The 144,179-nt window shown below is 39.7% G+C and overlaps 1 protein-coding gene across 1 annotated transcript; it reads right to left on the bottom strand.

Moving 5' to 3' along the window:
* Positions 1-44,078: 44,078 nt before the first annotated feature.
* On the bottom strand, positions 44,079-143,232 carry tafa5l (TAFA chemokine like family member 5, like). The gene is made up of 6 exons (XM_036579360.1): positions 143,138-143,232; positions 141,574-142,221; positions 105,792-105,941; positions 82,212-82,339; positions 52,270-52,313; positions 44,079-45,416 (listed from the first exon to the last, which is right to left on the bottom strand). Exons 2-5 carry the CDS (start codon positions 141,668-141,670, stop codon positions 52,290-52,292), a joined length of 399 nt encoding a protein of 132 aa, XP_036435253.1. The 5' UTR covers positions 141,671-142,221; positions 143,138-143,232; the 3' UTR covers positions 44,079-45,416; positions 52,270-52,289.
* Between the last annotated feature and the right edge of the window lie 947 nt (positions 143,233-144,179).

Below are 144,179 nucleotides of genomic sequence, written 5' to 3'. Positions count from 1 at the left end.
TTCTCTGCATGGTCAAATGATTCTTCTCTACGATGGGAAACCAGTTGCATATACTTGAAAATGGTTCTATACAGTCCCAAAAATGGTTCCGCTATTGTTACAAGTCAAAGAGTTCTTTATCAGTACTACACCAATCAGACATAACATTATGACCACCTCCTTGTTTCTACGCTCATTGTCCATTTTATCAGCTCCACTTACTATATAGGTGCACTTTGTAGTTCTACAGTTACAGACTGTAGTCCATCTGTTTCTCTGCATACTTTGTTAGCCCCCTTTTACCCTGTTCTTCAGTGGTCAGGACCCCCATGGACCCTCACAGAGCAGGTACTATTTGGTTGGTGGAACATTCTTAGCACTGCAGTAACACTGACATGGTGGTGGTGTGTTAGTGTGTGTTGTGCTGGTACGAGTGGATCAGACAGAGCAGGGCTGTAAACAACATATTTTTACTATATTTGTATTTATTTGTATTAATTCCAAATGTTATATAGCAAACCATATACATTAGATGCTAGTGGGTGGAGTGGCATGCTCTGAGAGCATCAACTCATTGTGTAATGAATGGGCTGACGAGGCAGGCAAGGAGGTGGGTACAAGTGTGAGCATATTTTATTGAAGTCTTTACATGGATAATGAAGATGACATGCAGGCAGATAAACAGTACCAGGATCCATGGAGAAAACACCAACACAAGGTAACAGAGGGAACTACTAAAGATGTGAACCGACTAGATAAACTATGAAACACAAACTCTAGACCAACACAAAGAAATCAAAGAAAACAAAAATCACAAACTTAAACTAGGAACATGCAACGGCAAATATCAAACAATGCTGGTTGGGGAACAAAGGAAACACAGGGGTATTTATACTAACACAGAAGACAAGGAACACCTGAGACTCATGAGAGGGCGGGGATATGAAACAAGGAACAGGTGAAGGCTGAAGTCAGGACAGGATCGGGAGGAGCTAACACAAAGCATATGGCACTAGAAAACAAAGGCACATGGTAGATGTAAACAAAAGCACATGACACACAGGAAACAAGAAAACAAAGACACATGGCAAGAAAACAGCGAAAGACAGGGTCAGAGAGTGACAGGATGTTACAGTTTGAGGCAAAATATCAAATACATGCAAATTACATTGTCATTTTTGCATTAATTGAAAGTAATTTTTGTATTGTGAGGGTGGCAATTATTTCTTTTTGCACTGGAGCCCATAAGATCCTAGTTATACCACTGGTAAAATTCATTACATACTTGAGTACTTTTGACATTACAGCCTCAAACTCAACACGATCTTACCATTATTGCAATGTTTTGTCTGTTATTTTTGAAAGTATTGAAAATAAAATCACAAATTAAAAATTATTGCTGTCTGGATGTAAGTTATCCACCCAGAAGTATATCTTTATGTTTACAAACATTCTGCTTTGGTCTATAATGGACCATCAAAATAAAGTGTGACCAAAAGTGAGCCTACACTCTCAAAAAAAGTACGGTAAATTGGTATAAAACCTCTATGTTATATTATTTAAATTATATTTTATATAATATATGTTATATATTATATATAATAAATTATAAATTATATATATATATATATATATATATATATATATATACATATACATATATATATATATATATATATATATATATATATATATATTTTAACCAATGTTCTTCAGGCTCTTTAAAGGATCATCAATTAAAAGATTCTTTAAGGAAGCCCAAAGGTTCTTCTATTACATCTCTCCAGAACTGTTTTTGTACTAAAACATACTGCAGCAGGCAGTCCTGATGTTGTTTACTGCATGTTGTTTTTGGCTACATTGTTTACTCTGACATGAACACAGTGCATTATGATTAAAGTGATGTCTATGTGCAGAACAAGCTACAGCACATATACTGCAAGTCTCACTTTTCTTGTCTGTCGTTCTACAGCCTCCAAAAAAAACCAGGCATGATCCAGAGCATGAATACCAAATTAACAGAGGCTTTACTTTGGACTACACCTAATGAGAGAGACCCAATTAAAGGCTGAAGAATGGAACAGAGTGTTCTGTTGTGTGGGCAGGTATGGCACACACACCATTATGTGCCTTAACCCCCTGCACTAAGTGACTCAGTTCACCTGGAAGAGCAGCAGCGTGGGTGGAATTGATCAGGGTGGCTCATTATGCTATCACAAATGGTACACACCATCTCAGGACTACCAAGCTCATTACGCCATGTAAAGCAATACAGACTATCCAATAAAGCTGCACGCCATCCTCATCCACCTCCATCCAATTCGCAAAGGCCTGAATGGTAAAACAAATGTAAAGGCCCTTTCACACCGAATGTGATTTTTTTCAAACAAAAAATAATGGCTGGGTTTTTTTAACGCAGTGGAAACTTCACTTCAAGTCCAATGCACGTTTGTATGTTTGAGGTACTCGCTGTCATTCTCAAGACATGGTCCACGATTTTTCTGTAACCTTTTATGCTCTACCACAAACAAGCTTTTCTGCCACCATCTCAATGCACATTTGGTTGGACTTTAACCATAATTACAGAGATTGGTCAGCCTGATTTTTAACATACATCCACAACCAGGGCTGGATTAAGCGATTTTGTGGCCCTAGGCTATAAAAAATTGAGGCCCTCTTTCGGTGAAGATTTTATATATGCTCTATAAAAGATGATGGGAGCTGAATATAGTTGCCAGTTTTGGTGAGGTGGCTGGTGAGATTTTCAATTTTGCCTGCACATGTGCATAGCCATTATTCTGAACCACAGCTCATAATCATTAGCACGTAGACTCATGTTTCTTAACCCACCTAGTTCGCTCACTGCTCACGCATGAGAGATAACTCAGTGTCCGCACTCCCCTCCATATCCTTTATTTATAGAAGATGTGTTTGGTAAAAGGAGAGCATTAGGTCCCGATTTTTTATGGCCTTTCACTTTTATTGTGCCACCGTTTGCTGCCCAGGTGCAATGCACAGCAGCAAAGGTTAAAATTGACTGAGCCTACACTGTACTGATCTTCAAACATGCAGCCAATGATGGCAGCCCATCTTGTCTCTGTAGAATAAAAAATGTATTTTGAATTTCAAGTTTCTTTCAATCATAATATAATCAGTAGAAAAAGCGTTTGGTGTGTTTCCTCTGTTGGGTACTTTGCTGCCTTGAGCACTGGAGTAACAGCCTAATATAGCCTAATAATAAACAAACCTAGTACTGATTGTATGTTTATATGGATATTTCTGGTGCTAAACATATGCACAACATCATCAACTTTTAGTTTTCTGGAAATTATACCAAACACACAAATATCTGCATTTCTAGAAAATATAACCCATTAAAAAACTTACTTGTGCTGCAGTATTTCTATTGCTGGTCAGATGCCCCTTCATCACTAAAGAGCTGCTGCAGATGTCCCCCTGATAAACTAATTTGAATATCACTAAGGCCATAAAACAGTACACACTGTAGTGTCCTGTTACTGGCTCGTTCGGCCGTGGACCCGCAAGAGGAGTGACCATTAAGACCGACAAGCACGGAGCCCCCTGTTAGAACACTTGTCATGAAGTAAGAGAGACTTAAAACATGTAGATAGTTGTTGTTGGGTTGAAACACTGCATATATATACCTATTGGGCTATTCTGTGCTGGGTTATGGGGTAGTTTGTGCAGTGTTAGTGCCTACTGTCCTATAGAGGTGTGTGGTTATTGATGACCTGCCTGCTATCCCAGCCGTTCAGTAGCACTGGGTGGCGGAGTTACTCCACTGTGTAGTCAATAAAAGAGCCTTCTTTTAAAGCGCTATGGTTCCCGCTGTTCTTCTTTGCTAGGTCATCACATTACTTTTCCGTTTGAAAATAGCAAGAGAATTTCATTTTGACCCAAAAATGAGCACAGATTGTCGTGTCGGCTCAGATGAAGACTCAAAAAGCAACGTAAATATGGCCAAATTTTCTTTTATTTTCAAACAGGCACTTTAACAGGCAGTCCAAAATGCCCAGCCCAGTGCTACTCTAACAAAAACAACACAGGGAAGAAGGTAGACCCTTCCATTCACTAGTTATACCACAAAGCCCACCCTCCTCTGACATAATTTACACCAAGCAACACAACTACACAATAACAGCCCCTTTCCAAACCAGGAGTGTGGCGCCCCCTGAGAGCCGCTTTGCATGGTCTAACCTCCTGAGCTCCTCTTGGCAATGCGGCCAGTGGTGGATGTTACAATATCATTATTGATTATTGTTGATTCTAACATTCCAAAATCCAGCATTGCTGCATTTTAAACCCTTAGTGATGACTATTCTTTGTGTTGTTAAACTTGGGGTCAGTTTCCCAAACCAAGATTAGGTCCAAGCCTTGACTTAAAATGATTTAAAACTGGATCACTTCTGGCATCGCAAATTTAGTCTCTTTAGACTAGACTACAGGCATCCGAGTGTCTATAACCAGCTCTGAGAATTCTGCTGTAAGATGGAAAATGCTCATTTTGAATTAGATGGAGAGGATTCTCCAGACTTCGTATGCTTGCGTCACTCTCTCTGCCTGCATACAGCTCAAGGCTGAGAAACTTTCATGGTGGCGACCTTCGGTGGCAGCCTGCTGTAGAAAAATAACCAATTAATCACACTCGAGTGGTAACTCCCTCACTGGCGATCCTCATTAGGCCAGACGGTGTGAAAAAACGCTCGCTTGCCTTGGGTGCAGATCTCCACAGTAAGGGTTCTTGAAGCCAGAAGAGTGGCCCTGCTCTGTGCTTTGTTCACTGAATTAGGAGCCTCCCTCCACACTAACACTAATGATGTATCCCAGATTGATGCAGAGTGAGTGAGTGCCCCATGCACCAGCGAGATCACACTGCAGAAATGATATCTGAAAGTGTCTTGAATGTGCGTTATATATCTGATACTTCTCATTATGTGACTGTAGTAAGCATGATATGAGGTTATTCTGCTGGTTTTAAAGGTCTCATTTAATAGAAAACAGATTTTTACAGAAGACTTTGATGTAGTATGTAAACATTGTTAGTTTACTTCCCAGACCATACAGTCCACATTTGGAAACCAAGCTGTAAAAACAGCCTGTTTAGAAGTTGTTTTGTGATGTTATGAAAACCAGCATATTTACATATATCCACTCTTAAAGGCACAGTAATGAAAACACAAAATCTAATGTTATGTCTGTAATGAAAGCTTCGAAGTGGGCATGCAAAAATAAATGTTTACTGTTTTTGGTACAAAAAAAAACATAAAACACCATAAGTGGAAAAATGTAGAATACAAGCCCTTTAAGACATTTTTACCTATTTTAAGTAATCTTTTCAAGTAACTTGTCATAATACATTGGCATACTTTTAGATTTCTCAGAGGAATTGACATCTGCCAGTGCAGGAAGATCCTGTCACTTGATAAATTCATTGTGTATTAGTAAAAATGTCAAGAGATGTCACAGGGATGAGGCAGAAGGCAGGTGGACGTAAGCCCGAGTTCAATAATACAAAACAAAACACTGGGAGCATGCTGTCTAAAGAAGCCTGTTCCTTACAGAAGAATGTGGTTAACTCATTTTATGAAGGGAGTTAACAGCTTTCTCTGATAACTCATTCTTAGATAGTCAAGCTAATATTAATCCTTCCTGAATGAAAGCACACTAAATATAAACACATTATACAATATATACATAAAATAAAAAAGTAAGAAAATAAAACATCTATAATGCTAAAAAGCAATACTGCCACTGTGTCAGTCTTCACTGAAAAGCAAGATTTTTAATGTGATCAATATTACAAACATCACAACGAAAAAAAAAATGACTTCAAAAGGACCAGAGGGGTCCGCGTTCCAGACTGGTCAGAAGCTGAGCCTTGATTGAGCTGTTTATGATCTGAAATCCCAAACTTAACCTGCACTAGAGCAAGTGAGGCAAGAAGCATAATTTGCCATGGTGATGTAGCCTGATCCATCGTTGTGAGACAGAAAATTCAGGATCAGATCAAAATAAGCTTAAAGTTAGCTGCTAAACTAAAAAGAAATAAAGAAATGACTAAAGAAACAGTGACGGATTCACAGTATTAGTGCTATAAATTTTAAAATAGGTCTCCTGTCTGTTCCCGCAAAAAATCGGAATCATTTGTCCCGTTCCTGCCCGTAACCGAAACATTTTGTCCTGCTCCCTCCCGCAGAGTTCCATCAAGGCGAACTGACCTCCAATATCTGACACAGTCTATTCACAAATATATTATCCTCTGCTGAAATTGCATGGTAGTCATGGTCATCAGGCTCACTGTGAAGTAACTTCACCAAATGCCATTTATTCCCAGTAAACACAGAGCAGGAATTAAACCGCATAGTGGTTATTTTTGGTGTTTTGCTGGGCCCGCCAGCTGTGGCCGTCGGACTGAAGGCTCCGCCATCTCTGTAAGCTATGAGAAATTGTGTGTTGTTCACGTGATCGGTTGCTTCGCAAATCTTTAGAATGACTTCATTCATATTAATTGTTTATATGCATAATTTTGTGATCGTTCTACTTTATTTAGGCTATTCATTCATTAGCAGGATTTCTCCACGGGTGCTTCGGCCCACTCCTGCCTACAGTGGGCTGGTTTCCCACCTGCTCATGCGCGCAACCCTGAAAATTAGTCACGCACCGCAAGATATTGTGTGCAGACCTCTACTGTTTAGCTCAGAAATGAAATGAAATAGGTGGGAAAGGAGGTGGAACCTGGCTCGAAAAACCTTGTCAAGAAATACATTGAATATTGCTGTAGATTTTTATATATTCTTAACACAATCTGATAATGAGAAATGTCACTTGCATGATAGAGGACTTGCCTAATGGACTTGCAAACTACAGGCTTTGACTGTCACCATGAATCACCATAGTAAAGATTCTAGAAGCCAGAAGAGCCCAGCTCTGTTCTCTGTTCACTGCATTAGGAGCCTCCCTGCTAACAGTAATGATGTATCGCAGTCTGATGGAGTGTGAGCGAGTGCCCTTTGGACCAGCAGTTAGATTACCGCCCCTGAATGAATGGATGGTGGCCTCTTCCGCTTACACTAACCCAAAAAGCTCTTCCCTGCGGCTTCAATTACCAGAGCTGCCGCCGGCACTGGGGGAGGAACTGTCATAGCCCTCCGTCTCTTCCTTCTTTTCAGTCATTAGCTCCAACAATCACCTAACTTTCCTCACCAATTACCCTCCACTGCCTCCTCAGAAGTCTCCTGGCAGGCTGGTGACACGTTCACCATTCGTCTTGCCGTTAAACGCACTGGCACTTCAGAAGGCGGGTGCTGTTCTTAAGGGTAGACATGCCAAAACACTTGGCACTCATTTCTGTAGACCTGGTTCGTGCCTTGGCATAATTTCTTGGCTACTGCTTGAGCCACTTTAATTCATTATTATCACCACAAAGAAGAACTACATTAAGTCAAGGAGAAAGAGTTTTTAGTCAGTAAGAATAGTTTTTTTGTCCACTGACCCCTTAAACTGCAGGCTTATTGTTCAGTTCTCAATCTTAAGGCTTGTAGGTTATTAACTACCATTAAACAGGACTGTTGCTATAGATTATATTAGGAATTGAGTAATCTACCATTTTCATGATTGAAATAGGCCAAACAAGGCCTTTCAAATACTTGGAAATAGAAAAACTACACTCTCAAAAAAGATGGTTCTTCAAGGGTTTATTAGTGAAGTAAATGGTTCTATACAGAACCATAAACACTCAAAAAACCCTTTGCATGCTTAAAGAGGTTTTTTGCATTGTGAAAGGGTTTTTCAGGTTCATGGACAAAATGCTGTAAATGGTTCTATATAGAACCGTTTTGAAAAGGGTTCCATATAGCACCAAAAAGGGTTCTTCTACTGTAACAAGCTTGATATTGTAACAACAGAAGAACCTTTTTGGTGCTATATAAAACCCTTTTCAAAAAGGTTCTATATGTAGAACCATCTACAGCATGTTCTCTTGCAAACTGAAGAATCCTTTGACTGTTTGTGGTTCTGTATAGAACCATTTTCTTTACTAACCCTTGAGGAATCATCTTTTTTAAGAGTATATGAAGCTGTAGATGGTTCTGTATAGAGCCTTTGTGAAAATGGTTCTATATAGCACCAAAAAACTGAAGAACCCTTTATGGTGATATATAGAACCCTTTTCAAAAAGGTTTTTATAGAACCATCAGCATGTTCTCCAGCAAACTGAAGAATCTTTTGACCACTGTTTGTGGATCTGTTTAGAACCATTTTCTTTACTAACCCTTGAGGAACCATCTTTTTAAAGAGTGCATGAAGCCTGTATATGGTTCTATATAGAACTTTTGTGAAAAGGGTTCTATATAGCACCAAAAAGGGTTCTTCTATTGTAAACAAGCTTGATATTGTGACAACAGATGAACCTCTATGGTGCTATATAGAACTCTTTTCAAAGAGGTTCTAGATAGAACCATCTACGGCATATTCTCCATCAATCTGAAGAATCCTTTGACCACTATATAGAACCAGTTTCTTTACTAAAACCCTTGAGGAACATTTTTGTGTAGAAAGTGTAGAAAGCCTTTAAACATATAATTAAAAATAAAAGAAACTATGAGGCAAAAACACAGTTATCCAGTAACAACTATAAAACTAAGTCCTGTAAGTTTTTACATACATGCCCTGCAGTTTAACAGGTTAACATTAGCATTAGCATGTGTTCAATGCCCAATGAAAACGTTTACAGTCATGTGAAGTAGATGACATGAGTGCTTTTTTAAAAAGTTATTATATAGTGCAGTTACTGGGGAAAATGCAGTATATTTCAATAACTGTGACAGCGACACTGCAGGCCCTGGGGCAGTGCACAACTCCACCAATGTCAGTCTCTCTTAATGCCACCTATGCCAAGTTATTGAATTGTACATCTCAGTGGGAATTTAATTATATGGTCGTGGGCGTCAATCCGGAGCCACATGTCTGCAGGATCTAAACTACAATATGATCATCTCTCTGCTGGTGATCTAGCCTGACACTTTATCCTTGTCTAAGAAAGCCTGAGATGGGCTCCGTTCACTAGAAGGGCAGCACGGCTCAATATACCCACCTAATATCTTGTTGAGGGAATATGTGCTACATGCTGTTGAGTATTATTGCAGTTATTTTGTCCCATCTGATATGGCTGACTGACTGGGATGCCACCAACCAGATATGTGAAATGAAGACAGGCCTGATTGGTAAAACAGGCAGACACATTATTCAGTTAGCATTAGCCTGAGTAATGACTGCATTTGTTGTCATTACAGACCCAGATTAGGCCTAAATCTGTCGGATGTACAGACTGTTTCTATGGATTTTTTTCAATTTAGCCAAGTCCAAGACTAGACTTAAACCATGTGTGAGAACCATCTGATGATGCTAACAATCGTGCTACAAGAAAGGTGCATTTCAATATGAGGTAAAATCTCTTAAAACAAACACAACGCAAGTTTGAATTTGAATTAAAATGCAAATCTTCAAAGACATCACCCAAATGAAAATGTCATGCTAATACACTTTGATTGCCACTTTATTGGAGCCTTAATAAATCGGACTGCAATTGCCAGATGCGCCTACTGATGCGGAAACTTGATATTTCATAGCAAATTAGCCTGACTCATTCAACAGACAGACGTCTCCACACATGTTGCCATGCGCTTTCTTTCAAAGATTCATTGACTTAGCAATCAAAAATGCGTCAGCCATGAGGGGAATATAGACCAGGACTTTGCCTCAGGTTAGATCATTTGTAGTAAGCCAGAATGTCAAAAGCAGTGTTTGATCCTTTTGATAACGCTTGTTTTCCCTATGTATACATGAGTCACTGGTGCAGAAGAAATTGGAATACTTGCATGTCTGAATAGAAGAGGCAAATGATATTGCCTGACGTTTTCCTCCTCTAAGCTACTGGCTGCACTTGATTCTCCCATTTGGGGGGGAGAGGGGGGCTGAAAGAAGCCCAGCTCTTTCACTCCTCCTCAAACTCTCTCTCGAATGACTGTCCTCACATTTTCCCTAATCGCTCCAGAAACATGCTGATTTTTGCAGCATGTGAAGTAGAACACATTTCGACTTGCTGATGTGCAGAACATTTCAGTTTGCTGGGGTGGCAGTGACAGAGCCAGCCTGTTGGTCTGTCGAGATCTTGAAAATAGGCCTCATTTTAGCCCTATATAACCTTCATACCAGCACATATTCGAATAAGCGTACATGTCTGCTACCTCTAATTTACATCAACTTCAATGAACAAGATGTGTAACATGAATACATGCTATAATGTCCTGCTGACACATGCCCCATATTTTTTTTGTTCAATACAATTTGAAATGCAGTCTTTACATTAGCTGCCTTCCAAAGCCTAGGCTGCAGCCGAGGTAGGCTGCATTTCTCGGCCGCTACGTCATAGCAGGTCGTTCCAAAGTGAAAGACCCTTCATATACAGCCTAGAAATGCAGCCTATGTTCTGAGCGATTTCGAGGACGCAACAGATGTAGGTTTCCAGGCCTACGGTTACCCACAATTCTCTGAGCACGAACAACACGAAGGAAAGAAAAAACACCTCCAAGAAAATGCAGAAAACAAAACCGTCGGAGCAGAGCTTTGTTTTAAAATGTAAGTTGTTCATGTAGTTGAATTCGTCTTTGTTACCTTATAAAGTGTAAAATGACTGATTAATTAAAGCATTCGTCCACATATCGTATATCGTCCATATATCAAATTTTACTTAGAATTATTTACTGGTGATTTAGAGGTGATTTTGCCATGAAAGTAATAAATATACATTAATACATTGCATTGGGCTTTATTGTGACAAATTAAATGTTTATATCATCAGAATTTAGAGAAAAGAGGCAGGAAAGCCAACTAATTGGCTAAATATAGAGCTATAGATTCTGACATATAACACTAACAACTAGCATAACTTGATATGAGAAGTTATACAGTTTTTGCTACCGTTCTATAGCAAAGCCCAGGCTGCAAATTCGATCAATGCATTTGCTGGCATTTGAGGTCAGCATGAACTCTCCTCTACTCTGAATGCATGAGAGATGGTATGAGAGAGAGAGAGAGAGAGAGAGAGAGAGAGGGAGAAAGAAAGAAAGAAATATATAAAGAAAGAAAGAAAGAAAGAAAGAAAGAGAGAGAGAAAGAAAGAAAGAGAGAAAGAAAGAAAGAAAGAAAATGCAGAGGGAAAAACAGAAGAAAAAGATGGAGAGAGGGAGGGAGAGAGAAAAGAAGTAGGCCTGGTGAGAGAGAAAAGAAAAGGTGAGAAAAAAGAGGTGATAGTGAGAAAGAGTAAGAGAAAGAAAGAGGGAGAGAGATGGAAAAAGAGAGAGTGACAGAAAGAGAGATAGAGAGGAGAGCATGAGAGAGGCAGAAAGAGAGAAAGCGAAAAAGTGTGAGAGAGAAAGAGAGATGGAAAGAGAGTGAGTGAGGGACAGGAAGAGAGAAGGAGAGGATGAAACAGAGGAAGAAAAAGAGAGAGGGAGAGAAAGAGAAATAGAAAGAGAGCGAGTGACAGAGAAAGGGACAGAAAGTAAGAAGAAGAGGATGAGAGAGAGAGAGTGAGAAAGTGAAAAGAGAGAGGGAGAGAAAGCGATAGAAAGAGAGCGAGTGACAGAGAAAGGGACAGAGAGAAGGAGAGGATGAGACAGAGAGAAAGAGAAAAGAGAGAGGGAGGAGAGAAAGAGAGAATGAGGGAGAAATACAGAGAGAGAGCCATCTGGACATGGTCTGCCTCTGGGGGACAGCGAGCACCATATTGGGTCTGGCTCTCTCTTCAAGGCACATTTCACAACATTTGCCAAGAGACGCGGATTGACATCAGCTCCGCTACCCGGCTCCGCTCGCGATTCACTAAAGCTGTCGGCTTAAATCTCTCACCGGCTCTCTATGATACAGCTGTCAATTACAGTACTCCCCTACCTCCTGCACATATCGATTTGGCATTTGCCCTGATTGGCCGAGCAGGGATTAAGGCCCCGAGCAGGAGTTACTAAAACAGTGCCGCGGCTGCCCTGGGGCGAACTCTGATTTTACAGACAGGCAGCCCGATAAACATACACAAAGAATGTTTTAGTGTGGTTTTAGCACAGTTATTTGAAAACATCTCCTATAGTGCAGCACTGAAGAAGGGCTGCATATAACCCTGCACTGCTTATATATTATTAAACCCTCTGCTTACATATGTTCAAAGAAATGGTTTGGTGAACAAATCCGAACTTATTTTAGATGTAACACATTGGCCGAAGCATTTGGAACTCTCATTTAAAGCTAAATAAAACTAGCTTCAAATGATTTGCAGTGCATAATTATTTGAATGTAATTACAAATCCAATTGCAAAGGGACAGGAAGTAAAATGCAAATAAAAACAGAAAGCTGTGATTTATGCATTTACTTTGACCTGTATTTGAATGAAAACAGTACAAAGACAACAACTACATTGTTTTTTTTGTAAATACATGCTCATACTGAAAATGACTGCAACATGTTCAACAATGCGCAACAAGTTGGGACAGAGCAATTTAAAACTACGAACACTGTGAAATGTTCAACAAACGTCTTAAACAGGCGATGCAATCATGCTTGGGTATAAAAAGAGAGAAGCTGATACTTGTTACTTTGCCAAAAGCGCATAACAATAGCAGGTATTTCACCCTCTACAGTTCATAATAACATTCAAAGGTTAATGGAATCTGGAGGAATCTCTGTGTGTAAAGGACAAGGCCAAAAACTACAATTGAGTGCCCCAGACCAGGGGTCGGCAACATGCGGCTCCAGAGCCACATGCGGCTCTTCTAGTGACCTGTTGTGATGCCACCACAGAATTGGATTTTTTAGGTAAAAATAAAATAATCCTTTGTTGCAGTGAAATCAAGCTCTGCTGATTGTTCTAACACTTCTTTAACAATAAACGGTCTTAACGCTGGAGATAATGTAGCCTATAACTGCTAATTCACCCTTTAACCCTGTTGGCGCGCAGACTGTTGGGCATAGTAACATATGCAACAATCTTGCCTAGCTAGTAGCCAACGAAAGGTCAAAGAGATTTAAGATGAACATCAGTGATTTGGAGACGAATTAACTTATTTGTGTTTATAATCACTCCAGCTGGTTTCCTGATACGTTTAATCTGCAATGAGAAACTGTCAAACACTAAAAAGTTGAGAAGCTGAATTCAGCTTCTCATTCGCCAGCTTCTTGTTCTAATTTTCCCATTCCACCTTAAACAGTGCAGCAGTTACATTCTGGCCCCTTAAGGTGGAACGGAAAAATTAGAACAAGAAGCTGGTGAATGAGAAGCTGAATTCAGCTCATAAAAAGTCAAACGTTGAGAGACATTTTACAAGAAACTATTTTACTTTTGCGAAAAAGTTTCCTGCTGGAGATGCGAGAAAAGCGGCTACATCTGAGCTAAAGCTTAATTAAAGAGCAAAGTGAGTCTGCGTTTTTGTTTATGTTATATTTTTAGCCTATACTAGGACATCAGCACATACTGAGGCATATTTGCAGCATATTGATGGTAGATGGTAAATGGTGCATAAAATGTTGTGGCTCCTAATGTGGTTTGATTTTTGTTGAAATGACAAAATGGTTTTTCTTAACATTTGGGTTGCTGACCCCTGCCCCAGACCTTTGACCCCTTAGATGACAATGCATAAAAAACTGGCTTGTTTCTGTGTTGAATATCACCAGATGGGTTCATAGATAGATAGATCCGTGAACCCCTGTGGTGACAGATGGGTAGTGTTGTCAACGTTTTGGGGATATATTTACAGAAGAGATTTTGACTTCTAGTGTTTGATGGCAACATTAGTCTCGTATCTCCATCACTAAACTAAATTACGCAAAATTTAGGCACCAAAACGCCTGGGATGATTGAGTACATTGGGGGTAAATGGAAAATTGTGTATATATGATTTTTTAAATTCTCACTCATAGGTCATTGAAGCAAAATTCTGTCAAAAGTGCAGATTCTAAACTTTCAATCAATGCTATATTTGTGTTTGTAAGTAGAAGCAAAGATAGTTTATTATGCTTTGAATTTTATTAATTGTTGTGTTTGTTTCACAGAGAAAAAAACATTTTTAACACTATTTTGAGTGGTTATTTGTAGATAATTAATAAACTTTTAACAGATTATCAGTAACACATCAACAGTATATCAGTGAAGCAGCAGTAGTGAAGCATCTGAATGCATTTAGGTCTTGAAGATGTACTGTTTATACATTGCTTACATTAAGTAGATGTATTTTTGATGTTTTACATGAAGTAGACTTAATGGTACTTCCATTAAGCAAAACCTAACCCTACTCAGCCATACCCAGTCCTTAACCTAACCTTAACCTCAGCCCAAAACCTAATCCTAATCCTCCCCCTGGCCCTAATCCTAACTCTAACCTTAACCAAAACCTAGTCCAGTTAAGATCCAATTACTGAATGGTGTCAGCAGTGTGTCTATAACAGCTTGCTGAGGATGTTGAGATGGTCAGTATTAAACCTGTTACATGTTCAGTTCCTCCCAGGTTAATATATACAGATATGAACTTGGAACAACAAAAAACAACTGAATTCATCAGATTATAAACAGGTTTTATTTATGTGGTTAATTAAAAGTCTCTTGATAATCTACTGAATGTATTCTCTGCTGCTACATCACTGATATGTTGCTGATACGTGACTGAGAGTCTGTTGAGTGTTTATTTCATCTAAAAAGCACCTCTCAAAATAAAGGGTCACCAAAACATCCTTTGCTGATGTCATTATTTGACATCAAAATGAACAAAAATAGAACAGTAAATAGAAAAATAGACTCAAACTTGCCAATACAGAATGAAATATAAATGTTAATAATCACAGTGTTCTTATTAATACAATTATGTACTTTTTTTCAATTAATATGCACTGTGAACTGAATGCACAGCAAATCAACAATAATACCTTTGATGTGTTAAAAGGGACATAAACCTACATCCAGACATTAGATACATCTTACCCTTTAAAAGTACTCAGATTTCCCTTTGTAGACTTACTTGTGGTGGACAGAAGCCTGCACTCAGGGCTCAGCTACAAAGTCTAAAAGCATTTTGACTTGACTGAAGGGGCATCTGACATTTCTGAGGGGACTGAGGGGACATGTTAATTGTGCACTGATGCAGAAATGTGAAAGGACCAACTTATTCTATTTCTTCTTTTTCTTTATTTTTGAATCGACAACATTTTTTTCTTTGTGTCACTTGTGAATACCTAAATGCCTGTACTTGACTTTTTGATGTCAAATAGCCTTAGAATGAATGTTGTGTCATTTTCTTGCTTTTTTGCTCAGACTGGTGCTCAAGTCAAGGATAAACGCACTGGCGTACAGAGCCAATGAGAGATTTAAAAAAGTGCATGTGGTAAGGGGCCACTTTTAAATGGATTCTAAAAGCTTTGCATTCATGAATCTGAAAGGAAAGCTGCGATCGTAGGAAAAAAACAGTCAAGTACGGCAATATTTGGTCCGTTGAGTGGCATTAACTCACTAACAGCAACAGCTTGTCGAATAAAGAGCTATTAAACTCTTAAACCTCACTATGTTGTATCATCTTTTTGGCTTCAAGACATAGACTGGCCAGTCACCAAACAGGGTTCCAACCCGAGATGTCAGACCTTGCAGACCAGTGAAATAAGAGTTTGAAGTAATATTAACTTCCATACATGGAGGTTCATACATGGGAACTAAGCTGCAAAAAGCCACGCCAGTTCATGTTGAAGTTATAACCTGTGTTGTTACTGCGGACAATCTGTTGCAGAGTTATTGGGGTGGAAGATGTGGGGAAAACATACATTTGAAATGCATTGCAATCCATGCTGAAATAAATTTCAAACACTAAAATGTATTTCAGAATATACTGCCATAAAAACCAATAAAGTAAATGCATTTACTCTAAAATTTATGGGGAAATATTACACATAGAAATGTACTTTAGAAAAAAATAAATGTAAGAAACTGAATTGGTGAAATGCGTTTGAAAATGTATGAATATAGCCAGAATACTTGCACTTTACTGTTTGAAAAACCTTTTGAAATAAATTTGTAATAATAATAAATTTTCTATCTTAATTTTAAGTATTAGCAAATTAACCTTTAACGTCGCAAAAGCAAGTGCTGTAGGTATTGATGCACTGTGAAAATGCAGTTTGACGGTTTAATGTCATGTTTATTTGACATATTTTATGGGAGCACTGTCTTATAGCATCTGAACAATGGTCAATGCAAAGTACAGCGCAAAACACAGAAGTCAGGACCATTCGTTCAGGTATATTAAGCAATATCCATAACGTTTGTTAAAACTGTATATATTTGACAAAATATAATAAATGCAAATAAATGCATTTTAAAAATATGTTTGATAAATACATTTAGAAAATACATTTAAAATGCATGAAATATATATATATATATATATATAATTGGAATATATTTTTTTATCTGACAGGGCAGCCAGCCAGGACAGAGGTAGTTTACATACATCAGTCTTAAAGGCACAGTAACAACACCAACCCGTTTTTACTGTAAGGGATAAAGAGATATTAGAAAATGGTCAAATAAAAAATTCATTGTGTTTTTGGTATGTAACCTCACACAGATGCAGTGTTCAGGCAGGTACTCAAAAAGTGAGCGATTCCAAATGACTATTTATATCTCCTTACTGTAGCAGGATGACTTAATCTCACCATGCATTACTTAACTTAAACATTACTCTCTGAAAACCACAGAAATCTGTACCAACTGGAAAGTACAAAGGGGAAAAGGGAAAAGCCAACAGTCCTTTCAGTGATTTATTAGAAAGAGACAGTCAGTCACAACAAACAACGTTTAAAAGATAAACAAGTCACAGCCTGTTGATTAACACTTTAAAATCCCAGGCTTATTGCATACTAAGGCTTATTATTCAGTAACCATGGGGACTTTAGTGAAAACTGGCTGAGCTATTTTTAGCTTCTAGAAGCGTTTAATTAAATTTTGGGCCTGCCGGTGGGCTTTAAGGGGTAAAAATTTGGAATGGCCAATGCTGTTTGATTGGCCATTCTCTACAAACAGCTCAAAAACAGCTGAAATAAAATCTTTATTAATAAACTGTAAAACCCACAGGGCTGTTTGTGAATAAAATTGAGTCGGGTCTGTTTAGGTGAGGTTGGGTCCTTCTCTTCTTCAGCGCAGGGGTCTATGTGTATCCGTTTCACATTAGCGTGATGAGATGCTTCAATGCTGCATTACTTTATTACCTGCGCTCGCACTGCACTGCTCATATTCAGAGTCACGCAGTCAGCTGACACAGTTGGCACGCTCAGTCAAATTTCACACAAAAACAGTCATGGATAATCTACATAGAGGTAATTTATCATTTAAATGCAGCACACATAATTAATATTGCTCTGTCAGAGACGTATGAGTAATGCAGGTAATAAGATTCTTCTCAATGTGATTCCCGGAATTTGAACTGTATTGCATTACATTACTTTGTTACAGGTAAAAGTAATCACATTACTGTAACATGTTTCTTTGTAATGCGTTACTCCCAACACACATGGCATACGTGGACCTCAGGAGGTAAAAAGAAAATGTACAACATGCCTTTTTAAATAACTGCCGAATAACTGTGTGGACATCTGGCCATCACACCTGTATGAGCTTGATGGATTAATGCCCATTCCCAAACTATGGGCATTAATATGTGGCTATAACAGCCTCCACTCTTCTGGGAAAGCTTTCCACAAGATTTTGGAGTGTGTCTGTGGGAATTTGTGCCCAGTCAAAAGAGCATTTGTGAGGTCAGGCACTGATGTTGGACAAGAGGGCCTGGCTCGCAATCGACATTCCAGTTCATCCCAAAGGTGTTCAGTGGGGTTCAGGTCAGGGCTCTGTGCAGACCACCGGAGTTCCGCTCGTCAAATCATGTCTATATAGAGCTCGCTTCGTGAACAGGGCTCAGTTATGCTGGAACAGGAAAGGCCTTCCCCAAACTGCTGCCACAAGATGGAAGCACAAAATTGTTGTTGTATGAGTGCGTAAGATAAAATCAGATTTTCTCAGTAATCCGATCAATGCATTTACATGCACTTGAGTAATCAGATAATGGGAAAACTCCAGGTAATCAGCTTTCTGCTTCAACTGGCCGATAAATTCACAGAAGAAAACGTGACGTAAACATAACGTAAATTTTTTTAAAATCATTGCACCACTTTACCTGAAAATATGAACAAACATCATCTAGAATATTAAGAATATTTAAATCCTTCATTTCGTCAATCATGTAGTTGGTTTTAGCATTGCTCCAAAAGTGTTTTGCTGCATCTCACGGCAACACTGCTTGCTTATTTTGAGTACTGTCATCTGTTTTGGCACATGCGCAGACTGAGAAATCTGAAAGAAATCAGAGTAAGAGTTCACATGCACTGAGAAATCTGATTACTGATCTAAAACCCAGCTCTCTTTATCGAATTTCTTAATCAGATTATTAGACCTTACAACAATCTAAGAATTCGGAGTATGCTGTTTGCATGACCATTTGGATGATCAGATAACTGCAGAAATCCAATTATGCATGTAAACGCACTCATTGTTGTAGCATTAAAGGGTCTTTAGTGCCTAAAGGTTTTTTGGTTAAATAATCAGTGATCCTCCAAATCAGTGAGAAACCCATGTAGATGGCTTGTCAGGTGAAATCTCTTGCAATGAAATGACATTAAATAAATAGTATTTAAAATAGTCATTTTATAATGTCGCTGTTCCTTTTCATGTTGTATTTATTCATTTATTTATTTTACACTGCTCAGAAATGGCAGCTACATCATGTGAACATTTTTAAATGGACCAATAGAAATGGTCCAAAATTTCCTGTGTTTTATTATTAAGCTACCATTTGATGTGAGGTTTTATCCCCACACTTATGATATGTTGGTAGTAAGCACTGCTGGGTTTGTTTCTGAGCGGTGGGGTGGAGACGGAGCGTCTGTTGCTTTTGCAGTGAGCTGTAAAGGGATCAGCTCGCTCATTCAGGCATAACACCGGGTAGATACAGAGCTTTCTAGAAATCCTGGGCCCTGAAGGTACAGTACGCAAGCATCTGAGAGCGAGCGTGCATGCTGTGTGCGAGTGAGAGTGTGTGGGTGAGTGTAGTTTAGGTGGGTGGGTGTTGAACAGAACTCCATATGCTATTAGCAAGCTTCCGCTCCCCTTTTTCTCCCTCCGCTTTCTTTGTTCTGCAACAAAACTCACACAGACTGTTATTAGTTTTTGTTCCTCTGTGTTCTTTTTATATGTGAAGTTCTCTATTGTTTTTAAGTGATAACTCTATTGAATTTCACTTTCCCATATCAGCACGCCTTCACAAAGAAAGAGGTTATAATCTGAGCAGGGATGGGACAGTTAGTGGATTTAATGACTTCTCATGGTATTAAACCCAATGATAATCATAATGTTTCAGTTTTTAATAATATCAATAACTGTGCGAATGGCGTCTTTTTAAAAAGTCACAGTGGAAGTAAACAGCTCTGCTGCTACAGTCTCTCTGCAAAACACACAGCAGGACAAATCATGTTTACACAGTGAACAGTAAACCCTTTAAAAAGCAGTTCTTCGAGTTCCTTAGTAAGCACAGTGGTTATATATAGAGCTGGGAGAACTCAAAGAATGATATGCATAAATGTTTTTTTGCATGGTTAAGTGGTTCTTCTCTAAGGTGGAAAGCACTATTGTATGGGACTCTTTGAAGAACCTTAAAAAACTGGTTGCATTTATCACCAAAACAGGTTCTGTTACTGGTACAAGTCATTGTCACGAGTGTAGTAGAGCTATTTCCATGTAAAGTCATATGCAAAAGTTTGAACACCCCTGGTCAATCTGCATGACATGTGTCAGGCTCTAGTCCTCGTGGGCCACAACACTGCAGACTTCAGCACGCTGCTTCATTAAACACACCTGATTCAGCTCATCAGCTAATAAGCGAGGCCTTCATAAACTGAATTCGGAGTGGTAGGTGAGGGTAAATGCTAAGGTCCCCAGTTTGACATACCTGATCTATATGTTCTGTTGATTAAAGTAAACATAACACCACCTATACAGGGCACAAACTTAAATGTGGCATTTATCTTCAAATTTTAGTGCATGATTTCTATTAATTTACTGAGTTTAACAAATTGGGAAAAAAAACTAAAACGTAAAGTTTTGCACAGGCCATATTTTATGTTTATTTGTCATAAACTCAGCAAATAAACAGTAACTTTGCATTAAAATGTGTAGAAGTGTGTTCCACATAGAAGATGTGTTCACTGATTTTCGCTTAGAAATTCAACAAAACAGGTATTTTGAGCAGGGGCACAGCAACCTTTGCATACAACTACAAGGATTCTACGTAACCTGACCATCAACTGACCATCATAAACCTTGAAGATGCAACTGCAGCATAAATAGAATGGCACACATGAAAACAATTTTCTGCTCCACAAACAGCCACTGAAGCATTCAAATGGTTCTGTGAGTCATTATGGTTCTAACTATAATCATTGCTTTCGCTGAAGAATCCCTCCGGCTCTGAAGGACCCATGAACTCCATCTCCCAGAATCCTATGGGAGATCACATGCCTGCTGACCCTCCACAGCGCTCCAATCATCGTTCTCACTCACCTGAATACTAATCTTGTTCACCTGTTCTTCTGGTCATGTGATCTATTAGAGTTCAAAGCCCAGGCTTTTAGGCTACGTTCACATTATCAGGTTGAAGTGGCACAAATCCGATTTTTTGCCCTAATGTGACTCAGATCTGATGTTTTCAGGGTTGTGTGGACACACAAATCTGATCTGAGCCACTTTCTTATGTGGTCCTAGATCGGATACGTATCCGATTTGTGGCCATGCGACCTTAGTGTGAACGTTCAGATTGGAATTCGTGCGCTTTTTTCCACTGCGCATGCACCATCATTCAGCGTTACCATGGCAGCAGCGCCAAACAGGCGTTAAAGCCTGTAAACGGTATAAAGGCAACACATCTCACCTTTTTTGCTGTTGTCTTGCTCTAATAATGAAGCTGAGAGCTGATCAAAGTTAATTATCTTTGCAGCGAAGCTCGTTCTGCTCGTTAGTTTGTTTGCTGATGATGAACGTGATTCATTCACATAACGTTACTGAGCAGGATGTGCGCATGAGGGTCATTTAAGGACGCCGGTTTGTTCACATTAAGGACAGATTTGAATCACTTACCCAAACAAGTGCGAACAATCATGTCAGAGAGATCGGATCTATGCAAAATATCGAATTTAAGCACTGAGGCTTGTAATGTGAACGTAGCCTTAGAGTAGTTTCTTTGCAAGGTATCGCTTATTTTTGTGAGAACTACTGAGAAAAAAATTGCCCTTTTGTATTTTTTGACCTGCCTTGGATTCTCTGACTTTGTCTTTTTGTCTTCACCCTTTTGGATCTGGTTGCCTGGTTTTGTTAAATTTGTCCTTCGTTGGATTTTGACCTCTCTTGATTTGACCATTGCCTGTTCATCGACTTCGAGTTTTGCCAAAGCCTTTAACAATAAAGCCTCATTTTTTGTTTTTTACCACGAGCGTCTGACTGGTTTGGTTTCCTTACAGAGTGCAGTTGATGTTTCTGTTGTTATACAAGAGATTCAATAAAAGTCTTTCAATGTGTCTTTTAGGGTAGATTTTAAGGTTACTTTGTTTGTTTCTAGATCTCTTAAAAGCATCACTGAACGGTTGAAACTGTGGAACCTTTTACAACCATGCAGCCAAGCACATTTTAAAATTTTGATGAAATTTTATAATGTAACCAAGTTTGTGTATCTTTTCAGTTTGTCTTCTGTTTTGTCTTAATTTTATTACTAGTTGCATCTTGTGTTTCTGTATTTTTAAACACAATTTCATGACAAAGCACCTTTATTATTGTTATTATTATACATAGTAATACTGTGTTAAAATAATAAATAAATAAAAAAAATCACTATATTTTAACAATGCTGCAATAATCCTGGATATCGCAACAGGTTTCCTCACTGACATCATGATAAATTCGTACGCCATCTCATCCCTAAATCCGAGCAGACGCAAGAAACAGATTATCCCAGTATGGAAAAGTGAGGAAATCTCTTCCATCCCAGAGGAACAGCTTGCAACAGCGACCTGGTGATTGGTAGCGGATGTGTGCAGTGCTGTTGCCATGGCGGAGGTGGGAAACACAGCGGAGGCTTCATGGCTCACATGTGTGATCCTTACACATGGAAAGAATTTCATAATTACAGAAAAAAAAACCCTTTCAAACATTTCACCGTATCTGAGTAGTCTGTGTGGGGTTTTTGAGCTTCCAGCTCAGCCGAATTTCGAAGGCACGCTGAGCCGTCAGAAAACAAATATCCTTCATCCCCACGGCAACATCACTTTCCAAATGAGTTCCTGACATTTGCCTGACATTTGGGTCCCTCCTGTTGGCCAGGCACAAAATCCCTGACCCAGTAAACACCCAGCTGTGGCTATCCGCTCTACACTGAGAGAGACGGGCATATGTCAACAAGGTAGACATTCAAAAAGTCAATTACAGCACATCGACTTGGAGATTTGCGAGGTTTAAGCAGCACGGAGAAGCTTGAGAACTGTTACGTTTAGAGAAATGATTCTCGGAAAAGAAGTTTGATATTTAGGAAATCAATACTTTAAGAAAACAAGATGATCTTCCAAGAGTGTGAATATTTTTTCCATGTAAAACAAGTCAAAAAATGAACCTCAGTGAAAATATAGCACTTTTTCCTCATAGTGCTGCATATAATGACTCACTTGTGGAGTGCAGATGCCCTTGACCTGTGCAGTAATTACTGGACATTCTGAGTGAAGTGCTTGTCTGCATTTGTACAGCAGTAAAAGCTACATATACATTAATAAAGCCAGTTGTGTACTCTTCAGGTCTTCTTAAAGGGCAACCTTGCACATTTTAACCTAGTCTCTATCCGCTGCATCTGTAGTGCATGGTTGATAACTATAGACGATAACGTTGACATGCTTCCCTGTGCTTAGAAAAGGACATAAATGATGGACAAACTGGCCGTTTGCAAAATTTTGACAATTCTGCTTCTGTCATTGTTGTTACATCCATCAAATGTTCAGCTCAGGCTACCTGGTAGCATCAGTAGCACTTGCATTAACAGACTAATGAATTAAAACAGACTAAAAGTTTGGGCCCACAAACTAAAACAGTAACACTTTCAGCTGAAGCTAACAAGAATTTTGGGAATCCTTCACTCTTCCGGGAGATGTTAGTCACAAAGCGCTATTACTTCACCACTAAGAGCACCAGGCTGTCAATAAGTGGACATAAGCTAGTTAAGAAATTAACACTAATAGCATTTATGGTAGCGACCTCAGCAAAAATGGTAATGGTGTTAGCATTTCTTTTGCTCATTTTTACATATGACAGAGAAAAATTGAAGCTTTTTTTGGATTTTATATATGATTCTGTCTGAATGTAGACATTTGTGTAAGTGTGTGTGTGCAGGACAGTGCAGTATGTCGTTTCATAAGAGCCAATAAGGTAAACTAACCAGCAAGCAGGGTAGGCCAAAATAGACGTTTTACAATGACATAAAATAACCAAAAATACCACTAAATCATTAATTGTAGTTATTAAGACGGTTCCAGCTGTTTCTCGAGCTGGGAAATGAACTAGAACTACAACCGTGAGTTCAGTTCATTTCTGTTCGGGTAAGTTCTTCAGGTGAGTAAAGCACGCCGCCACTGGACTCTGGAGCAGTGGAAACGCATTTTGTGGAGTGACGAATCACACTTTCCTACTGGCAGCCTGATGGACGAGTCTGGGTTTGGCGAATGCCAGGAGAACATTACCTGCCTGACTGCGTTGTGCCAACTGTAAAGTTTGGTGGAGGAGGGATAATGATATGGGGTTGTTTTTCAGGGGTTGGCCTAGGACCCTTAGTTCCAGTGAAGGGAAATCTTAATGCTTCAGCAGACCAAGACATTTGTATGCTTCCAACTTTGTGGGAACAGTTTGGGGAAGAACCTTTTCTGTTCCAGCATGACTGAGCCCCAGTGCACAAAGCAAGGTATATAAAAGGCATGGCTGGGTGAGTTTGGTGTGGAAGAACTTGACTGGCCCTGACCTCAACCCTATCAAACACCTTTGGGATGAACTAGAACTGAAATTGTGAGCCAGGCCCTCTCGTCCAACATCAGTGTCTGACCTCACAGATGAGATGAGTTTTCGCGTCGCCATGTGTTCTGTTCTTTTCTACATACAGGGGACGCATCTAAATTATTGTCCACAGTAATCAATCATACAATACAAATGCAGCAGATACAGATTAGGTTAAAAATGCTGGAGTATTCCTTTAATAGAGCCCATTTGTTCCTGCATGGATCTCATTTGTGAATGCTGGCTGTCATGGTGGGAAAAAAGCATGTTCAAGAGTTATTCACAATATGTTATGCGAGGGCTGTCTGCCTTCAGGTCACTAATAGAGCAAGGGTGTTAAACCGCAAATGCTGGAGTATGTCAGCACAGCACTGTTTAGCATTTTTCCTGCTCTAATACACCTCATTCAGCTCATGAAGTACATGATAATTAGCTGATGGGCTGATCGGCTTTGTGAAAGCAGTAAAAAACTCTGCGCTGCTTATTGCCCTCGAGGACTGGAGTCTGAAACACATTCAGCACAGTGTCATTACATATGCGTCAGGTGGCAAGTAGCACAGGTACAAATGTGACCAGGAGCAAATTGTGTTGCAGTGGTGCCATGACCCAGATTAACATCTGCTTTTGTCTGTCAGCTGAGGAGAAGGGACGTTCAAAGGGCAATGAGTGTAACGGAGAGCATTTAGATGGCCAAATGGCTGCTGCAGTGGTTGCTAATGTGATGTGATCGGAGGTGGATAGTGTAGCCTACAACAAAGTAGAAGCCTTCCGTTGATGAAGGAGCGACTCAAGTAGAAGTAAATGCTTGCATGGTAGCAGCTAGCAAACAACAACTGAGTAAAGAAAACATTAGGTAAAAACACTAAGTAAAGTATTGAATTCCCTGCTAGAAAAAAACAGGATCGACCACATGCCTGGTCACCAGCAAAACCAGCACATTGTTGCGACCTGCTACTGGCTGGCGTTGGCTCTGGAGACTCTGGAGGTGTGACTAATTTAAGGTACATATAGCTGTTACTTGTGTTATTCTGTTATTGTTTCAGTGTTCTGTATGTGCCTTTCCTGTTGGTGTGTCATTGAAGAGCACTTCCTTGCAGCAGATCATGGCTACCCCTTACCCATGGCTTACTCTCCGCTGATGTCACAGTGGTGTCAGAAGTGGGATTTCAGGAGTCTTCCAGATGAGGCAGAGCCTGGCAGTGTGACAATGGAAACAACGCTAAGAGGTTCCACAGGGAAGATGGCCTGGTAAGGCTCGGCAGCGATGCCTGCATGGCAAGGCTGGAGGCTAGAGCCGGTGTAGGAAGGCCCTACATTAGGGCCAGGGCATGGAGACTTCATGGCAACGTCGACAATGATGGGGGTGGATGGCGGAGCCGGCACAGAAAGACCCAATGGCAAGGTCGAGTACGGCATGGATACAGACAACTAATCACGTTCGCCTTCATGGGCATGCCAAAATCTCTACAGCAACCAGTGAAGCAGCACTATGTACTATTTTTTGTTAAAACTGAAAGAAGCACCTTTACTGAGTATGGAGACAAAAGATCACACTAAATTATAGTCACCCTGCGAGTCACCCTGTAAAGCCTGAATAATCATTTAATTATCATTAAATTAAGTCAGAGGTATTGGGATGGATTTGGCAGGAGTTTTTTGGACCACGTCATACGTCTCTATGTATTAACGCAACAGACACAGGCTGAAAAAGAAGGTCTGGCTCGATGTTTAGGTCTCAAATGCAAAATCAACTTATACTGATGAAGAAACGATGAAAATACTAGATAATTCACTCCTCACATCCTCGGAAGACACGTCCTTCTCCAAGCTTATCTGAGTTCTCTTCAAATGCTCTTTCAATGCAGTCGAAAAAGTCGGATTCATCTACTTGTGGGGGTCCCCAAATCTTACATAGTGTTGCTTTAAAATTAAAGTTTACTTTACAATTTACAATTAACATACAATTACAGTTAAAATTGGCACAGTTTTGAAGATATGCGGTGAACTTCACCATAGAGCTGAAGGCTAAAGTTTAAGTCCTTTGAAGAGGTTTTGTGGATTCATTTACAGAAAAGATATGATTGACTTCTAATGTTTGTTAGCCTCAGAGTGCCAGCACTAAAGTAAAGAAGCAAAATCTGGACACCAAACTTGTCTTGGCTATGACTGACGGCAGAGAAACATTGTGCCAAATGTTTTTTGGTTTTTTTCCAGCAAAACTAGCATATATTGTGTTTTGGATGCTGGTATGCTGGTCAGCAGCATAACATCGCTGTCCAAAGAAAAACAAGTATCTCTAAAATGGCAGCTTTACAGGGGAATGCAAAAACGTTCTTTTTTAATTTTTTTTAATAATGTTAATGTGAAGAGATTTTATTTCAGGCAATTTTGGAGCATTTCTATTGGTCCATTCATCATCACCTATCACACAAAGTAATGGGTAGCTGGTGTGCTCAAATGATGTAGAAAAATGAAAATGAAGACATTTTTTGTTCTCTGTTCTAGTATCGCATCTAAATTATTAATAATCACCAGCATATGTTGTGTTTTGGATACTCGTATGCTGGTCAGCCAGTTTGACCATGTTGGGTGACAAGATAAACCAGCACTAGACCAACATAAAGTAGCACAGATCAGCAAGATTGATGGTCTATGCTGTTTTTTTTTTTCTCAGAAGGGGATCCATTCGTTTAATTACTGAATAATGCACTTAGAGTTTGAGGGGTCAATCTAAAACATGTGAACAGTTAAATTAGCACACGCAGGGCGGGGGATGCAGTCAGTTCCTGGAAAAATGGAATGAACAGAGCGTTGAGCTGGGCCCTCTGGCTGCTCAGTGAAATCACCGTTGTGAAATCAACACCCAGTTCACTGTGTAACTGCATTTAAGTTCAAAACTGTAGCATATTCATTTATCACTGAGATATTGTGGACCATACTAATGGATTTGACCCTCTCGGTCATAGCTGCTCCCAAGCTGTTAGAGACTTTGGCTTTCATTCCAGATTGTTTATTGCTGCGCTTATTAAGATTAGTGATAAGCTTCACCTCAATGCAGCAACGCAGCTGCCGACAAATGGCCGAATTATAGAGAGAAAAGAATGGAAATCGGCCTCATTTTCCTTGGTTAGCACAGGTCACTCCAGCTAGCATAGAGAAGCAGACTGCTAGCATGGGTCCACCTGTGTCCAGCGAGCTTTAGCCCCCGGCAGGGCTGAGCGTGACACTATGAGCAGAAGAGAGATGTGATGTGCATCAGTGAGCTGCAGCTGCTGCCCTCCCTCCCCCTCCTCTCCTCTCTGCGGATTTATAAGTATGATTAGCAGCTAGCGATCCAGAACATCAGGATGCCATGGAAACGGTTGACTAGGAGTCTGACTCTGAGCAATTCAACTTTTTTCTTTCTTTTTTCCGTTTACAGGTGAGTGCCACTCACAGCAGAAGCATGATTTAGCAGCACAGAAGTGAGTGGAGGTGTGTCAAAACCTCGCACTACACATATGCTGGAAAAACAATGCACTTAAGCTAGAGGGCAGCCCTCATAGAGGAAAAAGCAACTGCTTTCAAAACACAGCCCACTTACTTTAGCATAAGTCATCACAGGCTATTTTATGTCTCTTTTTTTATATTGGTTAGTTATGAAGTTGAGAAGGTTAGCACAAGTACAAGGGCATTGCTTAGGCCTTATCCACACTGGTGTTAGTGTTTTTACATTGTTTTGGTCCACACTGAAATCCTGAGATGATCGCCATCTCCAAAAAAGTTGGGACAGTATGTGAAATGCAAATAAAAACAGAAAGCAGTGATTTGTCAGTGACTTGTTTTTTAAACAATACAAAGACAGTTCAGTACAACAACATTACAAAGTTTAACTGGCACCACACCAAATACAATCTAAGATGTCGCTGAGCTGAGAGCATCATGACCTGAAAGAACAGACTAACAGTTTCTACCTCAGGACAATCCTCCTGATCTCGAATAACGTCCAAAGAAAATGTATTCACTCCCTGTTGAAATGCAATGTTATTCCTGGGCCTTTGTTCATTTTTTCTGCCAGATTTTTTAGTATATTTATTACATTTCCGATATTTCTACAAAAATGAGAGACAGTACTCTCTCCTGTACTACTGTAATGTATCTCCTATTGCACTCTTTGTAGTTATGTATTTATTTGTTTGACTGAGAACCGTGTAAGAATTCCAATAAACCTGTATTGGAATATAAAGACGTATTGAGATATTTAAAGGTGCAGTGTGTAAGATTTAGTGGTGGGGTTGCAGATTGCAACGAACTGAAAACCCCTCCCTCACCCCTTGACCTACGGTGGCCGATAGGTTTCCTGCCATCGCCTGTCCTAATTTTGTTTTGCTTCTTCATGTTTTCACTTCTTTGACAACAAGGATTCACCTTCTTTGCTTTTTCGTGTGCTAAAAAATGATCTTCCAATTGTCAAAATTTGGGTGCTCAAACTTCTCATAACACAAAATGCTTAGCCAGCACCAGCAGCAAGCACTGATTCTTCTTCTTTCTGCGTCTTCCAGCTGGTTACAAATTCAATCTGCCGCTGCAACGTATAAATGCGAAAGGCACTCTCAAAGGCTAGTGTTTGGTTTGTCTGTTCTGGGCTAGTGTAGAAACATGGCAGACACTGTTTCTGCTATTAGATCACACTAAATCTTGCACACTGCACCTTTAATGTTTTACCCCAGCTTGTTTTTCAATATAAGATACGCTCATTCTGACATTGACGTCTAAAAAAGTTAGGAATTGGAAAAGTTAGACTTGGAACACGGAGAAAAAAAAGACTTGGGAAATGGTCAAGAACATCCTAAACAGGTGATGAAATTCCAACAGTTTGAGGAAAGTGTCCCTCAATGAGTGAATTCAAGGATTTTAGGTTTTTCACCCTGTACTATGTGTAATGAACTCAATGCCCGTGACCTTCAGCGCCCTGAGTTTCTAGGTGTTCAGTGCCGCTGTGAGTTAATCCAACACAAATAGACGCAATGATTTAGGTTTGAATTGCGTGAGTCTGTGCAGATTGGTGAAAGTTAAAAGAAAGAAAATCTGCACAAATATGAATTCTTTAAAGCTATACTTCATCTCAGTCAAGCCCAGAGACTAAATTTGATGACTAGTATGCGACTAGTTTGAGTTAAAAAACTATAGCAGGGGTGCACTGTATGGCTGGTGTACCACACAGTTTGGAGGGTCCCTACTCAAACACACTCACTAAATCTGGCAATTAACAGATGAGTGTAATCAGGTGTGTTTGAGCAGGTAAATCAACAAACTATGTGGGACAACAGCCTTCCAGGACTGGAGTTCAAGACAAGTCTGAGACAATAGGAAATAATGTGTGGAGTCTGGATTTGAGTCTGATATCTTGGTTTTCAAAAACTTTAGATTTTACCCACCCAAAAATTTAGATTTTCTCACCCATTGAAGCCACCCACACTACGACACAAAAAATACACTATATGGTCAAAATTATGTGGACACTCCTCCTAATTATGCAGGCGTTTCCGACTCTTTTCTAACGGGTGTATAAAATCAAGCACATAGCCATGCAATCTCCATAGACAAACACTGGCAGTAGAGGGTCATACTGAAGAGCTCAGTGACTTTAAACATGGCACTGTCATAGGATGCCACCTTTGCCACAGATCGGTTTGTGACATTTCTGCCGTGATAGATCTGTTCTGGTAAACAATTTGTAATGTGAAAAGTGCAACAACAGCTCAGCCACAAAGCGGTATGCTTAAAAATCACCCATCCTCTGTTGCTTCACTCACTACAGAGTTCTAAACTGCCTCTGAAAGCAAAACCAAACTTATATCAGCTCAACAACTGCGCCTCGGAAGCTTCATGAAATGTGTTTCCATGGCCAAGCAGCTGCACACAAGCCTGGGACCACTATGTGCAATGCCAAGCCTCTGCTGGAATGGTGTAAAACGTCACCACTGGACTTTGGAGCAATGGAAATGTGTTTCCGGATTGATGAATCACGCTTCACTATCTGGCAGTCTGATGGATGTGCCTGGGTTTGGTGGATACCAGGAGAATGTATCTATCTACAATAATGCGTAAACTTTGGTGGAGGAGGAATAATGGGCTGGGGCTGTTTTTCAGGGTTTGGGCCCCTTAGCTTCACTGAAGCGTGATGTTAATGCTACAGCATGCAAAGGCATTTTAGACAATTATATGCTTCCAACCTTGTGGCAGCAGTTTGTGGAAGCCCACTTCCCGGTCCAGCATGACTTTGCCTGTGTGCACATAGGGATGTCCATAAAGACATGGTTTGATGAGTTTGGTGTGGAGGAATACAGTGACCTGCACAGAGCTCTGACCACAACCCTACTGAACACCTTTAGGATGACTTGCAGCATTAATTGCAAGCCAGTTCTTCTCATTCAGCACCTGACCTCATAAATGCTCTTTTGACTGAATGGACAGATACACTCCGAACTCTTGTGGAAAGCCTTCCCAGAAGAGCGGAGGTTGTTATAGCCACAAAGGACAGGCATAATGTCCATGAATTTGGAATGGCATGTCCAAGAAGCTCATATGCCCAGGTATACACACACTTTTGGCCATATAATGTACACCTTTTAATCTTTTGAGGCCCTAATGAGAAGAAAATATGGAAGAAAAGTCCAAAACCAAACTTATGTGTTTTCATATGTATCTACATGAATATGGATAAGGCCTTACGTATGATATTGAAGGGAAGTTGCTTCATTATTTTACATGCATTAGTTGGTCCTACTTTGAGCCAAGTTTAGTCCACACTATGCCAAGTACCACCCACCACATCTGGACATGTTCTTAGTAGGATGGAAGGATGGTTGGGGTCCTGCATCAGAGGCCTCACATACTGATGAAACTGGCGTGCAACTGAGAAAGGCCTATGCTGTGAAATGGTCATGGGCAAGCTCGGAGCAAAATGGACATAATAAAATAAAAAAGGCTAAAAAGCCTGTATGTATAATAGTTTATTTCACAGCGATGGTCAAGCCATGGAGAGGAAATAACAGAAGGAAAAACAGCAATTACAAATGATTACTATCGATCAGTGCTGGGCTTTCCGGCTTTGAACTGCGAAACGCTGCTTGAGAATTCAATTTCTTGTGTTTGCTGTGCAGGCCCTTTTCATTCTCCCCAGCTTTATGTCTGTTTCTGAGCCATCTGCAGGAGGCCTTGAAGCCAGTGGCTTTCATAATACAATATGTAGGCCCATAGTGAATTTAATGAGCCTGGGGTGACCTCAGAAACGCTGGACACACAGGAGAACATTGCGCGCATCTATTATCAGACATGCGGTCGTGCTAATCCATGTGAGTCGCTTCGCACTTATAGCAAATGGTCCATTAGATACGAGTGAAACACATATGGGCGTGATGGCCCTTATGAACAGTCGCGAACGGTCGCCTGTGGGGGTAATATGGGTGTGTCTGTAGTCTTCTGTAGGTTGCTATGCTTTGACTTCACCAAGGGACCTTTCGAGTGATAAAAAGTGGTGAATCGTTTATTTACAGCCGCCTGATCTTAAATACAAGTCTCGTTCCATAATCAGCAATGCGGCATGTGTGCTTGTACGTTTCCTTTCCTTTTCATGTCTCATGCCTCGCCCCCTCCAGGCATACCAATGACGGTATGAAGGGAGATGTCTGCATTTAATGAATTAAAGGGAACGTTTTTGGATGCTTGTGAATTTTTTATGGCGCTCCAAACTCACCCATACACATCCTGCCTGTTTAATCCTTTACTCTTATCCAATTTGCTGTGTCAAAGGATGAAAAAAGAACCTGTTCACACAGCTTACTTTCAAGCCATTGTGACAAATTATTATCAAAAGAGGAGTGCTGTTTCATCTCGCTTTCTGAGGCTGCCTTGAGATTGGCATCGAAATGGGACTGGCGAGGCAAGAGGGGGGGAAAAGTAATCGAGCCACACAAAACAATCCAAATTGGCATTCCGGTACAAAGACGGCAGCGTACCCTGGAGGGGACAAACAACATTAAACACAGCGCCGACACTTTCAGAAAAATGTGTTTTGAGAGATGTCCTGAGGCTACCCAATCCTGCCGTATAGCTAGGCCGCGCTGTTTAGTGGTGTAGTTAGCGGCAGACGACATAAATAATGGAAAGAAACTCTCCTCACTGATGAATTCACCGGCGACTGCTGCCATTTCCGCTAAAACGGGTCACCCTGTGGTTTTACAAAAAGGTTCGTGTGTTTACGTTCTTGGCTTCATGGTTTGTGTAGGTTTGATTTTTTGCTAGGTTTAGCTTTGCAAATGTGGTGGCGTGACGAGGGTTTTCTTTTGCGTCTGATTCACTCTGATAAACTCTGACTCACATTTACTGCATTATTTTTTTGTAAACATGCTTTGTGATACAAGGCAAATAGAAATGCCAAAATGCTGTATGTATTCTGGTACAGATTACTGATTGTAATCTGTAAACTAATCCAAAGGATTACGGTATTAAAGTAACATAATCTGATTACTTTCTGTTACTTTGGATTACTTGATTTTTTTAATGTTAGATAATTAAGTGAAGAACCTTCTTGAGTTCATGTAGATTCAGCTTTGCAAATGTGGTTGCAAAAAGGGTTTTCTTTAGCATCTGATTCACTCTGATAAACTCAATTTACTGCATTATTTAAATGGTGCAACATAGAAGGATTTTCGGTAAGCATGCCTATTCATATAAAAGGCAAATGGAAGTAAAAAAAGTGCCAAAGTGCTGTATGTATTCCAGTATAGATTATTGACTACTTGTTAAAAATGTACTTTGTTACCTAATCCCAAGGATTACTATATTAAAGTAACATAATCTAACTACTTTCTGATACTGCTGGACTCCCTGTCTTTTTAGGCCACATGTGTCAGGCTCCAGTCCTTGCGGGCCAAAACACTGCATACTTCAGCAAACTGCATCACACCTGATTCAGCTCATCAGCTAATTAGCAAGGCCTTCATAAACTGAATTCAGAGCGTTAGATGAGGGTCAACGCTAATCTCCGCAGCACTTTGGCTCGGAAGGTCCTCAGTTTGACCTGCCTGTTTTAGGCCAAGGAGTAAAATAGTCATAAATCTGAAAAATTAAATTGTCTTTTGGGACTATTTTGCCTCACAAAGCCCTGCATTTACCCCTCCACTATGAACGGATTAAAATAAATGGGTTAAATACATTTTAAGCCAAAATTGATGTGTCGTACATCAGGCAGCAACGATTTCATGTAATAACTTACTGTGAGGGAGCTTTTTAAGGTGGACATCTGGTTTCTAGGCAAATTCAATTCAAGGCAAAATTAAAGTTAATATGTAATCAAAGTCATTTAGAGTGGTTTGATGAGAAATGCACCTTTCTACAGTTGTGGACATTGTGACCTGTAGTTATTATCACCACCACTGTAAAGACATCTGAGTCAGTATGTTTTTCCACAATGATCCATTTTACATCAAACAACTCTGATTGACTTTGTTTACATCTCAACCACTGAATCATGTGAATACTGCTTTAAGTAAAGAAGGTTCTTGGCTTTATGGTTTGTTTTGCTTTTTTTGCGCTTTAGCTTTGCAAATGTGGTGGCGTGGCAAAGGTTTTCTTTAGCATCTGATTCACTCTGATAAACTCTGACTCACATTTACTGCATTATTTAAACAGTGCAGAACGGGAGGATTTTTGTAAACATGCTTTCTGATATAAGGCAAATGGAAGATGTCTAAAAAAGTGCCAAAATGCTGTACTTTGTACTCTGCTTTATGCCGTATGTCAGCGACTCCTCATGGTTTTTCCCTCAGGTGTGTGTCCAGTTTCATTCCCTGCACAAGCAGAGCAGCAGTGTATTTATGTGCGTTTTGTGTGTGTGTGTGTGTGTGTGTGTGTGTGTGTGTGTATGTTTGTCTATGCTTAGGGGCAAAAGACTGTCTCCTGACACACACACACACAGCCAATGGGCCAGTGAGTAGTCTCATAGGTCAGCAATCCCTGTGGGGCTATCTGAAAGAGAGAGAGAGAGAGAGAGATAGAGAGACAGTGACAGTCACCAAGTCCCCGGCCCAACCACAGTCTCTCTTTCGCTTTATGTCCGTATCACGCACTCCAGATAAGCAACTGCTTTGTTTGCCATTATCAACTGACTTATCCATGCTCCACTCCCAAATGCAGTCTTTCATAGCAAGTGTTGCTAGGCTGGACAAGCTTATAGCAAGTCCCATTCAACCTAATGAGGGGCCTTTGTTTAGAGTTCCTACATACAGGGTTGGAAGTGATACTTTTAAAATGTATTGTGGTGCAGATTAGTGATTATCTGCTGAACATGTAATCTGTAACCTAATCCAAAGGAGTATTATATTAAAGCAACATAATCTGATTATTTTGTGCCACTGTTGTATTACTTTTCTTTTTAAAGTACTATAATGAAACAAAGACACGTTAAATGTCAAAGACATCTGTAAACAAGGCAAACAGCACTGCTTTCTGAAACAAAAGGATAATTATAAGTGCTTATAATTGCTTGATCAGGACTGTGTCAGAGTTTCTGTGACGGTGGAACAGGGAAATATAAACAACCCCACGACAGCAAGCAGTAGGCTTTCTTTCACTTTATTAGGCTTTTCTTTTCTTGCAGAAATCAGACTTGGAGGTCTGAAGCAGTGTTGGATACTGTTGGATTGTGGTTAAGTGTATAACTCCTATATGCTTATTGAGAAGAGATATTATGTCTCTAAGGGCCTCATCCTTTTAGGTCGGGGGTTGTTTGGACCAGCTGAGGGTGATAACACTGTGTACAGTTGGTGTTTGCTCCTGCTTTTCTGTGGGAGAAGGAACCGACTGGTGATTTGTGAACATCTCTGTATTAAGATGTCTTGAAATAAATCTAACCTTCTACTCAAAAGCACACGACTCTCTCTAGTTTATTCTCAATAACTTCTCTAGCCACTTCACAAGTCAACAATACTTACTCACTTTGCTAGAAAATCTCTGCTCCTGCTTCGTGGCATGCTGTATTTTGGAAGATTTTTGGAAATTGGAGGAAAAAAAAGGTTTCAAAAATATCTGGCTATGTGTTGATGAGGCCTAAACATAGGAATTTCCATAAAATCTTTTTGTGCTACAATTTCTCAATTGTTTGAATACGTTTTTGCCAATGTTTGGCAAAGCTTCCAACCTAGCAACAAGTACTATGACAGAATGCATTTGTGGGTGAGGCATGGAGAGATCCATTCTTAAAGAGGAATTCCACCAATTTTTCAAAACGTCTGGATAATTCAGTCCTTGAGACGTAAACAGAGTCATTCAGAGTGGTTTGATGTGAAATTCATTGTAGAGAAGCTTACAGACGTCTTTACAGTGGTGCTGATAGGAACCAGGGGTCACAATGTCTACAACACAAATATAGCCATTTTATTTTCTATCCAAAACCACCAGTGAACCTACATATGCCTTTTGAGTTTTCATATGTAAAGTTGATGATGGTAAAATAGTCATAAAGCTGAAAAAATAAGTTTTCTTTGGGGACTGTTTTGCCCCACAAAGCCCTGCCTTTACCCCTCCACTATGAATTCATTAAAATAAATGGATTAAAATACATTTTAAGCCAAAATCTTATCACAAAACTATCATAAACAATGTATCAGACATTAGGCAGCATATATCTCATTTTCATGCAATAACTTTCTGTGATGGAGATTTTAGAGGTGGACATCTGGTTTCTGTCACCATCACTGTGAACAATTCTGACTCTGCAAGTTTCTCTAGAACTGAGCATTTCACACCAAACCACTCTGAATGACTTTGTCGACATGTTAATTATTTAATCATGCAGAAATTTAGAAAAATTGGTGGAGTTCCCCTTTAAGTTGCTAAAGTTTTCTTCTTGCTCAGATAGCACTCTGAGTGCTGATCCAGCTTTACGTTTCAGCTGCCATTTTCACTGAATTATATTATAAACCTCATGAACTGACTTAGTCGAGAGTCAGGCGGTAATGTACGTTTTTGTGCGCCTTCTTTCACAAAGGCCGGCTGTGTTTTATGCTGAAAGGCTCCTCACATCTACTTCTAATGGCAGTCTACGCTTGTACTTGGCTGGCTGTAACCATTGTGCCATAGAGTGCATTAAGAAGAAATCTCCATTAGGCATAAATGCACACTACATAGTCAGCAGCGCACACGAACCACAGAGCCAAAAGGCTGAATGCAGTGCCCTGCTGTTCGAGTGGCGTGTTGCGAGCTATCAGCTGGATATTTTTTGTGCTTAAAGTAATTCAGTGCAACAACCAAGATCATAATCCATGTGAACAATCAAATGCCTTTCATTCGTGACTCATGGAAGGCCGTGACTCATAGAATCATGTTGGCTGCCGCCAATGGTCATTATCACGCATGTGATTTGGATATTGAGGTTTTATAAATGCCCAGTGTGGGACAATTGGCACGCTGGTGTTCATTATACAAACACATTTTAGATGCGTATACTGTACCAGTCTTAAAATTCACAGTATGGACACCTCGGACTGAATGTGCTTTTTCCATCTTAAAGAGTTTTAAAAATAGAAGTAGAAATGGTTCCGTATGGATTTACTTCCAAAACAAATGTTGGTGACACTTTATTTTGAGGGGTCCTTTTGAAATGAAACAAACACTCAACAGACTCTCAGTAACATGTCCAAAACATATGAGGGTTAGGATTAGGTTTTGGGTTGAGGTTAGGGTTAGGATATAGGGCCAGGGTGAGGGTTAGGATTAGGTTTTAGGTTGAGGTTAGGGTTAGGATTAGGGCCAGGGTGAGGGTTAGGATTAGGTTTTAGGGTTGAGGTTAGGGTTAGGATTAGGATTAGGGCCAGGGTGAGGGTTAGGATTAGGTTTTAGGTTGAGGTTAGGGTTAGGATTAGGGCCAGGGTGAGGGTTAAGATTAGGTTTTGGGTTGAGGTTGATTTTAGGGTTAGGATTAGGGCCAGGGATAGGATTAGGTTTTGGATAAGGTTGCGTAAGGTTAGGTTTTGTGTAATGTAAGTAACACATTAACAACACATCTACTTAATGTAAGTAATGTATCAATAGAACATCTATAAGATATTTACTTAAATGTATTCAGACACTTCACTACTGCTACTTCACTGACATGTTGTTGATGTGTTACTGATAATCTGTTAAGAGTCTATTGATCATCTACAAAGGTACCACTCCAAATAAAGTGTTACCCAAATATTTCAAATGTAAAACGGTTTTTTTGGAACGCTCCTCCGACAAACAGTTTTAGCAGTATTTTGTGAAACGTCTTCAAGCTTGCTGGAAAATCATCCCAGGTGGATCCTCTGAGAGTGTGCAAAGTTGTATCAGCACTAAAAGAATTTCAAATGAAAAAGAATTCAGAGTGGTTTGATGTTAAATGGTTAATTGTAGAGAAACTCATATTTCTTTACAGTGTTGGTGATAAGAACCAGGGGTCACACTGTCTACAACACAAATGTAGCCATTTTGTTTACTGTTCAAAACAACCAGTGAACCTACACACATCTGAGTTTTTATAAGTAATGTTGAAAAACCTTTTTTTTCTTTGTGTTCTATTTGCCTTATGATGCCTTGCATGTACCTCTCCAGTGAGAATGGGTTTAAATAAATAGGTGTTTATGCTAAAACCATATCCACAAAACAATGAGTGCATTTATATGCACTCCATAATCTGATCATAATCTAATTTCTGCAGTTATCTGATTATTCAAATGGTCATGTAATCAGCATACTTCGATTTCTTAGATCAGAGTAAGGTCTGGAAATCCGATTAAGAAATCCAATAAAGAGAGCTGGACTTTAGCTCAGTAATCAGATTTCTCAGCGCATGTGAACTCTTACTCTGATTTCTCTCAGATTTCTCAGTCTGTGCATGTGAAACAGACGGCAGTACTGGAAAATAAGGGAGCAGTGTTGCTGCTTACACCTTTGGAGCGACGCTGAAACCGACTACATGCTGATGAAATGAAGGATTTAAATATTCTTCATCTTCTTGATGATGATTGTTAATATTTTCAGGTAAAGTGGTGCGATGTTTTTAAAAAAAGCTGCGGCATGAAGTTTGAGTTTTACATTATGTTTGCGTCACGTCTTCTTCTGTGAGTTTATTGGCTGGTTGAAGCAGAAATCTGATTACTGTCTGACTCATGTAGACCCAGAGTTTTCACCTTATCTGATTACTCAAGTGCATATAAACGCATTGATCGGATTACAAAATGTGATTTTCTGCAGTTATCGGATTATTAAGTGCGTGTAAATGCACTCAATGTTTCAGACATCAGGCAGTATATTCATAACCAATTCATGTGATAGCTTTATATGACGTGGGTTTTAGAGGCTTCAGACTTCACCACCACTGAAAGTAATACAGACTCGGAAAGTTTTTCTAGAACAGAGAACATCAAACCACTCTGAATGACTTCGTTTACGTCTTAACAATCTGAATGGGGAGAATTTTGAGAGATAGGTGAAAAGTAATTATAAAGCTATGCCAGTAATATATTAGATTTTGATCGCAAAAGCACTGTGTGTCCAAACTTTAGACTCATACACTTAGAAAATTAATGAATATACCTGATTCAAATGTGCACATGAATAAAATCCATTACACTATTATTGCCAAAAGTAAGCTTAGTTAAGCAAATTTGTGTTGATGAAATATATTTTATTCATGTGTAAACGATGAATCAAGTACATTCAGTGTCTCGCTTTTTTCCAGTGTGTACATAGCCACCCCCACTGTAAGGCAAAGCAACAATCCCTGTGTTTCCAGTCCATAATTGCTTGTAATTAACTGCTATGACCCTGTAATCCAGGTGTAAATCCTGCTTATGGTTGCGTTATGTGGACTTAATGCCTGATGCGGATGGTCGGACGGCCGCAACTGGGATAAACGGTATTAAGCCCAGTCTCCTGAATGGTGAGCGAGATTAAGCAGTGAGGCCTGTGGTGTATCCTGACTCACTCCCTGTCCTCCTGCTAACCACTACATGTGTCAGGCTGACCTAACCCCCTCCCTTTCCCCACCGCCGCCCTTTCGCAGCTACAGCATGCTTATGCCTCAAGAGGCAGCTTCCTCCGTCCTGCTGAAATATACATGAGGATGACACAGCCCGCTTTTCAGTGCGCAAGTGTTAAGCGTCGCGATGCGGCAGGCAGTAGCCCACTCTGCGGTCAGCACTGACTGAAAATTCAGGCAGCGAAGTATAAACACTAACTATAACCGAGGTTGGGAGGAATATACTGGGTTGCCAGATTTTATTAGAAACATGATATTGGTGCACATTAAAGGTTTACAGTTACTGATTGTAGCCTATTCATCATCCATCTCTACCCCATAGGACCACCATAAGACCATCACCACATATATGATAGTTGCATGACAATGCATGTACAATGTCGAGGTACACTGTAGGTGACCCTAATAACTGGTGTCTGAGTGTACTTTTGAAAAAAGCTTTTGAAAAAAAGATGTAACCTAATTAAAAGAGATCATGATTGGGTGAAAACTGTTTAAAATTCATGACACACTTCCGCAGTAGGGGAGAACGGGACACTAGCACAGGGTAAAATGTAACATGAATAAATTATGGAGTAAAACAGGTTCAAATAGACGGTGCTAGTCATGTTCTCGTCTTCCCATATAATAATATTGATAACAATAATATCTGCAAATTTTCAATTTTTTTTATCATAGATGTTTTTCCACTACTGATTTGTGCGTATAAGTCACAGAGTGCACACATATGTTAATCACCTTCTTATTGGTTGTAATACGGCATGTAGTCAACTCACAGTGAGAGCTAGCCAGCCTGAAGTGCAGCCTCCACATGGCGGAGTTAGTTTTAATGCAGAGAGAAGTGCGTGTACCTCCGCATAAATTCAAAACAGTGACGTCTTTATGCATTATAGATGTTATGTGAATGAAAAATATGTCAATTTTAAATTTCATTGAGCTGATATTTGCTGTTCTAGTTTGCAGTCAAAAATAAATGTGCTATATTTGACATGGCCTCTTTTTACTAATTACATTTCGAGGAATTTATTTTGGAGTTAGCTTGGAAAGCATGTTCAGTTCAAACAGCATAGAACTGTATTGAATCAACAGTTTTTGGCATCAGTTTACCAAACTTTTTAGCAACTGTTACAAATACTCTGTCTGTTATGATGCTCCACTTTGGCTAAAATGTTCATAAACGTCTGTGCTGGAAACAAAATGTGTGTTTGTATTTGTAGCAGCGATGCATTTGTTGTTTAAATAAAAATGATAAGTCAATATTTGATCAAGTAGTTTTAAATTATTAAGCAAAAACCAACGAGCGTTAGGTTATACCCCGATTCCTCGGTGTCCCTGCTTTCAGAACCTTGTTTCTCCATTTTTGTCACTAATTTTATATACATATTACATCATTTGAAAATGTCAGTTGCCCTAAAATTGTGTGAAAATGTCAAGAGGTATGCACCAATAGAAATCAGTTCAAAAGTAAGAAAATGTTACATTAACTAACATTTAAAAAGTTTTTTTTGCATTGTTCTATAAAGCTTCCATTTTGGAAACATGAGCTTTTGTTCTGACAAAGGCAATATGCTTCATTCAAAATATGCATGATGTCAAAATAACTAACAAACTTTAGTAATGGTTAATATGAAGGCTACTTACATAAAGACATCATAACACATGCATAAGCATTGAATAGTGTATTTATAAAGCAAAACTTGAGTCTTTATGAACAGCTTATTCCAGTAATTGCAAGATACCATAAGCTGAAGAAAATGACATAGTATTGACAGAAGGGTTTTGTACTTTGACTTATGCAGAAGTATGAAAATGATGCTTCATAATAGTGTTATGAAGGTCCCTTATGTCAAAGCAATGTCATTTACTTTATAGAACATCACATCTTGCGTCTTCTTTCTAGCATAAGCTGGTCATAAATGCTCAAATATTGCTGCATAAATATGTCCTTCAGTGCTTATGCAGCTGTTATGTAGTCCCTATGTAGGTAGCCTTCAAATAAACTTCTTCATCTTTTTTTGAAGACTGTATTATTACTTTTCAGAGGAGAGATATTCTAAACTGATTACTTGTACTCCGCTACAGCCTGATCATAACCCACCATAATCGGACCTGCACCCCTTTGCCTCGCTCTTGGATTGATGTTACTGCTCTATTGATTCAATAACTGCGAGTTGTGCTTACAGTGAGTAAATATGTACATAAATATGACAGCGAGATGACACGGGGATAGATGATGGTGTCAGAATAAAACAGGACTGCGGTCTCTTGGGCCTTTAATAGAGTTGTCGCTATTGATAAATGATAAGTTAGGATGCTGAATGGCAAGATGCTGCGTCTTTAAAAGGCTGAGTACAGTGCTGTGGTTTTGCTTGGACGCAGCGAAGCTTGATTGATTCGGAGGGGAATCGCACTGGAGTCCTATATTAAATCTTCAAGTTAATCTCACTTGCATTGGGGTGGCTGGTAGCCACTGCCCCAGGGGGTTGCTGCTCTGCTGGTGATGCTGTGCTGTGAACAGACTGGGCATAGTTAGGCAGCAAAATGACAAGTTTACGTGGTAGAATCAATGAAGTATATAACTCGTCCTCTTTCTATTGTAATTGCACTATTCCTGGAAAGCTGCTCTGTGACAATGTCTGCTCTATAAACTGATACGCAAATAAAACTGAATTGAACTGAATGTTGGAGGATGAGCTGTGGGCTGTTTAACTGAACAGACAAATGAATGTTTGAATTGACCTCTATCAGAAGCATATGGGGTAATATTATTGTGGTAATAAGAAAAAACAGGGAGAATACAATTTACATCAGAATCGCGTAATTGCTGTTGTTTTTTTTCCTCTTTGTTGCAGAGGTTTTAATGCTGTTACAAGAACAGATTGACTTGTCGCATCTCCTTAGTGTATCAGGGCCTCAAGACAAGGCCGGAGAATATTCAGCGCGAGAGAGAGAGAGAGAGGGAGGGAGAGAGAGAGTGAGAGAGAGAGATTCTCTCCTGTTATTTCTGGGTAACAGTGCACCATGATGAATGGCTGAAGCCTCTCCTTGAGTTTCGCAGTAATTGGAAGCGAGGGATGTTGTGCTCCGCATATTTGCCAGAAGCATAACAGACTTTATTAGGAACCATAAAACACCATTAAAATTCACAACCGAGGGAGCTCTGCCTACCCCTCCAGACTGATAAATTACTAGCCTACCGTTCACTGAAAGTGGCCATTTTCTTTTTCGCCTTTTATCTATGCTTGTTAGTCCTTACCGGGTACAATCCTTACATCCATTATGTGATTTGCTTTTAAATACAACGCTCCTGTTTTGTTTTTTTTGCATCTCATCCTCTCTCCTGGCCACCGAGCTAACAAAAAGCTAATAGAAGTAAGTGTTTCTTGCTCCTTGGATGCCAGAGGCATCGAAATCTACATAATAATAGATGTTCGGACAACAGAACGCTGATGCAATCTGACCTCGCCGTCACATGTGGCTTAACAACGCGCCCGCGTACATACACGCATCCTTTATATCCTATCTATCGCTAAACGTCATCTCAAGTGTCACTGCATATGGACTCACAGCCAAAATAGAGTATTCATACAAACAATATACTGCATCCTATGGAGACAGACACTCGAAAGCAAAGAGTGAAAGGGACCCAGGAAAGCAGGAGACAGCCGGGTAGCGTCTTTTACACTTGAAAATGCCAGAGAGGATCATCGACACGATCAAAAAGTTCCCATTTTCAACAACAGGAGAGAGGTCATAAAGTGTACATCGCCCACGCTGAAAAAAGTCATTGAATTTAGTTGATTCGAATGTGCATCACAGTTCGTACTTTCAGGTTTGCTTACTTTGTGTTAAAGTACTGTGCAAAAATCAGAGACTGTCCTTCATTTATTTCATCTCCAGACAAAACAGACATTAAATACAAGTTATTAATATTCCAGTATCTGAAAAAAGCAGAACGCATATAAACAGAAAGTTACACAAAGCCTAAACTACTAATAATATCCATGTTTTCAGTATTTGCTGTACTCATTTTTGCCTTCTGTTCTTTTCAGGAGACTTGCTTTCAGTTTTTACAAGAAAACTACAAGGAGATTTTTCCACACCTTCAAGTTCAGTCTTAGAAGTTGGTTGCATGTTTTGCTTCTCACCATCCAAATATTCCCAAACACATTTAATGATGTTGAGGTCTGGACTCTAGGGTGGTCAGTCCATTGTTCTGAGAACTCCACCAGCTTTTTGTTTGATTTGCAAATTCTTCTTCTTTTTCTCAGTGAGGGTTTCTTAACAGCTTCACATCCTTTCAGACTCATAGTGCTGAGTTGTCTTCTCACAGTGGAAGGATGGAGAGAAACACCTGTGTATTCTTTCAGACCTGAAGCATCTTGAGTTTCTCCTCTCTCTCAAAGACGAAAGCTTTATGTGCTGCTTTTCTGACAGTTTTGATGGTCTACCACAGGGGTGCCCAATACGTGGATCGCGACTGACCAGTTGATTGCACAGTGCATGTAGGTAGATTGCGCCTCATTCAAACAGGCTATCAAATTTCAACCTTTTCCTACTGCCTCTGGCGGTGGACAGGTCAACGTGATTGGCTGACATGAAATGTGGCCACTATCTCTTTAAATTACTGCTTGTTACCACAGCTACACCACGGCTACTTAAAGCACTGCGGTGAGTTTGCCTCTCTAGCAATAAAGAAAGTTTTCATTGATCAGTGGCCACTTTGTGTAGCGCCATTTTTACGTTTTTCTTTTGTAACCTACACTCAGTGTGGGATGAGTGCGAGACAGAACACAAAGAAACCAAAAACGTCCATGCAGAGCTGAGGGAGGACTATTTTTTGTCAAACTTCAAATCCATCTACTTGATTTGCCAAATAGCCATCCCACTTCCAAACAAGGGGAACGTCGAGAGGCATTTTTGAGCTACTCACGGAAACTACGACAACGAATTCCCAGCTAAAAGTAAACTCAGGAAGAAAATAGTTGTTCAAACTACATAAACCTGGTTGACAATAAGGTTAGGGTGATTTTTAGTCATTTATCCTGTAATGCTGAGTATCAATATAGACCAGTGAAGTGCATAAAAAAAGATTCAAAGCCTTTTTTTTAAAGGTAGATCACGATGACCTGTCCACTGGAAAAAGTAGATCTCAAGCCACAAAAGTATGGGCACCCCTGGTCTACCAGGTCTTGCATGGTCATTAGGAATCTCATTTTCTCTGCATCTTCTATCACTTTTGATTAAACACCTGTTTTTTCACTTATATTCCTTTGATTTCCTCTCTTCTTTAGGCAAGTGGATTATCTTATATCTAATCTCAGAAATATCTTCCGAAAAATGAATCATGAGTACTTAACGGCTGTTTTAAACGGAAATTAAATGAATATAGGGTGGTCTCTGAGTTTTGCACAGTACTGTATGTCTTATTCATGTAGAAATGATGTACACATTTGAATCAAATAGATTCATCCCTCTTTTTCAGTGGCAAAGCGGTCATTCAGTCCAGCCATTTGTTGACATTGTCCAGTACTGATTTGTCCACTATTTTCAGTTCAAATCTCCTTGGGGTTTAATGTCTGTATTCGTCAGGACTGCAGGGTGGTCACTGTACCCTCATCAGGACGCATGTCCAAAGCATGCTGTCTACATTTTTAAGAAAAGACTGACTCTGGGGATGAAGAAACATCACAAAGGCATCATCCAGGTTGTCAGAGCTCTGTACTCTTCAGAATCCCAAGCTTGATCATGTTCTGCTCGGATAATCCACGACTGTTGGGTTTCACAAGCTTGTTTGGCATCTTCGCAGTTCAAACTACGAAGCTTCCATCCACTCTGAGCTTCATAAGAATGCAAAGCTCCAAGTCTGACATGGATGTGTTTTACAGTTCTGCCTCGACGCAGGCCTATTAATTGTAACCCAGGAGACGAACGCCACAGAGACGGGACGTTCCGTATTATGTCCTCAGAGAGTTCTCGACTGTCCGTGACCATGGTGCTGGCTCCTGTAAGAGGGGGAGGAGGTTGCGGGGGGTCCGTGGTGCGGTTTGGGTTGGGTTGGGGAGGGACTGAAGGGGGGGCGCGAGTTGTTTTAGCTCCAGGATGAGAGGATGTGTTTGATGAATGACTTCTGGTCTGCAATGTTCCCATGAATGTCAATAGACCTGCATGACACACAAAGAGAAAGAGAGACAGAGAGGGAGAGCGTGAGGACGAGAGGAAAATACACTGTGCACTATGATCAAAGCAGACTGAGTGAAACAGGCAGCATGCGGCGCTCTGTTCTGCCGGACGCCTTTTTTCGCCCCACTCCGGATTTGCATTTTCATTGATCTTCTCGCTTATGTTGATTTCATGCGGTTGGCAATAAAATTCCATTACGAGTTGGAGGAACAATCCAGAAAGGTAAGGCTACAAGAGTTAGAAAGGCTTTGTTTTTGTTAAATGAACGGCTCCCAGTAGAGGAAACTGCATCATCTGTTGGTGTTTGACTTCTAAAAGTTTATGTTTTTAATATCTGCACGAGTTTTATTGAGCATAATCCCTGCAGGTCCTCATTATCCAAGTTTTCACTCAAGTTTGAGAATCTATAATTCAGCTATAGTCGAAGACGTGCAACTAACAGTCTCTGTAACACGCTTTACCACATGAATGAATAATTCACGATGGGAATTTTTGTGAATTTTACTGGCCAAATGAAACTTTAATAGACTTAAATGTAATTTCACAGATTGGAGCAGAATTTCATAAATTCCAGCCCTCCTTGCACAAATAAATATTTATGATATCCCTACTTTCCCCGTTTCATCCTGACGCTCTGTAATTGCCTATGATTCATGTGGCTTTCTCTGTCGAGGCCTGAGAAATCAATCTCGGGACGATGAGGCTGTAACACACTGGAAATGCAGATAACAGTGCCACAGGCTTCGCCATAACCACAACGCGCCGCTCTGATCTGAAGCCCTGTGCAGCTCCAAAATACACCCGGAACTGATTATTATTTTCCACATCAATTTTTATTTGTTGATATATGAAATCGGCAACCCACCTCACTGCCTTAATTTCTCCCAATGCAATGTAGGCTTTATTTTAAGATCACAGCATGGCTTTTACTGTGAGGCAGGTTAAGAAAGTTCATTTAAAGGCAAATAAGCAAACAAACCAATGCATTTTCTCTCATGTTGCTCGAAAGTGTTCAGGGAATACACTCAGGCTGCTACACTAAGCCATTTGCAGCAGTTTCAGGTGCAAATTGGACGCATTCTGCCCTCGTGTTATCTAAAAAAGTGCCCACTTTATAGGCCATGCGCATGGAAAAATGTGTCTGCATATGCATAAAGGATCATGCAAATGTGGGCGGACAGCCCAGATGAAGGACTGGATGTGTGATTACATATACTAATATGTCATTTTTCATGTTCTGTTTTGTCTTGGGATTTGAGACCCCTTTTAAAGCCTGTTAGCTTTAATCTGGTCTGAAATTTTGGTCTGAACCCGAACACAGCCCAGTCTCGCGTTTTGAATCCGGATCTGAGCCGGGCAAAATTCTGTCCAGACGTGACCTGTCACATATCACATAATCAGTACAACAAATGGTCTGTCCAAAACTTACCCACACTAACTCATCATCACCCAAAGTGGTGAAGAAACCTGACAGGATTGCCATCACCATGCGCCAACAATAATAGCTATCATTAGATCACAGATAACTGAAAAACGCTATACTAAAATTAAGTTTAAATCCTGCTTTAACAAGTGTACACATCAAGCAGTGCTTTCAAACAACAATCATAAAGCTTTTTGGTATTTTTCCTCAGTTTCCTTAGTCGTATCCATTTCCATCTGTTAGCTACACCGATCAGGCATAACATTATGACCACCTCCTTGTTTCTACACTCATTGTCCATTTTATCAGCTCCACTTACTACATAGGTGCACTTTGTAGTTCTACAGTTACAGACTGTAGTCCATCTGTTTCTCTGCATACTTTGTCAGCCCCCTTTTACCTTGTTCTTCAGTGGTCAGGACCCCCATGGACCCTCACAGAGCAGGTACTATTTGGGTGGTAGATCATTCTCAGCACTGCAGTAACACTGACATGGTGGTGGTGTGTTAGTGTGTGTTGTGCTAGTCTGAGTGGATCAGACACAGCAGTGCTGCTGGAGTTTTTAAACGCCTCAGAGTCACTGCTGGACTGAGAATAGTCCACCAACCAAAAATATCCAGCCAACAGCATCCTGTGGGCAGCGTCCTGTGACCACTGATGAAGGACTGGAGGATGACCAACACAACTGTGCCCTACCCACCCACCCAGAGAGAACGAGACTTTCTAGCCCCATTCAGATGGGATTAGTTTTACATGCAGAGGCGGGGCAATGTAATTTTACCTGCATTTCACTGTGATTCAGACATTTTTACAGACTGTGTGCTCCCCGAATCAGTAAAGATCTTCTGTAAACCGAGCCTTAAAAATAACCTCATATTAATCCTGTGCGAATCGACTTGTCGGTAAAAACGCTATCATATCCTGTGGAAACAGAGTTTCTTAAGAAGCATTTACTTGTGTTCTCTGGTGATGCTGAAGTCATCTTCTTCTTCGCCAGCTTCTTCTAATTCTTTTCAAATTATTACAACGCGTGAGGCGCCCGAATGTAACTGCTGTACCATTTAGAAGAACTGAACAAGAAGCTGGTGAATAGGAGGCTTCATATATAATGTTACTGTCCTGTCTCCCGTGTACAACATTTAAATTTTACCAAAGAAAAAAGTTTGATTTCATGCAGTGAAGTTGACTGTAGGCTGTGAATGTCCGAGCTGATGGCGATGTTAATGATGCACTGCATTCACTTAAGAGAGTGAGGTAAATAGTCAGGGTGAACTAAATAATGGCCAAATTAAATGTTTAAACATCTTTCCTACTCTTTTCTGCCTTACTCTATTTCTTCACTTAGAACATATTAGGGAAATATACTTTAGGCTAATTACTTAAGTGGCTGACCCCAGCAGGTCAGACTAAAAACTTTTTGAAGGTAACGAAGAATAAAGTGAGGAGAAAAGCAGCAAAATGCTGGATAAAATCTGTTAAAAATGTAAAGTGAAATTTAAACCTGACCTTAGAAAATGTCGTCCAAACCTATCTGGACCTTACTGAACCTGACGTGAGCAAGCGCAAGCTCTAAGCCAGGGGTCTCATACTCAAATTACCTGGGGCCCACTACCCAGGTGGTCTATTTCAAAGGGGCCAACTGAAAAATGGAAGGAAAAAATGTACTCCATGCTCTGCGTCTACTGCTGTGTCAGGAATGAATCCGCAAAGGCAGTTTTAACTAACTATCCGTCTAAATGTGTATAGGAACTAAGCTAATTATAGGTAAATTACAGCTATGCCTGCTCAATGTGCAGTGCTTATGCTCCTTCAGGTTTTCGTTTGAATGGTCCCCCTCCTCTCTCATCAGTCTTAGCTGATTTTATGTAGCTTATGTCGGTTAACCAGTCACAGTATCTGGCTGGAGAAGCAGATTTAGCCCTTTAATGTAAAATTTAGCCACAGAAAAATAAAAAGATTTGCAAGATTTAAGGATAAATTGCAAATATGTAATGGGCTGTATGAAGCTGGGCTGGTACTTTGAGACCCCTGCTCTAAACCCTGTCTCATAAGTGTGCAGTTATTAGGCAGGTCCTGTGGGCAGTTGTGATTAGCCACAGCCTTAGTAACGTTGATTTCAGATGCATATTGCAGTTGCATCAAACTGCATTTTGTGCGGTGCCTGCACTCATTTGGCTCTCAGAGCTTTCGCGCAGACCAGTTTTAAAGACTTACTTTTAAGATTAGTCCTTTAAAATCTCTTTGAGCTGCCAGACACATCCAACTGCCAATCAAATCCTGTTTCATCTTTTCTCAAGCATTGGATTTTACCAATATGTTAACTTTTTACATAAAGCTTTTATTTCAGCCTTAACAGGATGACTCAGTAATGCCTTTGAAGTTGACACTTTTCACAGTCCCTCTGGTTGGGGAGGCATCTTGGATTTGTTTGTTTGAACTGTTATTTATGCAGGAATCAATTTTGATTTCTTATTTTTGTTTTTATAAAAGAAGATGTATAAAACTGAACACATGATGCATAAAGGGCATCCTAATGAGGACATTAAAATCAATATTAATAAAATATCCCCCAGCAATAATTATCTATCCATGAAATAAGAAGAAAAAGGGACGGCTGCGCAGCACCTTGACTGACGGGTGCTAATTGCTTCAAGGCTGAGCATAAACATATGCTGAGTTCTGTTCTCGCGTCCCCCCTTCTTCTCTCGCTCCACACTGTTTCCCATCCGACACACACTCGTGGAGGGAAGCAAGCAGCGGTGACAAACAACAGCTGGCATGTGAATATATCTTGTTAAATATGGCTGCATCCCATTCCCTTCCTCCCCGTGCTGATGAAGGGTGCGACTACAGAGACACAGGCGCTACGGCGGCAAGCAGCCCAGGGCTTTGGGGCTGCTGGTCACGTCCCAAACGGTCATCTCCTCCCTTCATCTCTGGATCCCTGGCGCAGCCGTGGCCCACGGCTGCCCTCTAATCCCGCTGAGCAGGTGGGTCCTTACTAAGACAGCTTAATCAGGCCTGTCTGAGCAAAACTGCCTGGATAAATGATAAGATTTCCACTTTATTTCTGCTTCTACTCATTTGTACTACAGTCAGTAAGCTGTCTGGAGAGAGTGGAAGAAGGCTCCTCTTTATTGTGCAAAACTTTAATTAAAGATTGATAAATATACATATATATATATATCATTGCTGTCATGTCAAAGCCTTTTATACAACAGTTAGCTCTGATAGCGCAGCCTGGTTCCACTGATCAATGGGGCTAAGTAACAAATGTGTATTCTACTTCACAACAGAAAAAAAAATATTCGATCATTTCTATCCACCTTATTTGATGATTTGAATGACCTATGGACAAGTGGAAACAGACAATATAATAAAGGTGACATTAATATAGCAGCAAACAACTCTTTTCTATGTAAAGACATAATAATGTAATGATGTCCTGAGCAGAGAATGAAGTCACGCTGCCTCTGTCTGTGTGTGTAATCTGAGCTTCTCTGATTCTGTTTTTATAGCTGGTCCAGCTGCAAGTACATGTTACTCCCACCCTTTGAAAACGATGGCCCTCCCCATGTTTTGTGTTGCCCTCCCCAGACAGTGACCGCCAATACAGTGTGCGTGCACAAGATGAGAACATTTGAACAAGAAGCTGAGGCGCCAGAATGTAGTCTTTAGAGACATAAAACAATAAATTAAAGAGTGAAGACTCTCTTCTTGATTAGGTAAAAACAGTAATGAATGATCCGTTTCTTAACCTGATATTTTGGCCACATTCTCAAAATACAGTGGCCCTGTGAAAAATAAAGTCAATACACTGCAAAAAGTGTATCTTTGCTAAGTAAAATCACACACACACAGACGCATCTTCTAAGCCACTTATCCTTCTGGGTCGCGGGGGGAGCTGGAGTCTATCTCAGCAGTCAGTGGATGTAAGGCAGGATACACCCTGGAAAGGTCACCAGTCCATTGCAGGGCAGACACACAGACATATACATTTACACACACACTCAAACCTAGGGGCAATTTAGCATGTCCAATTGGCCTGACCACATGTCTTTGGACAGTGGGAGGAAACTGGAGTAGCCGGAGAAAACCCACGCAGACACATGGAGAACATGCAAACTCCACACAGAAAGGACCATGGTCGTCCGGCTGGGGAATCGAACCCAGGCCTAGGTAAAATCAACTTAAATCAAATCAATATATATCAAATTTGAGATAATTGTAAAAATACTACAAGATAGTTTTATTTATTTATGGCTGTTTCTTACTTGTTTAAAAAAAAAAAATATCAAGTAAAATGATCGCTCTATAATGACAGGTAATTTTGCTTGTTTCAAGCATATTTCTTAAAATAAGTAAAATTATTGCCAATACAGTGAGAAAATTTTACTTGATAAATTACTTAAAAAGCAAAAATGGCTATAAATAAGTTGAATAATAGTTTTATAGTAAGCTTACAACAATCTAGACAAGAATAATAGATATAGATATTTAAAATAATTTCACTTGCCAAGATACCATTTTTTGCAGTATATGATAATATTTGACCTGCAGCTTGTTTGGTTAGGTTCTGTAGGAGAGTATGATAACAGGCCTACATCAAATTCCAAACCTGTTGTTGCCTTTAAGCAAGCTATTTGGTTGGTAGCTATGATGGCGAAACACACAAGCTAAAACTCACCAGAAGTGTACAGAATACAACTGGACAGACAAGATGGGCTGTGAAATGCTTTATGGACTTGCTACAACAAAACAACATTCAGGTCAACCTGGCAAGTAATGAAGTATTTAAAAAGTGAGCTGAACCTGATATTGTGCCATTTTTATAGCTCTATCCAGGACAGTGCAGTAAAGTTTTGAATTGGATTTTGACTATCTCTCCTTGATATTTCATTAAATACACATCCAAAAAATTAATAAACCTAGATTTCACAACCAAATATATTTGTGGCTAGAAACTGACTAGCGATGAAGGGCTAAAGCAGGGGTGGGAAAAGGGGAGGACTGGATTTCAGCACACTTTGGTGGTTTACCTGCTCCAACATATCTACTAAAACTGGTTACTAACTGCAGAGTTGAATCAGGTGCTTTTGAGCAGGAAAAGTCACCAAACTGTGCAGAAATCTGGCCCTGGGATAAAGGATGGCTAACAGATTGAGACACAGTTTTAACTGTGCACCAGAAAGGTTGGGGTTTCTAATAAAGTGACCAGTCAATGTATATATCGTCGCTGTCGGAACAAAACCTTGTATCTCCAAAATAAGCTAATGCAAAGAGATTTTATGCTAAGTGGCTTTGGACCTTTTTTGTTTGTCCATTCTTCATCTAAAATTTGTGACTCATGCTTTTGTTCCAACAGCAATGATATCTTTGTGTGTGTGGTTGCAAGACAGAGCTGTCCTCACCTCTTTTCAGCTGATGTCCTTTAAGATGGCTCCTTTGGCAGCGGCTAAAACACAGGAAAGAGAAAAATCTTCAGTCGGAAACATTAAGAAACACATAACATTTAACATCTCCCTCTAAATTACATGAGACAATCTAAACAGAGGGGACTTGGTAGGCTTTGTGTTTCTTCGGCAAAATTAAACCAACAGTTGGACGTTACACCTCTCAAGGGGAACTTCTACCATAAGCTCATGTTCCCCATGTCATTTGGAGCCAGAGTAACATTACAATTAAATCGAATATTACCCGGAGACTCGTCATTATTGTGCCGCAGTTTGCGTAAGTTCACTCGATTTTTCCCTTGGCGTGAGATGGAGGTTCTACTGCAGTTTCCCTTCTGTATGCATATAATTATTGCATATGCAATAATGTATGCATAAGTATGGAATTTAAGGAAGCTCCCAACTTTCCTCTTCCCTGTCCAAGACTTTTAACATCCCCGCACTCTCTCAACGCTTTAGCGTCTTGGCAAGATAAAGCTGTTTGGACTGACTGTACTCGTTGGCATGCCAATGACCCTCGGAGCCACTTATTGGCAGCGGATCCATGCTGATTGGCTCCGCGCACTGTCGTTCACAGCAGCCTTGGCAGTGCCTGTGGGCTCAGCGGATGGATGGATGGTTGGTATTCTAGCCGTCCGCCTGCCTTGCCCAGGGAGGCTGGTGCTATCTGTGAAACAGTGCACGCAGCAAGCCTGATCTATAGCTCCTCTCCTCAAACATGTCATCTAAATGCTAAGTACCCTTGCTGCATCGTTAAATCAAAACAGAAAAAAATAAGGGCCGGAGTAAGCAAACAAGAGAATCCTGCGAGAAGGCCTCGGATTTCTGATTTGATTTTTTTCTCCCCCATTCTATCTCAGGGCATTTTGAAACATTAAAAAAATCAGAGATATAAAAAAGCTTGCTGAAGAAGTTTAAAGAGACATAAATAAGACAGATGGAAGAGAAAAAAATATGTTAGCGTGTCAAAATGCTAGCTTTTCTTCCCGCTCATTTGCCTTCAAGGGAAAACACTTTTTATGGAGTGCTGCTGCCTCACGCCTGCTTGGCTATTGATTGGGCGACACCAACTCAGGAGGAAAAATGCTGAAGCGGCGCTTGAGGGAAGCACTATTAACTGTTCCTGCTAATTAGCCTAAAAGGCTAACAAGGTAAATGGGCTCTCCTGGGGGAGGGGGTTAAAACAGATACAGAGAAATATGCATAGAGATCGAGAAGGTTATCTATTGAAAGAGAGTCTACCATGAAGAAGTAAGAGAGAAAATGAAAGAACGAGACAGAAAGAGAAAAAGAGAAAGTTAGCCTTAAAGGTTAACAGGTTAAATGGGCTCTCAAGTAAGGGGGTAAAACAGAAACAGAGAAATACACGCAGTGATTGAGAAGGGAATCTACAGAAAGAGAGTCTACCATGAGGAAGGAAGGGATAAAATGAGAGAACGAGACAGAAAGAGAGAGAAAGAGAAATTAGCCTGAACGGCTAATAAGGTAAATGGGCTCTCATGAGGGAGGGGGTAAAGCCAGATATAAAGAAATACGCATAGTGATCAAGAGCGGAAGCGGCAGAAAGAGAGTCTACCATGAAGAAATAAGACAGAAAATGAGAGAACGAGACAGAGAGAGAGAGAGAAAGAGAAATTAGCCTAAAAGGCTAACAGGTAAGTAGGTCCTCCTGAGGGAGGGGGTAAAGACAGATACAGAGAAATATGCATAGAGATAGAGAAGGTTATCTAAAGAAAGAGAGTCTACCATGAGGAAGAACATGATAAAATGAGGGAATGAGAAAGAGAGAAAAAGAGAAATTAGCCTAAAAGGCTAATAAGGTAAATGAACTCTCATGAGGGAAAGGGTAAAACAGATAGAAAGATGCTCAGTGATTGAGAAGGAAATCTAAAGAAAGAAAGTCTACCACAAAGAAGGAAAGGATAAAATGAGAGAACGAGACAGAGAGAAAGGAAGAGAAATTAGCCTAAAAGGCTAACAAGGTAAGTAGGTCCTCCTGAGGGAGGGGGTACAGAAAGATACAGGGAAGAACACATACATAGAGAGGGGAGTCTCCAGAGAGAGTGTGCAGTGTACCGTGAGGAAGTATAAGAGAGAAAATGAGAGAAAGAGACAGGGAGAGAGAAGTGAGTAGCATACAGCTAGCCGCTTTTGCAAACAATTGGCTGAAACAGCCATCCTGCTTCCTCTACACAGCAGGAGGCTGTGTGTTAATATTGTAGTGCGGATGCCTCTGGGCACTTGTCTGAGGCAGGAAGATGAAGAATAGGTACGCTGCCTTGCTAGCAGAGCGGCCCAGATTGCTAATGTGTACTCCGCTAATTGAGTGCATTAGCTTTCATTAGTGCAAATGAAGTGCAGGCTCCAGGTGTTCAGCTTCGCAGGGGGTGGAAGGGGCTCCAATCAAAACTCCTCCAACCGCGACAGTGTTTACTGTTTACTCTGCGCAACGGCAAATATGGCTCTGTCATATCTGCGGTGATTAGAGGCATAACGATGCATTCGTCGAATCGATGCGTCGATCGCTGTTCCTGCCAGCTCAGCAACATCCATCCTCTAATTGCGATCGTATTGGGTCACGCTTGTGTTGGCTTGCATCAGCACTTGCATCGAGTCCAATTAAATCATGGTTTTCATGACAAAGAGAGCAGGAAAGATATTTTCAACACTTAAATCATTCTAGCCGGCCTTCATTACAATGTACTGTACACGACATAGCCTTGATGCTACCACACTTGATCCAGGTGGTAAGGCTGCTACTATGCCACCTTAATGTTTTACAAATATGATATTGGTTTTTTGCTGATAAGCTTTTTGCGTTAAAATGAAAAGATGTAGCATTTTAGCAAACATGCTAAAATATGGTGTGCGTGCGCTGCTGCAAGTCACCCTGTTAAGCCTACAATAGTAATTTAAAAGGGAGAGGTATCAGGTAACATTTCATTGGAGTTTTTGAACCACATCATATGTCTTTGTGTATTTCCATCACACGCACAAGCTCAAAAATAAGGTCGAGCTCGATGCCGCAAACGCAAAACCAACATCATACTGAATGAAGATATGATGACAATAGTATATAATTCAATCATACCCCCAAAAGACAAGTCATCCACCAAGTTTGGACTGGGTACTCTGAGTACTCTTTCAATGTTCCCACAATCATCAGATTCATCTGCTCAGGAAAGGGGTAAGAACACAACCCACGTCACAAAATGTTCTTCCACATGTTGCATGCAATTATACATTTTTTTAACCAGAGAGGCCAAATTTCCAAAAGTTGCATAGTGTAGCTTTAATTAATGGTAACATATACATATGCAAATCCAGCTAGTAGTATCTTTCATGAATAGGCCTGAAAATAATTCAGTAGGTTTAAAAACATACTTTACTGCTTTCAGATGATATAGGCTGTAGTTTCTACATTTCTTTTAATACAAGCCCGATGGAAAACTTACATTTCCTTGCTTTTTAAATTAATCTTTGGATGTACTAGTAAGCATTGAGTGCATTTACGTGCACTCAATAATCTGATTATAATTGGGTTTCTACAGTTATTGGATTATTCAAATGGCCATGCAAACAGCAAAATCTGATTTCTTAGATCGGGTAAGGTCGAAAAATCTGATTAAGAAATCAGATAAACAGAACTGGACTTTAGCTCAGTAATCATATTTCTCAGTGCATGTGAACTCTTACTCTGATTTCTTTTGTATTTCTCAGTCTGCGCATGGGCAAAAACAGAACACAGCACTGGAAATAAGCAAGCGGTGTTGCTGCAAGATGTCAGCAAAACACTTTTGGAATGAAAACCAGCTACATGCTTGATGAAATTAAGGATTTAAACAATTTATTCATCTTCTAGATAATGTCTGTTCATATTTTCAGGTAAAGTGGTGTGAAGTTTAAAAAAAAAAAACGTGGCATGAAGTTTGAATTTTACATTATGTTTACGTCACGTATTCGTCTGTGAGTTTATTGGTCAGTTGCAAAGCAGAAATCCAATTACTGTCTGACTCATGTAGATGTGGAGTTTCCCCATTATCTGATTATTCAAATGCATGTAAACGCATTGATCGGATTACTGATAAAATCTGATTTTCTGCACTTATTGGATTATTAAATGCATGTAAATGCACTCACTGTTTCAAAACATACAATTCACCCCTCAGTCTATAAACTAGCTGCAAAACCATCTAATTTTGAAGAACAGAGGTCATTTACATGTATTGATATATGTAAAGTAACAATAACAAAAATAGCTTGTTTAGTTCTAAGGTAAAAAGTGACAAAATTATTATTATTATTATTAATTATGATTCTTTACAGTACATACGTTCACACAAACATAGTAAGTGGGCCATTTATTTTGAATGTGTATTTTGGTTAGAGAAGTTTCTGAATCAACAAATTAAGCTAAATCTAATTCAAAAGTCCTAAACAAAACCAAAACTGCTCTTGAATTGAACTGCCAACCACTGGGTCATCATGAGAATCCAATCGAACCACTGTTAAAGATTCACTGCCTGGAGGTGACGCTGAAACTGTAAATAATGATCACCTAAATAAGAACATTTGCTAATGTTATGCGGGGAAGGTTGCATCAGGACTGAAACACACATTTGCACCCTCGTGCCAGTGTCCATCTCCACGGTAACTGTAGGCACGGCAACAGCGAATTAAGAGCAGTTTTGTGAGCCAAGTGTGAGCGCAGCTCCTCTCCTTATGCCTCGGCTGGGTTAACCATTTAAAGATTGATTTATCTACTGCGATGGCTGCAAGCAGAGCCGCGGCTGTAATTATTACTCCTGCCTTAGGAGCAGAGGTGGTCCAAATGGCTAATGAAGCACTTATTGATGGAGTAGCACTCTGTAAAGATAACTCTAACTGAATGTCGATTACACATACAGCGAGATGCATATCCATCTGTGAAGACAGAAAAGGCAAGGCCATTTGAGCTTATTGCACTTCATATACGGGCTACCATCAAAATGCTCATCTACTGGGAATGAAAGCGAGATGAGAAAAACATTTTCAATCATCGTGATCGGCCTACACAACAAGCGCCTCAGATGTGTGTTCTTCAGAGGATGCTTCACACGGTTTCTTCATGTGTGGTAGTTATTGCTTCTTATGCATTAAAGGCAAAGTCTAGGGTGATCAGAGGGGGCAGAGGGGATGGGAGGATGGTGGGAGACATACAAATATAACTACATTTATTACACTACATATTTTTTGACACCTTTGTTTTTAAACCTCATCACATACTGACCGCAACAGGAGGCCACTGCCCTGACATATCAATAGAAACAGAAAACCTCTAAGAAGGCCTAGCAGATGTGGCAAGATCTTTTTGTCAAAAATGTAAAATCTTTCTGAAATTTACATGAAATTAACATAAATGCAATCAAATCATAGACCTAAGGCCACGGCTTCTTTCTACATTTCTTAACAACATACATGAAAACTCATCAACCTTTGGAGAAATATGAATAATAAACATGGCACTGGCACAAATATTGTAGATTCTAAGAGTCGTTAGTTGTGTGTGGGGGGGGCTCTGCTGCCAGGAAAGAATTATGACAGAGGGAGAATCTAAGATAAGTCTACAGTCGTATGCAAAAGTTTGAGCACCCTTGTTTAATTTACATATTTTGATGGTTGAAAGTGAGAAGTAAGACAACTTCAATACGGCATTTTCTGCAGCCTTTACTACAAAAGTTCTATTTATTTACTAAGTTTAACATACGGAAAAAAATATTTATATATATTTATAAAATGGATCATTCTGGTCCTGAAATCTGATTGGCTGAGCTGCGTTTAAAGTCATTGTAAAATCCACGACATACGTACACCTATGACCGCGTAACAGCAACTAAATTCTGTATTACTATGGCACGGCACGAAAAAAACCCTTTGTGCTGTTAACGGAATGTTTGACTGTAACCACCGAGTATACTGATTTAGTAAGAAGCTGGTTTTGTTTGAACTGAGGGACTGGTGACTTATGCTGTTAACTAGAGCTGGGCTGGTCAGTTAGCTAACAGGCTAAAAGACAGCTAACAGCCTAAACAACTCCATCATTAATATCACAGGCTTGAATTAAAGCACTTACGGTATGATTAACTGTAAAACGTCACTTGATTGGATTACACACTTCAAATGTTCGTGTTTCAGTCAGATGTAGCATCAAACCCAGGCTGAATCCCAAACGGCTCTGTAGCTAGTGCACTAGCTATGAAAGTTTAGAAATTCCAGCCTCTGTAGCCAAACAGTGCATCATTTATCGAGTATGAATGTGTCCCAAATGAATATTTCTTAGCTGTGTTTTGCACCGTTGCACCAGTATTTAAAGTCCTACATAGTGTACTATGTAAGGAGCAGGGAGCCATTTGGGATTCAGCCACAGCACGAGAAGAGGGCACCGCTGGATAGGTGCTAAATAAGACTCGCGGTAGAAATTTGGTGACCAAAAAGTACTTATAAAGCGAAAGCATTTACATTAAACAGTGCTGTGTTATCATATGTTCATTTTTATAAGACAAAACGTTAAAAAATTCATGGAATGACCACAATACACAGCAAAAGGGTGACCAAATGCTCTTCTCCTCATTCAGCGGGCCATGGTTGCTTGGCAATGATGTGCATTCCAATGTGCAAAAGTGTGTTCCCTGTAGAAGACGTGTTGACTTATTTTCACTTTGAAAATCAACAAAACATGCAATCTGACCAGGGGTGCCCAAACATCTGCATATGACTGTATCTGCATCCAATAACAATACAGTGTATCATATTCAATCCTGTTTTCTCTGTTTTTATAAAGCTTATTTTTGTTTAGTATTTCTATGCTGCTATAAAAAAGTCTGAATGGACCAGTTAAAACTCCACTGTACCATTCTAAACTTCGCTGTACTTGCTTATATTGTAATTTTTGAATGATCTAATAAATGACAAAAATGATTCTTTTCTAAATGCCTAAAATGAAGCTGAAATGTTGAACTGTCCCAGAAAATACCGGATATTTACAGTGTGTAAGCTCAAAAAGTGTAAAATGCTGGCGGGGCAGCACTGCTGAAGAAACCTGCTCTGGTCAGGGCCTGACGGACCCACACCAAACATCTCCAGAACCAGCCTTTGGGATGGATGTGCAGATGCTTTGCAGGAATAAAGAGGAAATGACAGTTCAAAGCGGGGGGAGATGGCAGTGCTCTGGACAGGGCACGGGCAAAATGCAGCCCAAGAGAGAAAAATGGCTCCAACACAGCAAGAATAGCCTTCGGACAGAACGGAGAGACAGACTGAATAAAAAATAGGAAAGAAAAAGCGGAGAGAGATCCATCACTAGAGCATCATCTAGACCAACGTCGTGTTCCAAATTAAACAAAAAAAGAGACCCATTTTCAAAATTAAGAGCTTGCTGGTCCATCTAGCGAAAGATCAAATCACACAGTTTGAACCAGATGAAGCCATTTTCATACACTGGTCTAGTCAGTGGAAGCGTGTCAGACCTATTCTTTGTATTTTGATATACAGTGGGCAAACAGCTGCCCAGTGATGACTGTATAACTAGGCACCATTATTTCAAGTAGCCTTCAAATTATATACAGTGCAAAAAGCAAGTTAGCAAAATGTATACTATGAATATATATTTGAAAGAACAGCAGTAGACAGCCAATAAGAGGAAATACAGCAATGTATTAGAGAAATATGCCTTCTCCTGATATGCAGTGCCATAGCAGTTTAACCGCAGTCGCTAAAACAGAATTACTTTAGTAGTTATTAAGCTTGTTTCATCCAGCGAAAAGCAGATTTGCTCCCCAAAGTCAGTAAACACTTGATGTGAAGTATTAAAGCTTACAAAAGCACTGAACCCTCAGCATTAGATTTCATCATTACAAGTTCCAGTTGTTTACACTGTCAAGGCTTCTGCACACAGACTTTTAATAAATTGTCCACCGGCTTTGACTTATGTCTTCGCATTAGCCCATAATTGCGAGGGCAGAAAGCATCGCAAAACAAAAAACAACAACTACACTTGAAATAATTGGATTTTGAGATAATGCGTTGGCTCCGAGTCTAAAAAGAACAGGTCGAGTCAGACGTTCAAAATAACACTGTGCACTTTCAAGCGTTCAGTATTTTCCATCTTGTTTTTTTTCAGCAGTCTAGTAAATGTAATTTCTTTGTTAATTCCCACATTATGTGTGTAATTATAAGATGCAGAAGGGGTTGCACAGGCTAGACCACAAGACGACTAAAATATATCCGCTGGCCTGTAGGAAACCAGTGGACTCGTCAGGGTCAGTGTCTGATTTTAGTAATGAAATACTGCAGAAGCTGAAGTAATAGTTAGCATACAGGAGGAACCAGTAAGCGGTTTCCGGCTAAACCTGAAGCCAAATGTATTTAAATGTATCTAAAAATGCTTCATAAGAGATCAAGCGAATTCCATGGTGAACCGTTTTGTGTAAGACTTTGCTAAAATATACACAAAAATTTGCCTACCCACCTCAAAATGAAGCATCTGTTATAGTAAAGAAGTCAAATTCTAGCTAGCAAGTACTATAAATAACTGCCTCAAAATGAAGCATCCGCCGCTAGTCAGTAAAGTAGTGTCGTAGTCAAGACTGATAGATCTGAGTCTGGGTCAGGACTGAGACCGGAACACATCAAGTCAAAGCTAAGATGGAAACAAGAGTTGAGACTAGACTAAGATTTTTTTTTCAGAATAAAAAAAATTATATAGAAAATTGTAAACTACCAGAAAATTCTAACTACTTCATGGCATCTCTGGACCTCCATACATACATATGTACATATTTAATATTTTTATTTTATGGTCTTAGTCAAACTTTGCATTGTAACTGGAAGCAATGCTGAGCTTATTTTCTGTTCCTTTCTTTTATAAAACATATCCAGAATCACCACCTAAAGTCAAACGGAAATGGACTAAACTACATCAATTTTTATTATTAAATAAAAACAGTGTAACTGTAACATTCCCATCTGCTCTCAGGGGGTGTTTGAATTTTGGAACCAATAAACATCAACAAACAAATAATAAGCCATCACGGAAAGGCTCAATTAGACCCTTAACCAACAGATTTTATTTAAACGTAAACAACAGTGGTTTCCAATCCCCAGTGGGATGTGGTAATACTGCACTTTTTTCCATTTGTTAAATACATGCTACACATATTTTTTGTATATGTTAATATATGTCTGAAATATATGTCCCATATTTGAAAATGGCAATTTAATAAAGTTGGCATATATGTCCATATGTGACAAATATACGTTGGGCATAAGGGAAATACATTTATGATATGTCATATATTTAAAACTCATATATTACCATATATCAGATTTCTGTATGGGGTGGTGCAATCATTAAACGTCAGCACCGCTAGCATGGGTAAAAAGAGGAAACGGGTGTAATGTGAGGCAGCAACCAGGAGCAAGGAAATCACTTTTTACTGATATCTGGCACACTCTTGTTAATAAACAAATACTTACACAAACTAAATCACATATCAAGGCTTATTATTATTATAGCAAAAAGAAAAACAAAACGTTTTTTTGGAAAACTATAAGTGCCAAAAGATCACCTTTTAGATACTGTGGTTGTGTTTGGGGTTAAAATCCCAGGCTTATTACATACTAAGGCTTATTATTAATTAACTACAGAGATTTTTAATACAAACTGGCTGAACTATTCTTAGGTTAAAAAAATGTGTATTGAAACTTTGGGCCTGCTGGTGGGCCCTGGCCATTTAAGGGGTTAACTAGTAAAAACTGTTCAGTTGTGCAACCTTAACTGCAGAATTTTGATTATGTGTAGACAATGGGTGGAACACACCACTAGCAGGAAGTAAAATACTTTTCAGTAATGTCCAGAAAATATGGCTACTTGACAAGTCAAATACTGTTTAGAATGAATCAGCTACTGAAAACTAGGGCTGTCAAACAATTAAAATAATCATTACCCCTTTTTTTGTGTTGATGACAAGTAATCACATTAGTCTTATTTGCTCAAATTTGACCTTAAAGATAGATTTTATATGTAAAAAGCAATGTATTTTGTTACTGCTATAACAGTGGACAAAATAAGCTTCCTCAGAATGTATTTCTTACCTTTCTTAATTCAAGCTTGAACCTGATAAATATGTGAACGCAGGTTGAACATGAAAATAAGGTGAATGCAGTTTCTGGTTTTCTTTCAGTGAGAGCAACAGCGGCTGCATGTTCCAACCCCTCAGTGACTGTAGCCATCTCGTTCTCTTACCACTGTAATACATCTTGTTTCAAGGGGACTGCAGCTTTCCACTTTGCTGTTATTTGCTTTTGCTAGTTTGCTTCTTGTTGATTTCGTTCTCTTTCCCCTGTCCAGTGCAGTCTGTTAAAGGCATTTCCTGGTGCTGACGTTACAGATATTACCAACAATCCTGGCATTGGTGGTGAGTTTTGCTTGTAAATGTTACTTCAGCCTTGATGTACCTTGGTGATAAACAAATTCACAGCACTATAGTAACTTTCAGCCAGATAGCCATCAATGAAAGCTGCCATTTAAAAGCTGTATTTGAACAAGAACCCCTTATTTTCGAGTGTCACCTTGCCCATTAGAACTGAGTTACAAGGGTTAGTGGTTGAAATCTTCCTCTATGAAATGGGACCCTCAAATAAAAAGGATCATTACTTCATTAACAGGCTACTAGCGGTGCTCTGTAGGCGACCCTGCCAGTCTACAGTGATAGCAGAGGAGGGTAAAGTTCAGTCACCTCACTACTGGGCTTTAGTTACATTTAGGGCATCACATGTCTTCAAAGAGGAGGGGTGTGGCAGTTATTTATTATCGCCCACCACTAATTCTTCGGTGATATGAAGCTGAAGTCAGATATTCGCCAGCTTCTTGTTCTAATTTTCCCATTCCACCTTAAATGGTGCAGCAGTTACATTATGGCACCTCAGGTGTCATTTAAGGTGGAACAGGAAAATTAGCTAGGCAGCTACTGAGACATCAGAATAGTACTAGCGATTTTTAAAGCTTGTCATGAAGAACAGGCCCATAATACACTGAAATGACATTAAACTAAGATAATACAATGGTTATTGTAACATTTTAATGGAGAAAATACTTACATTTGTGGGTTTCTTTGGTCGCTTGCACAGCCATCTTGCTGATTTTTCCTTCTTTCTTATAACACTCCATATGAAGTGTGCCTCTGAAAAACCTCCATTGGAGGGCCATGTAGGCCTAACTCTTTGCCTTATCCCTCTGTCTCAACAAAAGTCAGGACACCTACCCCTAGACGTGAGGGGTAAGGGCTAAGTGGTAGGGGCAAGGGGTGAAATGGATTTGGGCCTTTGTCTGGGTTAGCAATGTCAATGGTGGTAACGTGCTACTAGCCTCTAGTAGCAGAGTACAATACTTTTCATTGACGTCTGTAGCACTTTCATTGTTTTTTTCTTTTAAATATGGTAAATTTATAGCTAGTTGTTTACCCCCCTAGCATGGGGTAAACAGAGTGAACAGTTTTAACATGATGCTGTCAGTCACCTATTGAGGCTCTGCAGCTTCATGGCTGCTCTGGAGACCCCCGCATATGGATCCATCTCTTCTCCCTGCGGATCGCAAATCAAATCAGCCGACCCGGCGAGTGAAAAGTGTTTGGCTTCATAAATGCATTCGATAAAAGAGAGCAGGGAGCGAGGTTGGAGAGGGTACAGACTCTCTGAGGATTGCCAATTCCCCCGTGCCTCAGATATTTAGTGGCCTCTAACAGCTCGGGCGCGTGCGTGGGCAAACGGAGGCAGACGTGAGCGGAAAGCGAGTGCGGGGAACATGGAAGGATGGAGGGAGAGAGGGAGGGGGTTTCTGGATGAGACGCTGTGTTCACTCTGACCCCGTCAGATCAGCCTCAGTCTGAGTGAGCCTCGGCTTCCAGAATAAAACGCCTGACTGAAGTCATTGCCCCAGCCCCCCACCTCCCCCCGCCCCCACCAGTTCCCCAGCACCACTCCACCTTTATTCCCCTTTTTCTCTCTCTCTCTCTCTCACTCTCTCTCTCTTTTCTCTCTCTCTCTCTCTCTCATGTCAGCTAATGCTCCAGCTCTCTTTCTTCTCCTCTCTCTTTTCTCCCTCTCTTTCACAGCCTACAATAGCAATCTATCTCTCTTTTTTTCTCTGCATTCCTCGGCTGTCCTCTCTCTTGCAGTCCCTGGTGCCACTCCCTCTCTCTCACTCTCTCTCTTGCTCTTCCGGTCCCTAATGATGACTCTGCACTGACAGAGCACTGCCATTAATGAGACAGAGAGATGAGGGAGGGGTGCGGAAGAGAGGAAATAGAGGGAGACAGTAAAAAAGAGAGACAATGTGGTAGATAGAGAAAGAGAGAGAGAGAGAGAGAGAGTCAGACTGGCACAGAGGAATTCGAATGAGGAGAAATGGACAGTACAGTCTGAAAGTAACCGAACTGGTCACATGTTTTAGCTGTTTTCCAGCGCATTGACTTGAAAATGAAACAAATGGATCTGTAATTTAACGTTACATCAGTTTTCTTAAAGGGCCCGTATCATATTCCCTTGAGGTCTACATATGACATTTCTATAGGTCATAATAAATTTTTTACATGACACGTTTTTCTTTATCAATTAGAATTAAACAAGCTGTTTTTGTTGCTGTGCCTTTAAGACTAATATTTATGTAAATTAGCTCTGACCTGATTGGCTGCCCTGTATTGTGTCTCATTCAAAAAGTAGTCTGGGCTGAAACACTCCTTATAACATCCTTATAACTGCTGCTATTTTATGGTTTGGTGTCACTGCATATGCATTTATAGACGTTTCCCTCTCAAAATGCAAAATATTTGGAGGAGATTATTATGATGAAGCACAGACTCTGAAGGCTGATAGTAAAATACTGACTTGATGATTATTTAACATCTGAGAAAGTCTTATTTTTGGCACCATTGGTTTCCGCACTTGGTGCTCAGATGCTCATCCAACAACATGGAAACCTGTTTCTGCCAGGTAAAAAAAGTATTTCAAATAATGGCTTATGTTTGACCTTTAAAATTTTGAATTATGATGAAATAATGACTTTCTCGAAGAGTAATAACTCATTGCTTTGAAGTCAAAATCTTATTTCAATGTACTAAAAACTCTAAATATGGATGTACTGCTGCCAGAAATAGAGAGGGACAAAAATCCTTTTTTTTCCTGCCTGGATGAAACAGGCTTTCATAAAAAAATAAGAAAATGAGGAAATGAGAAAATACAAGGGTTTGTGTTGCTTCAGTCCTATGTTAATTATGAAGTTGAGCCAGTGGAACAATTACTGGACCACAGAACCCCACTGAGCCAAGTCTGGAGATAAAAAGCTCCCAGAACAAGTAGGTCTCAAAATGGCTCAATTACCAGCATGGTAGCGCCTGGTTATTTCCAAGAGATGCTTAATTTTATTGCAAAGGACTTGAAACCAAAACATGTACTAAACACACTGTTCTTCATTTTATGCGTTTTGTATTACACCTTAGCATCAATCTGGGATAACAATGCAATAACCAAACAACACCTTAGCAACCACCAGGGGCACCATAGCAATAGTTTAGCAACATTATAGCAGCTACCTGGGATAACATAGCCAAGGCCTAACAACACTTTAATGGAAAATTGGGATAACATAGCAACACAAAAGCAACCACCAGTGTATAACATAGCAACCCTTTGCATTACACCTTAGCATTAACCTGGGATAACAATGCAATCACCAAGCAACACCTTAGCAACCACCTGGGACACCATAGCAATAGTTTAGCAACACCTTAGCAGCCACCTGGGATACGATAGCCAAGGCCTAGCAATACCATAGAAGCCACCTGGGATACTTTAGCCAAGACCTAGACATAACATAGCAACCATCTGGAATACCATAGCCAAGGCCTAGCAATACCTTAGCAACAGCCTGGGATACCATAGCAATGGCCTAGCAACACTTTAGCAACTACCTGGAATACCATAGCCAAGGCCTAGCAATAATTTAGTAGCCACCTGGGATACCATAGCAATGGCCTAGCAACACTTTAGCAGCCACCTGGGATACGATAACCAAGGCCTAGCCATAACACAGCAACCACCTGGGATTTCATAACAATGGCTTTGTCAAGTCAACTTAAAGTTTGTTTATGAACTTTCTCTAATGTTTATCTGTCCAGTTAATTATGATTATGAATAAAAAAGTATATATGTGTATATTGTAATGTGTATATTGACATTCTACACTGTAACCTCATAGTCATTATTTGAATTCAATGTGCAAGAGAACCAAAACAACAAAAGCATAGCACTGTCCAAGTATTTTTGGACTGCCCGGGGAGAACACAACAGAAACTGGAACTGAGAGGGAGAGCGGCAGATACTGAGTCGGAGAGAGAGAGAGAGAGAGTGAGAGAGAGAGGGAGAGAGCTCACTACAGACAGAACAGAGAAGAGAAAGCTTAGGGCAAACTCTCACAGCTGGGGTCATTATAAAGATGTAACTGCTGAGGACGTCTCTCTCGTCCCGCTGTTTTCCTCGCTCTTTCAGCAGGAAGCGTCCCCCCCCGCATGCTCCACTCATGCAGGTACCATCAAACACCTGACAGGGTGACTCAGCGTTTTCACGCCAGCCCCTTTTGCTGAGCTAATGTCTCTGATGAGCTCCCACTGTAGACTGTAGGCCACCCACAGCCTCTCTCTCTCTCTCTGCTGAGTACAAATCCCCCAGCCACATGCAGACCAACCCACGGTTCTGAGAAACGGACCTGCACCCACCTGGAGCAATTTAAACTATTAGAAATAACGAACTGAACCCGGCCTGAACCTGCGCTATAAAAACACAATATCTGAACATTTCTATGAACAGCATTTATCAGTGTATGCATCACTACAGTCCACTGAGTCATAATGCTGCAGCCCACCTCCTACTAAATCTTCTCTTGTAGTACAGCATTTGCCCTAATACTAAACCAGCGGTACCAAATCTTGGCCGGTGCTTTCTCTGCTCTTACCAGCTTATCAAGGACTTGTTACAGCATGGAAAACCCAAAAATGTACAGGACACTGGGTCCTCAAGACTGTGATACTGAACCTAGGATCAGCTGCAGCCATGACAATTTTTCCCCCTTAAGACCCCATAGTTTTTTGGTTTTATAAGCCAAAATTGGCTAATTTTATTTTTACATGACCATTTCCACCCTTTCTTTGTCTCTTTGTGAAACTTTCACGCAACCAGTTGCATGCTGTGAGTTGCCTGCAACGCAACTTCCATGTAACTTGACAATGACACCGGGCAATTCAAAAATAATAAAAGTTGCATGCAACTACTTCAGTTACTTAGTTATTTTCTTGTCCATTGATTTGGTGAAATCAGTTGTTTAAAAGTATGTCGTTCAACATGATCGATGTGATGCTTAACTGGCGTTTGGATCAGTTTCATCTGTTTCACGAAACTTGTTTCACGAAGTTGAGCTGCCTGCAACTGTTGCAGCTGATTTTCAAATGAGTTGCAGGACACTTTACATTATGCAACTCAAGTGCAATTAAAGTTGCATGGAAGTTTCAACATGCAAAGTCTGCCTTAGAATTAAACAGGCAGTTGCATTGGCATAACTACTAGAATTGCCATTGACTGAGCTTTGATTGCTTATTTCTAGTACAACAAAGCATAACTGAAAAAAAATACATATAATTTTGTTATGTAGGGATATGTTATTAAAAATGTCATAATAATTCATTCTAATTGACTCTTCATTATTATTTATTAATTATTCCACAATAATGCTGTACTACCTGATGACGTAGGTTATTCAGTGAACATTCACAGTGTTTTTTCTCTAGAAAGAACACTGGATTTCAACTGAATTACTTTCACATGTGAACACAAAGAACAATAAAAGAGAAAAGCAACCATCTTCAGTCCTACACACTCTCACAGTCACTGCCCATGTGTTCATGTATCATCTTTGACAAGGTATAGCATCACGTTCGCCATGTATTTGCAGCCAACTAGAACTTCATAACGTATTTTTTGGGTTTTTATGCCTCAGCTTGTACTGTCTGACCAGTCCCATTCAGTCGCTACTGCTTTATTCTGTTCTGGTTGTACTTTGTAAACTATTTGTGAGTTCCTTCCAGACATTTTATGTAGTAAATGAGATGAGGTGAGTAGTCTGTGGCTCAAAAATAGGAATAAAAGAGCCCACAAAGATGAATCACAGTCTAATGTATATGGTCAAAGTGACCACTATGGCCTTTCAAAGTAGAAATACTCAGATAAGGTGAGTAGGCTACTGAATAACAGCTACCAAAATAACATCCAACTTGCTGGAATAGTGGAAAAAGAGCCAGCTCATACAGACCAACCACATGAATATGGCCAAAATGATAAACGATAATGGCCTTAAAGGGGAACTCCACCGATTTCTCAAACTTTTTGCATAATTAAATTGTTAACATGTCAACAAAATCATTCAGAGTGGCGTAAAATGCTTCATTCCAGAGATACTTACCGAGTCAAGCTTGTTCATAGTGGTGGTGATAGAAACCAGACAACTGAAGAGTTTAACGCCTCTAAAAGCTCCTTCACAGAAAGTTACTACATGGAATGGTTATGAGCACACTGCCTGATGCCTGAGACATTGTTTCACAGTAGTTTTGTGATAAAATCTTTGGTCTAAAAGGTATTTTAATCAATTTAATTTAATCAATTTATAGTGGAATTATACAAGAAGGAAATTGTAAGGCAAAATAGTCCCCAAAGAAAACATATTAAACTCATGTTTTCAGACTGACCACTATTTTACCATCATGAACAGTACATAAATATAAATTCATCAAAACTCAAAAAGCATCTGTAGGTTCACTGGTGATTTTGGATAGTAAATAAACTGGCTATATTTGCACTGTAGACATCAGGATGTCTGATTCCAATCACCACCACTGTAAAGAAATTTAAGTCAGTAAGTTTTGCTACAAATGAACCATTTCACATCAAACCACTCTGAATGACTTTGTTTTATCATAACCAGAAGTGTTGAAAATCAGAGGAATTTCCCTTTATGAGGTAGAAATGTAATATTGATCTCATAACAATGACAACTGAAATAAGATAAGATGAGATAATTCTTTATTAGTCCCACAACCGGAAATTTGCACTAATTTAGTAAAGGAACAGTAGACCAGGGGAGAAGGGTGTTTTGTCAAAATGATCAAATCTTAAAAAATTAAAACCATCAAAACGACAGCCTTGGCCTTTCTAGTGTTAAGACATCTATATCAACGCTGTCCAAAGAAAAACATGTATCTCCATTTTTTGCAATTTGTATTAATCTGCATCATTTGAGCTCAGCAGCTGTCCTTTACATTGAGTGAAAATGTAATGATGATTGGACCAACAGAAATGCTCCAAAACTGCTTAGAATAAAAACATTTTCCATTAACTTACATTGAAAGTAAAGAAGGTTTTTTCCTTCTCCTATAAAGTTACTATTTTGGAGATACTTGTTTTTCATGGACAGTGACAATATGCAAATGCTCTCTGTTCTGACAGGCTATCCTATATTGCAGTTTGTTCAAAAAGCAGTCAGAATAAGCAATAACGTGAATGTGTTCATGGTTGCCATGGTAACACCTTAAATCTAGTCAATATATCTAATATTTAGAATATTATAATAATATTAAGAATATGAGATTGTTTAACTTATTTCTACAGATTTTGTTATTTTACTAATTGTGTTTAGTGAAATTAGAAAATTACAGTCTTTGCAAAAGTTTAGGCGTCCTTGGTCAAATCATGTTTTATTGATTTTCTATGTGAAAACCAGTGAACATCCCCTACAGAGAACACTTCTGCATTTTAATGTATAATACTGTTTATTTGCTGAATTTAATATATTGGAAAAATAAATAGAACCCAAAATGTGGCTTATGCAAAAGTTACAGCACATTTTACATTTTATGTTTTATTTTTTCCAGTATGTTCAACTCAGTAAATACACAGAAATTGCGCATAAAAACTGTAGAAAAATACCACGTGTTAACTAATTTTCATTAGAAAATCAACAAATCATGTCATTTTACCAGAGGGGTTCAAACTTTTGCATTTGCCTGTAGATAACAGCAAATAAACATCCTTCAAAACATAATGCAGATAATTCAACTTGTTTTAAGACAGTGATTGAAACATGAACACTTATCTGCCAGTATAGCAAGACATGTTTTCTATGTCGCTGTTGTCGAAACAAAACCTCGTATCTCCAAAATGGTAACTTTACAGGAGAAGGAAAAAACCTACTTTACTTTTAATGTAAGTCAATGGAACCAGACATTTTTCCAAGTCATTTTGGGCCGTTTCTTTTAGTCCAATCATAATGAAATTTACATCCAAGTAAAGGGCAACAGGCATTTTCACATTATGTCAAATACTGAAAAACGTCAAAAATGGAGTTTTTTTCTGACAGCAGCGATATACAATTCCTTAAACAAGTAAATGTTTAGAAATAAGTTAAATAACATCACAAAAGTCTTACAGCAATCTTGAAATGAGACATATTACACATATTAACAAGATTTAAGACATTTTAACTTGCCAAGATGAATTTTTTGCAGTGTTCTCTTTCATGTCATTCAGATTCATTTGACCAGTCAAATCTGTTACTGGACGTTCTTAAGACTGCACACATTAGAGCGCCGGTGCTTGTTGCAGAGTGTTCGGTTGGCTGCAGTGTAACAGGCTTCAGCTGCCTGCATTCCTGCACTGCCCCGGCGCAGGCTCTCCGGCGTGTGCGGTGCCGTGGCACTCAGCTCTAGAGAATACAGCAAATTTGAACCTTTCAGCAGTTCACTAGTGAAGACAAATGGCGCGGTGTTTGGGGCCCCAGTGAGTGATCTATATTAATGTCTGGCACAGCTTCAGCATCCTGCATATGCTAACTCCATTAGAGGGTCAAAACCTGGCTCTGCCTCCACCCCTCCCTTCCCCTCCGATACTCGCCCTGGGGGGGCTGGATTTAGAAAGGTTGCAGGTGCAGGAGTGTGTGAGAAGTAGTGCGCACACACACAAAACACACACACACACAAACACACACACACACACACACACACACACACACACACACATACAGAAAGACAGTGAAACAAACCCACACACACACTTTGGATTGCAGCCCATTACACATAGTGCAGTGTGTTTTGTGCTTCGGCTGCTGTGCCTCTCTGCACTGCATCTGCTGCTCAGGCATCTTTACATAACAGTTATGTACAGTTATATGCAAATGTTTGTGCGCCTGTGGGCTAATTACATGTTTTGTTGATTTTCTGAATGAAAATAAATGAACACATCCTCATACATGGAGTATTTCTGCAAATTTTGAGTTTGACATATTGTGAAAAACTAAAACATAAAGCATAAAATATGCTATAACTTTTGCACAGGCCACATTTTATCTTTTCTATTGTCCAATATGTTCCAATCAGCTAATACACAGAAACTGTGCATTGAAATGTGCAGAAGTGTGTCCTCTGTAGAGGACGTGCACTTATTATCACAACAAAACACAATTTGACCAGGTGTACTCAAACTTTGGCATACAGCGATACATCAGTGGTCCCAAAGTTAATGCAGTTTACTAGTTTGACCCTTCAATCCATCCATAGTTCCAGCCTAAAGCCTGGCTGCTTGTGCGCTGTTGCTGTGATTCTATGATTGTAGTGCTCTTGTTCAAATATAGCTTTTACATGTTGGGTTGCACTGATGGATCTATTGAAAAATAGTTTCCAGCTACAGCAATGTTGTGAATTTGTTTATCACTGAAGAACGTCTGGTCTAAAGTAAACAAAACACAGCACTGATGCCGGCAATACCACTAATATCAGTCACATCAACACTGCAGGACAGCTTCAGGAGGGGATCAGTCATTTTCTATGGGAGTAAGTAAATCTGTGGCTGTGATTTAGCTACAAGTAACAAGTAATATGGCGACAAAGTGAAAAGGGCAAGGTGTCAACTGACTGGCTCTAACAAATTCTTTGGACCAATCAATCACTGAGATCCCCAGTCTCTACTTTCTGAACTATTTGTTTCTACCAGCATTTCATCCCTGTGCCCCTAGTAGTGTCAAAAAATGGAAGAGAAACTTATAAATCAATAAATTTGGAACAAATCTGAAACAGACAGAGTCTTGAACAAGCTGCCAGCTGCATTTACTTTTAACCCATTCAACCCTAAAACTTATTAGTAACTACTATAAAATATTTGGCAACTGCCATGAAAATAATGTTAATGTTTATGTAACTTATGATTATTCATAAATAATTACTCTAAAACGTTGCTTTCCCACCTATTTACAGTACTGTTCAAAAGCCAGAGACCACCTTTTGTTTCTTCAATTCAAAAAGGAATGTTTTTTACAACTAAATATAATATCTGTGTTATATAGCATCTGCATGCCAATCATTGACTTTATTACAGTTTCCATTCTTTTCCGGAGATTTGCTTTCAGTTTTTCAAAGAATCTACAGGGATATTTTTCCACATCTTCAAGTTCAGTCTTAGAAGTTCGTTGCATTTTCTGCTTCTCACAACCCAAATAATCCCAAACACATTCAGTGATGTTGAGATCTGGACTCTGGAGTGGGCAGTCCATTGTTCTGGAACCACCAGCAGCTACTTTGTTTGATTTTTCTTGATTTTTTCTTCTTTTTGGTCTTTTCTCAGTAAGAGCTTCACAACAGCTACACATCCTTTTAGTCTCATAGTGTTGAGTCGTCTTCTCACAGTGGAGGGATGGACAGAAAAACCTGTGGATGTTTTCAGATCTGAAGCAGCTTGATTTTCTCCTCTCTCTCAAAGATGAAAGCTTTAAAGTGCTGTTTATCTGGTGGGGACAGTGTTGGTGGTCTCACAGGTCTTGCATGGTTGTTAAGAGCTCCATTTCCTCTGTAGCTTTTAATCATTTTTGAGAGTAGCTCTGGACACACCCTCAAGAGACAAACTTGGGGCAACATTTACCTTGAATGTAAGACAAAGGCCTTAACGTTATTCCGTGCACCTAAACTTAACCCTAAACTTAACCATAAACTTAACCACAGTATCTAAAAGGAAATCGTTTGGAACTTACAGTTTTCCAAAAAATGGTTTTCTTTTTGTTTTTCAGGACTATCCTCACATCTAGAAAATGTTTGTTTTTCTATTATTATGATGAACATTGGTCCTCACAGAAGCACGCACAGCCACATACACAGCTCACACAGAGCCCTACTGCACACCCACAAACACAAACACGCTACTATATTCTAGATTCTGAATCCAATAAAGCCTTTAATCAACTCTCTCACTCCTCTGTTGAATAATACCTCTTTTCCATTCTAACAGAAATCAATGTGATTCACTTTGACCTGGATAGAATGGGCTCACTGCTTCATCTCCTACTGCACCTCGCTCTAATACTCTTTCATCCCCCATTTCACAGCTTCAGCTCCACCCAACAATAACACTGCCTCAAATCCTCTCTCCCTCCCTCTCTCTCTCTCTCTCTCTCTCTCAAAGCCCTGCGGCCGAGCCGGGCCCCGACAACACAACTCAACAGCATCTTACGTACTGTTAGACTGGCATTACATTTAGAAAAGAAGCATTAGAAAGGCCAATCAACATGCACACACACATACACACAGATTAACGAGCACGACCACACACACACACAAACACACACACACACACACACACTCACACACACACTGCTCTGTGCTGTCAGGCTGGATTATGTGGTGCTGGAAACATGAGCATGAAATCTCCAGCAGCTGCCACAGGCTGTGAGACACGATGCTGTAGGCTTGCAGAAACCAAACAGAAAGGGGGAGAGAGAGAGGGAGAGAGAGAGAGAGAGAGAGAGAGAGAGAGAGAGACATACTGGAATAGACAATACTTAAAATGGACCATAAACACCTGCGCTCTGGAAAAAAAAAAAAACAACACAAACTACCACAACCATGTACAATCAGTCTTAGACCACCAGCAAAAATGTCTCTATATTTTTTTTTACTTTAAACCTTTAACAAGAAAAGAGCCCACCAGCAGGCCCAAAGCTTTATTACATACTCCTATAGCCTTAGAAAAGCTCCATAGGTTTGCATTGAAGTCCCCACAGTAACTGAATAATAAGCCTTTATATGAAATAAATCTGGAACGTTAAGGGGTTAATACAAAGTTTACAAAGTGCTGACTTTTTCTATGTGTAAATAAGCTAAATTGTCTACAGGAAACAAACATAAATATTTTTCTACTAAATTTTAGTGCAGAATTTCTATTTATTTGCTGAATTTAACATATTGTAAACTAATAATAATAATAATAATAATAATGGTAGCACTTTATTTGGATGGTCCACTGTAGATGCTTTGTAGATGCTCAGTATATCTTTAAGTAACATTCAACTAAATATCTATTAAATGCAACTGAACTTGAAGTTCAGTGTGAAAGAGTTTATTAAATCTATCCCTAACTCTAAACCTAACCTTAACCTCAGGGCAAAACCTACACCGACTCCTAAACCTAACCCTAACCTTAATGTTGTTGATTATCAACTGAGCATCACCAGAAAGTCTGTTAATGATTTAAGTATCTGTAGATCATCTATAGGGGACCATCCAAATAAAGTGTGACCATAATAATGACTTTATTCATAGAGAACTTTTCATACTGGTAAATACTGTAAATAAAACATATGTTACAAAATGTGCCGTAACTATGTCTTATTTTTTCCCAATATGTTAAATTCAGCAAATAAACAGTAATTGTGCATTAAAATGTGCAGAAGTGTGTGAAAAATCTTAGAAAATCATGGAATTTATCAGAAATACCAAAATACAGTTACAGAAATTCATTGTTATATTAAACATTCAGTAAAGCAGCAACAACAACAATATTATAGAACTATATTAAAAACACAGCTTGCAATCCTCTCATATCAGATTAGATCTGCAAACTGTCTGGGCGTGGTCCAAATATTCTAATGAGCACATGCGATTGACACTCCTCAGTCCAATACTTGCAAACTAAAATGCCACCAAAGCAGAACTAATCCCAACAGTATGAGCGAGGAAAAATGAATGAAACAGGCTCTACATATCGCTGATCAAAGGAAAACAGGTATCTCCAAAATAGTAACTTTACAGGGAGAGATCAAAAACTTTCTTTACTTTCAATGTAAGTTAATGTGAAGATCCTTTATTCAAATCAATTTTGAAGCCTTTCTATTGGTCTTATCGTCGTAAAATGTTAACATTATGTAAAGAACAGCTGCTGAACTCAAATATACAGAAAACTAAAAATCGCAAAATATGGAGATACTTTTTTTTTTTTTTTGGACAGCGACAATGTTCAGGTGGTGTTATAGAGGCTGCTGTGTTATCCAGGTTTTGTATGACAACGTCTTAAAGAAAGTAAGGTTCCTGTTTAACTGACAAATGGGCTTCCCGGGAATGCTGCAGTGGCTCGTTAAACAAAAGAAAGAACAAACAGATGTACAGATGACAGACAGACAGAGGTGATAGCTTGATAGCTTGGTTATGCTTGCTTGGTTAGCTTGCGCTTGGTGGTTAGCCTTCTGCTGGTAAGTTTCTCTGACTCTAAAAGAGAGAGACTATGAGGGGAACACAGTTTGGTTAAAGCTGTGTGGATGGAATAAACCACATCAGCCTTGTGATTGGTGCTTATCTAAGTGCAACTCAAGCATTTTTAATATATTGCAAGTACATACTTGAACACATTTGCAGCACCATCTCTGAGGCAGAGCAACACTTCAGGACCTTGGATAGCGCCCTCATATAGGCCATTGAAGAAGGAAAATGTTAGAACTGGAGGGGTAACTGAAGAGTCACAAGCTCATCATCCAGCCTCATTGTTGTTGCAAAACCTGGTAGAAATCTGCATTTCTGCAGTGACTTCCAGAAGCTGAACAAGGTCTCTGAGTTCGACTGCTACCTCTTGCTCCAGGTGAAGGAACTACTAAAGTGGTTCAGGAGGTTGTATTTTGTTTTAGTGAGGTCCCCAAACTGGACCTCACTAAAAGCCATTGACTGGCTCCTTCACATTAGAGGCTCGGGTCACTGCTGCTGTCCCATTGGCCTCTTACAGCAAAAGGTCCTGCCATTGGGCCTGTGTAGGGCCCCAGCAACCTTCCTGCATGTACACGGTGTGGTAGCCCCATTCTCAAATCCAGCTTCTGCCATTCACTTAAGGTGGCTCTTACAGACCCAGTGCTCATCAATCTGGACCAACCAGCTATTCATTCTTCACCCTATCTTAAAAACTGGTAGCTCCGGTCCTTAAATGTGATTGGCTGAGCCACATTCAAAGTCCACGATATATGCACACCTATGGCTGCCTCACAACAACTGTATTCTGTATCACTCTGCCATTTCAGGAAAAATCCTTGTACTGTTAATAGAATAATCTTTGACTCTAATGGTGCTTGCATGGACCACTGAGTGTACCAATGAAATGAGAACCTGTTTCTTTTTAAACGGAGAGGATGGCAACTTATTTTCTTAACTAGAACTAGGCTGGTCAGCTAGATAACAGGCTAAAATACAGCAAACATGCTAAATAGCATCACATCACAGGCTTAAATTAAATTGAAAAATGAAATAATTCACAGCAAAATGGCAATATACAAGTCCAAACAATGTCATTTGAATGGCTTACACGCTTCAGATGTCTGTGTTTCAGTCAGAAGTAGCATCAAACCCAGGCTGAATCCCAAACAGCTCTGTACCCCCTAGCTAAATTAGTGTGCTATGTAAGTTTTTGAATTCTAGCCTCTGCAGTCAAATAGTGCACTTTGCTGAGTGTGAATGTGGATGAATCCCAAATAACTTTTTTAGCTATATTATACACTGTGAGGATGCAGGAGTCAGTATTTAAATTCCTACATAGTGCACTATGTAGGGAGCTGGGAGCCATTTGAGATTCAGCCCCAGTGTGTGTAGAGGGGACTTGCGATGGTAGTTTGGTTACCAAAAAGTATTTTTAAAGCCAAGGTATTTGCAAGAAACAGTGATATGATGTGGTCTAAGGGCATTTTCTTGATTTTTGCATATCTTCTTAAATTTACCTTACCTTACACAGGCACTTGCATATTGCATATAACATGATACTCATATGTTTTATTTTTAAAATGCTACTTTCCAAACCACTGCAGCAACTTCAGTGGCTGTAAACCCTTTGCTCACCATTTCACATGTCTCCGATGTCAACTGAATGAAGAATGAGGGGTTTCTGACTGGATGGGTCAGTCCTTAGTGATTTCCACTGGTCCAGTGAGTGTCCATTGGTCAGTTTCGCACATAATGGACATGGAACACACATCGCTGTTGTCAGAAGAAAACCTTGTATCTCCAAAATGGTAACTTTACAGGAGAAGGAAAAAACCTGCTTTACTTTTAATGTAAGTCAGTGGAACCAGAGTTTTTTCCAAGTCATTTTGGGTCATTTCTTTTGGTCAATTCGTCATGAAATTTACATACAATGTAAAGAACAACAGGCATTTTCAAATTATGTCGAAAACTGAAGAATGACAAAAATGGAGATACAAGGTTTTCAACAAGGAGATCGCGAGTTCGATCCCTGGTGATGCTACACCCATCCGTAGCCGGGAGTCCGAGAGAATTGGCCTCACTCTCTCTGGGTGGGTGGGATGGCTGCCTTTCTCCCCCCATCACTCACTCAGTGCGATGCTAGTCAGTGCAGGCGTCTGTTAGCTGACGTAACAGATCTGGCGGTTGGCGCTGTCCTCCGAGCGCGCTCAGCTGTCCAATGACGTTGCGTGAGCGGCAGCTCAAAAAGAAAATTTGATGGGCAAATTTGACAAGGGTTAACAAGCCCTCAAATTTGACAAGGGTTAACAAGCCCTTCCTTAGTCGAAGTTGGTATTTTAAGAAAGAAAAGTTGGTATTTTAATGCAAGAAAACACAAAAATTGTGCAGGACAGGAGGACTCCAGGACGAGGGGTGTGAACCTGTGATTTATACTAATGGTTCTTAGCCCTGGTTCAAACATTATTACATATTCTATTCATCATTTGAGTCGGGTACTCCACAACCAGGACTGGGAACCATTGATTTGCATTAATCGCATACTCTCTATCATGCATAGAAAGTATGCCGTGGCCAAGTGAGCAGCACTTGCCATCAAGTAGTCCTTGGAAGACCTCAGTTATTACCTCATTGGCCAGCCCTTCACCTTTATCACAGACCATACACTAAGGGCTCAGTGGTTTGAGCCTTTTGTACCAGTTTTTGTCTGCATGTTGTATGAAACTGCTACATGAGCCTAAACACACTGTTTTCGGGGCTGGGTGTGAATGGTGAATCACAAAATGTGTTTCTCTTCCTCATGCAAATGAATTTGAGGGAGGGCTGTGCAAAATGTGGGATAATTGTGTAAAAAGTGGGTGAAGATATTAAATGTGCAGCTGATTACATTTCCGACTCTCATTACTGCAGTTCGAGAAATTAATAATGGCCATTTTTCTTTTCATTTGCAATTATTTTAAAACTAGGTGTAAGCTTGTGTTAAGGTCTCAGAAAACATGCTTTTTTTTTACAAAGGCAACAGACACAGAGGTTAGATCAGGGGTCAGCAACCTGAATGTTAAGACGAGCCATTTTGTCCTTTCAACTAATATCAAACCACCTTGGGAGCCACAACATTTTATGTCCATTTCACCATCTTGGCTGTAAATGTGTCTCAGTATGTCCTAGTATAGGTTAAAAAATATAATATTAACGAAAATGCAGACTCACTTTCTTCCGCCCTAAGCTTTAGCTCAGCTATAGCCGCTTTTCTTACGTCTCTGGCAGGAAACTTCTCCGCAAAAGTAAAATAGCTTCATGTAAAATGTCTCTCAATGTTTGACTTTTTATGAGGCCAAAGTCAGCTTTTCATTTGCCAGCTTCTTGCTCTTCTTAAATGGTGCCTGAGGCGCCAAAATGTAACCACTGCACCATTTAAGGTGAAAACGAGAAAATTAGAACAATAAGCTGGCGAACAAGAAGCTGACTTCAGCTTTGCAACTTTTTACTGTTTGACAGTTTCTCACTGCAGACTAAACCAGACTGAAGTCCATCCATCTCCAAATCACTGATGTCTGTTTTAAATATCTCTTTTTCCCTTTTCGTTAACTACTAGCTAGGCGAGACTGTTGTCACCCCTATAGAGTTTTGCTGGAACTTTATTTATTAACGCCAGTATCTCTTCATCACTACACTTAATTTTATGTTTTCTCTTGAACATGTTGACGGCTCCATCGTTTCACTTTGCCTTCTAAACTCTACGCCTCACAAATAGCCATTACTGTGGGGCTATGGGCAGTTTGCATGATAAACTGCAGTCTTAGTCATTACACGTTAAGTCCAGGTACACTGGGGACATACATCTGGCCCTCAGTCAACGGCCAATTAAAATAACCAATTACCACACACAACCAAATTTGGGTGGCCTATCCACTTTCAAGTTCTGCATTCAGTGCCTCTTGAGCTCTCCTGACAGCAACACCAGTGCCCTCTTCAGTTTCTATGGCCTCTGTTCAGTTCCCTTCAGCCTGGATTTGTTGCATCGTCACACTGGGCCAACATGGAGCACCACCAAACCAAACCAAACACTACCATTCACCCACTGTCTATGGTAGTGATGTCAGACTCCAGACCTGGCAGGCCACAGCACTGCATTCCGCTTAATTTAACATCATCAGCTAATTAGCCACGCCTTTATGAGTTTAAAGGAATGCTGTATAGCACCACTGAACTATAGAGTACAGCAATGTTTCAGGACCACGGCCAGCAGCCACATACCACATTCAGCCAGTTAAACTGGAAACAGCAGCTAAACCCATTCAAATCTAAAGGCCAATATATGGGCTCTCACTTCAGGTTCCACACTGTCATAACCTTCAAAGATTTCCATGTCAATATATATACTGTGTAGTAGAAAAACGCATGTAAAATGCTAAATACACAGAACTGTGCAAAAGAATGTCCATTCAAAACAGCCATTATGTACAAGTTGGTCATTTTTGTGGAGATATTTCCAAGGAGATAAGTGACAAAGGAAAAAGGGTGCTATACGGATATTGTATTAGATGGATATTTTATTTAGTTATGGAAAATGAATAACATTCTTTTTTTTGATTGGGAATTCAACAAACAAAATGTGGTCTCTGGCTTTTGAACAGTACTGTAAACATAGCAAAGTGAGATCAGTAATTCGCAACAAATAATTATTGATTCATCGAGAAGGTCCATTTTAATCAATGACATTTTGATTATTCGAGTTTGAATAATCATAATTTACATAAACTTTATCATTATTTTAACAGCAGTTACTAAATATTTTATAATAGTGATTCAATAATAATACGTTTTAGGGTTGAAACGGTTAAAAGTAAACAAGGCTGGCAGCTTGTTCAAGACTCTGTCTGTTCCAGCCCCAGCAAACAGAGCATAAAAGTCAGTTTAGAGGGGGACTGGAGTGACTCAGAGAGCCCCTGAGAGGCTCCCAAATCAAACTTCTCGCAATCTCTCTCAACAAAGGACTCTCTTCTCTATTTTCCCTCAGATTCCCCGATGAGAGCACCGTGAGACGACTCCCCTAATCACTGTGCACCTGCCCACCTGTTCCCTTCTCCAGCTGCCTGGAAACGACTTTTCTTCTAGCCCGAGCTCCACTAACACAGAGTCACCCCCGCCTTCCTTCACCTTCACTGCATGTCTGATTGTGAATAAACACTCTCCGGGGCCTAAAGATAACCACTGTCTCTGAGTGTTTGTGTTTGTGCTCTTGACTTGACTTGACTTCACGCTGCACCTGCGGATGAGGCCCGTCAAGATTTCTGCTCCCTGTGTTCCCTCTTTGGGAATGCCTCTGGTATGTCTGGGGCTTTTCGAGTGCTCTTTGCTTTTTAAAGCTGCTTTTGTAACGGCATCTTACAACATTGACATACAGTACCGCCGCTCAGCGCCACTGCTGAGTGCATAATTGCAATGATTAGCTAATTGCAGGGTTTACAATTGTGATTATTAATTTTTGATTAATGGTGCAGTTGTTTACACATACACAAATGTGAATGCAGTTAAATATATACGCACAGTAAAAACAGATGTTTGCAGAAGTTTCGACGATGTGTTGGTGACTTTCTAAGTGAAAATAAGTTAAAACATCCTCCTCTACAGAAAACACACTTCTGCACATTGTAATGGGCAATTACTGCTTATTTGCTGGAATGAACACATACACACACACACTTTCTAAACCGCTTATCCTTCTGGGTCGCGGAGGGGTGATGGAGCCTATCCGAGCGGTCATTGGACAGAAGGCAGGATACACCCTGGACAGGTTGCCAGCCCATTACAGGGCAGACACACAGAGAAATACAGTCACACACACACTGACACCTAGGGGCAGTTTAGCATATCCAATCAGCCTGACTGCATGTCTTTGGACTGTGGGAGGAAACCCACCCATACACAGGTTGAACAAGCAAACTCCACACAGGCAGGACCCTGGTTACCTGACCGGGGAATCGAACCCAGGCCCTTCTTGCTGTGAGACGACAGCGCTACCCACTGGCTTATGTAAGTTATTTAATATATTTTTTGTCATATTTAAGCCACACGTGCCATATGTAAGTCTGTTCCCTGCATAAAATGTGTACTTATTTTTACTTAGAAAGTCAACAAAACATGTATTTTGACCGAGAATGTTCACTTTTATGTATGGCTGTATCATCATATTGCTTACCCCTATTTCCACATTTATCTAGCACAATCAACTGTGAAAAAAGTGCACTTTTCCTACAGTAGTGAGTGTCTTACCGTGACCGTTTTTATTCGTCCGCCTCCCTTGGTGCAGGTCCAGCCGGAGTGGTTCAACAGCAGCCCACAGATTTCTCCCTCTGAACATGGGGTCATCTCACACCACTGCCTGCTTTTAACTATCCGTGCTGCAGAAACAAACGCACACACAGATAAAGAGTCAAGTCAGCTCCTTGTTCTTGACTTTGACTGAATGACACGGCAAGTCATGTGTGCTGTGCATCCAGTGTGGAGTCTGTGCTCAAACGAAACACTGTAGAGGCATCGATTGAAAACAAGCCATGGTATCAATATACATTTAACCCACACTTTCATCAGTTCACCCAGCAAGCATCTCCCTTTTCTTAAAACTGAATTCTAGTCATGCTCCGTCTGAATGGTTTCTTTTTGTTTGCCACCAACCGATCCCCACCAGAATTCACGCCTCAGTCCTAACCTCAGTTCCTTCCTGTCCCTAAACACCAATGTTGTGCTGCCTAAGACAGTTGCATCAAAGCGGCCAGCCCACACAGTCTTGCTCCTGGCTCTCTCCTTTCAGCAGGACTGTACTCGGCTCCAGAAAAGCTTGACTCCAGGCAGCTCTGCTCCAGTTCAGTGGCGGTTCGCAGGGTGGTCAGGTCAGAACGAATGCTAGAGAACTGCAGGATGGAATAAAACTGATGGGTTGCAAGATGCCGCTCATGGACCTTTGAGACTAATTCTGCTTTACTTTTACAGACCTAAAAACACTGCTCTTAAACCAAGCTGTTCCAAAGCACAGATGCACTGCCCATATAAAAGTCTGGGTCTTCTTTTGAAATTTTCCAAGTATATTCTTAAAAATAAACTTGCCAAAAAGGGCTCTTTGGAGTGACGCCTTAGAACAGGGGTGTCAAACGCAGCCACTAAAAGGTCCATATTAAAAAATCTCAAGAAATCTGTGGGCCAGAATATTAACAGAAAATTTAAATAATTTTGCGGGCCAAATAGGATTCTGCCATGAGCCTGGCTTGGTCCGTGGGCCTTGTGTTTGACACATGGGCCTTAGAAGAACCACTCTTGCTTCTACAAAGAACTTTCAATGGATGGTTCTTAAACCCTACTGAACCTGGATGGCCTCAAATGTGTTTAAATCTGCTGCCAGAGGAGTCACACTACATGCATGTCCATATTGGCCACTGTGAAATGTGTTAGCACAGTCTATCACTGTATAAAAGATGCACAAGGCTTCCTATATTGTTTAATGTGCTGAGATTTCTTGGAAGCTCATTTAAAGTGCAGTTTGGATCAGTAAGCACTTACACATTTGTTTATTTATTAAAACCACCTCCTTGTATCTACTCTCATTGTCCATTTTATCAGCTCCACTTACTATATAGGTGCACTTTGTAGTTCTACAGTTACAGACTGTAGTCCATCTGTATCTCTGTGTACTTTGTTAGCTCTCTTTTACCCTGTTCCTCAGTGGTCAGGACCCCCACAGGACCACCACAGAGCAGGTATTATTTGGATGGTGGCTCATTCTCAGCACTGCAGTAACACTGACGTGGTGGTGGTGGCGTGTTAGTGTGTGTGGCAATGGTACGAGTGGATCAGAGACAGCAGTATTTTTTATAAAAAACATGCTTATTTATAAAAAAAAGTCTGAACAGCAAGTTTATCTTCAATCTCATCTACATTCATGATCAACAATCAAACACTTTCATCTCACTAATAAATTAACAAATCATCCTCAAGCTATGCAGATTTTCAAAAAAATGTCTATAGACTGTCAGGCTGGATTTCGTATGCAGTTAAAAAAAGCTTGTTTACAACCTGGCTATTGATCTCAGGTAAGTCCTTTCATGCATGACCGCCACGACTACCAGGGTGATCTCGCTGTCACTGCCACTTTAGCCTTCTGTTCATCAAAGTAAGTGAGGAAGCCAGAATGGTGAAACGAAGATGCATGTCTTTAAACGAAGGCAGAGCAGAGCCATCTGAGCCAATACAGCAGGAGCAGTCCAAGCCCAGCAGACTCATGGGAAAGACGAGCTATCAGACGCAGCTAGCATTGAACAAACAAGCTTTTCTCACAGGAGCACTATTCAAAAAGGCACATAAAAAGTGGGCTAGAAATGAAAACAAAGCAGATTAAAGCAAAGCAAAGCAATCTGAGCCTTACCTATCCTTAACTGAACCCCAATATCATACAATACAAAGGCTAAGTTCTGAGAGGTGAAAACGATGGCAGCAATGTGGATGAGTCTCTTTTTTTAGCCAAGTGCTCTTGCATGTGTGATAAATTTGCTTTGGTGAAATTGGTTCTTATGTAAATGAACAATGCAGAATACAAACAGTAAACAGATAAATATCAGTGAAAAAGTACACAGCTACAATATCACAACAAATCCCAAAATAGACAATAGAGATGTCATTCGATATGATTGGAGCAGGGGCTCATGTGTAAAGATTTTTATTAAGAAACAGATTAATGGATGCTGCTTTATGTTAAAGCATAATACCAATAAGTGCAAATGAGACATGACTGTGTGCAGCGCAATATGAGGAAGATATACACGTATGTAGAGTCCTGTATGAAAGAAGAGTCCAAAAAGGTGTTTTTCACACCTGATCCTTTACAGCCCATGTGTCAAACACAAGGCCCGCGGGCCAGATCAGCCCACGGACATGATCCTATCTGGCCCGCAAAGGTATTTTAATTTTCTATTAATATTACCCTTCACAACGCACTGCACTACAGTTTCACAATGCGCTGCACTACAGTCCCCAGCGTGCACTGCAATGTAATGATCTGACTCTCCTGCCCCAACAACAGTCTAGGGGGACAGCGGTTACACCTCTACACAATTCTACATAATTCCACACCAGTCATATCAAAAAACACACTAACTGCATTTCAGCCGCAGTTTAACCAATATAAACATCTAATGTCAGCTCAGCAGCTCAGAAGCAAAGAAAAGATGCCAGAGGTCTAGTTCAAGCAAATGGGCAGGTTTATACATTTTGACTATTTCACATATTCATGTAATATTTCAAGGTTTACTACAAATGTCTGTATTTTACTGCTGAGGTTCTTGTGTAATTTGAATAAACAATGGCCAGTTCGGGTTGCAGCACAACATTAATCAAAAATGAAATAAAAACAGTTTTTTTCTGGCCCACAGATTTGTTGAGATTTTTAATATAGCCCCTTTAGTGGTTGAGTCTGACACCCCTGCTTTACAGTAAAACAATCACTGTTTTCCTTTACTCTTAAAAGAGATGGTTCTTCAATGGTTCTTTAGTGAGGAAAATGGTTCTATACAGAACCATAAACATTTGCATGAATAAAGGGTACTTTGCATGATGAAAATGTTCTTTATATTGTTGGAGAATGTGTCGTAGATGGTTCTATCTAGAACCTTTTTGAAAAGGGTTCTATATAGCACCAAAAAGGATTCTTCTATTCTTACAAGCTTGTATCGTAACAGTGGCAGAACCCTTTTTGCTGCTATATAGAACCCTTCTTTAAAAAGGTTCTATATAGAACCATCTACAACACATTCTCCAACAATCTGAAGGACCTTTTCATGATGCAAAATACCCTTTAATCATGTAAATGGTTCTTTGAGTGTTTATGATTCTGTATAGAACCATTTTCCTTACTAAATAACCCTTGAAAAACCGTCTTTTTAAAGAATGTACAAACACACTCTACAGTTAACTGTGCATTGATGGAGTGAATATGATGTCAGCTTGAGAGGGTTGTAAGGCTCCGGTCCCAGAAGCCATAGACCTGCACTGTAAGTGTTTTTCCTCACTACAACACACCTGATTCAACTCATCAGCTCATTATCAAGCTCTTTATGAGCTGAATCAGGTGTTAGAGAGCATGGGAACATCTTTGAGACTGGAACCAAGAACCCTTGATGTAGACAAAGGGTGTTTGAAGGAGAACTGCCTTTTTTGGTGGTTGAATTAGGGCTTAAAGGCCCAGTATACAATTCTGGAGAACAGCCGTTAATATTTGAACTCAACAGAAAAACAAATCCCCCCTCCCATCAGTGCTCCTTCAGAAGCTCCGCCCACCAAATTAATGGATGCGCATTGCCATGGTGAACAACACTAGGATAGCAAAATTTTAGATCTTCATAAAACCCATCGCAAACGTTGTGAAAAACGACACAGCAAGTTATACAACTAGCATTAGCCAGGCTGTGGGTTAGTAAACTGTTGCTACAATTGCTGCTGCTATCACAAACATTAGCAAACAGGACAAAACACTACCGACCTATTGGTTCTGTGAAACAGCAAAAATGGGTTAATGTTACCCACCAGTCAAGCAGAAACAGAACAGCCTCCTCATCCATTTTTTATGCCTTTCAACTCTAGGTGAGGCTGAAGTCACCTTCTTTCTCATCAGCTTCTTGTTCAAATTTTCCCGTTCCACCTTAAATGGTGAGGCAGTTACATTCCGGCACCTCAGCTTCTTGTTCGAATGGTGCAGCAGTCACATTCAAGCACCGTAGACGCCAGAATGGAACTGCTGCATGATTTAAGGTGGAATGGTAAAATGTGAATAGGAAGCCAACTTCAGCATCATGAACTTTTAGAGGTCCCTCCACTGTTGAAACACCTCACCAATGTTAACACGGCTCTTCGTCTTTGCCTAATCTAAGCAACGAGTTCACACTGTCCACGTTTCACTTTTTGTTCTGCGATGTAATTTGTAGGGTTTGAGTAATTGATTGTACAGCATAACAGATCTGTGTCATTTCCCCAAAGTTCCCACAGTTACACCACAGGAAAAATTCAATAACAATAACAATACATTGTGTCTATTAGCAGGTTTTGTTATCGCATAAGTGTGAGGTAGATTGGAACAAAACGGTTATTACTGAGGGAGCTTCAGGTCCAGCCAAGTACAGAAGACCATTTACTCCAAAGTCATTACTGTTAGACTGTAAAAAAACGCTTTAAAGTATTACTGTCACACTGTTAACATTACACACACTATAAATTCATACTGGATTAAAATCACTCCACAATTATTACTGTCAGACTGTAAAAACTACCCACGCTGCAGATTCATACTGGATTAAAATCACTCCACAATTATTACTGTCAGGCTTTATTAACTACCCACACTGCAGATTCATACTGGATTAAAAATCACTCCACAATTATTACTGTCAGACTGTAAAAACTACACACACTGCAGATTCACACTGGGTTAAAAACACTCCACAATTATTACCGTCAGACTGTAAAACTACACACACTGCAGATTCACACTGGATTAAAATCACTCCACAATTATTACTGTCAGGCTTTATTAACTACCCACACTGCAGATTCATACTGGATTAAAATCGCTCCACAATTATTACTGTCAGACTGTAAAAACTACACACACTGCAGATTCACACTGGATTAAAATCGCTCCACAATTATTACTGTCAGACTGTAAAACTACACACACTGCAGATTCATACTGGATTAAAATCACTCCACAATTATTACCGTCAGACTGTAAAACTACACACACTGCAGATTCATACTGGATTAAAATCACTCCACAATTATTACCGTCAGACTGTAAAACTACACACACTGCAGATTCACACTGGATTAAAATCACTCCACAATTATTACTGTCAGACTGTAAAACTACACACACTGCAGATTCATACTGGATTAAAATTGCTCCACAATTATTACTGTCAGACTGTAAAACTACACACTGCAGATTCATACTGGATTAAAATTGCTCCACAATTATTACTGTCAGACTGTAAAACTACACACACTGCAGATTCATACTGGATTAAAATTGCTCCACAATTACTACTGTCAGACTGTAAAAACTACACACACTGCAGATTCATACTGGATTAAAATCACTCCACAATTATTACTGTCCCTCCATAAATACTACACATACTGTAGATTCATACTGGATTAAAATAATCCCAGAAGGATTACTGTCAGACTGCAATGGATACACCCAGTGCAGCTTCATACTAAATTAACATCACACATCTCATTGGTTATCATTTAAATCACAGTATATCCCCAGATAAAAACTAATCCAGTTTGAATAGGGCTTCAGATTAGTGGAGTTACTGGCCAAAGCCCTGGATAGTCCTCAGACTCTCAGCTGAATCATGTGATTGCAAGAGACTGTTGAAGACTTGTTGGAGATGTGTGGGGTTCACAAAGTAAGACGGGTTTCTGAAAGAAAACTGCCATTAGATATGTATTTTAATACTTTATTTTTGCACAAAGCTAGGCTTATGGGATCCGTTTTAGGGAAACTGTCCCTACGGCACAGATTAAGCCCAGTCTTAGGGGAAACTATACAGCGGATGGGTATTCTCCACTGAAAATCACTTTTAGTGTAATTTGTGCCTAGGGAAGGCAGACAGCTGCCTCGCTGACTCATTTACACTGAGCACAAAGAAATAGAGTGAGAGAGAGGGAGATGGGAGGCCGTAGCCCTCCAACCTTAATCTCCTGCAAGCTAACCTTCATAAGCGCACGCGGCATTTCTGCTGAGCTGCAGCTGCACCGGCCATCCTGAACACAGCAGCGCCGGGAAATCCAGGGCCAAATAAAGACAGATGGTACTGTCTCTGCAATTTCAGACAGTTAACATGAGCTTCCCTGGACACCAGCCTGCACTACACAGCGCACTCCTTCTCTCCGTACCTGCATCTTAAAACAAGACACACAGTATGCGTGACTGAATAGAGACAACTATCTTCAATCTCCTGCACGCTTTAGATACAGTTTAGCTGCAGAATTATTCTACAGAACAGAACAGCTTACATTATTCTAAATGTAGGCCTACAATACATTGCTGCGTTGTGGCTGCCTGCCACAGTAGCTTTGTGTAGCGTACATGGTTTGTAGAGTTATTCTGTGATTTATTTGTGCCAGTTTAGAAACATATTTTGGTAACAACTTGCATGAAACCAATACACTGCATTTTTATACCTTGAGTTATATGATATTTAAATATTCATCTGCATTCAAGCACAAATTTAGGCTCATGCCTCATAGTGTCGTTCACATTTCTTGTAAGTCTACAATTTTCTAAAATAGTTTTTCCTAATATACAGTGGCCCAAAAGTATTTGGACATTTGTGCAATACTTAAAGTTCATTGTGGTAGAAAACAAAACATCATACCAAGTTATTTGTTTATTTTTTTTAAACAAACCATTCAAAGAGCAGCAGAAGATTCTTTCAAAAGAAAGCTAATGTGGATAAGAAGGATAGTCTGAAATAATAATAATAATAATAATAATAATAATAATAATAATAATAATAAATATTCAACATACCTAATTAGCCCATTCTACTGGGGATATAGAAGTTATACGTAAATATTTACTAGCAATTGAGCACACATTTCTAAAACCACAGTATGATGTCTATTGCCTAATATGTGTGATGAACACTCGAAGAACCCTTTATTTGACTAAAATAAAGGGTATCATTAAAGCGTTCTTCAGATTGATGGAGGAGTGTTTTATATGGTTCTAAATAGAACCATCTACAGCACATTCTCCATCAATCTGAAGGATGATTTAGCAAAGCAAGGAACCCTTTAATCATGCAAAGGGTTCGTTGAGTGTTCATGGTTCTACACAGAACCATTTTCTTTACTAAAGAACCCTTGAGGAACCATAATTTTTAAAAGTGTCGACACCTGCTCGTCCAATGTTTCTCCTGAAATTAAGGGTTAATAGAGAGCTTATGTACTTTGCTGCAGTAACAGCCTCTACTCCTCAGGGAAGGCTTTACACTAGAGGTTGGAACTTTGCTGTGAGGATTCGATGGCAGACACAAGTGCATTATTGAGGTCAGGTACGCCACAGACTGTAAATGGAGCTCCATCACTCCAGAGAATGCAGCTCCACTGGTCCACAGCCCAATGCTAGGGGCTTTATAACCCCTCTTTTTGTGGCATTCAATTGGTCAATGTTTTTCTAAGCTGAATGTGTTCAATCTATCTATCTATGAGTTGAGCTGCAAATATTTAATCAATCTAATTATCCCATTCTACTGAAGATGCCTCGAACAGGTTTTGTGACCAAAATATATCTCCATCTAGGCCACCCGGGGAGCGGAGATCAGTGGTTTGAAGCATATGCTGGGCGGAGTGGATATTTCTGGATTCTTCGGGCCTAATTTACTTAAGCATCTAGAACACACAGAACTGTTTGGCTGCAGGAGAGACACTAAATGCTGGTTAAAGGACCTTTGCCCAGCCCATCTTTGGTCTCAGCTGTGAATAGCACTGCTATCTGTCTTAACAACATTCTATTAATACTGTACTTAAAGTCACATTTATAGTCCTTATGAACGGCACTTCACATGTCAGACATTTCTGACCTAAGACATGTCAAATGATGGACTATGTGCTAGCCTTGTCAACCTTGGCTATGCTTCAACCCCTAATCATGTCACCAAAACTGCAGGGTGTCTACATTTTAACATGCACCTAAGGCTCTGATCAATCACGTTGCTGGTGAGGTTGATGTTCATGCTGCTGCAGGATCAGCCAGTTTAGCGTGCATGTAGCCTCCTAGGGAGCCATGAGCCTCCGGCACAAACACAGGCATTGTTAAACCCTTAAAATCCCAGCTTATTACATACTAGGGCTTATTATTCAGTAACTAGGGACTTTAATGCAAACTGGCGGAGCTATTATTAGGTAATAGAAGTGTGTATTAATACTTTGGGCCTGCAAGTGGGTTTAAGGGGTTAACTTGCTCGAAAATGGAAAGAACGTTCATTTTTAAAAAGGTCACAGTCTTTATTTTTCTGGTATTTCATTTTTTCCAAAGTCCACTTTTCCCAAAGTTATATTTATGTGGTTTTATGTACCAAAGACAGTGACAATTCATTTTTACATGATTATTTTTAAACCCCTTTTTATTCGTAGAATCCAACAGGCAGTTCTTGTTACTGTGCTTTTAAGACTAGTAAATGTAAATATAGTCCGACTGACTGCTCTGTATTGACCCTCATTCAAACAGCAGTCAAGGGTAGAGTGTTTAGGACATGCTGAAAAGTTTGTACCAAAGGAGTGTTGGAAATAATAAACTTCAGCTGCCCCTTTTAAAAGTGTGGATTCTTTGATAGGCTGCAATGATCCATTTGCTTTCTGACAGCCAGGAACACCACAATGTTTATTCGTTTTCCCCTTAACTTCCGCTCTATTAACTTTTCTACAGACTGTCTGCAGTAACAACACTCCACGCCACTGGACCCCCACAGGACCACCATAGAGCAATGCTGTAAGCTGAATGGGTAGTTGAATGTGACATCACAATAATAATGAATTTAAAATGGTTTGATTTGCTTAATTTTCATACATGGGCGGTATGGACTGGGGAATAAATGATACGTTTTGAGACTTTAACAATGTTAACATAGTACAAGGCAAGGAAATATTCCATTAAGGAATCTCTTAAGTGGTCACTGTACAGTCGTATGCAAAAGTTACATGTTTTTTTTTTTTTGCCTGTTTTGTTGATGTTCTAAAATCAGCAAATCACAAATAAAATACAACAGATTGCTACCTGTTTTGAGTGAAGCTTTACTTAGCCCGATACTTTCTCTATGCAGGAAAGGCAAACAGACTCCAAACATGCACAGGGATTCAAGAATAACACAGCAAGAACAGCAAAAGGCTCAAAAGCTTCAGAGAGGAAAGCAGGACACCCACTGATACGCAACTGGAGCATTAGCTGTTCACGAGTAACACGGATAAAATCTCTGGAGGTCTCAGAAGGATCTGAGTCATCACCGTGCCCACGCCGCCCTGCTCATCGCTTCCTTTCTGCACGGCGCATGCTTAAATCCACCTCTGCTTATTTCACACGCACAGCACCTGAACCATCCCCCCCTCCTGCACACCACCGCCATGCCCTCTGACTCACTCGTGTTGGAGGCGAATCAGGACCCCCCAGAGGCTAGACTCCACCCCACCACCTACACCCCCCCACCTCCTGAGACACCCCGGCCTGCCATCTGTCCCTTGGCACCATCTGCCACACTAAACCCTTACCTAAAAAGATTCAGAGAACGGGGAAAAATCAGACGGATGAACGGACAGGAACAAACAGGTGGACAGACAGACAGACACATGGCAGATAGAGTGAGTTTTCCACATAGTGTCGCCCTGCATTTTTGTACATTTTCAGAAAGAAATCTCCAGATTTCTCGAGGTCTACAAAAGCGGTATGTTTCTTTTTTACTGAAACTATTTTGATTAAGTGATTAGAGCCCATGATTTTATTAGTATTAGCAAAATTTAAGAGAACCAATGACAAACGAAGAAAAATAAGATAATAAACGGAAATCAGAACTTTAAAGAGTTCAGGGTTAGCTCCACCCCCACTGCTACACGACTGTGAGTTCGTGCTGTTTATTTGACTTTAATAACTATGACCATTGCGAAGTCATATTTCACAGTTCCTAGTTGACAGCTGACAATCACATCAATCTAAACCAAGGGTGTCAAACTCAACCACTAAAAGGGACATATTAAAAACATTATTAGCAAATCTGTGGGCCACCTGTGTTTATTTTTACTTAACATTTTGCCATGACCCGAATGGGCCGTTGTTTATTCAAAATATGCCAAAACTACAACAGCAAAATAGACACTCAATACTTATTTAATAATAATTCTAAATTAACTTCTAATTAAATTCTAAATTATTTCAGGTAGTTTTTTTTTCTTGAACTAGACAGCAGGCATCTTTTCTTTTTGTGTAACTGCTGGCAAATAGACTGTAGTTGGGAATTGGCTCAGAACACACACTATGTTGCAGTTCATGCTGTGGACTGTAGTGCATGTCAGGGTGAAACGGGCTAATAAGAATAGAAAATTAAAATAATTTTGCAGGCCGAATAAGACTTTGTCACAGGCCTGACTTGGCCCCCGTGTTTGACACATGGGATCTAAGCAATAATATTAGTCATTTTTAACTAAAACTATTGCGTAAAGTTAAAAAAAATATATATATCCACATATATTATGATGTTATCTGAATTTTGAGCCCCTTAAAATCAGCCACAAAATTGTAAAATCACTCAGGCCCTATTAGTTACTGAGGTAAGGTAAGTTACTGACAGTAAGTGGACACAATGATTAAAAACTCTAGCAGCACTGCTGTGTCTGATCCACTGAGACCAGTGCAACACACACTAACACACCACCAGTGTCACTGCAGTGCTGAGAATGATCCACCACCCAAATAATATGCTTTGTGTTGGTCCTGTGGGGGTCCTGACCACTGAAGAACAGGGTGAAAGGGGATTAACAAAGTATGCAGAGAAACAGATGGACTACAGTCTGTAATTGTAGAACTACAAAGTGTAATCAAAGTGGAGCTGATAAACTAGACAATGAGTGTAAATACAAGGTACTTAATGAAGTGGCCGGTTGGTCTTTATATGACCCATGTCCTGACATAGTATTAAAACAAACCTCTGTGTGTGTGTGTGTGTGTGTGTGTGTAAAAAAGAAGACTGTGTGAGCAACAAGCTTTAATGGCCTTCCCCTAATGGAGCATGAAGACAGCAGTGAAAGCCAATAAAAATCAATTTCCCCCTGCTGTAATTATACTAGTGTCTTAGTTAATTAAGCTGGTCTTGGCGTTACAAAGAGCTGCTAACGTCCTTAGTGAGGAGCTAAAAGGACCAGTATTATCGAAGCAGTGCGCTTGTCTGACCGAGCACAGGCCCTGACCACGTGATCGGAGAGTGAGAGAGAGAGAGAGAGAGACAGACCCAGACAGAGAAAAGTTCAGACCATTTAAATTCTTTATCAAATGCAGACACTTTAAATTATGTTTTGTTGGTCTGATGGCTGAAAATACCATTTTTCCCCACCTCAAATGATTAAACATCATTCCACAACACTCTATTTTCTCCTTCCTGAATCAGCTCCTATTTATTGTACTTTAAGCATAAATGATGAATTAAGTAATAATGAAAGCTCCACAGAACACAAGTGGACTACGAAAGAATGCGCAATCCGAACAATGGAGACTCAGTGTGCAGCTCTACGATCCAATGCACAAAACAACCCAAAATTTGGTTACCTGATAAACCCCTTAAGTGGCCAGACAATGACAAAGCTTTATTATAAAATGGATAGTTCCGGTCCTAAAATCTGACTGGTCAAGCTGCGTTCAAAGCCGTTGTAAAATCCAAGATATACCCACACTTATGACCGACTCATAACAACTGGATTATATATTACTGCACCACTGCATGAAAAAACCCTTGTACTGTTAATGGAATAACCTTTGACTCTCATGCCGCTCGCATGGACCACCGAGTATATTTTATCAAAAATTTTAGAGAAAGCCGTGGCAAAACAATTATGTTCCCATCTGCATAGGAGTAATATATATGAAAAATTTCAGTCCGGCTTCAGGCCTCACCATAGTACCGAAACAGGGTTAGTGAAAATTGTAAATGATCTTTTATTATCCGCTGACAAAGGAAACATATCCTTACTGGTTTTACTCGATCTTAGTGCAGCTTTTGACACAATAGACCATTCCATTCTATTAGACAGGCTTGAGAAACTAGTAGGAGTGACAGGTAAAGCTCTTTCGTGGTTCAAATCTTACCTTAGTGATCGCTTTGAGTTTGTTAATGTAAATCGTGAACCATCAGCAAGTATGGTGTTCCACAGGGCTCTGTCTTAGGACCCATGTTATTTACCTTATTTATGCTACCACTAGGTACCATCATTAGAAAACATGGCATCAGTTTCCACTGCTATGCCGATGATACACAATTATATATTTCAGCTAAACCAGAGGAGAAAACTGAACTTAATAAGATAGAGGACTGTGTAAAAGACATTAAAGAATGGATGTCAAGCAACTTCCTTTTACTAAATTCAGACAAAACCGAAGTCCTTCTTCTTGGTCCAAAAGCTGCTAGGGATAATCTGCCTACGTTTACTCTTAATCTCGATAGTTTCTCAGTCGCACCAGGCACATCTGTAAAAAGCTTTGGTGTCACGATTGATCCCAGTCTGGCCTTCGATGAGCATATTACCAATATTACCAGAATAGCTTTCCTCCACCTGCGTAATATCGCTAAATTAAGAAATGCACTGTCGCTACAGGATGCAGAAACGTTAGTTCACGCATTCATCACGTCCAGGTTAGATTACTGTAACGCTCTGCTTTCTGGTTGTTCCAGCCAAAACCTTAACAAACTTCCGTTAGTCCAGAACGCTGCAGCCAGAGTTCTCAGCAAAAGAAGGAAATTTGACCACATCAGCCCAATTTTGTGTACCTTACATTGGTTGCCAGTTAAATTCCGCATTGAGTACAAGATTCTTCTACTGACATATAAAGCTTTGAATGGCCTTGCTCCTCAGTACCTCAGTGACCTTATTTCCTATTATCAACCGACACGCCCACTTAGATCACAAGGTGCTGCTCATTATTAGTACCCAGAATAAATAAAGTTACGTCAGGGGGAGGAGCCTTTTCATACAAAGCCCCCCACCTTTGGAATAACCTACCAGTCTGTGTTCGGGACTCAGACACAGCCTCTATCTTTAAGTCTAGGCTAAAAACTTACCTGTTTAGTCGAGCCTTTGGTTAATTTGTTTTCCTAACTATGTCCCTCTCATCCCCCCTCCCCCCTCCCCCTCTCTTTCCCTGAGCTGAGCGGCTGCCTGTCCTAAGAGGGTCTGACCTGAGATGCGGCCGGTGCACTGCACAGTGGTGTTAAACTGTATCCACTTATACTGTTTTGTGTCTGTCCTCTTATCCGGTCTCGACCAGAGGAGGATGGGTTCCCCTTTGAGTCTGGTTCCTCTCAAGGTTTCTTCCTCCTTTTGAGGGAGTTTTTCCTTGCCACTGTCGCCAAGCCTTGCTCACTGGGGGCGTGGACCCGGATTCTTTGTAAAGCTGCTTTGTGACAACATCTGTTGTAAAAGGCGCTATATAAATAAATTTGACTTGACTTGACTTGACTTGACTTGACTATTGATGAAGTAAGAACACATTTTTTCTTGAAACTGAGGGGCAGCTTATGTTCTTAACTAGAACATCTGGTCAGCTAGCTAACAGGCTAAAAGACTAAACAACTCCATCATTAATATCACAGGCTTGAATTAAAGCACTTACAGTATGATTAACTGTAAAATGGCGGTATAAAAGTCTAAAAATGTCACTTAAATGGATTACAGGCTTCAAATATTTCCATCAGAAGACGCGTCAAACCCAGACTGAATCCCAAACAGCTCCGTACTCCGTAAATAGTGCACTAGCTATGAAAGTTTAGAAATTCTAGCCTCTACAGCCGAATAGTGCATCATTTATCGAGTGTGGATGTGTCTGAGTCCCAAATGACTATTTCTTAGCTATATTTTGCACCGTTGGGCTGCAGGATCCAGTATTTAAATTCGTACGTAGTGCACTATGTCAGCAGCAGGGAGCCATTTGAGATTCAGTCCCAGCACGAGAAGAGGGGCGCCGCTGGATTGGTGCTAAATAAGACTTGTGGTGGTAATTTAGTGACCAAAACGTACTTATGAATTGAAGATTTTTGCATTAAACAAATGCTGTGTTGTCATATGTTCATTTGCGTCACGTCGTGCCTAAAAACACCCTTCCCATGGTAAAATCGCAGTAACCCACGATCTCTTGTGGCTTATAGCTTTATTACACACTTCTATAAGAATAGCTAAGAATAGCTCAACTAGTTTGCATTGAAGTCCCTGTAGTTACTGAGTAATAAGCCTTAGTATGTAATAAGCCTGGGATTTTAAGGAGTTAATGCTTACAGACTGAATAGAGACTTGAGTGCAATTTCAAATCTGAGGCTCAATTAAAAAAAAAATATTTAGAAGATAAACTTTTTTTTCACAGTATATATTGATCTCTTATTTCTTAACTTTGATCAATTGTATTTATGAGTGGTATTCTTGAAAAATAGTGCTCTTAATTGTTTACTTCACCTTTACAACAGCCTCACACTTGTCTTGGACTGTAAGAAGAAGGTAAGCTTCTTTTGACTCCTAATGAGATTTAAAATGAATAACTGGTTAATGCAAATAATGTTTCATTCACATTCAAAATGTATCTTGTATCACTTTTGATAAGATGTAAAATGATGTAATATATCAAAAGACTACATTACAAACAGCCTACATAAGGAAACATGACACCACTTTATTGTAAGATTACCCTTATAAATTAGTTTTATTCATTAGATCATGAACCCAAACCAAATCTGAATCAAAAACACCCGACAAGTCATAAAATAAGCACTTATAACATATGAAGAAAAAGGGCAACTGTGACCTGTTGCTTGCCAAATAGTGAGCCAACATTCATCTGTACTGTTAAACCCCAGATCTCACTGGTTACTTATTTTACTCTTCTTCTTCATCAGTCAGTATTAAACCTTTCAGCTTCATCAGGTACTCATATGTACCAATAGAACAGCTCACTGTTGCCCCTTTATGTATGTGTTATAACTGTGTATTAACGATTTTTAAGGTGTTTATGACCTAACTAATAACTATGAATATTTTTAAACCATATCTAAACCCTTGTAAGGGTAGCCTTACTGTAAAGTTGTACCGGAAACATTTAGGATTTTCTTTAAAAATATATATCAAGACTTTGTTAAAAGAATATCTGAGAACTTCTTAAGTTTTGAGAACCACATTGAACATTTTTGTTCACCAAATTGTCTTTTGTTTGGATTCACCAAAGTGTCTTAAAAAAGAAATAACTTCTTAAATGTGTTTTTCCTTAACTTCATACTTATGCAAATAGCTAATGCAAATAGTTATTCTTCAGAAAACCTCTTAAGAATTCTCTTTATTTCTTCAACTTTTCTTTTAAGAAAATGTCTAAGAATAAGCGTTATTCTTGAAAAAAATGTTCTTAAATATTTTTTAACCTTATAAGTAAACAACAGCCTCATACTTGCCTTAGATTAGCTCTTGTTTGCGAAACAAAACGTGAAAGTTTGGTTTAAATGTATTTTTCTTCCATTTTTCTGTCCTCAGACATTGGGCCTCATTCACCATCCGTTCTTACAGTAACCCACTTATGCAGTTTTTTTATGATAACTCATTTGGGATTTGTTTTTAGCTAAGAACAGAATCTACACACACTCAACAGCACAGAGGTGCAAACAATTCTGCAGTTTAAGGACACGACATAAATCTGACATCGACTTTATTTCAGGACCTTTCTTAAGACCAAATTGGAAGTGGTGTCGTTTGAGATGTGGATCAAGTGTTTGCAAACTGAGCCTCGTGTTTGCTTTTCTGTGTCAGACCAGACGGAGCCTTTAGTGTTCAAGAAGACTTTATTGCAAACGTCTTGAGCTCGGAAGAGGCAGAAAGATCTGCTGCAAAGTCTGAACTGAATGGAGTGGAATCTCATTGATTCTGAGCAGCTCTATAAAGTGGCATTACTGACAACAGTGAAGTACTAGATCTTATTCAGTGCATTGATATACTCTCACTGGACACTAGAAACATCTGCAGTCCCATCTTATGTTAATCTTTTGTAGATCACTGTATTGATACCAGCACACCTCCATCAATGTGTTCACTTTCATTTTTTATACAGCATTTTTATGCTTCAAATCGTCCAACAATATGGTGATGCAATATATCGTTATAGACTTTAAAATCTCAGAATTTGATTACCACAAACCATTTTATGACCCTTGAAATGGGTTTTCACGGCCAGGCAGCTGCACAGAAGCCTAAGATCACTATACGCACTGCTAAGCATCTGGGGTGGTATAAAGCACCCCACCACTGGACTCAGTGGAAACGTGTTCACTGTTTGGCAGTCTGATGGACAAATCTGGGTTTGGTGGATGCCAGGAGAATGCTACCCCATGGAATGCACAGTGCCAACAGTAAAGTTTGGTGGAGGAGGGAGAATGAGCTGGGGCCTTTTTTCAGTGTTTTGGCCCCTCAGCTTCAGTAAGTGTAATGTTAACACTTCACTGCAGCATATAAAGACATTTTACACAATTATATGCTTCCAACTTTGCAGACACAGACACACTCCAAAATCTTGTGAAAAGCCTTGCCAGATGAATGGAGGCTGTTACACCTGCAACAGGGGCCCAACATCATATTTTTGCCCATGGTTTTGAATGGGACATCCAACAAGCTCATAAAGATGTGATGGTCAGGTGTCCACATACTTTTGGCCATATTGATGATTATATAAAAGTTGCTTTTAAAGATGTGTGCTGTTGCTGTAGATACCATCACAGAATGCTTTAAAGCCCGAACCTTGGTTTGGTACTATGACACAACACATTTTATACAAATCTAATTATCCTCACCCTATTACACATTAATTACATAAGAGAATATAAACTGTTACAACTATAAAGTTGTGTAATTATATGAGTAAAAACTGACTTTGATACATGTGTATTTACAAAAGCTGTACTACTCCAATCCATCTGTAACAAAGAATACAATGCCAGTAGTTACATTGTTGTTGCATGCATTGTTAATGTGTAACTGCACAGTTATTAGACACTCTTAATATAAAGTGGGACCGCATCGGCCTTGTAAGTCAACTCTACAGACTTTCATCCATCTGCTTATGCAGTTTGCATTAGCCATTCTCCAGGCCTTCATCAGCAGTCAGTTTCTGACCACAGAGCTGCTGTTTGCTGGACATCTGTGGACTATTTTTAACTTGACACGTGTGTTAAACCTTAGCAATATCACTGTGCCTACCATGTCAGCATCACTATGCTCAGAATGGTCAGCCACTTAAATAATATCTGGTTAACAGCAGTCCTGTGGTCAGAAACTGACCAATGATGAACTGGGTAGTGGCAACAGAGTGAACATTTAAGGTGAGTGGAACTCCTAATGTAGTCAGTGGTGATTTGGACAGTGAGTGTATCTTTTTTCCTTCAGATTTTCTGACCAGTAGATTTTTCACAAACATATTTGACTCATTGAGCCAAAGTGGTTTGTATGCAGTTTGCAAAGATTTTTGAAAAATGGACCCCATTTAAATTAGCAAATTGAATTATTTTCAGTAAACTATTTAAGCAACTTGAAGCCCAAATGCTCTTATGTCTTGTGATGATTTGGTGAAAACAGTGTAAAATGTTTTGATCTTCATCTCATGAAAGTTTGCTGGTTTGGATTAACGTTTCCCCCATCAGTCATGATATGCAAATAATGTTGCACAGGGATTCAGTTGATTATGAATTCAAAGGAATGCACACAAAAACAAACTTGTTTGAAAAGTGAACAGGCTAATAAATGTGTCAGTTTGTTGCTCACGCTGCAGAACCTCATGTCCAGCAACAAATCTACAGTGGAAATGTTGTAAAAGAAAAAGTACCATTTAAATTATAATCAAAGGTTCAATCACTGTTTTTAACATCTTAAAACCAATTTTCTTGCAGACAATTTTCTAATCTTTTATGAGTATAAAATTATTCTTATGCTAGTACCCTATGACTATAAAAAATAAGTAATTTTAGTCCAGAGAAACAAACAAAGCTGTGGATGACTGTAAAATAATCGAGAGAGCTTTGAAACATGAAGAATGAAGTCATAATAAATTAGCACCCAGACTGCATTGTATTTATTAAGTGACCAAATTTTGAGTTAGATAACTTGATATAACCATGCTGTAAATAGATAATTGCAGTACATTTTTCTTCTCTTCAGTCCCCTCCCCCTCAAAAAAAAAAACAAATATTGAATAAAACATTTAAAAAGTGTTTCAGTCTACTTTATAATACTTACATCTCCACTGTATACTTAGAGAACTTGTAGAGAGGAGAACTACCTCTCTGTAATGTCTTCTGGGTTTCTCAAACGCTAGAGGGCGCTCCCGAGCGAGGCCAAAATGAATGGGTTAAGATGGAGCATTTGAGTAAAACCATAGTTTAAAAATGTTTAAACATTTTTAATGCAAAAGAATACATTCATGTCCTGAACAATGAATATCATAAAACATTTTAACACCGCTGTTCTATTTTTAAGAGCTTTTGAACTTGAGTTATAGGAGTTTAAAATGGCGCCTTATTTACGTTCATGATGTCAGTGAGCGCGAACAGCCAATGAGCTGCTCCGATCGCCAACCAATCAGCACTCAGTAGTAGTAATGCCAGTGTCCTGCTGCCCAAAATTTGTTTGCTGTAGAAAAAAAAGAAATGTACAGGTGAGTTTTCTTTGTTTTTTTAGTGAAATACATCCTTCTGCTTTCTAAAATTAAAGGAAAGTTCTGGGCGAGTGAGTAGAAACTATTTTAACTTTTCATTTTTGGCTGTTTAGCTCCACTTACTCCCATTCACTGAGGACTCGCTCGTGGGCGCCCTCTGCTGCTTTGCAGTCTTGTTTTTGATATAATGGGGGAAACAGGAAGAGGCCAGGCTCCTCATAAACCGGCTCTGGTATAAGTTACTCTCTCTAACGCAAAGCACCACTAACAGAGTGTAGAATCTTCATCCTGCTAAACATGAGTGAGTGAGTTAAAAGCTGGGTCCATAAGATGCTTTGAATGTAATAACAATTATTAATACGACATGCATGGATAAAATTTCTGCCACTGAAAATTAAGGCTGAAAATAGTAAAAAAAATGTACTTTCAGTTTATAGAGAAAAACTGTCAATAATTTTGACAAAACAAATAATATTAAACAGACCTACAAGTCTCATTACATCCAGACCTTACAAATAATTTGAATGTTAAATAAAAGGAGACGTAGTGATTAAAATTTTTGTCTTTGCTCGGCAGCGCTTTAAATTTCGTTTTTTTATTTTCTGCAAAAGATTTTTATTTCAGTGCATCGCTAATGATAAGTGATTCCTAACCTTAGAATAGTAGTGTATATACTGTTCCTTTTCTGTACCATAACAGTGCCCATAGTGATACTGCAGTTATCATCTATATTGATCACAACCACAACTCAATAATCCAATAAACCAAATTCCAAAGCCACAATATAACCTAACACCCATAAATGACATTTGTTTTAATGCACTGCTTCCCAAGGTCACCAATTTTCCTTACATGTCTTCCATAATATGTCAAAACATAGTGAAACAACAAAACACAAAGCGACACAAACAAAAGGAAGCTGCTATAACACAGTCTGACAGGGACTTTTAGATGCTGTACTGAGTGTGAGGTTGAGGTGTGAGGTGTGTGAAGCATTAGTGTGTGGGTGCAGCTGTAAAGTGTGTATGTATGAGTCTAATCTGAAGCCTGTGTGGGTTTGTGTGTGTGATGTATTGTTCTTCAGTCTTTTAGTGCGAATGCTAAAAGAACGCTGAAGGGTTCTCTTTTTGGCACTTTATTTTTAAGAGTGTGTTCCTATTTTCCTATGCCTTCCCACCTTTTCCTGCACAATAAATAAATCAGTCAGAGATGACATGATGCCACTTTTTCTTTTCCAATATGATGTTGAAACCTTGAGTATTGTCTGATACTTATCTAACATTTTTCTTTTGAAAACATTAGGCTTTAAAAGGAGCTGTTTTTAAATTCACTTTCAGTGAATTAAACTAAATTTCACTTCAGATGATCATCTAAATGTAGGCAATCATTTAGGGACGAAAGATGAATCTTTTTTACATCGAAATCACGATTTTGAATTTGCAAGACCTGAAATTTTAATTATAGCCCACATTGTAAACATCCTTTACATGGGAATACGTAACTTATTAACTGCCTGTAAGTGAGATGGACCAATCAGAAGGAACTAAAGACCTACATAATGTGCACATGACAAGACAATCACAACTAACTGGCCACCTAGCGCACTACGTTCAGCATTAAAAAAGCACAAAAAAGGGTTGATATACTGGCCTTCCTGGCCAGAAACACAAGCCCGTGCCCGCTTGCATTAAATATCATAGGTATTTCTCCTAACTGCTTAATTGAAATTGAAAGGTGTAACTTAAATTTTTCATTGCGCAACAGTCAAAAACTAAAATGCTGATCTAAAACTTTACAAACATGATTTTTTTTTCTTAACCTTTACTTAAACTTTTCACTTAAGGTTCTTTCCTGGAAACGATCTCATGCAGCTCACTTAAGGTAAAGGGAAAGCTAATTATTTAAACTAAAAAATAATAATAATAATAATAATAATATTTTTTAGTATTTTGGTCGATTGCAACTACAATTACAAGGAATTTATATGAGACAGTCACACAAGCCATTTGATCCTGGGCTTCTCAGATGTGTCACTCTTTGACATAAATGCTAACAGAATGTTGATGTCTTTATGAATTTGAATGAAGATACTCAAAGCTCTGACAACCACATTTTTTCGGAGATATACTATGAAGACCCAGCTCATTGGAAAAGACCATTATGCTTGAAACAGCTGAAGGTAAAAGAGGAAGAGGATGACCGGCTAAAGGATAGCTGTATACAATCAGAAGAAAAATGAACCAGCCTGAAGACCCAAACAGAAGACAGGACATTCTGGAGAAACACTATCCATATGGTCACCAGGAATCAGAATTGACTTGATGGTGCTGAATAATAGTCCACCCATCCGTTTATCTAAGACACTTATCCTTCTGGGTCACAGAGGGTGCCTATTACAGCCTTCATTGGGAAACACCCTGGACAGGTCGCCAGTCCATCGCAGGGCAGACACACAAACATATACAGTCACACACATTCATACCTAGGAGCAAGTCAGCATCTCCAATTGGCCTGACTGCATGTCTTTGGACTGTGGGAGGAAACCCAGGGAGAAACATGCCCGGCCGGGGAATTGAACCCTTTTTGTGGTGAGGCAACAGTGCTACCCACTGTGCCACCATGCCGCCCTTATAATATAATAATAATAATAATAATAATAATAATACCTTTTGAGTTAAACTGGGATCAGCTCTCCAAATAAAGTCTGACCTTTGCTCTGCACTGACTGCATGACTCATACATATTAGGATAAAGACTGGTTTAAGCCATGGGTGGCTTTCTACCCCCACACAAGAAACGTCCACGTCTACTAATGTTTTTCTTAATTTTTCAGTACTGTCAATAGGAACTTTATCCCAAGCCATATTTTCCCATTTCAACTGGTCCATTAGTCATAAACTTGCAGCTAGTGTTAAAAAATGGGAGTATGAGGTTTTGGTATGACAGTAATGATATGTTTCCACCTTTTCTTCTTGTTTGATTTATCTGTCAGTTGCATTCTTTGTTGCATTGTTTGGTTTGAAATTCTGACATTTACACAATATTGCTTTCAACTTCCTAATCTGACTTGTGTTGACATTATGAATTAATAAGTTTGACTTTGTTTATTAGCTGGCAGGCCTGGACTACAGAGCGATGGAGATTTGAATGGCTTTAGCTGCTTTATTCTTGTAAACAGTTCTGTAAATCCTGACTCAGAGGGCTAATGCTTTAACTAGGTAATGGATGTGGCTTTTCAGACACAGATTAAGCCTAATCCTGTATTAAAAGGACTTTTCGACTGGGAATCTCCATTTACAGTGCAGTTTAATCCAAGACTAGGCTTAATCTGCGACCGGTGTTTAATGCTTAAAGAAGTAAGTCAAATAGAAACCATAATGTAGTTAAAAGTGTTAACGCCAGAGAACATGAGACCACGTCTTCGATGTGTTATTGTCATCATATTGCATTATAATGTAAAGTAACCATGCATGTAGTGTTTGCTATACATACATTTCACATTGCATAATTAAGCTGTTCTTCATTTTATCATTCTACCTTTGTTCGTCGTATCTTTATGGGTAGCAGTTTTCAAGATAGAACCATGACACTGCAGTAATAGGAATAGTGCACTTGTGCTTTTGGGACCAATCGCTCATACGGTTTCTATGTAGAGTTTGTTCAAACACAGCTTTTGTCCCCAGGGAAATGAATGGTAGAATGTTGAGAAAACTCAAATCTAATGGCCACAAATGATGTTACAAAGGACATCCCTCACACTGCCCTATAGGCATTATATACACATATTAGCAACCATCTGGGATACCGAATGGCCTAGTACTATCTTAGCCACCACGTGGGATAACAGCAACACTTTAGTAACCACCTGGGATATTATAGTAATGGCCTAGTAACACCTTAACCACCACCTGGGACATGACATTATTAGTTAATATTATTTTTCCCTGCCTACTGTTGCACTGTGATGTAATCAAAACTCAGAAGACATTTCAGAGGCAGGTTCAAGTCATTACATTTGGATAGAAAAACAAGAATGTTGTCGTTTAAATTAAATAAAATGATGAATTAATATGACCAGGCACATAAACTGGATTTAATGATCTACAAGTAAAAAATAATATTACCATTATCAATATTAATATCCAATTAATGGCCAACAATAACTGCAGTTTATAAGGGTTAATTTATTATTAGCCTCATTTACAACCATTGTGGTGCAACCATTCCTTCAAGCATTCTATACGGAGACTCCATCTAATGCATGCAGACTGGCACCAAAACGGTTCCCAAAAGTCATTTCTAAATCATAGTTTTGTGTTATGGTGACAGCAGACCCTTTCAGCCAGTTACTGCAGGCTGTGTTCTCTTCTCCTTACCGTCCACACATGCCGGCCGTGCCCGCGTGGTGCCCGCAATTTGGCCTCTCCGGCAGGCGCAGCGAGCAGTCTGCCTGGCGATGGTGCGCTTGGGCTGACTGCTGTCTCTGTTTAACATCACAATCTCACACGTGCCCACCGCCAGCTGACCTGTAAGTGACCGACACACACACACACAAAAAACACACAGACAGAAGCTGGTTAGAAACTTTCTGAAGGCATAAAACATAAATCCCTGACCTCAAGATGTGATTTGATTATGATTCTTTGAAGGAAATGAAGTAACGGTTTAATGCATCAAGAAATTTTTCATTTTACCATAATTTCGATCCTATTCATTTTTTTGGTACGATTCATTATTATATTTAATATTACCCTGAAACCACTATCACCATGCTGATCCTGGATAGATATACTAATGATCATTCAGAACCATCTTCTTCATATTGAGACTGGATTCATTTGCTGTAATAAAAATCCTGGATTAATACTAAACATGGTGATGATGGTCCTGAATCAACATTAGTAAATCTATCCAGGATCAACATGTTGTTGATGGTCCTGAATCAACATTAGTAAATCTATCCAGGTCCAACACGGTGATCAACATGGTGATGACGGTTCTGAATCAGCATTACTAAATCTATCCAGGATCAATATGGTGATGATGGTCATGGGCCAATATCTACAGACCACCATTATCTCAATGTTGATCCAGAAACATCTGCTACTTGAAGAAATCACATTCACCATAGTGGAATGTAGTCAATAAAAATAATACGCCATTTTTAATTTGTACATTTCACATTTTATTTCATCCAAAAAAACAAGTGAATAATTTACTGAATATTATGTTTTGATTGATATCTATACAGTTCAATTGCTCTTGTCAGATTGGTGTTTTACAATCCATTCGTTTTACTCCCACAAATAACATAAGATAGCTGGATATTATTTTATTCATTCTCTGTAATAGTAGATTCTTCTTCCAAAACAATGTAAGAGCAATACAAACCATACATCATGAGGCACTAACCACTACGAGGAAATTTCAGCATTTTATCAGAACACTCATTTGCTGGATGCATCACATTGAGGCCTTAATTCGAGCTCAGATCACAGACTAATATTGCAATATTGCTTAACTAACAATACATTGTTCAGCCCTAATGCAGAGACAACACCCAAGGCGAAGAACAAAATTAAAGAGTGACTCACAGCACACAATAGAAAGGGTCTCGAATGCAATGATAGAATCTACTGGGCACAGCAACAATACAGCGAGACAAGTAGGTTATCTTACTCTGTGATTATAAATTGTTGTTTGTAAGCCCACCGGCAATAATCTGTGACACAGTAAAACCATTAAACGCAAGCTGCTACAGGTTGTATATGTCAATATCTCAAGCGCCGCATCCAGTGCATTTGCTGCAGAGATAAGGCCACGGCTTTCAGATCCTTTAATACAGGAACCTCTTCCTTGGATGCACAATTAATGCTGAATCACTACTTACAATGTATTTAGTTTCAAATCCAATTTACTCATCTCTGATGCTTGTAATCCTGTTGTTTGAAGTTCTAATTCTATCCTTGTACCACACACAGTAGTGCTGGTCTGAGAAAGAAAAGGTTACATGCTTTCTTTGGGGCATGCATGACCTGCTGGCACTTTGTCAACCATACAAGGTGCCTCAACACGCTTGGAGGAGAATAATAAACATGCAGTTAGCATGGCTGACAAACTCACGATGTAGGAGCCAATCAGCAGCAATTCCTCACTGTGATCAAAGGCAGAGAGATAAAGGTGGTTGGCACTTTAAAGTGTCTAAACGACTAAACTAGAAAAATTAGTGAAATGGGCTCTACATACATAGTTGGTGTCCACTCACTTATAACATTATCCCGCTACTATACAGTGACATATTAAAGAAGGTAAGGTTCTTATTCACTTCACTGCTGGATGTGCATCCAGGGAACGCTGGTGTGGCTGATTAAACAAATAAACAAAGAAAGGGACAGACAGAAGATTGAACAAATAAACAAACAGATGGATGGATAAAAGCACAGATGAACAAACAGACAAACAGATTGATGACACATAGACATTTAAGCTAGCCTGATAGCTCAGTTATGCTTGCTTGGTTAGCTTTTGCTTGGTGGTTAGCTTTCTCTCTGTATGCTTCACAGACTCGCTGGGGAACATCGTTTTAAAGCTGTGTAGGCAGAACAAACCTTGTGGTTGGTGAGGGAACTGCTAACATAAGTGCTTCCCAAGATTAGGAATGCCTGATTACATTAAATGAGTATTTTGGCAAAATACTTATCGTGTATTGTTTGGTGTGTATTGCAAAGTAGTTCATGGGAAATACTTTGCACTTGTAAACAAGTCACTCCTCTCTACTTAAGAAGAAAATACGGCTTTCATTTCCCTGTGGGTTTAAGGTACAATACACATTTATCTTATCTGAGCTGCATTAAATGAATATTGTTTAATGCATAAGTAAAATAGAAACACTGATGTGATTAAAAGCGAATGAATGCCATTAGTGCTAGGCAACACAAAATCCTTTTAGACCCTTGAAAGACTAGAGTTACTCATTGTCATTTTAATATTTATTTATTTATTTTACGTTACACAATTATTTAGATGCAATTGCATAATTATATAATTACATAATCAACTGCATAGTTGTGTAATTACAACTAAATATGCATTCAATTTATGACAGAGTTGACAGGGGCACTTCTGACTTGTTTTGGCTCATAGGTTTGAGTCTGTGCTGACATCTTAGTTAAGTGACCTATGTTTGTATATTAACACTGTACTGGGTTTAAGGTTAGCCAGTAAGATCACCAGAGTTAGTTTGTGCATACGTTGTCCTTGACCGCTGCAGCCATCCCCGACTAGGACAGCTTGAATTGACGCCCTCAGGGTGCCACTTTAGAGCTTCTCAGTGCCGCAGCAAAATGACCAGAGACTTTTTCCTCCTTCTGTAATTAGAAAGCTCAATTTGTATTTTTTCTGGTTTTTCCTGTATTTTTGCTCATATAGTTCCAGCATCTAATCTGCACTAAACGTGGTAATGCTCCTCTTTGGCTTATTAAGTGAAGTTTGGAAATGATCCCTTTACTGTTATGTGTTCTTATGTGTTGCTGTGTGTTTTCTGTAATTTGTATGCTTTTGATACAAAACACTGTGTAAACCAAAATTTCCCTTATGAGACAATAAAGTTTTGAAGTTGAATTTTTTCCTTTTTGTCTGGGTTCATCTCAGTGTTTCTTCTTTGTAATCTTAGAGGGTTTCTCCTTTTGAGTTTTGGTTTCTCCTCAAGATTTTAGAGAGCTTTTCCTTTTGAGTCTTGGTTGCTCTCAGTGTTTATTCCTCATGATCCTAGGGAGTTTATCCTTTTGAGTCTTGGTACCTCAGTGTTCCTCTTTTTGAGTCTTGGTTCCTCAGTGTTTCTTCCTCATGATCTAAGACTGTTTCTTCTTTTGAGACTTGGTTTCCGAATTAGATCATAGAGAGCTTTTCCCTTTGAGTCTTGGTTCCTCTTAGTGTTTCTTCTTCCTGATCCTATGGGAGTTTCTCCTCTTGAGTCTTGGTTCCTCTCAGTGTTTCTTCCTCATGGTTTAGGGATATCTCTCTTTTTGAGTCTTGGTTCCTCTCAGTGTTTCTTCCTCATATTCTTAGAATATCTCTCTTTTTGAGTCTTGGTTCTTCTCAGTGCCTCTTCTTCATGATCTAAGACTGTTTCTCCTCTTGAGTCTTGGTTCCTCTCAGTGTTTCTTCCTCATGGTTTAGGGAGTTTCTCCTTTTGAATCTTGGTTCCTCTCAGTGTATCTTGCCCATGCTCTAAGAAAGTTTCTTATTTTGAGTCTTGTTTCATCAGTTTTTCTTTCTCGTGCTCTCAGGGAGTCTCACTATTTGAGTCTTGGTTTCTCTCAATGTTTCTTCCTTATGATCTAAGGAGTTTCTTCTTTTGAATCTTGGTCTAAGAGAGTTTCTCTCTTGGAGTCTTGGTTCCTCAGTGCTTCTCCCTCATATTCTTAGAGGATTTCTCTTTTTGAGTCTTGGTTCCTAAGGGTCTCTTCCTCATTGGCTTAGGGAGTTTCTCCTTTTGAATCTTGTTTCCTTGATGCTTCTTCCTCATATTCTTAGAGTGTTTCTCTTTTGAGTCTTGGTTCTTCTCAGTGTCTCTTCTTCATGATGTAAGACAGTTTCTTCTTTTGAGACTTTGTTTCCCCTTAAGAACTTAGAGAGCTTTTCCTTTTGAGTCTTGATTCCTCTCTGTTTTTTTTCCTCATGATCTCACACAGTTTCTCATTTTGAGTCTTGGTTTCTCAATGTTTCTTCCTCATGATATAAGAGAGTTTATTCTTTTGGGTCTTGGTTCCTCTGTGTTTGTTCCTCATGCTTAGGGAGTCTAAGACAGTTTAATTCTTTTGAGTCTTGGTTTCTCCTTACGATCTTAGCGACCTTTCCTTTTGAGTCTTCGTTCCTCAGTGTCTCTTCCTCATGATCTAACACAGTTTCTCCTTTTTAGTCTCGGTTCCTCTCGGTCTTCTTCCTCATGTTCTTAGAGAATTTCTCCCTTTTGAATTGGGGTTCCTCAGTGGTTCTTCCTCATGTTCTTAAAGAATTTCTTCATTTGAATCGTGGTTCCTTTCTTCACGCTTCTGGGCAGTTTTTCCAGTTGAGTCTTGGTTCCTCTTCATCTCCTCATGTTCTTACAGAGTTTTTTTTCCCTCATGCTCTTATGGAGTTTTTCCTGCCACTTTCTGATCATTAGTCAGCTGGATCAGCTTTTCTGGAAAGCTACTTTGGCCCAGTGTCTGTTGTAAAAATCAACTGAATTGAAGCTGAAGCTGAAATGGGCATCCATTTACCCAAGTGCAAGGAGTTTCAAAGGTGTAGTTTCTTTAAGATGTGGCTGCTTTTTGCTTTCTTTTTGAGCTCTGCTTGAGCCATTCATTTCAGTGGAGGACTTTTTAAAAAGCGCACCCTCTCTGTGTTCCCTCGAGACAGAGCACTGTCCTCTGAAAGACTCTCAGACCTACACGCTTGGCAGGGTATGTCTGACACTTTTAGCCTCACAGTCTTCACTTTTCTATTCAAGTAACCAGCAAAATCCACGCACAGGATTGAGAGTGAGAGAAAACAAGCCTAAGTTTCTAATTGTGGTTGACAGAAAGTTCGAAGAAGCGAAACAGAAAATAGAAGAGTGAGCATGATGGTCTGTCCGACTGGATATCATATCTGCTCACACACAGCTGTAAATCAACACTGAATTAAAAAGCCTCTCCCCCGAAACTTGATTCTCTCTGTCCCCTTCCTCTGCGTTGAGGATGAGTGGGCCTGGGTATCTCTCTATAGTCCAGCCATTAAAGACGGTGATAAAAAGCTGATTTACAGCATTAATTAATCTTCTCTGATACTGGTTGAAGGGGCAACAGAGGTGTGATGAAAGGAGGTTTTTATATCTGTAATAGAAGAGTGGAGAGCGGCTATGAATCACCAAAAAAACTCCTACATTTCGAGATTGGCTTTCGGAGGACACCACTCTCAAGGGCACCATAATTCAGGCTGATCAGTGCGAATAAAGCCCCAATCAGATCCCTCTCTCGGACAGAAAGAGAGACAGAAGGAGCTGGCAACGCGTGGCAGGCCGCGGCCGAAAGCGTGACCCTGTGTGTTCTAATAGCTTTAATCAACCTGCGCCTGAATGCAAAGCAGAGATGAGTGGGAGTCAGAAATCTCCTCCAAACGGACAAAATCACTGTGTCTATTCACTCGCTGTGCGCCACGCGCCGCTCCTCATTCCTCTCTTAAGCAGTTGCTGATTGCAGAGCCGCAAAGCTTATTGCTATTCATCAGATTTTACATTCCCCCTCTCTCCCTCATCACCCCCTCCCTGGCCCTCTTTCTACCTCCTGCTCCCTCCCTCTAACTCTCATGTTAGCTCAAGGCCTTCCCGAAATGCAAAGGCAGCAGAGTGCAGCAGATGATGAGGATGATGATGAGGATGATAATGAGGACGACTGCTGATGCTTGGTCAACAGTTCACTCAGAAACGGATTAAGGCAGACACCCAGCGCTGTCTACAGAAACACCAACACCCACCTGAATGACCACCCCACAGACGTAGGGAGTGACTATAGTAACTAGTAGGGAGGCACCAATGTGTGTGTGTATATATATATATATATATATATATATATATATATATATATATACATATATATATATAAAGAGGATAGATACTACCTTTTATCCTGTTCTTCAGCCTCTTAGGACCCCCACAGGACCACCACAGAGGTATTTGGGTGGTGGATCAGTTTTTAAATACCTCAGTGTCACTGCTAGACTGAGAACAGCCTAACAACCAAAAATATCCTAATATTATTATCCTAATAATAATTAACTGTGCAGCAGCAGATGAGCTACTGTCTCTGACTTTACATCCACAAGGTGGACCAACATCGTAGGAGTGGACAGTGAATGGACACAGTGTTTAAAAACTCCAGCAGCACTGCTGTGTCTGATCCACTCAGACCAGTGCAACACACACCACCACATCAGTGTCACTACAATGCTGAGAATGATCCACCAAATAGTACCTGCTCTGTGGTGGTCTTGTGTTCCTAACCACTGAAGAACAGGGTAAAAGGGGGCTAACAAAGCATGCAAAGAAATTTCTGCTGATGGCTGCTTTATGTTGACTTGATCCCTCTCCCAAGAGTCATTTAACCTTCTTAACGTGAACAAAAACAAAAGGAATGGCCCATGAGATGGTGTCGGGGAATAACAGGGCGTGTTATAAACAGTATTACTTGAATGTAGGTTTAGGCTCTGCTTCTGCACCAGGAGTGAAGGTGAGCTGATGTGGACAGCTGCACTTTGACAGATAGCTGAGACACTCAGTAAAGCAGTTCTGCGGGAGTTTTGTCCTGCCAGTCAGAGCACACAACTCAAACGTAGAATCTGCCGACTCACACAAATTTACCCTCAACTTCCTGGAGTTTTCCAAAAGCCACAGCTGAGACTTACTTATGATGGGATGGACCAGTTTTTCATGCAAATTCATAGCACAATTCATGCTGATAATAGAAAGACCACTGTTAACCAGGGAGTCCATTTCTAGTTTTCTGTGCCACGCTTCTGATGTACTTTTTGTTGCTGTCATAAGAATACCTATTTATTTATTTATTTATTTATTCATTCATTCATTCATTCTTTGAAAACACCACCTGTCCTTCACATTGCGTGAGTATTAAATGACGAATGGGCCTACAGACATTCTGAGCAAACTTTCAAGTTTATTTTAAGTTACAATAACAGATGTCATCATGTTAACCCTCTTCTTCTTCAATAATGATTACTCACTGCTGTTCTTTTATTTTGATATGTAAAGAACTGTCACGCCTCCCTCCGACACAGCTGGAGCTACAGCCAACTCGGTTGCTTCGGACTGCAATTCCCAGAACCCTGCACATGACTCAGGACTCACCAAGATCCCCCTATCACTGTTCAGCCTCTCCGGACTTGTGTTCACCTGTTTCCATGTGTATATAAGCTGTCTGTTTGCATCTGTTCGCTGTGAAGAATTGTCACCATTTGCTGTGCTGTGTGTGACCTGTTTTCCGTTTTTGACCGTATTTTGCCTTGTCCTTTTGCTCTGTTGAGGATCTCTGGTTTTTGAACTTGTCTTTTCTGGTTTTCGACTGTGTTTTAGGATTGCCCCTTTGTAAACAAAGCTCACAAAACTAGCCTCGTCTGCAAGCGTCTGCTTCAGTCTGCAAACGTTATAACAAAATGATCTAACAAAGTTGAAAATACACAGATCTTTACTTTGTGTCATGAACTACCTTTCTGAACAAGCTAAAAGACATCAGCAGGCATATATTTCACATTTCAGTCGTGTTTTATCATCACTCTGGTGAAACAAATCAATAATAAGCTTGGGGGCAGATTTTAATGAGATAAAGGGGATAAAGACAAAGTCTCTGAATGGATCGCTGGCCAGACATTCGATTTCATAGGATTAAGAGACTTTGTCCTTCTTTGTAAAGGTACTGTTTTGGAGACACTCAGTTTTGCACATTTTCAGTCCTTTGAATTGTTATTTCGTTTTTTTTTTTGGCCATATTCTTTAGGTTGGTATAGTGTAGTGGGTAACACCTCTATCTTCTGCACTGTAGACTGGGGTTCAATGCCCCGCCTGAGCACCCTGCACCATACCTATAAGAGTCCTTGGGCAAGACTCCTAACATTACCTTCGCCTACCTGTGTTAAATGATCAAATTGTAAGTCGCTCTGGATAAGAGTGTCTGCCAAATGCCATAAATGTAATTATTAGGACTTCAACAGTATTGTCCCTAGCATGTGGCTAATGTGTTAGATTAGGGCTAGCTTTAGCTTGTGGCTACAGCATTAGCCTGAGACGCTGTAAACACAACTTTTATTTCAAATATTGTACTTTTATAATGTTGAGTTCTCTAATAATCTAAAATTTGAAACATTAGCGTATTAACATAACCCCATTATTAACGTAAGGCACTCTTTATTTTTGCTGTATCAAAAAATCTACCAAATTCTGACACCAGTGTACTGTATCAAATTGAACAATGGAGTTTGTGAATTATTACAAGCCTAATAATTATGTAATGTCATATTTGACTTACACAGTGGATCACAAAATGAACTGTATTTACATTTTGCACTGCATGTTTCATGTTTTAATGTCATGAAGAGGCAAAAATGTAGCAAAATGTAAAGTACGGCTCTTCGTCCTGCCGACAAAACTGTACCAGCAACAGTAACTTTTCTACAAATTCAAATTATAATAAATATCTCCTCTTCTACATACAAACACCAATGTGGTATGAATTCACAGTTTAGAATCTGCACTTTCCACAGATTTCATTTGCTTGTTTAAATAAGCTATGAGTGAGAAATAATCAATATAAATTACAGCATGCTTTTGCTAACGCTAACACTAACTGCGGCTTCTGAGGGTTAATGTGGTCCAGCACATGGACACGTGAGCTGTAGTGTGTGAGTGGTGTGATGATAGCATGTGTTGAGGTAATAACCATAAAGAGCATAAAGAGCATAAAGAGCATAAAGTGCATAAAGAGCATAAAGAGCAGTTATGAGTGTCTGCGGCTGAGAAGACACATAGCAAGTGCCTCATCCACCCCTGAACAAAACTGTAATGGCATTTTGCAGCCACAGGCTTTTGTGAGAAGGCTATTAAAATTGTTTTAACCTCACCATTGATGGGGGCGTCTTATTGAAGAGGAAAGAGAGAAACCCCACCAGACATCATTATGGTAAAGACGAGAGAGAGAGAGAGAGAGGCTGCAGGACCAGCTGAAGGTCACCTCTCTTTCTTGCTGTCTTTCTCTCCCAGTCTCTCTCTCTCTCTCTCCCCTTGACTGTGACTGTACAAAACTCTCCACAACATTCCACTGTAAATCCTCCAGCACTTAGAATTTAGATAAGAGCATTAAAGGCCTTTTTACTCCATTGAGAATCCTCCGTTTGTCTCTTTTCATTTCAATTTTCCCAAAACACACATGCAGCACTGTGTAAAAGTCAGAGACCACCTTTCGTTTATTTAATTTACACTCAAAACGGAGTTATTCATTTTTCCAGAGATATTTCTGAGAAGATATGAGACAATCCAATTGCATAAGGAAAGAGAAAGGCAAAGGAAAATAAGTGATAAAACAGGACCGGACCACCCCAGAGTTCCCCAGCTCAGACCTCCAATTCACTGAGTGTGCTGGGATCACTTGGATTGAGGGAAGCAGAAAATGCAACCAACTTCTGAGACCGAACTTTGGAGGTGTGGAAACATATTCCTGCAGATTTCGGTTAAAAACTACAGAGCCCTGCTGGTGACATCCTGTAGAAATAAAAATAGTGCGAACAAGATCCAAATGCATGGCCATGGCTTAGTTAGGCGTGGGAATGAGATAATTAAGTCGTGGCCACGATTTGGTAAGTATCTCATTCCCACGCCTTACTGAGCCATGGCAAAGCTTTAGGATCTCGTTCCCATGCTTTACTTGTGGCCATGACTTAATTATCTTGTTCCCATTCCTTATTAAGTCGTGGCCACGCATTAGGATCTCATTCCCACGCCTTACTAAGTCATGACAACGCTTTAGGATCTCGTTCCCATGCTTTACCTGTGGCCATGACTTAATTATCTTGTTCCTGTTCCTTATTAAGTCGTGGCCACGCATTAGGATCTCATTCCCATGCCTTACTAAGTTGTGGCCATGCATTAGGATCTCATTCCCATGCTTTACTTAGTCGTGGCCATGACTTAATTATCTCGTTCCCATGCCTTACTAAGTCGTGGCCATGCATTAGGATCTCGTTCCCATGGCTTACTAAGTTGTGGCCATGCAGTAGGATCTCATTAACATGCTTTGCTAAGTCGTGGCCATGACTTAATTATGACTTAATTATCTGTTTCCCATGCCTTACTAAGTCGTGGCCATGCATTAGGATCTCCTTCCCATGCTTTACTTAGTCGTGGCCATGACTTAATTATCTCGTTCCCATGCCTTACTAAGTCGTGGCCATGCATTAGGATCTCGTTCCCATGGCTTACTAAGTTGTGGCCATGCAGTAGGATCTCATTAACATGCTTTGCTAAGTCGTGGCCATGACTTAATTATGACTTAATTATCTGTTTCCCATGCCTTACTAAGTCGTGGCCATGCATTAGGATCTCATTCCCATGCTTTACTAAGTCGTGGCCACGCATTATTTTTATTTATACAGGATGTCACCAGCAGGGCTGAAAAAGCTGAAAGCAAGTGTCCTCAAAAAGACTGGAAGCTGTAATAAAGCTAAAGAGCAAACATAATTAATACTGGAAAATTCTTATACATGTAGCTGTTGAGGCTTCTGTATGATTTTCTGTTTAATATACGTTTTCCAGAAGATAAAAATGAATAATTTGGCTGTTTTAGGAGAAAATAAAATAAATGAAGGGTGACATTAGACTTTTAAATGGTACTGCATGCACACATACACAGAACACACAAACATAGTAAAAGACACACTCATTGGAATGCAAATCAGACATATGCACATAGATATTTGCATGTAAGCATTAACCTAAAGGGAAAACACACACACGCACAGCTCTGTGTGTGTGTGTGTGTGTGTGTTTTCCAGCTGTGTCTGCCTGGAAAGCTGAAGCATCTGATATCAGATACCCTTCCCATGTTTCAACAACAAACAGATAAATGGGCCAAACGAGATAAGCTTTACAGCCCACAGAGAGAGAGAGAGAGAGAGAGAGAGAGAGAGAGAGGAGAGAGAGAGAGAGAGAGAGAGAGAGAGACGAGAGAGAGAGGAGAGAGAGAGAGATGACTGATATACTTGACTTCAGAAATTAATTATTTATTAACGATTATCTATAACCAATAATTATTTCTTTCTGTTGTTTTTTCTGCAAATAATCTGTATGTTTTTTTTTTTTCCTGTAATCTTCCGGTAATCTTAAGTCTCATGGCCTTTATGTGTGACTATGTGAAACAATGTACATCTATATACACTCACCGAGCACTTTACTAGGAACCCTTGTACACCTAGTCATTCATACAATTATCTAATCAGTCAACTGAGTGTCAGCAGTGCAGTGCATAAAATCACGCAGACACGGGTCAGCAGCTTCAGCTAGTGCTCACATCAACCATCAGAATGAGGAAAAATGTGATCTCACTGATTTTGACTGTGGCATTATTGTTGCCAGACAGGCTGGTTTGGTTTCTAGAACTGCTGATCTGGGATTTTTACACAAGACAGCCTCTAGAGTTTAGTCAGAATGGTGCAATAAAGGAAAAACATCCAGTGAGTGGCAGTTCTGCACACAGAAACGCTTTGTTGATAAGAGAGGTCAAAGGAGAATGGCCAGACAGGTTCGAGCTGACTACGGTAACTCAGCTAATCACTCTATACAACTGTGGTGAGCAGAAAAGCATCTCAGAATGCCCAACACAATGAACCTTGCGGTGGATGGGCTACAACAGCAGAAGACCACATCAGGTTCCACTTCTGTCAGCCTGGTCTGATGAATCTCGATTTCTGCTGAGGCACATCTATCGTGTGCTCAGAATTTGGCACCAACGGCATGAGCCCTTGGATCCAAACTGCATTATGTCAACAGTCCAGGCTAGTGGAGGTGGTGTAATGGTGTGGGGAATGTATTCATGGCACACTTTGGGCCCGTTAATATCAATCAATCATTGCTTGAATGCCTCAAGCCTATCTGAGCACTGTTGCTGACCATGTGCATCCATTCATGACCATAATTTATCCATCTTCTATTGGCTACTTCTGGCATGATTATGCACCATGTGACAAAGCAAGTCATCTAAAACTTGTTTTCATGAACATGACAATGAGCTCAGTGTTCTTCAGTGGCCTTCCCCGTCACCGGATCTGAATCCAATAGAACACCTTTGGGATGTGGTAGAAGAGTAGATTTGCAGCATTAAAGTGCACCTGAAAAATGTTTCCAACATCCTATGGAATTCATGCAAAGAAAACTGAGGCTCTTTTGAGAGCAACAGAAAGACCTACCTAGTGTTAGTGTAGTGTTCCTATTATTAACACTATTATTCCTATTATCCATGGCTTCAGCAACAGTTGTTAACTACAATTCATGCCAATAAACCCATGTGAATTGGAAACTAAATTGAGAGAGAGAGAGAGAGAGAGAGAGAGAGAGATAGGGAGAGAGAAAGAGATGAAGAAAGAAAGATACAGAGATAAGATACAAAAAGATAGAGAGAGAGAGAGAGAGTTTTTGATGGGCCCAAAGCGACGGCAGTCAGTCTGTCAGTGCGTGTGAAGTTAACTGTTGTGATGGGGGGCTTCCTGTGTGTGTGTAGCAGAGGGGCTGGAGGCTTGTCTCTCTTTCAGATGATTGAAATCTACATGCACTAGGGCAAAGAAAGCACTCAGATCATGTACAGCACACACACACACACACACACACAGAGGTAAAAAAGGAAACACACACATATCGCTGCATATGGAACACAACCTTGTTTCTCCAAAACAGTAACTTTACAGGGGCAGAAAAAAAAATCTTAACTTACAATGGCAGTTAATGTAACAAGACTTTTCCATGTGATTTTAGATCATTTCTGTTGGTCTATTCATCATGAAATGTTCACACAGCGTAAAGGATCTCTGGTATTTTCAACTCATGTAAAAAAAACAAAAAACTTCAGATAAAGTTTTATTCGATTAGTTACAACTTGTATGATGTGCACACACAATATATGCATCCAGACACTGCCTGTCTAACTTTTCTTCCTAAATCAACGATTTAACCGTATTGGACCGAGCATCTTGCTGTTGATTTATTCTGAAAATGTCATGATGGTATATTTTAACTCATTTAACCCTGGTGTGGTGTTTAGGGCTCTTCAAAGCATTTTCAGTGTTTACCAAAAGAAAAAAATAATGCGATTTATTATTATTTCAACCTCAGATTCCTTGGCCTTTGCTCATTTTCTGAGAAGAACATGTAAAATAACACATGTTCAATGACTTCACACTGTTCACCCCTCACACATTTATATTACACATGTGGTGTTGGGCCGAACCCGCAGGGAGTAAAAGTGTGGAGGTGCTGTGTCCTTCACTCTGTTCTGCTCCTATATGACCCGCTGTTAGTGTGTGTGTGTCTGTGTGTGTGTGTGTGTGTGTGTATGTGTGTATGTGTAGGTGTGTGTGTGTGTGTGTGTGTGAGGATGGACAACATGGACAGGCTGCTGACTGGCTACAGCTGCTAAAGGAGAACCCTATGCTTGACACTTGTGATACTTTCAACATCTGGTATTTTTACATAAATTGTTATGGCTGTATTGATTTAAAAAACAATGCGGCGAGTCCACCAGACCACTGAGTAACCAACACATCAACACCACACAAGGGTTAAATCTGCTGCCAGAGGAGTTATTGAATGTGGTCATTGGCCAGAGTGAAATGTGTCAGCCTGTAGAATAAGAGCTCTGTGTGCTACTGTGTTTCCTGTCACTGTATGATCAATCAACCTTAATCTAACCTTGGAGAACATTGAGGGTGACCCTCATTTACGATGTTGCTGAGTTGATACAGAAAAAAAGTTGATAATGTGTAAGAACATATCAAATCATAAAAGTACATTTAATAATAAAAATGACTCAAATCAAGTAAAAACAAAACATTAATAATAAAAATGCATAAGAAGATAATTAAAACAAAAGGAGGAAAAGATCATAAAAGGAAACAAAAAATAATTAAAATGACTGTAATAATAATTACATAATCATAATTAAAACAGGAATAATAATATGAATAATAGTAAATCAACAAATAAATAAATAGGAAAAAGTAAAATAATTAAAATAATAAAAATAAGACAATAATAGTGAAAATCAGGTAAAACAGTTGCAGGCAGAGTGGAGGTGGTTAGAAAGTAAAAGAGTGACACCAGTGAGCTGAGCTTTAGTGAGTTCCGGCTCGCTGGTGCAGATTTTCAGATTTTCCCAGGTCGGTAGAAACTCTCTGTACCTGCCATGTGACCCAACCACTGGAGTGAGTTTGATAATTACCATTATTTATAGACATCATTGAAGTAATATATGCTGGTGTATGCAGCCAGCATATAAACGAAGCGGGAGGCTTCCGTAAGTGTATGGCTGCACTGTGACTTTCCAGACTGACCGTGCAGGCGCATTCAGAGTGCAGCTCAGATCGGCAAGCACTTATTATTAGTATTATTAGTTTATTAGTTAATTTCCGATTTTTGTTAGATCAAAAACCTTACACAGAAAATGGTGCTGGATGGAGAACACAGTTCACTCCAGAGAACACAGTTCTACTGCTCCAGAGCCCAATGCTGGAGGGCTTTACATCCCTCTAGCCAATGTTTGGCCTTGGGCAGGGTGGCCTTAGGCCTTAGGAGAGTGTCAGCAATGTGTGAACCTTAAAGTAGCTGAGGTCACAAATTAGAAGGGGTGTCTGGCTACTAGAAATGCAGTGCATATAACTGCATATCAAAGTGTCTGAATAAAACATATATTAAGTTTCATTTTGAAAGCTAGCACCCCCTGAGCCAGCACTGCATGTCCTCTACACTGTACATCTGCAGTGAAGTTTTTGGCTGGCGCAGTCGTAGCCCCCCTGCACAGCACCCTTTGCTGCAGCTTCTTGGATTTGCCACAATTTGCAGGGACAGGAGTGCTAGCAGTGCAAACATATGCTGAGGGAGTCTCCCCAGAGTCTACAGACACAGCAACCAAACCATGACAGAGAGAGAAAAAGAGAGAGAGAGAGAGAGAGAGAGAGAGAGAGAGAGAGAGAGAGAGAGAGAGAGGGGAGAGGGCAAGCGAGAGAAGAGGAATTGTTGAGCCACAGATGTTAGACTCTTTCTCTCTCTCTCTCTCTCTCCCTCTCTTTTCTCTCTCTCTCTCTTTAGCTCTGACATGTCCAGTTTGAATCTTTGAGAGTTTAGAGTTTAGTAGTGTTTCTTCTGCTCTAACACACCTGTTTCAGCTCATCAGTGCATCATCAAGCTCATCACGAGCTGAAGCTGGTGTGTTAGTGCGGTGAAAATACAAGGCGCCGCAGCGCTGTGGGCCCACAGGACCCGAACTGGTCACCTCTGGCGTAATTCCAGGCATCTCCAGGCATTAATCTACGCATTCAGCATCCTGGCCCAGTCTTCCAGAAGCACCACAGCATAAGGGTCATCATGGTACAGCAGTTTGAGAGTAAAAAAAAAATTATAGTTTAGCAAAAAAATGTACACAAAATTTGCCTGTTTAGTTTTACACTGGAGCTACAAGGCTAATGTAGCTAACAAGTAATGGAAGCTTACGACTAGCATTGAGAACTGTACCAGCAACTTTTTACTCTCAAACTGCTGTACCATCTTATGATCCTTATCTGTAAACTGGCACATCGAAAAGTGAACCGAGTAGTCAAGAACCCGTGCACCTCTATTTGGTGTCCTAAGCTTGCTTCTTTAGTTTTTATCTGGTGCTACGAAGCTAACAAGTCATTGGTTATAGGCACCAATAGCAAAATGCATGTCTAAATCTTTACACATTTACTTCACAACTAGATTGAGTTGCAGATAATTAACAGTTAATTTTAGGTTTGTATCATACACTGAACTTTATCTTATACACTTAAGCAGGTCTGTTTGAGATTGCTTAACTACTCAACCCAGCTTAAGGTAAATGTATGATGACTTAGGCATGCGTTTTGTATGATGCTATTGGTGACTACAACCAATGACTTGTTAGCTACGTTAGCCTCGTAGCAGCAGAGAGAACTAAAGATGCAAGGTTAGGACACCAAACAGATGCGCACAGGTACTCGAGTACTTGGTTAACCTTTTGATGTGCTATGTTTCAAATACGGAAATCAGTGGTCGTTCATTTCGTTTCATCACAGGAGACAAAAAAAGAAAGGCTAACAATTCAGTGAAATGCCACTTTGATGTAAACACTTTAAAATGCTACGATTTTGCTCGTATTTGTATGTATATGTGTCATTCTGAAATGCAAGTGCCTTAATGTGAATCCATTGACAAGGATGTCTTGTTAAGCATGTGACTGAGAAGGCAGATGTAGGGTGGCTTTGTTGCTAACTTGGCTAACCAAAATAGGTAATGTTTGCTAGGCCCAGAAACAGCTTACATCTTAAGAGCTATCATCTACACAAATAAGCGTCCAGCTCTAGCCCCATTAATTTTGGCCGATGTACCTTTTTATTTTGGCCAGAGTTTTTTTTCCCTTCCCTGTGGTCAACCAGATGTCCATTCATTAACTCTTGTTGATACTCGAATATTAAAATTAGCTGGAATGCACATTCCTAATTTTGGGTAAAATGAAAATAGTACATTGTGATCGCTCTTCAACACAACACTTCAACTAACATTCTTGTCTGGATTTGAGCCTTCAGTGCAGCATCAATATCTAAAAACAATCTCAGTCTGGTCTAACAGGGAGGAGTATCAGATATACACTGTGGAAACACTCAGGTCTGGAAAACCTTCAGAACAGAGCGTCCTCTCATGCATTCAGGTACCTATTTTTGGACATAGCTATCCAATTAGTAATAAAATAAATAAATAAAGCAGCTAAAACAGCAGCCATCCGTGTGTAATGTCTGTTTGCTTCCCCTAAGAGTTTTAAGTCGTCTTGGTGGTGCTGCATGCTGAGGTTAAGAGTCTTTTTCTTATGACAGCTTGACCATTCTCAGAAAAGTGTCAATCAAAGCCTTCACTAAAGCCCTACAGCTCTTACGCACTGAGTTGCCTATTTATTAGGTACACCTACCTTGTATCTCCACTTTCTATACATTTTATCAGCTCCACCTACCATATAGGTGCACTTTGTAGTTCTACAGTTAGAGACTGTAGTCCATCTGATCACCACTGACAAGATATTTTTGGGTGGTGGATCTTTTCCAGCACTGTAGTGACACTGACATGGTGTTGCATGTGTACAAGTGGATCAGATACAGCAGTATTGCTGTGAACACTCTACTAGACACACCTACATTGTAGATGTAAAGTCATCTTTTTCTGCAACCCTTGATGTATTTAATTTCTAGTCAAAACAGCCAAGTTATTTATTTTTCAGGAAATATTTTAGAGGAGATATAAGTTATTAGATATAGAGATAATCCACTTGCATGAAGAAGAGTAAAAATAAATAAACAGGAACTTCTGTTCCTTCCTGATTAAAAGATACAGAGAAAATGGATCTCCCAACAACCAAAGCCTGGTAGGCCACCGAAACCAGCACTTAAAGGTTTCATCTTTGAGAAAAAATCAAGCTTCACTTTTACTTCAGATCTGAAAAAATCAGGTGTTTCTGACCATCATCAATGCCATGAGTCTGGCAAGGACAGGTTCTTAGAACAATGGAATGACCACCCCAGAGTCCAGATCTCAACCACACATCACAGACTGTGTTTGGGATTATTTAGATCATGAGAAGCAGGAAATGTAACCAACATCTAAGACTGAACTTGGTGTGAAAGAATAGGCCTGCAGATTTCTTTTAAAAACTGAAAGCTAGTGCCTAGAAAAGAAGCTGTAATAAAGGCAAAACATGGACAGATTAAATCTGAATGGCCTCATTTTTCTGGTTTTACATGTTTTCTGATGCTAAACAATAAATAACTTCTACTAAATGGCTGCTTTGACTGAAAATTAAAAAAATGAAAGATGCTCTCTGATTTTTGCACTGCAATGTGGCCCTTCTTCAGTGGTCAGTTTCTGACCAACAGCTCTACCGGTGGTTGGATATTTCTGGGGGATGGACCACACTGTGACACACTGACTCCATGGTTAATAAACTGTGCAGGAACAGAAGGGCTACAATTAGTAACAGTGCACCTATATGGTAGGTGTTTCTGATAAAATGGCCAATCAGTGTAGGTACGAGGTAGATGGAACTGGTAACTGAGTATATGATAAGATTCTGAGATGAACCTCAAAGCCGTCGTCCCACTTGCTCTGCAGATCTGTCTACAAAGAGCTCAAAGAACAAGACAGTGAAGACTGCAAGCACTTCTGTGAAGGCTGAAAAAAGCAACTAGTCTTGAGCCTGCAACCTCCGAATTTTCCACAACTGTGAGAGAGAGAGAGCGAGAGACAGAGGGAGCACACAAACACACAGCGTAATTTGAAGTGAAACACGTCGGCGGTTACGTGAATGAAATTCGCCTCCACGCGGCTGTGAAATATGGGTTTTCATGCAGCACAATTGATTTAACCTTAAAAAGCTTTTCAAGTTTTCCACAAACATTCCTTCCTTCGAAGAGATTCATTAGCTCCACCTGCACACGCGCACCTTCTGCCCGCTGCTGCGTTTCTGACACAGGCTGCCATTAGGAGCTGCCGTGCTGCGAACCGCTGCACTCTGTGTGCAGGAAGAAAGTGTGTTCCAGCTCACCTGCGTTATATAATGACAACACAATATACATGCACAGAGGACGGTACATCACATCTCATGTTTTATTCATATCTGCTATCAGTAATGGTGTATAGTGTGTGCACAGAAACACAAATGGGCTGTAGGAGGGGCTGCCACTCACTCTGCCTCTCGCTTTCACACTCAGAAACACATACGCCACATATACATCTGTACATACCACCTCCTCTTTCACTGGGGCTGCACGATTAACTTTTACTGGATTGCGATATGAGTTTGAACATATCGTTAAAGCTTGAGATAACAGAACGACTCAAATTACATTATACAGTCCGAAGGTTCCAAAGAAGCAGTGTCTAATATTATGTACTCTATCTGGACAAAAGTATTGGGACACTCTTAATCATTGAATTTAGGTGTTTCATTTAGTCTCATTGCCACAGGTGTATAAAATCAAGCACCTAGCCATGCAGTCTGCCTCTACAAACATTAGTGAAAGAATGGGTCGTTCTAAAGAGCTCACTGAATTCAAGCGTGGTGCTGGAATAGGATGCCACTGTTGCAACAAGTCAGTTCACAAAACTTCTTCCCTCCTAGATGTTCCACGATGAACTGTGAGTGATATTACTGAAAATTGGAAGCGTTTAGGAACAACAGCAACTCGGCCACTAAGTGTCAGACCACGTAAAGTTACAGAGCGGGTCATCGAGTGTTGAGGCGCATAGTGCATAAAAGTCACCAACGCTCTGCTGACTCAGTAACTGCAGAGTTCCAAACCTGCTCTGACATTAACATCACCACAAAAACTGTGTGCTGGGAGCTTCATGGCATGAGTTTCCATGGCCGAGCAGCTGCATGCAAGCCTTACATCACCAAGCTCAATGCCAAGCGTCAGATGGAGTGGTGTAAAGCACACTGCCTGGGGACTCTGGAACACTGGAAACACATTCTGTGGAGTGATGAATCACGCTTCTCTATCTGGCAGTCTGGACAAGTCTGGGTTTGGCGAATGCCAGAACGTTACCTGCCTGACTGCATGGTGCCAACTGTAAAGTTTGGTGGAGGAGGGATGATGCTATGGGGTTGTTTTCAGGGGTTGACCGAGGCCCCTTATTTCCAGTGAAGGGAAATCTTAATGCTTCAGCAGACCAAGACATTTTGGACAACTGTGTTTCCAACTTTGTGGAAACAGTTTGGGGAAGAACGTTTTCAGTTCCAGCATGACTGAGCCCCAGTGACCAAAGCAAGCTCCATAAAGCCATGGCTGGGTGAGGTTTATGTGGAAGAACTTGAGTGGCCCACACAGAGCCCTGACCTCAACTCCATCAAACACCTTTGATATGAACTAGAACTGAGATTGCGAGCCAGGCCCACTCGTCCAACATCAGTGTCTGACCTCACAAATGCTTCTCTGCATGAATGGGCAAAGGGGGGGGGGCAACTCCATATTAATGCTTATGTCTGGTCCAGAAAAAAATAAATATTGACATATCAAGTATCATGAAAATGTCTGGAAGTATCATGATGTTACATTTTTGCAATACTGACCAGTTATCCTTCCTACCTGTCCATACTTAGTAGCTCCCAACTACAGACAAACACGGTTCGAGCTCAAATAAACAAACAATATTCACTGGTGTCCTCTAACGGGGTTATAAACAAACAAACATACAAAGAATATTCACCACTGCCCTCCTTTAACAACCATCAAATAAACAAACATTACTCACCGCTGCCCTCTAGTGTTATTAACAAACATCAAATAAACAAACATTACTCACTGCCGCCCTCCAATGGTGTTATAGCACCAGTCATTTGTTAGAATGCATTTTCTGCTATTTGCTTCAACCCAACAAATGAAAACGCACCCAGTTCCCATTCTGTTTGCCATGGCATCAACACATGAGAGTGAAAACTAACTGTGGAAATTAATTGCAGTCAGACAATTATGTAATATTTGTCACAGGCCTATTTTGCACACACACATACACACGCACACAGTCTGCCACATGCAGACTCACAGACATGCCTCCACACACTCATACAGTACTGTGCAGAAGAACAGAGACCAACCTTCACTTAATTTTCAAGGCAAAATAGCCATTAAGTACAAGTTCATTTTTAAGTGTCAGAAAAAAGCAGAAAATAGTTGATGAAGAAGAATTACACAGCGTCAAGAATGAAATATGATATCATATTTTTCAGTATTTAGTGTGTCCAACCTTACATCATCTGCAGGGATCTACAGGGAAACTTTTCCACTCCACCAAAGTTCAGTTTTACAAGTTGGTTGAATTTGCTGCTTCTTACAATCCAAGCAATCCCAGAGTGCATTCAGTGACGTTGAGGAATGGACTCTGGTGTGGTCAGTCCCTTGTCCTGAGAACACCAGCAGCTTCTTTGTTTGATTTCTTCTTTTTTGTCTGTTTCCTTTTCTCAGTAAGAGCTTCTTAACAGCTACACATCCTTTCAGACTCGTAGTGCTGAGTTGTCTTCTCACAGTGGAAGGATGGACAGAAACACCTGTGGATTTTTTCAGATCTGAAGCAGCTTGATTTTCTCCTCTCTCTCAAAGATGTTTATCCGAGGGGGACAGTTTTGGTGGTCTACCAGGTCTTGCACAGTTGTTACACTACTAGAAATAAAGGTGCTGTGCAGGTACATTTTTCATTGATCGAGGTACAAACAATATAAATGTACCCTCAAAGGTACAACAGTGGTTTTAAGGCCCAACTGTGTACCTTAAATAGGTTTTTCCCAGGGGAAAGGAACATATTTGTACCTTTTCAGAACCTAATGTTTTAAAAGAAAACAACTATAAGTCTTAAATCAAGGTGTGTGGACTCAACACAACTTAAAAACTTTCAATGGATTATGGTACAATTATGTTCCCTGACTAAAGGTACCGAAGACATACCTTTGAGGGTAGCACCCCAGTGACAGTTTAGTACCTTTATTTTTGCCTGAGAATGCAGGAGTCCCGTTTTCTCAGTATCTTTTAATGTGGCTGAACGATCTGGGGATAATATCCAATTGCGATTTTTCAGACTAATATTGCAAGTACTATTTAAATTGTGATTTTTTCTAAAAATTTAGATTCAGGCCTGATTTATTTTGGCCAAGAAGACCAGAATATCCACCTTTTCTGGCTTGAGGCTTGACCCCTGAAGGTAGTGTGTCAAACTGCCAATAAATTGTAGTTGTGATGTCACAACACATCGAGGTTTGGTTGCCACTGATTGGTCTAACTCATCTACAGGCATTTGACAAGCTCTTACTAGGTTCAACACACTTAAAAAGATGGTTTGTCAAGGGTTCTTTAGAAAAGACCATAAACAATAGAACCATATAGAACCTACAGAACCATAAACAATCCATTTGCATGCTTAAAAGTTCTGTGCATGGTGAAACGGTTCTTTAGATTGATGGAGAATGTGTTGTATGTGGTTCTATATAGCACCTTTTTGAAAATGGGTCTATATAGCATCAGAATGTTCTATATGTTCTATTGTTACAAGCTTGACATCATAACAATAGCAGAATCCTTTTTGGTGCTATATAGAACCATATACAACACATTCTCCATCAATCTGAAGAACCATTTCACCATGCAAATGAGTCTTTGAGTGTTCATGGTTCTATACAGAATGACTGTCTTTACTAACGAACCATTTTTTTAAGCGTGTAGGCTATAATTAAAAAAGAAAAGCAAATCTTGTGATTTGAAAAGTCTTAAATTGCGATTTTGATATAAAAACGATTCATCTTTCAGCCCTATATTTTAATAATATTTTCGGAAGCTCCTGTTTTTTCACCTATTTTCCTTTGCCTCTCTCCTTCCTCATGCAAGTGGATTATCTTATATCAAATCTCCTCAGAAATATCTTCAGAAAAATGAAGAACGTTTACTTGACGAACGTTTTTAACTGGAAATTAAATAAGAAGGGTGGTCTCTAACTTTTGCACGGTACTGTACACATAACCATGCCCTCACAAATCACCTCCCCCTGCGTGCAGACATGACGAAGGCGTGTGTGGTGTTGTAGAGTGTGTGTGGCTGACTGTGCAGACGGCGCTGTGACATTTCTAAATGTATTGTTAAATAAAGTGGCAGCGGTGCGGGTGATGACAGCTCATCCATCTGCTCGCTCTTAGGCCTTCAGCCAGGCTCTTTGATTTCCTGTCCGCTGCGTGACGGATGGCCGGCTTTGTGGGGGAGCCGACGGGGCAGGAATTAGGGCTACTCAGAGAGACCCTCATGTACCTGAGTTACCAGACCCCCAAAAGCGTAACCCTGCATGTCTGCACATGACTTCACAGGCGAACGGACCAATCAGAGCAGCTCATTTATTTCGGTAAGCAGCTTCACACTGCTGCTGATATTTCTGTACCCGCACGCCCTACAGGAGGGCTCATGGTGCGGTGCAGATCTGGGCGATATTCCAACATATCATGGTATTAGATGATATTTAAGTTCGCATTAATAAAGTTAATGACCCCATGCTTCCTAAGTATTGCTACTCTATGCTAAAAGAGTGTCTTCTTCATGCTCTTAATACGTTTTCCTGCTATTGCTGCCCTCAGCGACCCTCATTAGGGGGCTACATTTCTGGAAAGTCATGTAAGAATAAAACTGACTCGAATTCAACTAACCTCTTTACACAGAGGGGAAAAGGGTTAATTCTGCCTTTTAATTTACTCTTTTTATACAGTCTAATAGACTGTTAGAAATAAAGGTTCTGTGCAGGAACATTTTTCGTTCATCAAGATACAAACAATGTAAATGTACCCTCAAATGAACAATTTTAAGCTTCAATTGTGCACCTTAAATAAGTTTTTCCCAGGGGAAAGGTACAACCCCAATTCCAAAAAAGTTTGGGATGCTGTGTAAATTGTAAATAAATGTAAATAAAAACAGAATGCAATGATTTTCAAATCTCACAGACCCCTATTTTATTCACAATAGAACATAGAACACATATCAGATGTTGAAAGTGAGGCATTTTACAATTTCATGAAAAACATTAGCTCATTTAGAACTTGATGGCAGCAACGCATCTCAAAAAAGTTGGGACAGGGGCAACAAAAGGCTGGAAAAGTAAGTGGTACTAATAAAAAACAGCTGGAGGAGCAATTTGCAACTAACTCACATGACTGGCTATAAAAAATGTAAAATTGTGAAGACATCTACAGTACATAAAACCATCAAAAGATTCAGAGACTCTGGAGGCCGACGGTCAATGATGACAAGCATTGTGATCTTCGGGCCCTCAGGCAGCACTGCATTGAAAACGGGCATGATTCTGTACTGGAAATCACTGCATGGGCTCAGGAACACTTCCAGAAATCAGTGTCTGTGAACACAGTTCGCCATGCAATCCACAAATGCAAGTTAAAGCTTTATCACGCAAAGAAGAAGCCGCATGTCAACACGATCCAGAAACGCCGCCGTCTTCTCTGGGCCAAAGCTCATTTAAAATGGACAGTGGCAAAATGGAAAACTGTTCTGTGGTCAGATGAATCAAAAATTGAAATTCATTTTGGAAACCATGGACGCCGTGTCCTGCGGACTCAAGAGGAGAGGGACCATTCAGCTTGTTATCGATGCACAGTTTAAAAGCCTGCATCTTTGATAGTATGGGGTTGCATTAGTGCCTATGGCATGGGCAGCTTACACATCTGGAAACCTGCTATCAATGCTGAAAAGTATATAAAGGTTTTAGAACAACATATGCTCCCATCCAGACAACGTCTCTTTCAGGGAAGTCCTTGCATGCTTCAGCAAGACAATGCTAAACCACATACTGCATCCATTACAACAGCATGGCCTCGCAGAAGAAGTGTCCGGGTGCCGAACAGACCTGCCTGTAGTCTAGATCTTTCACCAATAGAAAACATTTGGCGCATCATGAAACGAAAAATCCGCCACAGAAGACTCAGGACTGTTGAGCAGCTAGAATCCTACATCAGACAAGAATGGGACAACATTCCTCTCCCAAAACTCCAGCAATGGGTCTCCTCACTTCTGAGATGTTTACAGACTGTTGTTAAAAGAAGAGGGGATACTACACAATGGTAGGCACGGCCCTGTCCCAACTTTTTTGAGATGCGTTGCTGCCATCAAGTTCTAAATGAGCTAATATTTTCATGAAATGGTAAAATGTCTCACTTTCAACATCTGATATGTGTTCTATGTTCTATTGTGAATAAAATATGGGTCTATGAGATTTGAAACTCATTGCATTATTTACTACTCCTTAAATTTTACACAGCATCCCAACTTTTTTGAATTTGGGTTGTACGTGTTTGTACCTTTTCATAATCTAATTTTTAAAACAAAACAATAAAATAAAAAGCCTGGAGATGAGGGTGTGTGTGGAGTCAATACAACTTAGAAAATATAATTTCAATGGATTATGGTACAAATATGGTCCCTAACTAAAGGTACTGAGGTGTACCCTGGAGGGTACCACCCCAGTGACAAGAGGGGCACTGCCCCAGAGACACGTTTGGTACCTTTATTTCTGAGAGTGTACAATCTCTTAATGCATGCATAGGAATATATTTCAGTCATCTCTAGTTACTTGTTATTTTTATTGAATAAATGTTCTAACATCTAAAACAAGCGGTTAATGATTTAAATTCTGGTCTGAGTAGATGCTTGTTCTTATTCAGAAACTGACACACTGTATCTAACAACGACAGCAGAGCTGAGGCGGCACTGTAGAGCATATTATTATCTGATAGGTGCGTCGGTACCTGCGTACTTGAGATGCCAGTTTTCAAATCCTGAAATCACTATTCAGGTATCCGTTACACTCCATTACTAGAAGACGGAGACAATTTATGGAAACTATGAAACTACGAAGCGACTGTTGGAACAGCACTGTAAAAGCTGGCAGTTTGACACATTTTTAATCAAGTATTAGAGATTGGAACAAATACTTTGACCTCAAACCTCAAACCACAGACACGACCCATCAAAACATCAAACACAGCATTGCATTTTTACATAAACAAGGCTTTAGGCTTTACTGAATGAAAATACGCAGCCCATCATAATAGAAATGACAGTAAAGTTATTTAGTCTACTACTTACATTTGCAACATAATAGCCCGATTCAAATGAATTATACACTGACCGGTCACTTGTGTGTACACTCTCTGTTCATTTTATCAGCTTATCATTTTTTATCCACTTACTATATAGCTGCACTTTGTGGTTCTACAATTACAGACAGTAGTAAATCTGTTTCTCTTTATACTTTATTAGCCCTTTTCACCCTGTTCTTCAATGATCAGGTCCACCACAGGACCACCACAGAGCAGACATTTGGGTGGTGGATCATTCTCAGCATTGCAGTGACACTGACTCCATGTGTTGGCGTGTTGGACTGTGCTGTGCTGGTATGGGCGGATCAGACAGTTTTTAAACACCTCAGTGTCACTGCTGGACTGAGAATAGTCCACCAACCAAAAACCAACCAACTAGAGGATGACCATCACGAACTGTACAGCACCAGATGAGCTAATGTCTTGACATCCACAAGGTGAGTGGACAGTGAGTGGACACAGCGGTTAAAACTCCAGCAGCACTGCTGTGTGAGGGTCCATGGGGATCCTGACCATTGAAGAACAGGGTGAAAGGGGGCTAACAAAGTATGCAGAGAAACAGATGGACTACAGTCTGTAATTGCAGAACTTAGAAAATCTTTCTTAAATCTTTCTTTAAAAATACGGTTCTTTAATGGTTCTTTGCTCAAGACAATGGTTCTATATAGAACCATGAACACTCAAAGAAAAGTTTGCATGATTAAAGGGTTCTTTGCATTATGAAATGGATAGAAGCTTTTTAGCACCAAAAAGGGCTCTGCGACTCTTACGATGTCAAGCTTGTAACAACAGAAGAACCCTTTTCAAAAAGTTTCTATATAGAACCATATACAACACATTCTTCATCAATCTGAAGAACAAATTCACCACGCAAAGAACCCTTTAGTCATGCAAATTGTTTTTTGAGCGTTCAAGATTCTACATAGAACCAGTGTTTTTACTAAAGAACCTCTGAAGGACCATCTTTTTTAAGAGTGTAGTTGTGATGGTGTTATAAATTACATTTCGGATGCTTTAAATTCATATATGTTCATTTATCAGCATTTATCAGAGTCATTAAAAGGCTACAATATTCAGGGTAGGGGTCCTTCATGATGAAGATTAGCTGATGAAGCTCCAGAAAAACCACTCTGGCCTTTCTATCTACATCATGTCCCAAAAAAGAGCATCTATGTGCCCGCATTTCTGTTTCTGGACCTCCCAAATGAGCCTGGGACCCCCAAAACTCCTACTCAGACTTTTCTCTGAACCACATAAAAGATCAACTGGTACAGGACCTTCAGTGTTCAGAGTTCCATATAAAAGCATTCCTAGGTTTAAAACGTCTTTACATCTTCTGGTATTTCAGGTTAGAGAACCACTTAAAACTGGCACGTTTAAGATACCTTCTGCTGGAAAATGCTATAGGAAATAAAGGCCATTCAATCTAGCACTGCCTTGGCTTTTCCCTTTTTTTAAACATTGATCTTGAGCCACTATTCATAACTGCCCAGAGAAAGAAGCACAGAGAAAGAGAGAAGGAAAAAAGAGAGGAAGAAGAGATATAAGAAGGAAAAAAGAGAGGAAGAAGATATATATATATATATATACATATATATAATTTATATTTTTTTTCTATATTTATATTCTATATTTATATATATATACATATATATATATATATATATATATATATATATATATATATTTATATACAGATATATACAAAATGAAGATATTTTACTATAGTCAACAATGTTGTTATTATTGTTATTATTTGATATATTGTTATTATATGTTCATGTTGTTATTGTCATTGTTGTCACTGTTTTAATGTTTTGGCAATAATGAACATTACAGTCATGCCAATAAAGGTACATTGAACTTGAACTTAAACTATATATAAAGATAGATAGATAGATAGATAGATAGATAGACAGATAGACAGACAGATAGATAGATAGATAGATAGATAGATAGATAGATAGATAGATAGATAGATAGATAGATAGAGACAGATCTATAGATAGATTGCTAGAGAAATAGAGAGAGAGAGAGAGAATTTAGAAGTTGAACATATTTTTACAGATTATTTCCTCCCTGTTAATTCCTGCACACACCTGAGCAGCCACAGTGAGAGTGTGTATTGTCCTCTGTGTGTGTGTGGATATGTAGGACAGCATGGTCCGGGTATGAGAGCCCATAGGCCTGCGACGCGCACACACAGATAGCTGCTCTTTTGCATCTCATGCCACGCGGGCGAGTTTGAGTGCGTGGGTGTGACGGAGCACGAGCTGCTTCAGAGGAAAATTACAATGTTTTCACAATATTTCACAAATGACTAATCTCCCTACGACTTCGCTTACAGACCAATTACGCTGTGGAGGAGAGGAATTTTTTAATTGGGGATTTTTGACAGGGCGTTTTAATCTGCCGAAGCCCCTCTCTTGTCATCGGGCCTCCTCATTACACACTGCATTATTGACGACAAATACCCTGTACTCTATTGGTGATGTCATCATCCGCACGCTGCTATGATTTCAGATGACAGTTCTGGCCTTGGAGGATGGCGTAATTAAATCAGGAGGAAAAAAGCACTAAGTCTAGTCTCACACAGGCACACGCACACATGCACACACATCCTCATTACATGCATTAGTCATACTAAAAGATTCGTACACATATAAGCTTTTAAAAGCATCTTAAACAGACAAATGTGCTGAGCACTTTCTTCATCACAAGCTCCAAGAGGTCAAGACCCACAAATGACTCTCGAGATCGATTCCCAGTAAAGGCCAGAGGTCAAGCCTATTGATCAGCCAAGCTGTGACCCCTAACTAAAGCTGGAGTCGTGGCTACCATTACTTAACAACCTACTGTGTAATCCAGCTAAAGAAATTATGCATTTGCAGAGCAGAATAGAATAGAATAGAACGGAACAGAATAGGTCTACAGTAGGGGTGGACAATATGACAATGTTTTATCGTAGATATTATTAGTACTTGAAGAACACTGACCAACTGCATAGTTCATTATCAAGATACTTAGTCCTGTTCAACTGGATTTAGTGCAGTGCAGTTTGAGAAACATTAAAATCACTGTACTCATAAGTTTTGATTTCTATTTTTTAGATGTGGAACTACTGGTTCTTTGTTGTCTGTTGTAACTAACTGAACCTCAGAAAAAGTAAATATTATAATGCATATTGTGTACTGTGAAATTGTCTTTTAAGTATTGGGATCCTACATTATTGCCATATCACCCACCCTTTGTCTATAGCCTTCTTATCCAGCCAGTAAATGAATTAATAGAATAGAATAGAATAGAATAGAATAGAATAGAATAGAATCAATTCTACAGCCTACTGTATAATCCATCGATGAGTGTTACCCATACATTGAACAGAATAGAGTAGAATGGAACAGAATAAGTCTACAAGTGATGAATAAATCTACAGCCTCCTGCATGATGCATTAATGAGTGTAATTCATATGTAGAATTGTAGAATAGAATAAAATAGAATAGCATTAGCCCACAACCATCTGTATAATACAGTGATGTACAACATTCATATGCAGAATAGAACAGAATAGAATAGAATGGACCAGAATAGGATAAAATAAGTCTACAGCCTTCTATTTAATTTAGTGTACAATGGTGTTAATAAATAGAATAGAATAGAATAGAATGGAATAGAATGGAATAGAATAGAATAAGTCTACAGCCTTCTATATAATTTAGAGTAGACTGGTGTTAATACATATAATATAGAATGGAATAGAATAGAATAAGTCTACAGCCTTCTATATAATTTAGAGTAGACTGGTGTTAATACATATAATATAATATAATAGAATATAATAGAATAGAACAGAATAGAATAAAGTCTACAGCCTTCTATATAATTTAGAGTAGACTGGTGTTAATACATATAATATAATAGAATATAATAGAATAGAATAGAATAGAATAGAGCCTTCTGTATTCTTTATAGCCTTCTGTACACCTAATTATTGGCATTTGTTTGCTGATTAGAATAGAATAGGTCTACAGCCTTCTGTATAATTGACTGTGGACTGGTGTTATTTTAATATGTAGAACAGAATTGAACAGAACTGCTTCCAGTACTGAGGCAGATAACTTTCTCTCCTGCTAGTGGAATTGTTTTTTTCTTTCTTTTCTTTATTTGGCCTGGTAACAGGCAAATTGCTTAACACAGTCATAACAGAACTGCAAACAATATTGCAGAGTTATGAAACGAAACATTCCCTTCAACCTGCTGTGAAATTACCTTCATGCCAGATGAAAAGTGCCTGAGAGTTAATGACTGTTTTTTGGCTTGAGCTTCTGGGCCTTTTGTCTCTTCCACTCCGTGACATTTTCGGAGTGGGGGAACGTCACTTTGAGCAAGTAGGGTGAACTTTTGAAGAGGTCCACTCCGGTTGGAACCATAGTGAGCGTGTGTGTGGTGTGAGTGTGTGTGTGGTGGAGTGGTTGAGCGAGGAGGTGGAAACCCAACATATACGCGCACATCAGAAGGCTTTTTGCCTTTGAGGCTCAGTGGGGGTCTGGGCTGAGCGTTTGATCAACTGGAGTCAGTTCATGTCAGATAATGTTTTGGGTGGGAAAGGCCGGCGTTCGAGCGATGATTTACGCAGCAGGGGGCCTGCAAAACTGCTGCATTAGGGGTGGGTGGAAGCCACAGTGTGACACAGTTCATTTCTGTCAAGACTCTTACCAGTTTACTCCCTGTCCCTGCTAACGTCCATCTGTACAAGCTCCACATCAAGAGGCTAACATGGACATGCAACATCACCGCACTGACGTGAGTGACATGGCTCTCTGTAGGGCTGCGTGATATATCAGCTGGTGATTGTTATTGTGGTATTGGTCACACTCTGATAGTGATATCACAGAAGACTTTGCATATGAGTATTTATCAAATCGTCATCCTGACCAAATCTAGTATATCATGAGGCAAACCAGAAGTCTTCAAATACAGATGTTGAATTCAGTTTACGGTCCTGGTATTGTGGTCACTGGTAGGTGTGACAGTAGGAGGACAATTAGTTACATCAACATCAGTTAATTACCCGTAATTACAAAATACAGGACCAGATTCGAAGATCTATGCTCTTAATTCATATATAGACTAGGGGCGATATCTAAAAATAATTAGCATGACATACGTTAGTTACCAAAATTGTGATTATTGATTAAACCCCCCCCTCCAAACAAGTACACATGGTCCACTACAGTTCTGTTCTACCTTCTATTCTATTTTAGCGTATATGCTTTTCCTGATCCTTAACTGTTTAAATAACAATTTTCAATGAAACCGCATATTAAATAATATAATCTTTTGAAAACGACTTCATCTGTCATTATAATAAATGTTACTGCAAAGACATGCATTCATGAGCTTCTTCTGATGCAGATTTATGGCGACTTGCATGCTAATAGCACTCCCTGCTGGAGAAACTTCAGACTGCAATGATTTCCAACGCCACGTCCACTTGCTTTACAAATGAAAAGGAGTTTTTCGTCATTTTAGCGATGGTTTTTCTTAATTCAACTGACCATAGGGACACTTTCAGCTGTACAGACAATAAAGCAAATTTTACTCATGCAGCAAAGACAGTGGGGAATGTACTCTACTGCAGGGGTGCACAACTGGTCCTGGAGGGGTGGTGGCCAGCACAGTTTAGTGATTAACCTACTCGAACACACCTGATTTCATTTATCTGTTAATTGCCAGGTTTAGAGAGTCTGCTTAAGTAGGGAAACCTCCAAACTTTGTTGGACACTGGCCCTCCAGGACCAGAGTTGTGCACACCTGCTCTACAGCATACTAATGGATTTTAAAGGCCCAATTATGACTCAATATTTTAACGGCAAAGGTGAACATAACATTATGTGTATATATTATTTAATGTTATTTTTTTACCTTTTTCTGATTCTGCTTCTCTCCAGGTTAGAACTAGCTGCTCTGTGGTAATATCCAGCCTTGAGCTTGTTTTTTTTACTACAGTGAGTCACACTGAAGCAAACTGATATTCGAAAGCATGACAACACTAATGTTCGTTTCCATGTACTTAAGCTAAACTTAACATAAACTAAGTATAAGTTGAGGAGCCATGTGATGAAGCATAGCACAGAATTCTTAACATCTCTCATGCTCTCTCTCTCTCAAGCAGAAATCTAGGCTTCTATCGGGGCGCACGCCTGCATAGTTCTTAAACGTGAACCCTAATTTACCAATATACTTACAAGTTGTTCAACGGTAAATTAGTCCACTTTTATTCTTTCTCAGTTCTTTTCCCAAAACTGTGATTATCATCTTATACTCATCGCCATTGCGTTACTTGTTCATCATCGACGAGATTACATCGCCCTATCGCCCAGGCCTAATGCAGACCTTACACAATTAAATCAGACCTAACGTTTACATTATTTTATGCAAACATTTTATTTTATGTAGCAGACACTGTTATCCAGAGCTACTTGCAATGGTAATTGAATATAGCATTTGGAGTCTAGCCCAAGGACTCATTGATAGAGCATTGGCATTCCTGTCTGGTGTTGTGGTGTTACCCACTATGCTGTCCGGGGATTCATGAAGGTGTCTAAGAAATGTTAGACACCATATTACAAGATGTGCCCAATGACATGATTTTTTAGTTTTTCGTATAATTTACATTAAATAGAATGTGATAACATGCTATAATGTGATGACAGATAGCAATGTATACATATAGCTGACACATCAAACCACTGATGTGCACCCTGCTAACTCTGCTCTCTTGTTGTGGACAAACTTTAAATGAGCTATGTAGGGACCAATCAGATTGTTGACACTATATGTTCAAAAGTTTATAGGCGTGTAGTTGATCATCTGTGTTACAATTGGTGCACTTTCAGCTAAGTGAATCAGGTAACTGATGATGTTAGGTCTATAGCCAAGGTATATGCTGTACATTCAACCCTAGAACACACATCGAGTGGGATAGAAGATGAATGTATATAAAATCCAAGAAATTATTATGTTAGATGAGGTTTTTTATCTTAGAAAACCATATTAAGCCACTTCTTTTCAACTGATTGGGCCAGCTATAATAAAAATGCAGGAATACTTTAAACTATCCATGGCTAGTGCAGATTTTCTGAAAATATGTACATTTTTACATAAAAGTCTTTTACTTTTTTAATTACTTTTTGTCAGTTTCAGGTAAACAACACAGAAATTTGGGTATGATGCAGCCCCCACAGCACCCCCACTTCCAAGTACAAGTGCATCTGTTTATAATAATCAGTTGTCATTCTGAAACTGAACCAATTAACAATTAAAAATTCCCCATATATTGGTAATAGCATATCGGCGGCAATATTACTGTGATTTTTTATGCATTTCTAGCTCTTATTGACTATTCAGGCCAGTTAGCTGAAGTTAGATGATTGCAAACCAGCCAGATTCCTTTCCTGCTTCTAATTCTCAGAGGCTTTTTTTATTAGGCTGCATGCAGACACACATATATCCGAACAGGGACCGTTAAGACACACATGCATGAATGCACAAACACACACTAACACAGTCTCACACAGCGCTCAGGCCTTCACTTTCACCATATTAGGATGTGTGTGAGACTCCTTCTGAGAGGCCTGGGATTTGTGAGTCTCAAGCTACAAGCAATCTGACATTCAACATAGGGCTGTCCAATGCAGGTGCAAATTTTGCCCTCAATATTCTCCTCCACATTTCCATATCAATGCCACAAGGTCACCAGGTCTCTCCAAAGAATTCTCCACTTCCTATTGTGTTGTTTGCCCTTGTGTGTTAAGACACGGCCCAAAACCCAAGCTGAATATTACGCTCCTCTGAAATTCAATGCATTGAGGCAGGACCTCGAGACATTCCCATATCCTCTGTTCTACCTATTGTGGTTTTCGCCCAAAGTCAAGCTGAATGACATCACGTCACTGCCAAAATTCACTGAACCCAAAAGCCAACACGCACGTCCTGCACCTTCAAACATAAGACATTATCATCAAAGTGCAAATGAGGACCCAAGAGTTTTGTCCTGTGTAAAACATCACCACGTCCTTCAACCCAATTTACAGCCATTTTTTTCAGCTATTAATCTAAAGGTGTTTTATTTAGTAACTACAATGAAATATTTAGTAACTACAATAATGTAATGGAAATTAGTTTGTACTTAAAAAATAATCTTAAAAATTATGCACGAAAGGCATAAATTAATCAGCAACTACTATGAATTTTTCAGTATCTACTTCAACTTATTCAGTTACCACTACGAATCATTCATAAACTACTACAAGCTATTTACTAACTATAAATTACTGGGCAACTCCTATGAATTATTCAGTAACTACTATCAATTATTCAATAATTAGAATACATTTTATTGAAAATTTACTGAATTTTAAATAATATAATTACTAAATTATAACATAACTACTATAAATTCTACAGTAACTACCATGACTTATAGTGCGAGCACTATAAATTATTCAATAACTACTACAAATTATTCAGTAACTGCTATTATTTATTTAGTGAATACTATACATTATTCGATAACTGGTATAAATTATTCAATAACTACTAAATTATAACATACAACTATTAAATTACAATATAACTACTTTAAATTATACAGTAACAACTATGACATTCAGTAAGCACTATAAATTATTCAATAAATTAATCATTTTTCCATAATTACTACAAATTACTCAATAAGTACTATAAATTATTTAGTAACTACTATAAATTATTTCATAACTAGTATAAATTATTAAATAATGACTAAGATCAATTATACAACTACTAAATTACAATATAACTACATTATACAGCAACAACTATGACTTATTCAGTAAGCACTATTATTTATTCAATAATTACCACACATTATTCAATAAATACTATAAAGTATTCAGTAACTACTATTAACTATTCAGTAGCTACTATTAACTATTCAGTAACTATAATTTCTATAATTGTAAATAATAATAATAATAATAATACTAATAATAAGTAAACTATAATTTCATGCCTGTTGCCCTCATATGTGGACAGTTCACAATATTTCATTAAGTAATGAATTGAAAGAAATCACATTTCTTAGTTTTTATCTTTAAATAAAAAAACTGCACAAAAGAGAGAGTAGTCATTCATAGTAGTTAGGAACTACTGTGAATTATGCAGTCACTGCTACAACACTAACAGACAGGTTATGTAGCAAACAAAGTGACAAATTTAAGTGTTGATAAAAACTAAAAATGAACAAAAGCACATAAAATTTTACTTATTCTACTACTGCTTTTAGTTATGCACAGTGCTTCTGTTCAGTTTTTTAGATAACAGTGTGTCATACAGTCTCAGAAACCACATGAGCAAGTCTGTCTGAGAATACTGAACAACTCGACCCGGTTTGAGGCGAGCGTGTGATGACTTCAGCCTGCAGTTTGTACGATGCTAAGTGGTGGCTATAAGCTTCCGTTACTTGTTAGCTACATTAGCCTTGCAGCCCTGGGGCAAAACCATAGAAGCAAACTTCAGGCACTAAACTTGTCCAGGCTGATCAACTACATTTGGGATGAGAGAGGACCATGTAAATTTGACTGCTGGACCACCTATCACTTTAAAGGGTTAAAGAAGGAGCTGAAAGGGGGGCACTCCTGCAACACTTGCCTTCTTTGAGCAGGTGGGTGTATATGAGCCAGAGCAGGAGCAGGCAGCAGAGTGAGGCGCCTCCTCCGGCGCAGAGAGCCCGCGTTCCAGACTGCATCCTGCGCCCCGTCCCGCGCCCTAACGCGCTCCCCCCACACACACCGCTGCTTCCATTGAGCTGTCCAGGGGGTAGGTAGATCCAAGGGAAGGCAAAGGGTGAGGGTGGTGGTGGAGGTGGAGAGGTGGGGGTCAGCGAAGAGTTGCTGCGTTATCTAGGTCACACAGTAGTGGTATCCTTATTTAGCATTACTTTTCAACCCCCCCCCCAAACCCCAAAAAGAAGAACCACCACAGCTGAAAAGAATCTTCAGTAGAAAACAAGCAGTCACGTTTTACAAAGACCTTCATTCACCAGAGGAGTGGCGCCGAGGAAAAACAGTCAAAAAAAAACTGAGTAAGGTGGTGAAAAAAAGAAGCAAAGAAAGGAAGAAAAAGGAAAAACGTCAGAGATTTTGCAACATGCACTGCAGCAATATCCACAGTGGACGCAGCAGCAGGCTCGTGGTCAGCCCCGGAACGTTTCGAAGGGAGCCGACTGGAGCTTGTTTGTGTTATTCCGCTGCCTCCAATAAGTGGCACTCTGTTCATCTCATATCGAAGAGGTCTGCCCTGTGGGAGGGAGGGAGAGAGAGCGAGGGAGAGAGATAGAGGGAGAGAGAGAGAGAGAAAGCGAGATTGTTGAGTAATAAGGAATGAAGCTGTGCGGTTGAGGGACATTTTCTTAATGCTTGGCTGCATTCAAAACTGAACCACCCACCCACACATGCCATATTATAACACAGCCTATCAGGAATATCTGTTTCTCATGTTAATGCAACCGTTGGTAGCGTTGCACCAGGGCTTAACATTAATTGAGCATCTCATCAGCCTATTAGACAACACTACTTTGATGATGCACAAGCACAGATGTCTTCAGATAAGAATACAAAGCCAGCCAATGGAGGTATACAGAGGGGTCAATGGCAAGCCTAGTGTACCAAGAGCTGTTTTATATGCTGTGGAGTAACTTTTGGGCTTGGAAACCTTTACTGAGGGACAACACAGACCTACAGAACATACTGAGCCACGAAAGCCAAAGAGGAGCTCCGTCACACGTCCAGATGGACATCACACCGCATGCATGCCCTGTTTACCTTCCAGGTAAAGCAAGTGGTGGCCCAGTGCAGTGCTGGAAGACTTGGCCAAAGACTATTTTTGGAAGATTCAGCTCAGCTACTGCAGTTAGACACCAGACAGTCACGGCCACACTGCACAGCACTGCCTCGCCGCACTGACAGAGCAGACACCCCAGCACAGTTAAGCAGCAGCCTAGGCAGTCAGATCCGGACTCAGCGGCGTTTTCCCTGCTTCTCTTTCTCTTCCAGCTCCATCAACAGCGAGCCGCTCTCCAACTCTGACGCCTGCGCGCGCAGCATTTTGCAGCGCAGCAACAGGAACCTCGAGCTCGCTGTCAATCAGCACGAGCCGAGCACGCTCCACTTTCACAAAGCATTAACTTTTTAGCACATAAAGACGAGCTGCTTACCGAGAGAGGGAGGACGGACTGACCGCGCTGAGGGCAGCTGCGCTGGAGTCCGCGTTAAAGCATCCTGCCTGTTTCTCCGCTGCTTCTCTCTCTCTCTCTCTCTCTCTCTCTCTCTCTCTCTCTCTCTCTCTCTCTCTCAACGTCATTCGCTCGAGCAGCGCTCTCTTCACTCTCCCTTCCGCGCGCTGGGCGCCAATTAAAGAGGAATTCCACCGATTTTTCAAACATAACTGCATAATTCAGCGGCTGAGAGGTAAACAAGGTACTCAGAGTGCTCTGATGTGACGAATTTACAGAGGAATTCACCTCCACGCTTAAAAAAAGATGGTTCTTCGAGGGTTCTTTAGTAAAGAACATGGTTCCATGTAGGACCATCAGCACTCAAAGAACCCTTTGCATGAATAAAGGGTTCTTTGCATCGTGAAAGGGTTCATCAGATTGATGGAGAGTGTGCTGTGGATGGTTCCATATAGGGAGGTTCTATATAACACCAAAAAGGGTTCTTCTATAGTTACGATATCAAGCCTATGACAATTGGAAGGACACTTTTCAAAAAGGTTCTATACAGAACCATAGGAAACACACTCTCAATCAACCTGAAGAACGTTTACGCAATGCAAAGAACCTTTAATCATGCAAAGGGTTCTTTGAGTGTTCATTGACATGTATAGAACCATTTTATTTACTAAAGAACCCTTGGATAACCAATTTTAAGAGTGTATGGTTCTGTATAGGTTCAAAAAAGTTGTTCTGTTGTCACAAGCTTGACATTGTAACAAGAGCAGAACCCTTTTTGGTGCTATACAGAATGATTTTTTTTTAAAAAAGGTTCTAAATAGAACCATATACAGCACATTCCTCATCAATCTGAAGAACACTTTAATGCTGCAAAGAAGCCTTAAATCATGCAAAGTGTTCTTGGTTCTAGATCCATTTTCTTTACTAAAGAACCTTTGATGAACCATAATTATAAGAGTGTATGGTTCTAAATAGCACCAAAAAGGGTTCTTCTGTTGTTACAAGCTTGACACTGTAACAGCAG

This window comes from Colossoma macropomum, unplaced genomic scaffold, assembly GCF_904425465.1.
Source record: "Colossoma macropomum unplaced genomic scaffold, Colossoma_macropomum, whole genome shotgun sequence".
Taxonomy (NCBI): domain Eukaryota; kingdom Metazoa; phylum Chordata; class Actinopteri; order Characiformes; family Serrasalmidae; genus Colossoma; species Colossoma macropomum.
The sequence above is the reverse complement of the archived record's forward strand: the minus strand, read 5'-3'. Positions and strand labels throughout refer to the sequence as shown.

Coding starts and splice junctions, on each gene's coding strand:
- tafa5l (XM_036579360.1), bottom strand. CDS start 141,670: ATGCAGTCTGGAACGCGGGCTCTCTGCGCCGGAGGAGGCGCCTCACTC. Junction 82,340..105,791: donor ACGGCCGGCATGTGTGGACG/GTAAGGAGAAGA, acceptor TTGTTTCTGCAG/CACGGATAGTTAAAAGCAGG. Junction 52,314..82,211: donor GACGAATAAAAACGGTCACG/GTAAGACACTCA, acceptor CCTGTGTTTTAG/CCGCTGCCAAAGGAGCCATC.